At 47.9% G+C, this 119,518-nt stretch overlaps 6 protein-coding genes across 10 annotated transcripts; 2 read left to right on the plus strand and 4 right to left on the minus strand.

Moving 5' to 3' along the window:
- Positions 1 to 7,364: 7,364 nt before the first annotated feature.
- Positions 7,365 to 56,622, minus strand: LOC310646327 (hexosaminidase D-like). Of its 3 annotated transcripts, none has more exons than XM_083372697.1 (15): positions 56,422 to 56,622; positions 40,800 to 40,826; positions 38,827 to 38,922; positions 36,282 to 36,525; positions 31,697 to 31,806; positions 26,591 to 26,678; positions 18,221 to 18,385; positions 15,764 to 15,947; positions 15,240 to 15,311; positions 14,710 to 14,914; positions 14,128 to 14,210; positions 11,513 to 11,591; positions 11,136 to 11,237; positions 9,743 to 9,832; positions 7,365 to 9,318 (listed from the first exon to the last, which is right to left on the minus strand). In XM_083372697.1, exons 2-15 carry the CDS (start codon positions 40,808 to 40,810, stop codon positions 9,135 to 9,137), a joined length of 1,713 nt encoding a protein of 570 aa, XP_083228823.1. In that variant the 5' UTR covers positions 40,811 to 40,826; positions 56,422 to 56,622; the 3' UTR covers positions 7,365 to 9,134. The 3 variants fall into 3 exon arrangements, with proteins under 3 accessions (XP_083228823.1, XP_083228825.1, XP_083228824.1); XM_083372699.1 differs by lacking the exon at positions 56,422 to 56,622 and adding an exon at positions 55,606 to 55,803; XM_083372698.1 differs by lacking the exon at positions 56,422 to 56,622 and adding an exon at positions 41,372 to 41,424.
- Positions 56,623 to 60,838: 4,216 nt separating this feature from the next.
- MLST8 (MTOR associated protein, LST8 homolog) lies at positions 60,839 to 69,014 on the plus strand. 2 transcript variants are annotated; one of them, XM_083372706.1, is made up of 8 exons: positions 60,839 to 61,133; positions 61,225 to 61,273; positions 64,119 to 64,281; positions 65,481 to 65,556; positions 65,651 to 65,803; positions 65,905 to 66,029; positions 66,684 to 66,847; positions 68,134 to 69,014. In XM_083372706.1, exons 1-8 carry the CDS (start codon positions 61,005 to 61,007, stop codon positions 68,250 to 68,252), a joined length of 978 nt encoding a protein of 325 aa, XP_083228832.1. In that variant the 5' UTR covers positions 60,839 to 61,004; the 3' UTR covers positions 68,253 to 69,014. The 2 variants fall into 2 exon arrangements, with proteins under 2 accessions (XP_083228832.1, XP_083228831.1); XM_083372705.1 differs by having other exon boundaries at positions 60,840 to 61,133; positions 61,222 to 61,273.
- Positions 68,885 to 83,320, minus strand: BRICD5 (BRICHOS domain containing 5). Its single transcript, XM_083372707.1, has 6 exons — positions 83,127 to 83,320; positions 82,017 to 82,148; positions 73,445 to 73,597; positions 71,954 to 72,061; positions 70,418 to 70,571; positions 68,885 to 69,317 (listed from the first exon to the last, which is right to left on the minus strand). Exons 1-6 carry the CDS (start codon positions 83,163 to 83,165, stop codon positions 69,223 to 69,225), a joined length of 681 nt encoding a protein of 226 aa, XP_083228833.1. The 5' UTR covers positions 83,166 to 83,320; the 3' UTR covers positions 68,885 to 69,222.
- Positions 83,321 to 88,366: 5,046 nt separating this feature from the next.
- Positions 88,367 to 94,653, minus strand: PGP (phosphoglycolate phosphatase). Its single transcript, XM_083372702.1, has 2 exons — positions 93,780 to 94,653; positions 88,367 to 90,366 (listed from the first exon to the last, which is right to left on the minus strand). The coding sequence occupies exons 1-2, from the start codon at positions 94,633 to 94,635 to the stop codon at positions 90,041 to 90,043; spliced, it is 1,182 nt and encodes a 393-aa protein (XP_083228828.1). The 5' UTR covers positions 94,636 to 94,653; the 3' UTR covers positions 88,367 to 90,040.
- A 178-nt stretch (positions 94,654 to 94,831) lies between these two features.
- On the plus strand, positions 94,832 to 108,928 carry E4F1 (E4F transcription factor 1). Its single transcript, XM_083372696.1, has 14 exons — positions 94,832 to 95,003; positions 95,839 to 95,963; positions 96,237 to 96,333; positions 97,305 to 97,510; positions 97,701 to 97,821; positions 98,127 to 98,279; positions 99,390 to 99,556; positions 99,908 to 100,135; positions 100,324 to 100,429; positions 103,675 to 103,892; positions 105,193 to 105,391; positions 106,230 to 106,390; positions 106,938 to 107,000; positions 108,015 to 108,928. The coding sequence occupies exons 1-14, from the start codon at positions 94,844 to 94,846 to the stop codon at positions 108,384 to 108,386; spliced, it is 2,376 nt and encodes a 791-aa protein (XP_083228822.1). The 5' UTR covers positions 94,832 to 94,843; the 3' UTR covers positions 108,387 to 108,928.
- A 149-nt stretch (positions 108,929 to 109,077) lies between these two features.
- ZDHHC4 (zDHHC palmitoyltransferase 4) lies at positions 109,078 to 118,848 on the minus strand. Of its 2 annotated transcripts, none has more exons than XM_083372704.1 (7): positions 118,783 to 118,848; positions 117,844 to 117,969; positions 115,742 to 115,803; positions 114,783 to 114,961; positions 112,077 to 112,202; positions 110,662 to 110,906; positions 109,078 to 110,249 (listed from the first exon to the last, which is right to left on the minus strand). In XM_083372704.1, the coding sequence occupies exons 2-7, from the start codon at positions 117,961 to 117,963 to the stop codon at positions 109,977 to 109,979; spliced, it is 1,005 nt and encodes a 334-aa protein (XP_083228830.1). In that variant the 5' UTR covers positions 117,964 to 117,969; positions 118,783 to 118,848; the 3' UTR covers positions 109,078 to 109,976. The 2 variants fall into 2 exon arrangements, with proteins under 2 accessions (XP_083228830.1, XP_083228829.1); XM_083372703.1 differs by having other exon boundaries at positions 118,760 to 118,817.
- Positions 118,849 to 119,518: the final 670 nt, after the last annotated feature.

Here is a 119,518-nt window from a genome sequence, read left to right on the forward strand (position 1 = left end):
TCCCCGGTTTTCTCCGAGGAAATCGGTCCAGCTCTCCCCCCCCCACACACACACACACAGCGATGGTGGCAGCTGATCAGCTCTGGCAAATCCAAATCGCCTGGTGGAGACCTGAACCCAGAGCTTTTCCCTGCCCCTCGGCTACTCCCAAGCGCAGCAGCTGCCGAGCCGGCTCCCTGGTGGGTTTCCACGCTCTGCAAAACTCCCGAGTTGGTTGCGATCACTTGGTGCCATCGCGTTTTGTACCATGTGCGTACCTAGCCACTGATGTTTTTTGCGACAAACCTTGTTTAAAACAAGCTGTGGTTTATTGTGCTGGGTGAATCCAGCCTCTGGCTGTCTTTGAGGACCGGCGAGTCAACTTGCAGTGAGTCCAGACAGGACCTTTGGCTGTTGCTATCCCCACCTGGCCCTTCAAGAGACAAGGGGGTCTTGCGGAGCCCCCTCCCCCCAATTTCTAAGAGAGGGGCTGACAGTTCCAGAGAAACGGGCAGGATTCTCAGTTAATGGTGGGGCTGAAGTAACCAAGGCTCCATTTCTTCTCCTGGACTAGGATAAGCTTCCCTAAAACGACTGCCAGATAATCCCCAGCATCCTCCTTCCCTGCCATTTGTAAATAAAAAGGTTCTTTTTCCAAAAATCAGGGCAATGTTGCTCAGACTACTTTGGTGGCTTTGGGATGGGTGGATTTCAACTCCCAGAATTCCCAGCCAGCTGCAGAATTCTGGGAGCTGAAGTCTACCCATGGGAAAGCTGCCAAGGTTGAGAAAGGCTGCTTAAAATATCCTGCATAAGGAGAGCGATCCACAGGGGATTCATTCCCCATCTTAGAAGAGTCTCAGTTGGAGAATGAAACTTTTGTCCAATGAGCAATTCTTGGCTTGGGCAATGGCCTTCGGTGGCTGATTTGCCCTCCCCTGACCCTCTGTCCTCTTCAGGATGGCCTTGTTTCTTCTTTGGAGAAAGCAGAGGAACACCTTTGGCCAATGTATGCCAAGACCGGCATCTTAAAAGCAAAAAAAGGCACCTTTTCAAATGAGCACATTTTATTAAAAGGCAGAAACTTTGCTGAGCCGATGTCTTTGGATACCATTTGGAAAAGGGACTCTCAGGATGCTTCCAATGTTTTGCTGCCATGACTAACACGTCGCTCCTCCTACAACATCTGGAAATTGGGGCAGGAAGGCGGGTGGTGCACAGAGAATGCTTTTCTGTGATGTTGTATTCCATACAGGTAGTCCCTGACTCACAACCATTTGTAACGAAAGTTAACAACAGCACTGGGAAAAACTGACATGACCCTTTTCCTACACTTATGACTGTTGCAGCATCCCCATGGTCGTGTAATCAAAATCCAGACGCTTGGCAACGGGTTCATATTTGTGTCCCAGGGTCATGTAATCACCGTTTGCAACCTTGTGACGTGAAAAGTCAACAGGGAAGCCAGATTCAATTAATAACTGTGTTACTAACTTAAATGGTTCACTTAAGAACTGTGAAAAGAAAGGTTGCAAAATGTGGCAAAACTCACTTAACAACTGTCTCACTTAGCAAGAGAAATGTTGAGCTCAAAATTTGTGATCGTACGTCGAGAACTACTGTATATGGATGACACAATGCAGGACAGACCTTCTTTTATCTAGCCAATTATCTCCTTTGCATAAAACCAGATTCCAGAGTTTCAGGAGAGGAAGAAGAACGGTATCGTTTGAGGAATCTTAAGGAAACTGGCCCAAGATGAGGCTAGGTACCAATCAGCCATGTTGGAGATTCCACCCTCGGGGGCAAAAGGCGGGAGGGTCTGTAAGAGAAGAAGCAGATCTGGGCTAGAAAGCAGACCCATCTCACTCACCGCCAAGCAGACATTTTTCTTCTGTTTTCCCTAACAGTTCTTATTCTCTCTGAAATCGAATTTGTTTCCCAAATTCTTTCCAGAGAAGCGAAGGCTGGTAGGGGGGATGTTTTTGCACTTCTCCATGCTGAGATGGCCAAAGGCTGGGGTGAGGGTCCCATCTTCTCTCTAACCACCTGCAGCCTGGCTGGTGTCCACTTCCATCCCTCCTGGTGGGACTCTGTTCCTGTTGGGGGCAGGGGAGCGAGCCTTGCCCTGGGAAAAGGGTTGGAGAGTAGTCCTCTCCCTGACAATCTGTGAAAACCAGGCCCCCAACGTCTCTATCCGCAGATTTCCTGGAGACCTTCAGAAGACCATCTGAGTCCAGAGGCATCGCTTCTCAAAGGGAGGACATGAGAGCACTCTGGAGAGCCATTTTGGAGGAATCCTGACCCAGGACAGGCCTCAACTCCTTGGCATCGCCCAGGCCCTGAACGGCCTTCTCCAAAGATACCCCCAAGAGCAAATGGGGCTCGGAAGGAAGGGCCCAGCCTTTCCATCAGAGTCCAGGGAGGTTTTGTAAAGAGGCTGAGCATGGGATGAGGCCAGAAGAGCCTCAGCCTCAAGAAATTCACTATCGCTTGTTAAAACAAACTCATCTCTCTCCCTCTTTCCCCCTCACCCAACTATCCACTGGTACCCTCAAAAAAGTGTGTGCAACTACAGGATGAGAAACAGGCTGGGGTGGTGGTGAAACTGGGAGACCGGGAGTTCTAGTCCCACCGTGGGCACAAAGCCAGCTGGGTGACCTTGGGCCACTCACCCGCTTTCGGCGAGGAAGGCAGCAATGGCAAACCACGTCTGAAAGACCTTGCCAAGAAGACTGCACAGATCTCTCCGAGAGTGAAATCAGACTGCGTTAGGGGCTCCATTTTGGGTATTTGGACCTCTGTGGTCAGCTGGGCAGAGATTCTCTCGGCCATTCCCCAAACCCACCGATCCGCTCCGTCCTCCAGATCTCCTTTATCTTTTTATTTCTGTTTTCAAGGACGGCCTGAGAGTGCCAGGGGGATCCCAAAGGGTTCTTTGGAAGGAAAGATGAAGCTGGTGTTTTTATTTTATTTTTTCATCAAAAGTATATTTTAAAAAATATTTAAAAGCACAGATGGGGTGGGGGGAGGGGGAGGGAAGCTGGTGAACGCTATGGGGCCCGCTCTTTAATGGCACGGGCCAGGCAGCTTTTGGCTGTGAAGTGGATCCTGAAGGGAATAAGCCAAATCATAATACATAATTAAATAATAATAATAATAATAATAATAATAATAATAATAATAATAATAATAATAATAATAAAATATATAAGTAATCATAAATAAATATAAATCTGCTTACAAATCATGTGTGGCTTGGTTGAGTCTTCTAGGCCAGCGACTATACTATGCAGTTTCCAGGAAGGGAAAAGACATTTCAATTTGCCTGTTTTTTGACTAGTAAATATACACCTGAAAATAAATTATTCTAGAAATATTACTGGACATATATTATCTAGCTCAGGGGTAGGCAACTGTGGCTCTTTTATGACTCGTGGACTTCAACTCCCAGAATTCCTGAGCCAGCCATGAGCCAAGTCCACGAGTCATAAAAGAGCCACAGTTGCCTACCCCTGAGCTAGCTACTAGGAATTTTCAGAACTTGTTCCCCAGGGTCAACATCTGTGGAGATTCTCAGTCATCCAGGTCCTGGTTGTCCCAAAGATGCTTTCTTTCAAAAGATAACTGGACTTTCTTGTTTTGCTTGAAGACATTTCACTTTTCATCCAAGAAGCTTCTTCAGTTCTGATTGAATGGTGGAGAATGGAAGGATTTCCAGGAAAATTGCAGAGTACAGGCAGGGGTCTCCAACCATGGCAACTTTACCACTTGTGGACTTCAACTCCCAGAATTCCTCTGGCTGACTTGTGGACTTCAACTCCCAGAATTCCTCTGGCTGAGGATTTCTGGGAGCTGAAGTCCACAAGTCGTAAAAGTTGCCAAGGTTGGAGGCTCCTGGACGATAGGATTCAGGCGACCCTGAGGGCACAAATAAGCCTCCAAGTGGCCTCAATGACTCTCAGAAAGAGGACTAACCCCCTTCCATTTCCCTTGTGGCCCCTGCTCTTCTGAGCACAAATGGGATTTCATGTCCTCTGTCACAGGCTTTCTCCACCTCCTCAACGTTAGGAAGGGTGACTTCAACTCCCATAGCTGGCTGGGGAACTTTGGGAGTTGAAGTGCCCCCTTCTTAAAGTTGAGGAAGTGGAGAAAAACAGCTCTAGACGTTTCCCTTGAGGGATCTTTTCTCCTTGCACTAGAGCAGGGGTAGGCAACCTCCGCTCTTTTATGACTCATGGACTTCAACTCCCAGAATTCCTGAGCCAGCCATGCTGAGGGAAAAGGGAGAGGTTTCCAAGCGGAGCCATGCTGGCTCAGGAATTCTGGGAGTTGAAGTCCATGAGTCATAAAAGAGCGGAGGTTGCCTACCCCTGCACTAGAGCTTCCTAAGCATAAGGAATGGCTGCCTTTTCATCCAGGTCTTTTGCCCAGGGAAGGCTGCAGGCTGAGGGCCAGAGGACCGTTCCGGGGATTAGCATCTGCCACAGGGACTTGGCCTCATCCGGGCGGAAGGCAGCTCTTCCCTGCAGCAGACAAAGCTGGCTGCCTTTGTGCCAAAGAGGCACGTCGCCTTTCAGGAGAGCCGCTCTGCTCGTGCGAGAATGACCCAGATTCTTTACTGGGGACCGAGCGCATATTTCTTCCGCTGAAAAGAACCAGCTCAGGAGTCGGAAGACTCTTCTTGCTTGGGGACGGGGGGCACCTGTAGGGCCTCCTCCCGCCTGGGTGGACTGGAAGATGGGGAATTACCTGCTCGGCTGCTCCTCTACCTGAACAGCCAGACAGTATAGAATAACAGAATTGGAAGGGACTTTGGAGGTCTTGTAGTCCAACCCCCGCTCAAGTAGGAAACCCTGTATCGTTCCAGACAAATGACAAAAAGAGGGGGTCAAATTATTCTCCAAAGCATCAGAGGGAAGGACAAGAAACAATGGTTGGAAACTGACCAGAGAGAGAAGCAACCTGGAATTAAGGAGAAAGTTCCTGACAGTGAGGACAATTAACCAGTGGAACAGCTTTCCACCAGAAATCATTGGTGCTCCATCACTGGAGGTTTTTAAGAAGAGACTGGACAATCACCTGAGATGGTATAGGTTCTCCTGCTTGAGCAGGGGGCTGGACTAGAAGACCTCCAAAGTCCCTTCCAGCTTCTCTTCTCCTCTTCTCTTTTATTCAACGGTCCAGTTTCTTCTTAAAAACCTCCAGTGATGGAGCACCCACAACTTCTGGAGGGAAGCTGTTCCACTGTTTGATTGTTCTCACTGTCAGGAAGTTTCTCCTTAATTCCAGGTTGCTTCTCTCTTTGATAAGTTTCCATCTGTTACTTCTTGTTCTGCCTTCAGGTGCTTTGGAGAATAGGTTGACCCCTTCCTCTGTGACAGCTCCTCAAATGTGGGAAGACTGCTAACCTATCACCCCTAATCCTTTTCATTAGGCTAGACCAGGGGTAGGCAACCTCGGCTCTTTTATGAGTCATGGACTTCAACTCCCAGAATTCCTGAGTCAGCTATGCTGACTCAGGAATTCTGGGAGCTGAAGTCCATGACTCATAAAAGAGCCAAGGTTGCCTACCCCTGGGCTAGACAGACCGAATTCCTGCCAGTGTTCTTCATGTTTTAGCCTCCAGTGCCCTGCTCATCTTTCTTGCTCTTCTCTGCACCCTTTCTAAAGTCTCAACAACTTTTTTGGATCATGGTCACCTATGCAGGTCCCCTGAATTTCCCAACGCCGCCAATGACTCCCACCACCTATAAAAGAAATGCATATACTCAAAACCTTCAAGTATGTTTAAATGTTTAAGAGGTAACTTCTTGGGCAGAAGCTCACCTTTACCTGCATTTGAACACATGATTTCTTTTTATTCACATCGTTCTGTGAATACCAGCCTTGAGTATTTTTACCTGGAATGGAAAGGCAGGCTAGACTGGTTAATTAGGTGCCCTGAAGCTGGTGCTAACTCTTAGCAACCAGAGGCTGACATTCTCAGGAGCCAGCTGATCTGTCCTCCACCTGAACTTTTAGGCATCCCAGTGAATTAATTGCAGTTGTAATTCAATCTATCCAATTGAATCTATCCTGCTGGTCATCCTCTTCTTTCCTTCCACCCTTCCCAACTTTAGAGATTTCTCCAGGCTTGCACAGAATATGTTTAAACATGAGAACTTGAGACCGGTCATTTGTGCCTTGAGTGAGAATCTGGGTCGATTTGATCAATGATTCATGGGTTTGTTTCCTTGCTGTTTTCTCCAAGATCAGAGTTCAAAGGCGCTTCTGCTCTCCTGCTTCTTTCAAGGCAACCTTTGCCCCTACGGGGGGGGGGGGGGGAGAGAGAGACACCAGCACCACGGGGACCACCACATGATTCTGACTTTCGGAATCGCAGACAGGGCACTGGCCTCTGGGTCTTTTCCCAGGCTTAATCTGCAGCGTAGAGGCATTAAAATAAAAATTATGGCCACTTCGGGGAAGCTGAAAACTTAGGGAAGGACCGGCCACCTTCACGAAAGGGCTTCTGTCCTCATTTTGCTAGTGAATTATTTTTGATCCCAGGAGCTGAAAACAGCCACGGGAGCAGACACACAACTCTGTGTCAATCAGCTGCCCCCGATCAGCAAATGGCAGAGGAAGCGCAAGGCTGAAACGGATATTGTTTCTGGACCCAGATCGGGTCCTTATCAGAAAGTCAGCTGCTAAGCTAGAAGCCTCTCTGGCCCTCGGCTCTTGTGGCATTGCAGAGAAGCCACAGAAGCACCTAATTTGAACCCTCCAGGCCCTGCCAGGATGGAAACCACACCCACCCACCCACCCCACCCCGCAATATTTCTGCATTCTTGAGGTGGGGTGGATTTGGAGGAACCTGCTTATTAGCTACAGAAAAATGAACTTTCAGCACAGACGGCGAATAGCTGAGTTCTCGATAGACACCTAATTCCTTGGTTTAGGAATCTTGCTGAGCCACGTTTCATTATTAAACCACAACTGGCTGAGTTTGCATAACCACAAGAGCTGAGCTCACACAACATGGCTTTGCAAAGTCTGTGAGCTTACCTGGCTGGTTTACATATTTTGTTCCTAAATAAGTCAACGTGTGAAGCAGTGCAACTTTTTCACTATTAGTCTCTGAATAATGTTGCTCCCCCGTGATTAATCTCAATGGTTGTGTAGCTTTTTCTAAAAATCTAAAATGGCTTTAATGCCGTGTTTTGACATTAGTATAGCACAGTTTCTCGAGGCCACTGTGAAGCTCTATGCAACCCCTCCTCAAGAACCCTCCCTCATTTGAACCAGGAGCTGGGGGGTCACCACAGGTCCTGCAACTCCCCACTTAACTGGCTTTTGCCAACAGAGGAGCCCATCCTTACAAAAAATACTTTATTGTCCTTGGTACCACAGAAGCAACTCTCCTGCACAATTAACTCTTCAAGGCAGCAACTAACTCCGAGTCCGCCTTATAAAACAGATCCTTCAGCAACCCGAGCGACTCTCCTGGTGGGAAGGGAACCACAGCTGCCCTTCTGGGAAGGGGGGAATGGGCAGGCAGCTCCTCCTGCTTTCCTTGGCAGAGACCACGCAGGAACCCAGATCCCCCCCTCCTCCCTTGGGGAAAGCAGCCAGGGGGATCCATGCCTCACCTCTCTGGGTCTGCCCCACAATTGCAGGAGCCAAGGACTTATGTGCAGTGCAGGAGGCTCCGAACAGCAGCTCTGGGCCACTTGCACACAGACTCTGGCCGCCAGCCAAGACAGGATTACGAGACAAGCCACAGGCTTAGCAGAGCCCCTCCTGTATGCCATTCCCTGCCCTGGGATACGAGCAGCAAAGAGAAGCAAGGCAGGATCCGGGGACCAGCAGGGGCTCTCTGGAGGGGATTTCCCACCTGCCAGGGCTACCTGTTATCTCCACTCACCTCCGCCAGATGGCGCTTGCCTGGCTGCTCTCTCACTCGCCTCCACCTGGCACTTTGCAGGGAGCTGGGTTACACGCCTGCCAATCACTTGGGCTGCCCAGGAACCAACTCAGCTAGCAATACCCTGGGACAGGCAGCTGCAAGCAGGAGACAGAGGGCTCCCCCCACCCCGGTTCGGCAGGAAGACTGGGTGGCGGGGGGGCATTGCCTTTGCAATTCCCATTTCTCTCCAACCCCTTCCTCCCCTTCCCTAGTGATAAGGGGAGGGATCTCACCAAGACACTAGGGTGGGTGGCAAATGGGACCCCTGAGAAAGCAAATTCACAGTCCACAATGACAGGAAGATTTTAGCTTAGAGGCCTGCAAGGCAGCTTCGGGCCTTTGGCAAGCCAAATTCTGAAAGGGGCAAGAGAGCCTGGAAGCTGCCCCACAGGGTGGGGGCAGCAGCCAGACGTGGCGTGGATGTTTCGCCCCCTCCCCAGGGCTGCTTCCTTGTTCCTTCCTTCTCATGTTCTGGAGAACTTGGTTACCACCAAGGAACAAGTCTTTGGCCTGGTCTGCTGACTCTGAAGGAAGCTTCAAAGTCTCTCTGTCCCCCAGTTTGTTGCCTCCATTCCAAGATGCTACCACTGCACTACTCTGACTACAGCTGAGCAAAAACTGTCGTTTTTTTTCTCCCAGCAAAACGAAGAATCTTGTGACCGATGAAAGATGAGAATAGATTTCAAGTCTCAGTGGGGAAAAAGTTAATCTAACAATTTTCAGGCAAGAGGAGGGACTTTCAAAGGAGGGTGCTGGAAAGATGAAAACTGAACATCATTCAGCAATGCCCCCACCTCCGTCTCTGTCAGAACGTGGCAGTCGTTCCCCACATCCCTGTGGCACTTTCTCTGCCCAGGAGAGCACTGGGGTGAAGGCCAGACACCAACAGTGCCAGTTCCAAGAGCACTAAACTGCATTGAAAAGGAAGAAATAGAAAGGAATGGAAATCAGGGCCAAAACTCTTCCATCCAGAAAGCCCACCACCAGAAATTCTACTCCCCCCTCCAAATAGGTCCACAGATTCACCTTCTCCAGGGGGGAGGGGGGAGGTGCCAACCTGGGAGGAATCCATCAAGTGGTGGCCAAGCACAAGAAGAGGCACTCAACCCTGTTCTGGAAGCCCCGTGTTCTCTCAAGTTTGAAAAACCAAGTTGGACTGAACCACGAATGGGCCCCCTCTTTGTGCCTGGGAAGGGGCCCTTCCCTAGAGGGTCTTTGGCCGGGCATTCAGGCGGATGACTTCCTTGAAGTCCCGGACAAACTCGCGCAGGCGGTCCATGTGAGGGTTGACGTTCTCCTCCATCCACTCCTCCACGGCGTCAGGGAAGTAGATGCTCTCCAGGTGCGAGCGCAGAGTCTGGATGACGTTCTCCCAGTCTTCATGGACCCTGGGGGGAAGAGCGGGATACCTGTCTGAGCCTGGGAGGGAGGGGGCACCTGTGTCATTAAGGGCCCTTTGGCCTCTTAGAGCAGGGCTCTCCATCCTTGGCAGCGTTAAGACTTGTGGACTTCCAGAATTCCCCAGCCAGCCATCGCTCGGGGCATTCTGCATATCCTCATTCAGTGACAGACTGTTTTTTTTTTACCAAAAAAAAAAAAAATCTTCCAAGATATTTGCCTTCCTTCCTCTTTGCATCCATCTTCCAAGGCCAGCTCTTGGAAGATGCAATTTCTCTTGAAAACGAACTGAATTTGATAGGGAAATTCCACTAAAGGGAAAGATTTGTGCTTTTTACCCACATATGGGGAGAGAGAAGAACTGGGCTGGGATCCCACCCTCTCTGGGATCCAGCCACTCAGCTGTCCACTCACTTGAGCACTTTGCTGCCGAAGCTTTCCATGTTTCGTGGGTTGCCGAACTGATGCTTGCGGTGATACGGGCTGAACCATCCCTTGATGGAGCTGCATGATTAGAGAAATAAAAAAGATTCGGTGAAGCTTGGATGAAATCCTAGCGAGTGAGACAAGGAGAGACTTGAAAGAGGCGATGATCCTGCCTGAGTCCTTGGAACTGGACAGCAGCCATAAAGTTATAGCAATAGCACTTAGATTTATATACTGCTTCATAGTGCTTTATAGCACTCAATGGGTGGTTTTACAAAGTTAGCATCTTACCCCAACAATCTGGGTCCTCAGTTTAACAACCTCAGAAGGATGGAAGGCTCAACCTTGAGCTGGTCAGGATCGAACTCTTGGCAGTGCACAGATTTTGCCTGCAATACTGCATTCTAACCACTGCGCCACCACGGCTCTTAACCAGTGGTGGGATTCAGCCAGTTCGCACCACTTCGGCAGAACCGGTAGCTAATTTTTTGTTGCCCGGGCCCAGAGTGGACTTCTGGAAGCGGCATCCACGCAGAGAACCGGTGGTTCACATATTTGAATCCCACCGCTGCTCTTAACTCTAGCCTTAAAAGATTATGGCTCTCTGTCCCTGGCCCTGCCCTTAGCTGCTTGTATCAACACACACAAACACACACACACACACACACACACACACACACAAGTTTAAATAGACTACTCCAGTGTTTATCCACCTTGGCCACTTTAAGTTGGATGAACTTCAACTCCCAGAATTCCCCAGCCATTTCGGGAGAACTGAAGAAGCTTCTTGGAGGAGAAGCGAAAGGTTTTCAAGGAAAAAAACCAAGGAAGTCCAGTTGCCTTTTGAAAAGCATCTTTGGGATTTGTGACAATTGCCCCCTTTTGAGCCCTTCTGACAAGCAAAGTCAACGGGGAAGCCAGATTCACTTAACAATCGTGTTACCAACGTAGCAACTGCAGTGATTCACTTAACAACTTTAAGACCTTTAAGAAAGGTCTTAAAATGGGGCAGAATTCACTTAACAACTATCTTGCTTAGCCACAGAAATTTGGGGTTCAATTGTAGTCGTAAGTCGGGGACCAGCTGTGAAGAGAGCAGGAGGTACAGCCAAACAGGAGCAAGGTTCCTCCTAAGAACTTCAGATAAAAGATCTCTGCTGGGGGGGGGCAGAACCACCGACTTCTCTCTGACCTTGAGGAGCCCCAAACCAAGGCCCCCTCTGGGAAGATGCATCCCACTTCCTTGCCCTCCAGAATGAGGGGCGGTTCAGCCTTGGAACGGGGCAAGCGGGGAGGAGACAAGGGGAACCTGGGGCCCGGCCCACCTCCTGGCCAGGCCAATGTTGTGGGGCACCGGGGGCCCTCCTGCCGTGGCACCCACCTTTCCTCCTCCAAGACTTTGGTGACCGAGTCCTTCAGCTGGCCGTCCACTTGCTCCACCATGCGGTAGATATCGGAGCCCGGAAACGCCCCGGTTCCTTCGCTGGGAAGACACAAGATTTTCAGCGGCAACTCTGGGATGCGAGCGGCTGCCTTCCATTTTCTCCAGTTCGGAAAGTGGCATTTTTCACAATGGGCACTGAAGAAAGACTCCCCCACAGCTGCCCAGGCTCTTAGCCCAGCCGTTTGTAGCCCATCGTGGCCTCCCCTGGCTAGGGGTGATGAGCTTTGGAGTACCCTTGGGCTAGGAACGGCTGACTTAAAGGCAGACCCCGTAACCAGCCTCCACCCTCACCTCGACCCCTTTTGTATACGCACCAGGTGCTCTTTTCCAGGTGCAGGTTCTGGAAGCCGAGCATGGCCAGGACTTTCTTTTTGGCAGCCTCGGTGAAGCCTCCTGAGGGACAGAAGGAGCGGGGAGGGGCCAGTGAGGAAGGGGCTCTGCCCCGCTGCCTGCCTGCCTGGCCTGGGGGAGACGTGGCTGGCAGCTGTGTGGAGCCACAGCAAGGTAACCCAGAGAAAACAGCTGTGCTGCCCCTAAACACAGACTTGTCTACACACAACATGGTACAACAGTTCATTTAGCCACAATTCAAAGTTACAGCGGCACTGGAAAAAGTTCCTTGTGACTGTTTTCCACACTTATGACCTTTGCAGCATCCCCATGATCACGTGATCGAAATCCGGATGCTTGGCCATTGACTCGTATTTATGACGGACACAGCGTCCTAGGGTTATGTGACCTTTGGCAACCTTCTGACGAGCAAAGTCAATGTGGGATCCAGATTCACTTAGCGACTGCAGTGATTCGCTTAACAACCGTGGCAAGAAAGGTCGTAAAAATGGGAAAAAAGTTCACTTAACATCTGTCTCGCTTAACAACAGAAATTTTGGGCTCAGTTGTGGCCCTAAGGTGAGGACTGCCTGTAATCTGCCCTTGATCTGGCTGCCCCAAGCAGCACAGTAGCCGGGGTGGGGGGGATGCCCTGGCGTAGTGCTGGGTGGCAAGGCCGCCCCAGAGAAGACAGGACACGGAGGAGAGAGTCCGCTTTAAATGGCCTTTGCACTTTGCCAGGTGGGGGTGTCTGGAGGGAGGGGGGAGGCCCTTGTGGTGCCCTCAGGCAAGAGGGGAGAGGGCAGGACACTTTGGCCCAGGGAGGAAACGAAGTCCCCCCTCTCTTCAAAGAAGAACTGGGGCCTGGGGGTGGAGGGTCTGCCCCTTCCTTGGACTTTTGTTCAGACAACTTCCCAGATCACTTCTGGGAGGTGGGGGGAGTGCCAGGCACGTGGGCATCAGAGGGCCCTGGCAGAGTCCTGGAAAAGGGGCTTGCAACAGCAACAGGTGCCTTTCGGGTGCGCCCCCCCCAAATCAGCACGGGATTTTTTTGACTCCTGACTGGTCCCTGCCCACCACCTCATCCCTCCCTGCCCTGCTCCACAAAGGCAGCCCTCGTCCGCCAGTTGTTCTGCCAGCTCTTTAATTTATGCCTCTGTAATCCCTGACCCAGATCAGACGTTGCACAAAGCCACAACCTGCCTATGTGGAGCTAACCTTGACTGAGCTAACACCGCCGGGAGTGGCAGGAACCAGGCTGGGCAATTTTCTCTTTGAGCCTGAGAGCCATGATGGGCGTAGCTGAGGACGTGGTCGGTTTTTCTGAACATCTGGCTAAGGGACCCCCTTCACCCCTTAAGCACCCCGACACAGGAAATGTGTAGAAAACCCAGCCCTGCTCACACTCAGGAATCCCTATCTACCCATCTGCCAGAAACCAGATTTTACAAACCAGCCTGGCTGAGTTCCTTTACCAGGCTGGCCTGGCTCAAACCAGGCATTCTGGCTTCTTGGGATGAGGCAAGAGCCGGTCATTTGATCCGTTTTAATCACTTCAAGTGGCCCTGCCTAGCTGCAATGTCGCGTGGTCGCACAGAGAGACGGACACTTATTTATTTATTTTTTAAATTCCATTTATATCCTGCCCTTCTCCGAAGACTCAGGGCGGCTTACAAGCTTAGCAGTAGCCTCCATTCTATGTATATGCCTGCTTATTAGGGCTTTCACACACACACACACCCCCCAAGCGGCATTATTACAAAGTCAGCTTATTGCCCCCAACAATCTGGGTCCTGGGTAGTACTTCTTTATTGGATCAGGAATGAAGCTGGGGCGAAGGGGTTACCTGGTGTCTCTTTATACCTGCCCAGATGAATCGCGACCAATAGATTCAAACCTGGGCTTCCCGCCAGTGCAGGTGGCCAATGGATTTAAACCCTGGCTTCCCGCCAGAGCTGACCATGCCCTGGGGCTGCCAACGACTCGCCCTATTCAGGCTTTCCCGCCAAAAGCGGTTCTAGCCTGGAGCTGTCCAGCCCCCTGCTGTGCTGGCATTCCGTGTATGCTTTAAGAGCACACACTGCACCCTTCCTCACAGAAATTAATTATGTATCACAAAAAAATAGTTTTTAACTCTTCATACGCTTGTAATGAAATAATTTAAACAATCCCTCAAGTACGAGAAGGAAGATTTCTCCCAATCAAACAGAATTTAGGAAAAGCGTTTTCTGAGACGCAAGCACTGCACCTCTTTCTCCACGAGGGAGGGGGGACTCCAGCCCCCCTTCTGGCAGGGCTTTTGGAGGGCAGCTGGAGGGGGCCAGGCATGCCGGGACCACCTGAGAGAGGCGGCTCTAGCCATTTGTGGAGGAGGCAGCTGTTCTTCAATGCACCACTTGAGGGCACCAAAGTCCTGCCAATGGCAGAGTGGCTGCCCTAGGAGAGGTGAGTGGAGACACACACACACACACACACACACACACACACACACACACACAGTCCAATAGTTTGCATTGTCTCCACTGGGTGGTTCTCTGCAACTTGGAAATGTTCCTACCCACCTTCCCCCTGCCCGCAAATGCCCAGGCTCCCCCCTCACCGTTCACGAGGGTCTGCAAGCACACGGCCAGAGAGGGGATCCCGACAGGTAGCAGCTCGCACAAAGCAGAGTAGTGGTCGTACCTGCACAGAGAAACAGAAATGGATCCCCCCATTTTCGCCTATCCGGACAGTAGATCTCCTTCTCCTCGCTGGCAATGCAAAAGGCAAGAACTGGAGGGGGGGCAAGAGGAGAGACCTCAGGCTGCAGAGGGCCTCTTTCTTCTTTTGGGTGGGGTGGGAGGGGTCTCACGGGAAGAGGGGGTGCTATGCCTGGGCATTTCTTTTGGGAGGGCAATGGCACAAGCCACCCCTCAGCTCAGCCTTTGGACCCCCTGCGACTCCGGTCCCCCTGTAGAGCTAAACAAGGCTGGGAGGGGGGAGCGGTTCTGCCTCTGCCAGCCTTCCCCTGGCGAAGCCCAAAGGAAACCCCACCTGCCTGAAGCCTCGGCAGACGGCTCTGCTGCCTGTGGAGGAGCCCTGAAGCCAGGCTGGGCCCTTCTTCTCCTCCAGGGGCAGCTGACGGAGGGCTGCGGTTCCTGGGGAGGCCAAACAGACACTCCCCCCCCCCACACACACTTGCCTTTGCCAGCCGGTGAGTACGATGCCCTGGAAATGGATGGAGGGCATCTTCTCCATGACTTTCATGACTTTCAGCCATCGCAGATGGTTCTGCAGGTGGGTGTTTAAGGGGGTCCAGGCCTGGGCGGGGCCCGTGGTGCCTTTGAAGGCGCTCGCAAACCAGATGGTTGGAAAGCCGCACTCGGCGTACTTTTCAATGTACCTTCCTAGAGTAAAGAGAGAGAGAGAGGATCGCCCATGCTCAACGCCAGCCCTGGGCTGCGGGCTGCTCAGAGCTGAAGAGGTGCCCAGGAGCTCCCCCCTTTTGAGGGGCCTGTGGGGTCCCTGCGCGAAGCGACCTCCAGAGCCTTTCTCAGACACGCCAAGCGCACAGGATCGTGACTGGGAGGGATTAAAGTTAGGGGACTTTGCCAACTGGGCCTTCAAAGAAAGCCAGGGGTCCTTTCAAGAAACGAAAACATCTTTTCTTAAACTGCTTTAACCTCCCTACGTGCGCTGCAAAGAGATGGGAAGAAAAGATGGGAAGCCAACCTATTTGCTGGGGATCAAAGTCTGGAGCGTAAAACCACAGCACGGGAGACGCGTGTTTGGCAATGCCGGAATCTGAAAGACATCAGTTCTTGGGTGAGATGCACAGGCGGCTCCTGCAAGCCCATAACCCTGAATGAAGAATGAAGGCCCTGCAGCCGAGGATCGGGTGGGCGGTTTCACGTCAAGGGGTCAACTTCTCTGGGCCTTCTTTTGCAGTTTCTCTCGGCAGTGGGGGTCTCTCTTCTGCCCACCCTGTCTCCTGACCCCTCCCTGCTTCTCTTGAGCTGCTTCGTGCACATGTTGGCCTGTCTCTCCTACTCTTCTCTATGACCAGCCCCGCCCTGCCTCCCCAAATGTTTTGCTTGCCCAGCCACCCTCCGTGACGTAAGGGCAGCTCAACCAATCAGAGCCACGGACCTCACCACCCCCCAGGTGTGCAGGAACAGTTCCAAGGAAAACCACTGCAAGGTCAGGCAGGCTAACCCCAGCGACAGCCCAGGAAGGTCCCGGCGGATGGCACTGACCTTGGATGGCTGCGACGCCAACCTTCCGCAGCATGTCGTCCCAGAGCAACACCTGCAGCCCCCACGGCTGGCTGGCGATGAAGTGCACCACCTCCCGGATGTGGTTCAGGTACATCTTGCCCATATCGCCCCCGTTGTGACTCATCCAGTTCTTTGAATCTACTCCTTCGCCTAAGTGGAAGACCTGCAGGGCCAAAGAAGTGCCTGAGCAATGCGGGGAGCGGGGGTGGGGGAGCGGGGGCTCCTTCTCCCAACAGACTCTGCCCTTTCACAGTGGCTGAAGCAACGATCCTAATCCCCCATTTTGAGGCGGGTTGAAAGGCGGAGGGGTTCCGCCTGCACTTGACAAAGATGGGGCTGTTCCAGACAGAAGTTCTCAAATCTAGGAGAGAAGCAACCTAGAACTAAGGAGAAATTTCTTAACCCAGTGGAACAGCATGCCTCCAGAAGTGGTGGGTGCTCCATCACTGGAGGCTTTCAAGAAGGGATTGGACAGTCACTTGTCTGGAATGGTAGAGGGGCTCCTGCTTTTGCAGGGGGCTGGACTAGAAGACCTCCAAGGCCCCTTCTGACTCTGTTATTCTGTTAAATGCTCCCTCTGGCTTGGGCTACCAAAAGGCAGAATGACTCCACTCAGAAGTGGAAGAGTCCCTCAAAGGTCCTTCTTGCACAGGCAGGCTCTTCTGTCAGCAAAGGACACGTCTTCTCCCCACTCTTTTCTCAGCGACTGCACAGAGTGTATTCTCACTTCTTGCTATTGTCCACAAGCCTGAGATCCTCTTCCTTGAAGATCCCCCCACCCCACCCCACCCCACCCCACCCACGGCTACCCAAGCCTCATCCTGCTTCAGTTCCCTATTCAGAAACATTAAACAAGTCATTGAATAAATGCCTCTTAACGCTTGGGTGAATAACTAACTTGGGAACTCAGAAGCACAGATATACACAACTGCTGTTTTTAACACGCTGAAGAGGCTAATTTTGGTAACAGACAGGTCCACGTGTAACTTGGAAGACTTTTCTAACAGTTTTCTGTACGAAACTCAGTCAATGCTATTAATAAGCAGGCTGATAAACAAGCTTTGTTCCCAAATGTTCTTGGAATTGCTAAAGCTGCAAAAATGAAATAAATAAAATAAAGAAGGAATCAGCCTTTTAAAGGAACTTTTTTGGAAATACAGGTAGTCCTCAACTTACAACAGTTTATTTACTGACTGTTCAAAGTTACAATGGCATTGAAATAAGTGACTTATGACCGTTTTTCACATTTACGACCATTGTAGCATCCCCCACGGTCACATGATCAAAACTCAAGACGCTTGGCAACTGGCACGTTCTTATGACTGTTGCAGCACCCGGGGTCACGCGATCCCCTTTTGCGACCTTCTGACAAGCGTAATCAATGGGGAAGCCAGATTCACTTAACAACCAGGTTATTAGCTTATGAACTGCAGCGATTCACTGAACAAATGTAGCAAGAAAAATTGTTTCGCTTAACAACAGAAATTTGGGCTCCACCGTAGTCAGAGGTTGAGGACTACTTGCATGCAATTTCCTCCTTTTTATTCCCCTGTGAAATGTGAGGATAACCTCCCAGAGTCCATTTCTGAATGATCTCCTTCTGTGATGACAAAAGCAGATCTCACCTATCTGCGTGTGCGCAAAGGGAAGATCTGTCAGAATGCCAAAGAAATCCTGCCCGGGGGGGAAGACACAGAAGGGTGGAAAATGTAATGTGCTGCTTTGCTACTTGCTTAATTCCCCAAAGGAGAAAAACATCTCCAGAAAGGAAGAGGCAGAAAATCTACCATTTAGTGGGCGAGACACATAAGCGAGTTACTTCTCAGGATCCTGAACTGGGAAAACAACTGGTAATAACAGAACAGAATAAAAGAAGTGGAAGGGACCTTGGAGGTCATCTAGTCCAACCCCCTGCTTAGGCAGGAAACCCTATACCATTTCAGACAAACGGTTGTCCAATCTCCCAAAAGTTATCACAGAGAGGAGAAGGACATGTCTTGCTGCCCTTGACGTGTCCCGAAAGGTGTGGCTGCTTTCAACCCACTTGAGGACCCCACGCACAACTGTGGCCCCCAGGCAGGCTGGGATGAAGAATCCGAGGGGATGGGCGGGGGAGGGGGGCAGAATCAAACTAAAAAATAGATGCACTGTGCTCAACAGACATTTCCTGGACCTACCTTAAACCCGCCACAGAAAATGGCTCCTTTGGCCCTCAAATCTTGGCAAAGTGACCTTGAGGCATGAGGTTAACACAGAGAATAATGCTGGGCTTGGGGAATTACCTTTAAATGGGATCCAGCTTTCATGCCTGCAGGATGGTTCTTTTAGCTACTAACTCAAACAAATGGTAAACTGCTCTCTCTGCCCATTTAGACAAACACCATGTCCAGAGAGAGAGGGGGGGATTCCCACCCATGCAGCAGACCCTCTACGTACCTCATCAGCCCCGATGTGTACCCAACTGGAGTGGGGGTGCTTGCTGAGGACCTGGGTGAGCAGAGCCTTCAGGAGGGCCAGGGTCTCTGGCAGGTGGGGGTTGAAGCTGTTGGGGAAACGCTCCACCTCACGCAGATGCCGGTACTTGTCGTGCTTCAAGATGAACTGCAAGAGAGAAAGAAGGAGTTCTTGGCCGTGCTGTGCAGAAGTGGACCTGGGGCCAAGGCCAGCGTTGAGTTCACGGGAGACAAGTCTCCCATTCAAGGCTAGAAAAGATGCTAGCCCACCATAAGATTGTTACTAACTTTTGGCCTGGACAGGTCACTGCAGCGACAAAAACCTAGAAGGGAATTAAGCCAAAACTAAATTTCTTTTGTTCATTAAAAAGTGCAGGAATCATGATCAGAAGATGAGCAATATTGATACTGAACAAGAAGTTAAACACCCTAGAATGCAGACAAAAGACCTTCTCAATCTTGGCAACTTTAAAATGCATGGACTTCCAACTCCCAGAATTCCCCAGCCACATTGATCCAGAGCAGCAGTTTCCAAAGTTGGCAACTTTAAGACTTGTGGACTTCACCTCCCAGAATTCTTCAGCCAGCCAGCCAAGTTTAGAGAGCCCTGATCTACAGCATGAAAATACAAAAGATATTCCTGCTGAGCACAAAAACCTTCCAGAGGAGGCATTGCTTGCTGCAGAGGCAGTAATTCTAGCACTGCTGCAGAGCCTGTTGTGTTAGGGCGGGCAAATCAGCCTATTGAAAGAGCTCCTGGACTACCTGCTACCTGCTACTCAATAGTAGTAACTGTGAGAGGGATCTCGGAGTCCCAGGGGACAATCTCTTAAATAAGAGCCAGCCGTGTGCTGCAACAGCCAAAAAAGCTAACACAGTGCTAGGCTGCATTAACAGACGGATAGCACCAAGATCACGTGAAGTGTTAATACCACTTTACAATGCCTTGGTAAGGCCACACTTGGAATACTGCATCCAGTTTTGGTCACCACGATGTAAAAAAGATGTTTGGACTCTAGAAAGAGAGCAGAGAAGAGCAATAAAGATGATTAGGGGACTGGAGGCTAAAACATATAAGGAATGGTTTCTGGAATTGGGTATGTCTAGTCTAATGAAGAGAAGGACGAGGGGGGATATGATAGCAGTGTTCCAATATCTCAGGGGCTGCCGCAAAAAAGAGGGAGTCAAGCTATTTTCCAAAGTGCCAGAAGGCAGGGCAAGAAGCAATGGATGGAAACTAGTCAAGGAGAGAAGCAACCTAGAGCTAAGGAGAAACTTCCTGACAGAACAATTAACCAGTGGAACAACCTGCCTCCAGAAGTGGTGAATGCTCCAACACTGGCAGTTTTTAAGAAGAGACTGGACAGCCATTTGTCTGAAATGGTATAGGGTTTCCTGCCTGAGCAAGGGGTTGGACTAGATGACCTCCAAGGTCCCTTCCAACTTTATTATTATTATTAACTAAGAGCAAAGCTGGTGAAAACCTAACAGGGGCCCACAGAGGCTCCCAAGAGAACATACCAGCTAAAGTGCTGAAATGAAATTGCTCAGAGACATTCTGGGTCCCAGTAATTCCCACGGATAGTTCTGCCTCTTGGAAGTGATGCATTAAAGCAGGGGTCTTCAAACTTGGCCCTTTTATGACTTGTGGACTTCAATTCTGGGAGTTGAAGTCCACAAGTCATAAAAGGGCCAAGTTTGAAGACCCCTGGCTTAGACGTATATACTGCCCCATAATGCTTTACAGCCCTTTTTAAGTGGTTTACAGAATCAGCATTTTGCCCAACAATCTGGTTCCTCATTTTACTGACCTCAGAAGGACGGAAGGCTGAGTCAACCTTGAGCCGGTCAGGATCGAACTCCTGGCTGTGGGCTGAGTCAGCCTGCAATGCTGCATTCTAACCGCTGCGCCACCAAATCTCCTGTAGCTGGGCAGCTGGGATGACCTTCACCCCTTGGGTCTCCCTGCTGGGAATATCCACCCTTGGCCTACATTCCTGACCGTTTGCTAATCCCTTCCAGGAACAGCCCACCATCACGACCACCACCGCCACTTGGGGGAGACACAGATGGATGGATTAGCACATTTGGTCTTTACAAGGGAGTTTCAAATCAGTAGAAAGCAAGAAAACATACTTATTTTATTAAAGCCAATCTATAAAACTCCACCAAAGTAGAAACGTTAGCTCTGAGAGAATAAATGTACAACTCAAAATCTGCGCAGATTCAATGTCTGGGCTTTTAAAGCTTTTGTTTGCTACTGACAAAACATTTTTTGTTTGCTACTATTTAAGCTCAGTGGGTTAGGACACTGAGCTTGTCGATCGGAAGGTCGGCAGTTTGGCGGGTCGAATCCCAAGTGCCGCGTAACAGAGTGAGCGCCTGTTACTCGTCCCAGTTTCTGCCAACCTAGCAGTTCAAAAGCACGTAAAAATGCAAGTAGAAAAATAGGGACCACTCCGGTGGGAAGGTAACAGCGTTCCGTGCGCCTTTGGCGTCTAGTCATGCCAGCCACATGACCACGGAGACGTCCTCGGACAAGCGCTGGCTCTTCGGCTTTGAAACGGAGATGAGCACCGGCCCCTAGAGTCGGAAACGACTAGCACGCATGTGCGGGGGAACCTTTACCTTACCTAAGTCTGTTAAGGGGAACAAATGGGGGACCAAAAGAAGTGTGGCTTTTATATCAATGAAAGCTGCATATAAACTATTTCTTTTAACTATTTCTCTAGCATTAAGAGAAGTTGTAACTGTTGGCTGGACTTGCCCACTTCTAGACTGCTTTATAATGAAAATACTCTTGACATTTCACCCTTTGCTTGGTAAATGCACGAATCAAACTTTACTGGTAAACAAAGGTAACATTAACCGTGCTCTTTTTTAATATATGTTAGAACTACAATGGCTCTTTTATCACCAATTACAGATGGAAGAATGTTATGCACGACTGTTTCCTTGAGTAGCAAGTAGGCAAATAGGGTCTAGAGATCTTCATCAAATTGCTTGATTTGGATTTTCAAAAGAAAATTCAGATGGATTATGAACTTCCTGCTTTATTCCTTCTTTAAAGCAATCCTTGTTACCATTTTCTACTTAATTTCAAACTCCATTTCTATATTGCAGATTTGGATCATGTAATGTTAGGTGCAGGTCGATTGAAAACACATTTATTTTCAGCTTTTGAAGTCAGTCTGTACAGTTTTGATTAAATTTGTGAAGAGACATCTTAAGATCGTTAACTCTCCCTTGAGTGTAGTAGACAATTTGAGTGTTTAAATGGGACTACAGGAGTCCTGGACTTATGACCATCATAAAGCCCAGAATTACAGTCATAAGTCATGCCGGTCGTTAAGCAGGTCACCATGTGATTACATTCATTTTTGCAGCTGTCATTAAGTGAATACATTGTCCACAAGGGGTGTTTTTCAGCAAAAAAAAAAGTCACAGATTGCAGGACACTTTCCAAGTGTCCAAAATGCGATCACATGACTGCAGGGGGATCCGCCCATTGGAAGTTCAAATCTGGTTTGGCAGAAGGCCTGGAGAAGTCCGTCGTAACTTTGAATAATCACTAACTGCCCAGTCCTGGGTTGAGGACTATCTGTATCACTGTTTTTAACTGCGGGAAATTAGTTTGTTCCGGATTGAGACTCTATTTTATTTTCATTCTGGAAAGAAAGAGGCACAGAGGGTTTGGGAACAGGACATTGTTCCTACCGGGAGCGACTCTGAGCAGGTTCTCTCTGTGGAAAATCAAAATGTTGGCTATTGTTCTTCTATGCAAGATTTAGGCCCAGGTGAACTAAATCAGGCCTTGTGGAAAAGTATTGGACCAAGGTTTGCGCTGTGCTCAGTTTTACAATCCGAAGGAACTATTTGTAATCTAAACTGCAACTGTACTTTACTTAGTTTGATTTTGCTAAGCTTGCTTGTTTCAGATACATTTAGAACATAAGGCCTGGAACTGTGAGAAACGGGGAACTGAAAGTAGCTGATGGGTGTGAGTTCAGATGTAGATGGATATGAGGAAAGTTATGGTCAGCAGAAAGTGCAAGGTTGATGACCATCCGTCTGCAGTCTTAGGATGAGAAAGGGTACAAAAGGTTGGGACTGGACCTGATTGATTTGCCACCGGCCTATATGCTGTCCTTATTGGAACTGCTATGTCATTGGACCTCATTGCAATGGGTTTTTAACGTAAGTAATGCTTACGTTTTTATTTCGACCCCAAACCACCCCAGTGATGCCCTCGACGTGATGTCCCGCTGCCTGGAGGCGGTCCGGGTCTGGATGGGGTGGAACAGACTTCAACTCAACCCTGACAAGACTGAGTGGCTGTTCGTGCCGGCATCCCGGGAAATTCCGATTATTCCATCTCTGGCCATGTGGGGTAAGCTATTACCCCCCCCCGTAGATAGCGCGTGCAACTTGGGGGTCCTTCTAGATTCACAGCTCTCTTTAGAAGAGCATATTGGAGCTGTGACTAGGGGGGGCCTTTGCCCAGGTTCGCCTGGTGCGCCAGTTGCGACCCTATCTAGACCGGGATGCCTTGCGTACAGTCACTCATGCGCTCGTGACTTCTCGTCTAGACTACTGTAATGCTCTCAATATGGGGCTGCCCTTGAAGTCCACTCAGAGACTTCAACTGGTGCAGAATGCAGCCGCGCGAGTTGTGCTGGGGGCTTCCCGATACTCCCATGCTACACCTTTGCTCTGCGAGCTGCATTGGCTGCCGGTTGCTCTCCGGGTGAGGTTCAAGGTGTTAGTGATGACTTACAAAGCCCTTCATGGCATGGGTCCGGATTACCTACGGCAACACCTGCGGCCGGCGTCATCTTCCCTCCGTCCAGTGCGCTCCCACAGAGAGGGCCTCCTCAGGGTGCCTCCGATCAAAGAATGCCGATTGGTGGCCCCCAGGGGGAGGGCGTTCTCTGTGGGCGCGCCAGACCTTTGGAACCGCTTGCCGGTTGAGCTCTGGACGGCCCCCGACCTTTGCTCCTTCCGGCGCGATCTCAAAACCTTTCTTTTTGAACAAGCTGGCCTGGTCTGATGGGATGGGGTTGGGTTTTATAAATTGGTTTTAACTCTTAATATGTATTAATTTATTACGGGCATTGTTGTTTAATTACTTTTTAATTTTTGTATCCTGTTTTTTATTATGTATTGCCCTGTTCACCGCCCTGAGTCCTTCGGGAGAAGGGCGGTATACAAATTAAATTATTAAATTAAATTAAATTATGTGTGTTCCAAATTATTGCTGAAATAAACCTCTGAATCTTAAAGTAAGAAGTATTGCTTTGTGTTGCTGCCTCTTGTCTTTTTCATTGGGTTCTTCCACAACATCTATTTGTGCCCTCAAACAGTCCTGCAGAAATGAACTACAACAGCCCCCACCCGTCTTTTACAGGAGCTGGCTCTAAAGCAGCGAGGTCTTCGCGTCCCCTTTTAAATAATATCAATTAGTTGTTTTGATCACAAAGGATTTGGGTCACAAAACCCTGTTCTAGACAGCAAAATAGCACCACGGAAGGTCCCTCAAGCAAGGAGTTCCTACCGATAGAACCCGCACAATCTCTTTCATTTCCTATCTTCACCATGAAATCCTTGGTCTCAAAAAGATGATTGCAACAGTGGCATTTTGGGGTTTATTACCAACTTTTTTAGCTCCTTTAGCAATTTACTATCTGATTAGAGAGCAAGAACGCCATTTGCCAGTCCCTTTAGCCACAAGAGAAATCAAGTCTTACCCCCCAAAAAAGTGGCAGAGATGCAGTCACAGAACTTCCAAGTTTTGGTAAGCTATTAACTTCTCAGCGAAGTTCCTCTTCAAATTCTCAATTACTTAAAAGTCATCACTGATTTACAACAGTTCATCTAGTGACCGTTCAAAGTTACGACGGCACTGAAAAAAAGTGACAGGACTGATTTTCACACTGATGACCGCCACTGCAGCCTCCCTAGGGTCACCTGATTAAAACTCAGACACTTGGCAACTGACTCATATGCTGTGTCCCCTTGGGGTCATGTGATCCCCTTTTGCGACCTTGTGACAAGCAAAGTCAATGGGGAAGCCAGACTCACTATACAGTTGCAAGAAAAAGTATGTGAACCCTTTGGGGTTACGTGGAGTTACGTGGCGGACAGATGGTCGTACGTTTTCCTGCAAAATGTCCTGATAAACTCTGGAATTCATTTTCCCATCAATGACAACAATCCGTCCAGGCCCTGAGGCAGCAAAGCAGCCCCAAACTATGATGCTCCCTCCGCCATGTTTTACAGTGGGGATGAGGTTTTGATGTTGGTGTGCTGTGCCTTTCACATAGTGTTGTGTGTTTTTCCCAAACAACTCAATTTTGGTTTCATCTGTCCACAGTATATTTTGCCAGTAGTGTTGTGGAACATCCAGGTGCTCTTTTGCAAACTTCAAATGTGCTGCAATATATTTTTTCGGACAGCAATGGCTTCCTCTGTGGTGTTCTCCCATGTACTCCATTCTTGTTTAATGTTTTCCTTATTGTAGATGTGTCAACAAAAATGTTAGCATGTGCCAGAGATTTCTGTAGGTCTTTAGCTGACACTCTAGGATTCTTCTTTACCTCATTAAGCATTATGCACTGTGCTCTTGCAGTCATTTTTACAGGACAACCACACCTAAGGAGAGTAGCAACAGTGCTAAACTTTCTCCATTTGTAGACAGTCTGTCTTACCGTGGACACATGAACATCAAGGCTTTTGGAGATACTTTTGTAACTCTTTCCAGCTTCATGCAAGTCAACAATTCTTGATCGTAGGTCTTCTGAGAGCTCTTTTCTGCGAGGCATGGTTCACATCAGACAGTGCTTCTTGAGAACAGTAAACCCAAAACAGGTGTGTGTTTTTAAAGGGCAGGACGGCTGTCAGCAACACATCCAATATCATCACACTGGTTGGAGTCAAGGTTGGCTCACTCCTGGCTCCAATTAGCTCTTGGAGAAGTCATTAGGCTAGGGGTTCACATACTTTTTCCACCCTGCACTGTGAATGTTTCCATCTTATGTTCAATTAAAACATGACAACAGCTAATGTTTGTGTAGTATTATTTTAAGCAGACTGTGTTTTTCTATTGTTGTGACTTACATGACGTTTAGAGCGCATTTTATGGCCAATTCATGCAAAACTCCACGTAATCCCAAAGGGTTCACATACTTTTTTTCTTGCAACTGTAAAACCTGTTACTAACTTAACAACTGCAATGATTAACAATGGGAAGAAAACTCGTAAAATGGGGCGAAACTCACCTAACAAATGTCTCACTTAGCCAAAGAAATTTTGGGCTCAGTTGTGGATGTAAGTTGAGGACTAACTGTATAAAAAATAACCTTTCTCTAAACTATCATCATTAAGCTGTTCTTGTGGTTCTCCAACAGTATTAAATTGTTCATGGCAGATTCTTTTTCATCATTTTATACTGAAAATAAATGAAAGTTAAATAAAAATAAAACCCTATTCTGAGTCTAGTTCTTGGAGGTGCTGCTCTTATGTTTACCCCTTCAGACTGGGGAATCGAAGGCTGTCACTCTGCTTAGAAAGCTTGGTTTCCTCAGATGCCCAGCCCATCTCCAGCCTAACCAGGCCTGGAGCATCTGGCTGAACCCCCACCTTACTTTGTTTAGTTGGGGAACCACCAGTCTTATTCACAGGCGAGAGCAAACTGAGGTAGAAGGACCAGGCCTTCTCTTTAGTTTATGACAGAATTCAGGGGTCTTCTAGCGCCTTTTCCAACTAGCAAACTTTATGAAAAGGCACATATGCTTTTGGGTGAGCCTATTTTACTGTCCCCACAATCAGAGTATCACGTAGGTTTTGTACAGTATAATCTTCACTGTGGCCCTGAATGGCCCACAACTAATTTTAAGGAGCAGAGGTGGAAGAAAAAGACCGCCAAAGGAAAATCAGCATGTGAAATCAGAGAATGTGACCCTTAAAAATCTACTGTCCCCAAATCATCATAATTTCACAAAAGAATCAGCCAACTGAGTTCAAGTTAGGGCTGGTTTAGATTTTGCGGCTGGGCATATTAGGCAAATCCAGCCTATTCGGTTGAGTTTATGGTCAAATGGATTGCACCAAACCAGAAAGTGGGTTAATTCTGTGGGCAGCTTCAGTGTGTTGTTCAAACGCCAGAACAATTTGTTGGCCACAGCTGAGCCGCAGTTGCGCATCCTCCTGGTCTCAGCTGGAGCCCATTTAACTCAAGCCTTACGTGCAAACATCAAAGAGTGTGAACACAGTATGTGTGCAAAAACAGAGGCCAGGCCTTGCACATTCCTCAAAAGTGACAGGGGACAAATTAAGCACAGCCGGCTGCTCCTACCTCCACGTGCCCGAAGGTCTGCACTAATGGGATTATTTCCAGTTTATTGAGGCCTGCCAGCTCCTGGATCTTCGCAATGTCTTCTTCGCTGTCAAGAGAGAAAAGCAGCAGTCAGCACTCAGCCAGCCCTGCACCGGATCCCAGCGGGGGCGAGAGGGGGGCAGGGGCCCTGCTAGACCCCCCAAAGAGACTGCTTTGCCCATCTCAGTGAGAAACTCTGACCTCTGGCAGCACATACCTCCAAGCTCCTTTACAGCTCTATTCTACTCTATCCCATAATTCTATTCTGTTCTGTTCCTGTTTCTATTCATTATCTTGAGGGAGGGGGGCATGTCAGAGACCCAGTCTCCTGCTCCTGCACAAATCCATGACAGCTCAGGATAATCAAAGCTGGCCATGAAGGAAGGAAACGGGGTGAAGGGAGGACAGGAGGGGGGGTACCGCTCCCATTGACAAAAGGGATACAGGGAGAGGAGAGCCATCTGCTAGCCATGGGCAGGCCAGGTTGCAAAGGGGGACTGCAGAGGTCAGTTTTTTTAAAGAGAGCTGAGGGGAGACCTGACCCCCTGTACAGTTTCCCTCCATTCTGCTCACTAAAATTCTTCCCAAATTCACAAAGTACACTGTAAGATCGCATGGTCACACACAACAGGAACACTCAGGTGGTCGTGAAAGGCTCTTTATTGAAATCAAGACTTGCAAGCTTACAAGGGGGCGTGCTTACAAGGGGGCGTGCTTTTATACCTGCCCAGGTGAATGCCAACCAATAACTTCAAACCTGGGCTTCCCGCCAGTGCAGGTAGCCAATCGTTTTAAAACCTGCCTTCCCGCCAGGTCTGGCTATAGCCCGGGGCTGTCAAACTTGTTTAAACCAGGCTTTCCCGCCAAATGCGGTTATAGCCTGGAGCTGTCCAGCCCCGCGCCTCCTGCTGTGCTGACAGTTCGTGTATGCTGGACTGCATACACTACACCCCTTCCCCCATAGTGAGGAAGCTCATTTTCTTGACCATTTCCCTTCCCAGAACTATTTACAATATTTACATTCTTATTCTTCCCACGCCTGCCCCCCCTCAAGTCCACACGTAGTCTGAGAGGTAGGCTGGGGCCTTGTGTGTTCTGTTGGATCTTCTCAGGGTTAGCCCGCCTGTTGGTGTGTTGGGGTTTGAGTCCGTTTTATTGCTGTCTGGCCATTCCTGTTGGTGTGTTTGTGTGGGTGACACAGTTCCAGGGGGGTCTGTGGACCTGATGGCTGAAGGACTGTCATTGTAGTGTTGAGGTGTCCTTATTGTGGTTGGGTCAGCTGTTGCCCTGCTCCCATTGTCCCTTCCCTACCTGGAGCAGGTTAGACCTTGTGACCCCCTGGTGACTCTCCTGGTCTGTTGTGGTGTTGGCTCCGCTTTATCAGACCTCCCTTCCTGATTGTCCCCCAGGATCCTTTCGGGAGCCCTTGGTCTCAACTGGTCCAGGTGCCTTCTCCACTGGAGTCCCCCCTCCACCATTACATTGTAAGAAAGAGGCCCAGTTTGTTCCACTACCTCCCCGGGTACCCATGGGTGGCCTGTGCCATAGTTTCTTGCCCAAATTGGTATCTCCCTGGTTGAAAACTTTGTTTAGGTTTGGGGTTCCTGTGTCTGCAGCCACTCTATCTGGGTGTAGTCTGTCCAGCGTGGTTATCAGCCGCCTGCCCCATCGGAGTTTGGCTGGGCTTTTGCCTGTTGCAGTGCACGGTGTGCAATGTTGATGGAACAGGAAGGTGGCCAGCCGCCGTTTCCAGTCCCCCTGGATGATGCGCTTGAGGGCGTCCTTTGTGGTGCGCATGAAACGTTCTGCCAACCCATTACTGGCCGGATGAAAGGGGGCAGAGGTGACATGTCTTAATGCCCAAGGTCCTCAGGAACACCTGAAAGTCCGATGAAGTAGGCCAATTCCAGGGTGTCTGTTTGTCTAACAGCCTGTGCAGGGGTTCTGCTATTGTTGCCTTATGTGGCAGGAAGGCATGGTAAAAGTTAAGCAAGCCCTGGAAGGCCTGCAACTCTGCCTTATTTTGTGGTATTGGAGCCTCCTTGATGGCCCTTACCTTTGATGCTGCGGAGTGGATGCCTTGAGCATCAATCCTGAATCCCAGGAACTCAGTTTCTGTCACCCCAATTCTGCATTTGTCCTTCTTGAGCTTTAAACCAGCAGCCCTGAACCTGCTCAGCACAACCTGCAGCCGGTCTGCCAGAACGTCTTCAGAATTCCCTGCGATGAAGACGTCATCAAAGTATGGGCAGACCCCTGGTATTCCCTTAAGGGTTCGTTCCATGACCTCTTGGAAAATTCCCAGAGCTACACTTACGCCAAATTGCAACCAGTCTACCCGGAACGCCCCCTTGTGGGTGACTATGGTCTGTGCTTCAGCTGCCTCCTGGTCTACCGGTAGCTGTTGATAAGCTTGCACTAAATCGAGCTTTGCGAATATTGACCCGCCTTGCAGGGATGCTGCTGACCGCGGGGACAGGGTATGAGTGAGCGCTCAGTGCCCTATTAATTGTCCCCTTATACTCCGCGCAGATCCTCACCTCACCATTCGGCTTGAGGGGTGTTACGATGGGGTTTTCCCACTTAGCTCCTTCTACCGGAGTTAATACGCCCTGGTCTACCAGCTTGTCGAGCTCCCGTTCTATCTTATGCTTAAGAGCGAACGGAACTCTCCTGGCTTTAATTTGGATGGGTGGAACCTGAGGGTTTAGCTTAAAAGTGATTGGGTGACCCGTGTATTTTCCTAATTTCCCGTCAAAAACATCTGAGAACTCTTCGCAAACGGTCTCTAGCGTGCGGCAGCCTTGCGTCTGGTGAATCCCCACGATCCTGATTCCCAGTGCCTTGAACCAGCCCAGCCCCACAAGGCTGGTGCGTTGCCCTTCTACCACCAGTACATCCAACACTCACTTGAAACCCTTGTACTGCACCTCCACTGACACCTCCCCCCGGACTTTTATCGGAGTGTTCTGGAAGTCAGTGAGGGTCAGTCTGGATGACCTCAATGGAACCCGCCGGCCGCTCTGCCTGCATACTGTCTTAAAGGTTTCAACGGAGATAATGGAGATGGCCGACCCTGAATCCAGTTCCATTTTGCATGGAACTCCTTGCAGCTTTACTGCCAGCTTTATTTTCGGGTGATGGGTTTCGAACCCCCCGTTGTGCGGACGGCTGCCCTGCCCTCCGTATGGCTGACAGTCAATCGCCAATGCCGTTCCCCAGTACCTGTGGCTGTCTGGAACTCTGCTTCCACCTTGTGCAGGTTGTCTCGTAGCTTGCTTCGGCAAACAGACGCAATGTGCCCGGTCTTTCCGCATGCCCGGCACTTGGCTGACTTGAACCGGCAGGTAGACCGAGGGTGCTGTCCGCCGCAACTCGAACATCGGGTAGACTGGGGCCCGCTCACGCCGCAACCAGGGCACTGGGTAGACCGGGGTTGTCTGTGTCCACAGCCTCAGTGCTGGGTGGACCAGGGGCGGTTCGCTCCGCAGCCGGGGAACTGGGTAGACCGGGGGTTGTTCGCTTCGCACCTGCATTCCGGGCATCTCGGTTCTGTCATTGATGGCCTCGTCTCCCTCGCGTTGTCTCGTTTAGTGTTGGATGGTCGTGGGCCGCGGTGAATCGCGTTGACCTCAGTCGCTGGTCCCTCGTCTCCGCTGCAACCGCTCACCTGATGGATGGCTCCACCGGTGCTGCAACCTTGAGGTTCCTTCAGGTCCGTCCCCTCTGCAACGTCCCAGGCTAAGAACTCCTGGACTTCCCGCAGCGTTAGCTTCGGCCTGGCAAACAGCTTTTGCCGCAGTTTTTTTTTCACGCAGGCCGAAGACTATGTGGTCCCTCAGCCTTACTTCGAGGTTCTCGAAGTTGCAGAGGCGGGCTACCTGTCTGAGTGTGGCCATGTATTGCTTAGCCGACTCCCCCACCCATTGGTCCCACTTCTCGAATCGGTACCTCCAAGCGATTTTGGACATGTCGGGTCGGAAGTGTGTGGTCAACTTGTCCAGGAGATCCTTGTAGCTGACGGAGTCGATGTCCTCCGGTGAGCACAGACCGACCGCCAGTTGGTAGGTGTCCCTTCCGCAGCTACACAGCAGCACCGCCGCTTTCTGGCCGTCATCCACAACCCCGTTTGCCCGTAAGTAGCATTCTAGCCGCCCCACAAAGGATTCCCATTCTTCCAGGTGACTGCTGTTAAAAAGGGGATACTGACCAAGCTGAGCCATGCCTCGGTCGCGGGTTGTCCTGCTCCGATGCCGCTGCACTTCCTCGGTTGCTGCAGCCGATCGCGATTTCCTCCGCTGTTATTTCTTGTTGGGGCAGGATCCCACCTTTGTCGCCAGTGTAAGATCGTGTGGTCGCACACAACAGGAACACTCAGGTGGTTGTGAAAGGCTCTTTATTGAAATCAAGACTCGCAAGCTTACAAGGGGTTTACCTGGCATGCTTTTATACCTGCCCAGGTGAATGCCAACCAATAACTTCAAACCTGGGCTTCCCGCCAGTGCAGGTAGCCAATCGTTTTAAACCCTGGCTTCCTGCCAGGTCTGGCTATAGCCCGGGGCTGTCAAATTGTTTAAACCAGGCTTTCCCGCCAAATGCGGTTATAGCCTGGAGCTGTCCAGCCCTGCGCCTCCTGCTGTGCTGACAGTTCGTGTATGCTGGACTGCATACACTACATACACACATGCACATCCCGTCTTGAAATGCAGGCAGCCCTGAAAGGGTGATGGTTGGATGCATGTAGCACCTCCCCCCCGCCACCACCTTGTAGTAAAGAAACAAAATAGATTCACACATACACACACTTGACGCAACCAAAGGAATGAACATTTGGCTTTCCGGCTACTCATTAACCCAAATCGGTGGCTGCACAGCCCATTGTGAAATGTGATGCCCCCACACAGCTGAGAACATGGCAGATGAGCTGGGGGTTCCCCCCCCCCGCCGCCATTCCTGCTACTCTAGGCACACTGCACAAACCGTTTCTGAGCTTGAGCGTCTTCCCTTCCCTGGGGGCTAGATCCACACCTGGCCTAGCTCCTCCATCCCCCCCAGTCCTTGCCAAAGCCCTCCCGTCTGCTTTACCTGTAGGCATAAGGGGACCTGAGGATCTCCAGCTCTCCCTTGAAGGGAAACATGTCTTCGTACTCGATCAGGACCCCGTTGGCCCCCATCTTGGAGAAGAGCGGGAAGATCTGTGCGGAAGAAGGCACACACGGGCGGTGAGAGCAGCCCAACAGGGAGGGGAGACGGAGGGCCGGCTCCTTTCAACCCCCCCTCCCCAACCAGCAGCCCAGGGCATGCTCCACAAGGAGTCCGGGCCACTTGCAGGAGACCTTTGGCCCAACTGGCAACTTCTCAGCCTCCCCTCTTGCCCGCAAGGGACCCCAGAAGCAGTTTTCACGCCATTCAAGCGATGCAGCTTCTGTGGCTGGACACTTCCATTATTCCACACACCCAGCAGCTCCATTGCCAAAAGGGAGAATTTATTCCTGGACGCAAAACCTATTTAGATCACTAATAAATGTGTCCTGAAACTTCATATAACGATGCTTCCAGTCCTTGTGACTGCATAGAGTCCAGGGGTAGGCAACCTTGGTTCTTTTATGACTCATGGACTTCAACTCCCAGAATTCCTGAGCCAGCCATGCTGAGGGGAAAGGGAGAGGTTTCCAAGCTGAGCCATGCTGGCTCAGGAATTCTGGGAGTTGAAGTCCATGAGTCATAAAAGAGCCGAGGTTGCCTACCCCTGGCATAGACTGTCTTGAGAAGGTCTGCAACCCCAAAGGAATTTAGCCAGGGCAGAATCTGGTTGGGAGCAAGTCTCCCATAATTCATTTCAGTTCTGCAACACCTGGGTATCAGACAGTTCTCGACTTAACAACAGCTCATTTAGTGACTGTTCAAAGTTACAACGGCACTGAAAAAAGTAGGACCATTTTTTACAGTTACAATCATTGCAGCATCCCCTTATGGTCATGTGAACAAAATTCAGATGCTTGGTGACTGGTTCAAACTTATGACCGTTGCAGTGTCCCTGGGGTCATGTGATCCCCTTTTGCAACTTTCTGACAAGCAAAGTCAATGGGGAAGCCAGATTCACTTAGCAACCAGGTTACTAACTCATCAACTGCAGCAATTCACTTAACAACTGTGGCAAGAAAGGTCGTAAAATGGAGCAAAACTTGCTTAAGAAATGTTTGACTTAAACTTCCGGTGGCGACGCAACGCCGAAGACAGCCGTTTTTGGGCTGCCCGCTCCGCAGCTGTGTTTTTCCATCGTAAACAGCGCTGATCAGCTGTTTAGATGGATTTGAAGCCCCCTCCTCGGGAGAAGAGGAGGGGGTGAGGCCCCAGGTAGGGGTTGAGCTCTCCGGGGCCGCCTGAGCTGAGAGCTTGGGCAGCTGAAGGATGAGCCCCCCGAAGCCTGGGTTGCTCCAAGCTGCGCAGCGCCTCTGCTCTGGGATTATTGGAGCAGAGCCAGGCGTTAGCAACCACCCCTGCCAAAAGGAAATACTTTTGATTATCAAGATGCAGGCAGAGCGGTACAGGAGGTCAAGGTGAAGTGGACTCTTTATTTTTACTCTCTAGCTCAATGGATTTTATAGCTTCAAAGTGAAAGTGCGTAATAAGTGAAAGTGGGGGAAGATGGCGGCTAAAACTTCTAAAGCTCTCCGGAATGCGGGGTCTTCCCTGGTGCAAGAGACCTCATTGCAAGCTTTGCTTCCTCCTGCATCTCCCCCGGCATTGACGCTTAAGGATTTACAAGACGCTCTTGGAAAGCATGCACAATTGATGTCTGATATGTTGGATGAAAAGTTGAAAAAGCTGGAGGAGAAAATGGAGGAGAAAATGGAGAAATTGGAGAAGAAGATGGAAGAGAAGCTGAGAGCAATGAGGGTGGACATCTTGTCTAAGGTTGAATCCGTAGCTGAATGTGTGCTGCAGCTGGATATAAAAGTGGAGGATCTCAGTCAAAAGAACTCTATATTAGAAGCAAAGGTATTAGAAAATGAAAATATAAGGGATAAAATGGACGAAGAATTGAGCCTTGTTCAGTATAATCAGATGCAGTATGCTATTAGAATTAGGGGTTTAAAGGAGAATGGTAAAGAAGATTTAAAGCAGCTGATTTCTGAGGCTCTGGAAGGGGTACTGGGCCAGTCAGCATCTGAAATTGAGGGAAATATGGACAAAGTTTTTCGTGTAAATTCATGGATTGCAAGACAGAGGAAGTTACCCAGAGATGTGGTGGTCTATTTTACAAAGAGAGTAATGAGAGATGAAGTCATTCAAGCTGCTTATGATACTAATTTGGTAGTGGCTGAGCAAGAAGTTTTGGTTTTAAAAGAGATCCCTCCGAAGATCTTGAGAAGGAAAGATTTTGCATTTCTAGTACAGGAACTTAAGAAACGTGATATTAAGTTTAGATGGGAGATTCCAGTTGGATTGGTGGCGACGTATGAAGGTAAAAGACATCGTTTGGTTACTGTGGCTCAGGCACGTGATTTTTATAGTAATGTGTTAAAAGCAACCCCCCTATCATTTTTGGAATCTGCAAAAGGATACGGTGGGGGAAAGCTTCAAGACGTTGCAGATAGACAGACAGAGGACAATGGTGTTGGAGGGGATCAAGTCACAGTCTCATCGGTGGTTGCAGGAGGCCAGAAGATGACGCATGCCGCCTTAAGAAGAGCGAGACGAGAGCAAGAGCAAGACCAGCAGAAAGTTATGGAATCTTCAAAGTGTGCTTACAGTGAAGATGTCGGAGGGGAGCGGTCTAAAGAAGTTTTGGGGGTCATGACAGAGGTGCTCCAAAAGTTTTGGGGTGTTAAGATTGCTGATTAATTTTTAGATTAGAATGTCAATGGAGTAAAATTATTATAGAGGAGAAAAAAAAGGTTTTTTTTTCTTTTCTTTTCTTTTTGTTAATATTTTACACAATTTAAGATTGTTTGCTAGAAAAGTATATTAGGGTTATGGACTTAAAGTATGTGTTGAACTAAGAATGGGTATGTAAGCTCCTAATTAATAATAAGTTGTCTTAGAGATTGCCTAAATCTTTTTTTTATATGCTCTTTTTATTTGAACTTTTATTTGAACTTAAGGATGATTTGGAACTGCGAGACACTTGGCGTGATACATGCAAGAACTATTTTTGATCATAGTTTAGTTTGGTTGGAGATTATTAAGATTAACAGAGATAGGCGCTTTTGGCGTGTAACTGAGAATTTGTTTGGAAATTAGAGAAAGGTGGGAGAATGCAAATAGCAGGTGAAAGTTTTTTTGTTTTTTTTCTTTTCTTTTTTCTTTTTTTTGAAATTAATATGAATAAGGACTGGGATTAAGAAAATTTATTTTGAGCAAAGCTCTTTTTCTGTTTTCCTCTTTTTTTTTACTTTATTTGTAATATTAATATTGTTTATTCATTTTATATGAGCTAGAGAGAGATAGAATTTATAGTTTATTGTTGTTAACATAGGGGTGTTTATGTTTGTTTTTTGATTTTATGCCCTGTATTTAGCTCTGGGAAGTCGGGGGGGGGGGGAGTGGGGGAGAGGGATAGGGTAGGTTGGATAGGGGTGGAGGAGGGGGGGATTAAAGTTAAAATGTATTGTAAAACTTTTTAAATAAAAAAAAAGAAATGTTTGACTTAACAATAGAAATTCTGGACTCAATTGTGGCCATAAGTCAAGGACTACCTGTATATTGACATTTGGGGGAATTATGTAATGCTATTACTATTATAGATTATTGCTAAGAGGCAATAATGGGTGTAGTCAAAGGTCTGGACCCGAGTTCTAGTCCTGACTTGGGCATGAAACCGGTTGGAGGATTTGGCCCAATCCTTCTCTCTTTGCCCTACGAGGAAGGAAATGTCAAAAAGGCTGCCAAGGAAACTGTGGAGACTTATCCAGACAGTCACAAGGAATCCAGACTGACTGGGGAGGCAGTGGAGCAGTGGGTTAATGCCTCCTTAAGTAACACCAGCTGCCTGCAATTAGTGCAGGTTCGCGTCCCACCAGGCTCAAGGTTGACTCAGCCTTCCACCCTTCCGAGGTAGGTAAAATGAGGACCCAGATTGTTGGGGGCAATTAAGCTGACTTTGTAATAATGCCGCTTGGGGTGTGTGTGAAAGCCCTAATAAGCAGGCATATACATAGAATGAAGGCTACTGCTAAGCTTGTAAGCCGCTCTGAGTCTTGGAGAAGGGCGGGATATAAATGGAATTAAAATAAAAAAAAGTGCCACAAAAGAACTGTCTGTAGAACAAGCAGCTCTTAGCAAGGGCATGGCCGACCAATGACACGCGTGACAAGCCATGTTTTGGTGACACAACAGTGTTCATCAATGCCTGACAACAACTATTCTCGACAGCACAACTCCCCAAATGAGTTTACCTGTATTTCGTTTTTGTAATAATTTGAAGTTTCTTTATATAATACATAGCACCACATATGACTGAACTGTGTTTTTTTCAATAAATAAATACGGAAAGAATTGTTTATCCTTCGTTGGGGGAGGGACACGGCAGCCCAGTCAAATTAGGCGTTTTCTGAATGTGTGAGGAGGCTGAGCCCCAGAGGTTCACCATCACTGTCTTAGCTGCTTGGAAATGAGGGTTGGATACAATCCCGCCTCCTGCGGTCCCGCTCACATTGCAACTCACCTGCTCCAGGTAGGATACTTTGGGAGCTGCCCCTTTGAGGTCCAGATGGACCAGCCGCATCTGCGTGGAGCTGAAGTCCCGCTGAGGCAGTTTCTTCAGCTCCAGGCCAGGTGCTCCAGCCGCTACCTGGCGATCCGGGTGCCCCAACGATCGGGGCTGAGTGTTGGCTGGCTGTTTCGCGTCCTGAGCGCTGCCCCAGAAGTGGCTTTCCCTGCCAGCTTCCCTGTGCTGGTCCAGTGTGAAGCTGCAACGAGGAACAGAGAGGAGGCTGAGCCCCAAGAGCCTGGGCCGTTAAGAGGTGGTCAAAATGGGCACCAGGAACCTCTTGCCCGGCGCATGATGTGCAAACGGACCTGACTAAATCGGAAAGAGTGTGCATGCAGGTAGTCCTCGACTTACAACACCAACTGAGCCCAAAGGATCCATTGCTAAGCAAGTTAAGTGAGTTTTGCCCCATTTTATGACCTTTCTTGCCACAGTTGTTAAGTGAGCCACTGCAACTGTTAAGTTAGTAACATGGTTGTTAAGTGAATCTGGCTTCCCCATTGACTTTGCCTATCAGAAGGTCGCAAAAGGGGATGACGTGACCCCTGGAACACTGCAACCGTCATAAATGTGAGTCAGTTGCCAAGCATCTGGATGTAAATCACATGACCTCAGGGATGCTGCAATAAGTGTGAAAAATGGTCATACGTCACTTTTTCTAATGCCATTGTAACTTTGAATGGTCACTAAACAAGTGGCAGTAAGTCGAGGACTGTCTATGCTCCTTTGTTTCCTCGTAGCCATGCTGGACAGGTAGATGCAAGGCTGGTGTTTCTCAACCTTGGCAGCTTGAAGATGTGTGGACTTCAACTCCCAGAATTCCCCAGCTTTGCTGACTGGGGAATTCTGGGAGTTGAAGTCCACACATCTTCAGGTTGACAAGGCTGAGAAAGATTGGGCCAGAGCGATGGAATACAGGACTCCAAAATGCCTCCCACTCTCCCTGGTATGCAAGGCACCCTTCCCCATAGGGGTGGCCTCAACCTGGCACAGAACGAGACCTCCACCCTCAGGGCAGAAGTCAGGTTGGGGAAGATGATGTCCTCTTGTGACTTTATAACTTGCCTGCAACAACGCAAGTTCTCATTTCCCTACCCGCAATGCTGGAGACAGGATGGGAGATGGACAACTTAGCAATGTGAGACCCCAGCAGGAAACAAATCCTAGAAAGGAAAATGGCTCTGGAGCTGCAGGTTGAGACCAGTTTCAAAACGAAGTAGTCACCCCCTGGAGGAGGTCTCTGCCCCAGCAGACCCCACAGGCAGGGAATAACAGAATAACAGAGTGGGAAGGGACCTTGGAAGCCTTCTAGTCCAGGGCTTTTCAACCAGTGGCACAGGTACCACCTGTGGTACGTTGGCACCTGGCAGGTGGTACGCGACCATCCTAGAAGAGTGGTAGTGGGGGAGGGGAGTGAGCTGAACCAGTGGCAGTACCCCACAAGCCTGAGCGAGAGACGGCTGGAGCTGCAGGGCTGTCAGGGCTCAGCGGAAGCACCAGGATCAGCGCCAGGATCCAGCTGGAGCTCAGCACTGATCCCAGTGCATCTCCTGAGCCCTGAAGAAGCGCCGATCAGCTGGAATGTTGCAGCATCCCAGGGTCTTGTGATTTACATTCAGATGCTTGGCAACTGATTCATATTTATGATGGTCACAGTGTCCCAGGGTCATGTGAAGTGACCAAAACCTGCTGCAACCACCCAGCAGAGGGGGGGGGGAATAAAAACCAAACACTACCCCATCCCACCCCCGCTGCCAATCCTCAACAGAAATGCTCACAACAATGAAAACCTCGGACAGGAGGAAGAGCGCCGCCGGGCGGGCAGGCAGGTGTCTTGATTAGCTGTGGCTTGGGGGCACTTTTTCCAGTGCCATTGTAACTTTGAACAGTCACTAAGTGAACTGTTGTAAGTTGAGGACTACCTGTACTTCATCACTTTTTTCCTTTTTTTTGGTCATCAAGTTTTTGACACGTTGCTAGGCAACTGGTGCTACTCAGATGTTGCCATATCCTAAAAGTGGTACAATGGGTGAAAAAGTTGAAAAGCCCTGATCTAGTCCAAACCCGCTTGCTCAGGCAGGAGACCCTGTACCATTCTGGACAAATCTTTTAATCTTTTCTTAAAAGCCTCCAGTGATGGAGCACCCACAACTTCTGAAGGCATTCCACTGGCTAATTGCTCTCACTGTTAGGAGGTTTCCCCTTAGTTCTAGGTTGAAAGGATTCTCCCTTAGGACCTCCCCAACATTATGCAGACCCAGACCCAAAAGAGATTTTTTTTAATCTCTTTTTTTTTTAAGCACATTCCCATCAGGTTTTGATTAAAACAACCTCAAGAGATAAAAATGTAAATTATGAAATCTAAAATCTAAAATATTATAAACGTATGTCTAGATAACATATAAAATCTTTGCTTCATTTTTCACAACCAGGAAACCAGCAGAGTTTTCAACAGAGAGACCATCTCCGGAGAGGTCGCAGGCAGCATCTAGGCACCAACCTGTCTCGGAAGAAGAACTTGATGCCGGCCAGTGCCACCGTCAAGAGGACCGCCAGACGCAGCAGGTTAAGCTTCTGGCTGCGGTGAAGCGCCATCCTGCAAAGAGAGCAAAGGGGAGGCCCACTCAAGGTCAGCCAAGGATCCTGGCACAGAAGCCAACCTTCCCCACCAGGCACTCTTTACAGATGTCTTGAACTACAACTCCCATATGGGTGGGTGGGTCACAACCATGGGGCTGGAAGTGGATCTGGCTGGCAAAATCAAGAAAGGGCACCATCTCAAGCTTTTGACAACGTAAACTGGCGACTTGCAGAAATGGACTTTGGAAAAAACTTTATAAATGTAATCAAAACAATTTATTGTAAACAAACTGCCAAAATAATTGTAAATGGAGATCTAACAGAAAACTTCAATATTAAAAAGGGCACAAGAAAGGGATGTCCACTATCTCGATTACTATTCATATTAACATTGGAAGTACTGAATAGAAACATTAAACAAGATATAGAAATTAAAGGACTGGAGATAAAAGATGAAAAATATAAATTACAAGCATTTGCAGATGACCTAGTTTTCTATTTTCTCCAAAAGCTTAGTGCTTGTTTCCAGATCCACTGGAAACGAGCACTAGGTTTTTGGAGAAAATAGAAAAAATTGGAGAAATGGCAGGGTTGACAGTAAACAAAGAAAAGACCAAAGTGCTAACAAAGAATTTAACAGAAAAACAAAAAAAAAATCAACAAAAAAACCCAAATCTTCAAATAGTTAAAAAAAGTCAAGTACTTGGGTATTTATTTAACAGCAAGATGTGTAACAGTAAAAGAAGATAATTATGTAAGACTGCTAAAACAAATAAAATTTGATTTGGAAAAGTGGAAGAACCTCCAATTTTCAATGTTGGGGAGAATAGCAACAGTGAAAATGAATATCTTACCAAAAATACTCTTTTTATTTCAAACGATCCTTGTAAGGCTGGGAAAAGCCTTTTTTGATGAACTGAATACGGTCACTCATGCGCTCGTGACCTCTCGCCTTGACTACTGTAATGCTCTCTACATGGGGCTTCCCTTGAAGACCACTCGGAGGCTCCAACTGGTACAGAATGCGGCCGCGAGAGTTGTCTTGGGAGTTTCCCGGTACTCCCATGTTACACCTTTGCTCCGCGAGCTGCATTGGTTACCAGTTGTCTTCCGGGTGAGGTTCAAGGTCTTGGTCATGATCTTTAAGTCCTTACATGGCATGGGTCCGGGTTACCTCAGGGACCACCTGCTGACGGCGTCAACTTCCCTACTGTACCTAGAGGGGCATGAGCTGCAAACAGTTGGCATGACTTTCTCTGGTATGGAAAGAATAAAATACATAGATACGGTACCTTGAAAACCATTTTATAAGGAATGCACTTCTTTCAGAATGGGAAAGAATAAAAGAAAAAATTTAAGATACCCGAATGGCTTTCAACAATGAAAGCTTTTGCTACCCAAATTTAATTAACTACGATAAAGTTGTGACTTATAAAGATATTTTGGACAATGAAGGAAAATTGAAAGACAGACAAGAATTACAAGAACATGGTACTGATTTAGCATGGTGGCCATATCTGCAAATTCAAACGAGATATGAAAAAGATCTTAAAACAATGGGATTTTATAAAGAACAGACAGACTTTGATCAGATACTGTTAAAAACAGATAAAAAGTTGATTAAGAAACTCTACAGATTTCTGTTAAATTTAAAGATGGAGGAAGAACAAGTAAAAGAAACAATGATAAAATAGGCAAAGAATTTTGGATATAATATAGAATTAGAAGATTGGCAAAAGTTATGGGAAATAAATGTTAAATTAACTAAAGCAGTGCCGTATAAGGAACACCTATATAAAATGTTTTACAGATGGCATATGACGCCAGTGAGATTAGCAAAAATGTTTAAAAATACAGAATTTTTGGAAATGTAAACACAGACCAGCTACTTACTGTATTATCATGTCCGGTGGACATGCCCTAAAGCAGCGGTGTCAAACTCAATTTCATTGAGGGCCGCATCAGCATTGCGATTGCCCTCAGGGGGCCGGGTGGGTGTGGCCTGGGTGGGCGTGGCCTACTGGGCAGGCGTGGCTAGAGTGCGTATGGCCTACTGGGTGGTCGTGGCCAGCTCTACATCGTTGGCATCAAGGGTGCCTATGGGGGCTTGGGCAGGAGTGGGACAGATCTGAGGGTTTCTGGGCCAGGGCCAAGGCAGTGGGGGCCGTTCCCTCATTGTTTCCAGGATGGTTTCACGGGCCGCATGAAACCACTTCGCGGGCCGGATCTGGCCCCCGGGCCTTGTGTTTGACATGTCTGCCCTAAAGCAAAAAGATTTTGGGTTAAAATAGATTTATGGTTGGAGAAAATGATTAAAAAACAAATAGACTTTAAGCCAGAATTATTTTTGTTAGGAATAATAGGAGCTCATTATGAGAAAGATTCTAGATATCTAATACTACCGGTACATATATTAACGGCAGCAAAAATGGTATTTGCCCAACATTGGAAAAATGAAAACTTACCAACTGAAGAAGTACTAATTAAGAATATTCTAGAGTGTGCAGAAATGGATAGATTGACTCTAAAGATAAAGGAGAAAGAAGACTCAGTGTACTTGAGAACGTGGGGAAATTTTTATCGGCTAGAAAAACGAGTCAGACAGAAAGGAGTGTGATATGTAATTTTGAATTTATATTAGTAAGAAGGCTATTGAGTGATAAATTAACATATTGTTTATGATAATAAACTATATATATTATTGTTAGTTAAATACATGTACCCAGACAGATGGAGAAGCTCTATACAGTCAGTAAAAACAAGACCAGGAGCTGACTGTGGCTCAGAGCATGAGCTTCTCATTGCAAAGTTTAGGCTTAAACTGAAGAAAGTAGGGAAAAGCACTAGGCCACTCAGGTATGAATTAAATCATATCCCTGTTGAATATACAGTAGAGGTGACAAATAGATTTAAGGAATTAGATCTGATAGACAGAGTGCCTGAAGAACTATGGACGGAGATTCGCAACATTGTACAAGAGGTAGCAACTAAAACCATCCCAAAGAAAAAGAAATGCAAGAAAGCAAAATGGCTGTCTGAGGAAGCTTTGCAAATAGCTGAGGAAAGGAAAAAAGTGAAAGGCAAGAGAGAAAAAGAAAGATACGCCCAATTGAATGCAGAATTCCAGAGAATAGCTAGAAGAGATAAGAATGCCTTCTTAAATGAACAGTGCAAAGAAACAGAAGAAAACAATAGAATAGGGAGGACCAGAGATCTTTTCAAGAAAATTGGAGAGATGAAGGGAACGTTTCATGCAAAAATGGGCATGATAAAGAACCAAAATGGCAGGGACCTAACAGAGGCAGAAGAGATTAAGAAGAGGTGGCAAAATTACACAGAGAACTATACAAGAATGAGCTTAATGTCCCTGATAATCACAATGAGGTGGTCACTGACCTCGAGCCAGACATCCTAGAATGTGAAGTGAAGTGGGCCTTAGAAAAGCTGAGCAACAACAAAGCTAGTGGAGGTGACAGTATTCCAGCTGAGCTATTCAAAATCTTAAAAGACGATGCAGTAAAAGTGCTACACTCAATTTGCCAGCAAATTTGGAAAACTCAACAGTGGCCACAGGATTGGAAAAGATCAGTTTACATTCCAATTCCAAAGAAAGGCAGTGCCAAGGAATGTTCAAACATTGCACTCATTTCTCATGCTAGTAAAGTCATGCTTAAAATCCTACAAGCTAGACTCCAGCAGTATGTGGATCGAGAACTACCAGAAGTAGAGGCAGGATTTCGAAGAGGCAGAGGAACTAGAGATCAAATTGCCAACGTACGCTGGATCATGGAGAAAGCTAGGGAGTTCCAGAAAAACATCTACTTCTGCTTCATTGACTATGCTAAAGCCTTTGATTGTGTGGATCATAACAAACTGTGGCAAGTTCTTAAAGAGATGGGCGTACCAGACCATCTTATTTGTCTCTTGAGAAACCTATATGTGGGTCAAGAAGCAACAGTGAGAACTGGACACGGAACCACTGATTGGTTCAAAATTGGGAAAGGAGTCCGGCAAGGCTGTATACTGTTGCCCTGCCTATTTAACTTATATGCAGAGCACATCACGAGAAAGGCAGGGCTAGATGAATCAAAAGTTGGAATTAAGATTGCCGGAAGAAATATCAACAACCTAAGATATGCAGATGATACCACTCTAATGGCAGAAAGTGAAGAAGAACTAAAGAGCCTCTTGTTGCGAGTGAAGAAGGAGAGTGCAAAACTTGGGTTGAAACTAAACATTAAGAAAACTAAGATCATGGCATCCGGCCCTCTCAATTCCTGGCAAATAGATGGGGAAGAAATGGAGGTAGTGACAGATTTTATTTTCCTGAGCTCCAAGATCACTGCAGATGGAGACTGTAGCCAAGAAATTAAAAGACGCTTGCTCCTCGGGAGGAAAGCCATGACAAATCTAGACAGCACACTAAAAAGCAGAGACATCACTCTGCCAACAAAAGTGCGTATAGTCAAGGCTATGGTCTTCCCAGTGGCAATGTATGGCAGTGAAAGTTGGACCATAAGAAAGGCCGAACACCAAAGAATTGAGGCCTTTGAGCTATGGTGCTGGAGAAGACTCCTGTGAGTCCCTTGGACTGCAAGGCGATCAAACCAGTCAGTCCTAGAGGAGATCAACCCTGACTGCTCTTTAGAAGGCCAGATCCTGAAGTTGAAACTCAAATACTTTGGCCACCTAATGAGAAGGAAGGACTCACTGGAGAAGAGCGTAATGCTGGGAAAGGTTGAGGGCAAGAGAAGAAGGGGACGACAGAGAATGAGGTGGCTGGATGGAGTCACTGAAGCAGTAGGAATGAGTTTAAATGGACTCCAGAAGATGGTAGAGGACAGGAAGGCCTGGAGGAACGTTGTCCATAGGGTCGCGATGGGTCGGACATGACTTCGCAGGTAACAACAACAACAACCCAGACATTATTCTGCTTGCTAAATATTGAAAATGTTATTTGGAAAAACCCCAACCCTAATCCCAACCCTAAGCCCGACTCTACCTTACCCCAACCCCATAAAAACTAATAAAATCTATTAAAAAGAAAAGAAAAGAAAAGAAAAGAAAAGAAAAGAAAAGAAAAGAAAAGAAAAGAAAAGAAAAGAAAAGAAAAGAAAAGGCACCATCTCGAAGAGTGACCTACTGGATCTGATCCCTATTGGAGACCTGAGGATCGTGGGGGAGCTGCCCCAGCACTTCTCTCCCTCTCCCTCCCTCTCTCTCCCTCTCTCTCTTTCTCTCTCTCTCTCTCTCTCATTTTCTGTCTTCATTATTTTTACAAATAAATCAAGGCAGCAAACATATCCAATACACCTTCCTCCTTCCCCCCCCCCAACAATAATCCTGGGAGTTGGGTTGAGAGTGTGACTCACCCAAGGTCATCCAGCCAGCTTTCATAGCTTAGATGGGACTAGAACTCCCAGTCTCCCTGTTTCTAGCCTGCTGCCTTAACCGCTAAACCAAACTGGTTCTCATAACTATAGAAATGCTGCCATTCCTGGGCTCTGAAATGTGTATTCGGTTGTGATTTTTGTTGGGGGCACCTAAAAGACCAGCAGGCACCTACGTACCTGCACATGCATTTAATATCCTGCCTTTATTATTTTTATATACAACTCAAAGAGGCAAACATAACCAACACCCTTTCCTCCTGCTACTTTCCCCACCACAACAACCCTGTGAGGTAGGTTGGGCCCAAATTCACCCCGCCGGTCTTCATGCCTAAAGCAGGACTAGAACTCACAGTCTCCTGGTTTGAGACATCAAACATCTCATTTAGTATTGCATAAGCTTTGGCAGAAAAGATGCTGCAAAATATTATACGCTGCCATTTTTATGGCAATATAATTAATAAGGGCATTTCCCTGAGGTATTTAAGTCACTGCTGCTACTTTAAACAGGTAGGCAGTAATTAAACTATTTTTCATGAAGTGCTGCTTAGAATTATATCTTCTGGCCCAATCCTTGCCCCTCACAGAGGTGGCTTAAGTCTGTCATTCTGACTTCAGAGCACAAACTAACTTAATCCGCAAGAAAAGGATTCTTAAACTCAAGACACAACCTAGAGCCACACTCTACAAAACACAATTTAGATTGCTAAGAAGGAATCGGAGTTTGCTTTTTCCTGCTTTACAAGCACAGAGCAGTTTCAGCCTCCATTTTCCCCTTCTGAGTGCATTTCAACCCCATCCTAGGTCAACACAGCTTAGCAGTCAAACCACACAACAGAACATAAATCAACAAAGCAAACCCAGCCACCAAATCCATAATATCTGGAACTGCAACAAGAGCCGTGGTGGAAAATCAGAGCTCGCTGCCTCTTGAGATTCGGACTTTGGGCCTGGAGAGACCCTGAGGGGGGGTTGAAACTCCCAGATGCACCTTGCAGAGGGCAAGAGGGGCTCCGATTGATCCGTGCCCGCCATGTTCTTCCTAGCCAGTTGCACCTGAGTGACACCTGGTGTTGAAACAGCTGCCAGTTGCAGCCCGTGCCCTCCTTCTCTGATGATTTCCTGACCTGGGCAACTCTCCCTGTTTTGTCTTCTGAACATTACCAGCAGCAGAGACTTCGTTGCCTCTGAATCCAGGATGTGCCAGAAGTTTCTCTCTGTTTGCTGGATTTATGAACATATCTAGTTAAGCAAAACAGAGGTTGCCTTTATTTTTAGGATTAGTTACATTCTCTCCGTTGTTTATAGTCCACTGTCAGGCTTGGGTGACCTGCCAGTCAGTCAATTTCTATTCCAACCAGTGGATCAATACTCAGCTGATCTCCATTATCCACTACATTCTCCAAGACATTAAATTCTTTCAGATTATAAAAACTTATTTTCCCAAATGGACAAATGGAATGGGATTATATTATAGACATATGATGCTATAATGGAAAATAGCAGTAATATTTCTATAATCACATAATCCCATCGTATTTGTCCATTTGGGGGAAAAAGAATAAAGGAGGAAACTGTTAGAAAAACATGAGCTTAGCCATTCTTCTGGAGGAGAACGCAGCATAAAAATCCTTTTCCTCCAGTCCTGAAACTGAAATGACCCCATGTGAGCAAGAATCTCCTCTGTGCAAAGTGAGGCTAAATCAAATTTAAACCCAGTTAACACTCCAAACACCCAGAAGTGCCAGGTTCAGGTTGTCTCAGTGATATGGGAACAGAGCAGTACCAACCAGTCACGTGGGTGCGGTATGGGGTTAATGGGGCCCTGACTAACAGGATTCACACAAATAAAGGGATAAGGCAAGGGTGTATCCTGGCTGTTATGTACTGAGCTTGTGGTACCACACCACGTGAGCCAACGGCTCCCTTGAAACCTACACAGACCGTCTCCGGCCTTGCAATTGGTCAACCTTGGTGGGAAGCACGGGTTCCATTCTATTGGCTGCTGCTATAGGGTTTGGCTATATATATATATATAGTGGCTGGGCACGGCCCGGGTTAAGCTCTGTCATAACTAATAAAGAATGAGTTGCTCACTGAACAACCGTGTGTCTTCATTCCGGCTCACCAGAGCCCATGACATAACAGTGGTGACGAAGGTGGGATCCTGCTTCACGGTTTGAAAAGAGCTAAAGTCAGCAAGGGGTCAGCAAGACGCGCTGGTGGGAAGAGGTCAGCTAGTAACGGCTAGAAAGCATTCCTTTTTTATTGAAAAGTTTTAAGATACATTTTATCTTTAACAATCCCCCCTCCCCCTCCCCTACCTATCCCTCCCTACCCCTCCCCCCTGCCCCCCCCCGACTTCCCAGAGCTAAGTACAAGGTATAAAAACAGAAAACAATCGTAAACATCCATATGCTAACAACAATAAACTCTTAAATCTATCGCTCTCTAGCTCATATAAGATAACTACAAACAATATTAATATTACATATAAAAAGAAAAAAAAGGGAAAAAAAGAAAGGAAGATTTAGGCTAAGAAAGCATTCCTGAGCCTCTCAAAGCAGGATCCTTGAGCACCGGAATTAAGAAAGATGCCGAAGGTCGGCAAACTCAGAGAGTCCGACATTAAACATCCAGAAGACTGGCCGTCTTACCTCTCGCAGGTGGAAAACTATTTACGCGCAAACCAGATTGCAGAGGAAGGCCTCAAAGCTGCCACGTTGCTGTGCGTTTGTGGACCAGCAACTTTCTATCTAGCTAAAAATCTCTTTGTGCCAACGCCCATCGAAGCCGTATCGTTTGCAGATCTCAAAAGGAAGCTGACCGGACATTTTCAGCCGAAAATGTTGGAGATGGCGTGGCGTTTTAAGTTTGACCAGAGAGTGCGGCTACCTGGAGAGACAGCGTCAGAGTTTATTGCGGGCCTAAGGCAGGCCGCACACCTCTGCAAGTTTTCGAACTTAGAGGAACACCTGAGAGACCGGCTTGTCTGCGGCCTCAGAGATAGAACATTACAACAAAGATTGTTCTCGAGACCCAACCTCACTTTCTCAGAAGCTCAGGACGAGATCATGGCCGACGAAACCACAGGAGGAGCTGTGCAGACCATACAGCCCTCCAAAACCCCGAGGGTTGAAGATTCAGTCCATTCCGAGATCGCCAAACACGCCGGAGAATCGTCAGAAGACGAAGAACCCAAAGTCAACAAGCTCCAAAAACAACTGAGCACGCAAAACCGTAGAAGCCAGCAAAGAGAGAACGATTACAAGACAGTTCTCTTACCTAGATGTAAGGGGTGCGGAGGCAGCATCTTTGCGCCAGTTGCAGATTCCACTCGGCCACATGTAGAGCTTGCGGAAGGACCGGCCACATTGCCGTGGTCTGCAGAGCCTGCCAGAGAGACAGGCCACCCAAGCACCAGTTGGAGGAACCGGCTAGGAGAGGTACTGGGGCCCAGGGTCCACTTAGTGTGGGATTCCTCAGAATCCAGAGAAGAGTTTGCCGCACCGGGGCTCATTGCCCACTCAAGCCCAAACTCAAGCTCACAGTAGAGCTACAAGGAGTTCCTTGTAAAATGGAGTTGGACTCTGGCTCGGCTGTATCAATCATTTTGCAAGACACATTCAACTGTGTTTGCAGGCGCAGCAACAAGTGGGTTAAACTAATGCCCTCTGATATTGTTTTAACTGATTTTCAGAACACTAACGTTAAGGTTAAGGGAGAAGCCTCAGTACTGGTAAAATTTAAAGGGTTTTTGGGGCACCTGGATGTCATAGTAGTAGAGGGCCAAAGAATGAGTCTTATTGGACTTGTTTTGATGCTTTGGGCATTCAAATTACAGGCATTAACCGGACTCAAACAGCAGACCTCATGACTGTTTGCGAGGAATACGCGGATGTTTTTGAGTCAAATCTGGGGACTTATACGGGCCCGCCAATTTCTTTTAAATTAGATCCTCTCGTTGTACCTATCAGAATTAAGCCTAGGAGGGTTCCCTTTGCCCTGAAGCACAAAATTGATTCAGAAATTGATAAGCTCGTAGAACAGGGCGTTTTAGAGCCTGTTGATGGGGGAAACTCCTATCGTCACCCCAGTGAAGTCTAACGGGGAGGTTCGTATCTGCACAGATTATAAATGTACATTGAATAAGGCCCTTAGTCAACATGCTTACCCAGTTCCTGTAGTCAGCCATATTTTGGCTTCATTGCAAGGGGGATGCGGATGGCCTCAGTAGACTGCCACTGCCACTAATGGAGCCTGACCCTGCACCTGCTGCTAAAATATTGTCCATTCAGGATTTACCCGAATTTCCCCTCCACACTGGGGATATTGCTGCTGAAACTGTCACAGATAAAATTCTGAGCAGAGTTTTGTCATGGGTATACACGGGTTGGCTGGAGAAAAGTCCAGGATCAGAATTCCAAAGTTATTTTGTCAGAAGACATGAGTTGTCTGCACACAAGGGCTGCATATTATGGGGCAACAGGGTCATAATTCCCACCTCATTGAGGGATAGAGTCTTACACTCTCTGCATGAAGGCCATCCTGGCATTGTAAGGATGAATGCCTTAGCTAGAAGCTACCTTTGGTGGCCTGGCCTGGATAAGGCTGTAGAGGATCAAGTTCATGGTTGCTATACTTGTCAGCAATCTAGGCCTGAAATGCCTCAGGCCCCAGTTCACAGGTGAGAAGAAACACATACCCTCTGGTCCAGGGTTCACATTGATTATGCTGGGCCTTTTCAGGGACAACTTTTCCTGATAGTTGTAGACAGCCATTCAAAATGGCTGGAAGTCACCCCAGTTCCTAATATTTATTTATTTATTTATTATTGGGATTTATATGCCGTCCTATCTCCCGAAGGACTCAGGGCAGCTAACAACAATAACATACAATAATACAGAAGTTAAAAGAAAATTAAATTAATGGCCCCTGTAGAATAAATTAAAATTAAAATAAGTTAAAAATTAAAGTTAAAAATTAAAAACATAACTAAAATCCCTGTTAGTCCAGGTCAGCCTGGTGGAAAAGGAATGTTTTGAGGCCGCGGCGAAAGGACTGGAGATCTGGGGCCATCCGAAGCTCAGGGGGGAGCTGGTTCCATAGGGCTGGCGCTCCCACAGAGAAGGCCCTCCCCCTGGGGGTCACCAGCCGACATTGTCTAGCTGACGGTACCCTTAGAAGGCCTTCTCTGTGTGAGCGCACTGGGCGATGGGAAGTCGTTCCCAGCAGCAGATGATCCTGCAAGTATCCCGGGCCTAAGCCATGTAGGGCTTTAAAGGTAAGTACCAGCACCTTAAATCTCACCCGGAGGACAACCGGTAACCAATGCAGCTCACACAGGAGGGGTGTAATATGGGAGTATCGGGGTGCTCCCATCACTACCCACGCGGCCGCACTCTGCACCAGCTGAAGCCTCCGGGTGGTCTTTAAGGGCAGCTCCAAGTGCTGAGGAAACTCTTTGCAACACATGGGTTGCCTGACGTTCTGGTTTCTGATAATGGGGCTCAATTTACTGCTGCTGAGTTTCAAGCTTTTCTCAGGGCTAACCTCATCAGACACACTACATCTGCACCATTCCACCCTTCTTCGAACAGGCAAGCCGAACGAATGGTGAGGACTACAAAGGACACACTCAAGCGTATTATAGCAGATGACTGGCATCACAGATTGGCAGATTTTCTGCTCTGCCAGCATACCACTCCCTGCACAGCTACAGGTAAAAGTGCTTCTGAGCTTCGTTGGGGGGAGACATTTAATTACTAAACTGGACAGGTTGCATCCAGACAGAGTGGCAGCAGAAGCCTCCAGGCCAAAAGCCCTGAGGGGGTTGCAAATGGGTGATTTGGTTTGGGCCAGAAACTATGGGCCAGGGAATTTGTGGGTTCCTGGTCAAGTAACCAAGGTGTCAGGACCCCTATCTTATGTAGTGGGGTTGGAGGGGGGTCGACTGGTCAGAAGACATATTGACCAACTCAGGAAGAGGTTTCCTGAACGGTCACTAAGTAAGGACCGTGGCATAAGTCCCTCCAGAGGTTCTCACATGGGCACCCAAATCAGACCACACCAAGACCACCAGGGTTTCCCCTCTTCAGTAGAAATTGATTCCAAGGATGAACCAGGAAGCTTGGAAGTGCAACATCGAACCCCTGACCAGGCGAACCAGCCAAATCTCAGCAATCGCTGCGCCTATTCTGCAGAACAGACTGACTCTGGGGTGGGCCAACCTCGTAAAGCCAGCCAGAGCACGCCACTTCCCTTGGACAACGGAGCACAAGGGGACTTGGGTCTACCCAGCCCGCCGGGTAAGCTGGTAGATCACAAAGTGGGGGGAACCCCAAGGCATTCATCCTGGATACACAAACCTCTGGCATATCTAACTATGTTGTTAAATGAGTGTTGTAAAATGTCTGACAAGAGTACCACTACCTACAGAAATAAGGGGTGATTTGAACTGTCTGGGTACAAGCATTTTCACTGAGAGGTTCTTTAATCTTATTGTAGTCATGTCTGTAAAGTTCGTGTTATAACCACACTGAATGTAAAAGCACCATTAATTATTATTTGTATTTTGTTTTATTTTGTATGTTGGTTATTGGGAGTGATTAATAAGTCTTGACTGTTGTCAAGTTGTTTGGGGGAATTTAGTTTGGTCTTAGGGGGAAGGAGTGTTATGTACTGAGCTTGGGGTACCACACCACATGAGCCAACGGCTCCCTTGAAACCTAGACAGACCATCTCCGGCCTTGCAATTGGTCAACCTTGGCAGGAAGCACGGGTTCCATTCTATTGGCTGCTGCTATAGGGTTTGGCTATATATATATATAGTGGCTGGGCACGGCCCGGGTTAAGCTCTGTCATAAGTAATAAAGAATGAGTTGCTCTCTGAACAACTGTGTGTCTTCATTCCGGCTCACCAGAGCCCACGACATAACACTGGCCCCATTATTATTTAATTTATACATCAATGACTTGCCAGTGTTAATGAAGGATACCATGGTACACATGCCGATGATCCTAAATACTTATTGTAACAGCTTGCTTTATGCTGATGATATGATTTTATTATCATACTCACAAGTAGGATTACGTAGTAGGCTATTAAGAAGATTCAGCTCTTATTGCCAGGATAACTCCCTAATCATTAGCAAATCTAAATCAAAAATAATGGTGTTTGGAAGAAACCATCACAGACATAAGTGGCAATTAGATGGTAAACCAATTGAACAAGTAAACACCTTTGTATATTTGGGTGTAACTTTTTCCAAGACTGGATCTTGGGCCTGCCATCCTCAACGGAGTACATTTAGAGCAAAAGCCCATTTGAATTTACTGCTCAAACTAAAGAACCATAGTTACCCAGGATCCCTAGCCCCATTAATCAAGGTTTATAAGGCTAAGGTTACCACAATGTTCTTGTATGGAGCAGAAATTTGGGGTCTTTACTCAACCACAGTCCTAGAACAAACACAGTCCCAGCATTTGAGATGTATTTTGGGTGTAGATCCAAGAACATCTGCTGCAGCAGTTAGAGATGAATTGGGAATTCATACAATTCATGCATTATCTAAAATTAGAGCTTATAACTACTGGTGCAAAGTTAATGAAATGGAGACTGATAGACTCCCCAAGTTATGCCTACTAGAGCAAATAAAACTACAGTCACAAATCTCCTGGATCACCAAACTAACAAATTTTGTAAGAAGCTGTGGCTTTCCCGTCTCTTGCGTAACAGGAGAACAATCCCAAAAAAGAGTTGCCCAAAAATTAAGGATATAGAAGCACAAACTGATATAGCTATATAGCTTTTCAAGTAGACAGTTATTTAAAATCACAACTCCCAAAACATCTGAGGGAGATATTTACGTGAGCGAAATTTGAACAACTTGACACAATGGTCAGATATGGGAGATTTCATGCTATACCCGATAATGAACGTCTCTGCATTTGTGGAGCGGCAGAGGTAGAGGTCCTGGCTCACATCCTATTTGACTGTTGCCGCTTATAAAAGGGTGAGAGACAGGTATCTTGGTCTATATGCCAAACAAATGACCCATTGGGATCCCCATGTCAAAATAACTTACCTTATGTCCAGCCAGAACTTGAAAATAACATTTAACATAGCACAGTACTTAAACAAAATGATCCGGTTGAGATCTGCATATGTGGGACTGATTGGGGTAGATTGCAAGGGCGACTCCGAAATATAATATTATCATATTTTATCTATATCTTAAATTATTGTACATTATTACAATTTCATTTTAGATTGTATTTTATTACTATTTCATCTTAAATTGTATTTTATTTTAATTCCATTTTAAATTGTATTTTATCAAATTCCATTTTAAATTGTATTTTATCAAATTCCATTTTAAACTGCCTTTATCAAATTTTAGTAACAATTTGTTGCTGGAACTTTGCACTTTGATATGGCCCAAGGGCTAATCAATAAAGACTTATTATTAACCAGTCACGTGCACGAAACAAAACATAGGTTTGCTTTCAAAGTCCCAAATAAAAACCACATTCTGGAACTTCTGCCAAATAATTTCAGATGGTCTGGCAGAAAATTTTTTCAGAATATTTGGATTTGGAACAAAATCTTGGGAGGAATCTGAGAGTGATTTTATGGGGTGAGTAGGACCAGGATGAAGCACTTAAAGCCTTCTTCTTCTCTGCAGTTTTTCTTTCTAGTTTTAGATGTAGTTGTTTTGCTGTTGACTATGCAGTATAGTATTTCTCAGCCTTAGTAACTTGCAATAGCCAGATTTATCTACCACTTCACAGTGCTCTGCAGCCCTCTTTAAGCGGTTTACAGAATCAGCATTTTGCCCCCAACAATCTGGCTCCTCATTTTACTAAGCTTGGAAGGATGGAAGGTTGAGTCAACCTTGAGCCAGTCAGGATCGAACTCCTGGCTGTGGGCAGTGAGTTAGTCCACAGTACCGCATTCTGACCACTGCATCATCATGGCTCTTAACCATGCTGGCTGGGGAATTCTGGGAGTTGAGGTCCACCTGTCTTGAAATTGCCAAGGCTGAGAAACACCAGGCTAGTGTAGACATTCTTGCAGAAACAAAACCTGGCTAGCAGTTTCCATCAATTCCCAGACTCTGCAGTGCATGATTTTTTGCTTTCTTTTGTTGCCAACCAGCTGAATACAAGAAGCAGCACCCCCAGCTTGTTTTTTGAACATGTGGGTTCTCCAGTAATAATCTGAGAAGGACGGAAAAGTTCAACCAGCAGTAGAAGAGGGGGGCTGAGCTGTCAAGCTACCATAAACTTTTAGTTGGATACAGAGGGTGCCCAAGGTAAGGGCACTTTATTTCTGGGGTCAACCAAGGGTGTGTCATTTCTTTTATTAAATGTTGTGATGCTACTCTTTGGTTGTCATGAGCCTGAGAAAATGTAAACTGTATAGGTGCTTTGAGCCAAGACTATCCTTGGTAAGAGGACAATGTTTCCTCTTGTTTACCAAAGGGCTCAAGAGAGCTAGTCTTTTGCATGTATTTCACTAGCCAGGCAAGGTGATCAGGTTTTGCTAATCCTGAATTATGAAAAAAGAGGCATTTCCTGTTTTGCTACAACCTATGAGGAAATGAAAAAAATCACATTCCAAGCAAATGATGACAGCTTAAGCAAAGGGGAAACTTTTGGAACAGCACCAGGGAAACAGCTGGGAGGAATTTGCATAGAATCACAGATTTCGAAGGGACCTCAAAGGTCACGGAGCCCACCCCCTTCTTGGTGCATTTTGGACAGACAGCTATGTCTGAAGACATAGGAAGGGGACCACGGGAGGCAGCCTATCACTGCACCTGCTGAAAGCTGTCTTGTGTCAGGAAACTTTTTCCACTATTTCAACGAAATAGTCCTTTTCCCTGCAATTTCAAATCTGGGGTGGCATGCGGCCCAGCAAAGGGCTTGCTTTTTAATGGAACTGGGGTTAAACTGGTGAAGGGCATTTGCACCCTGTTGATTTAGTCATGCTCCTTCTTTATTGCTTTGGCGGAGACAGCAAAGCCTAAAGACACCCTAAGACCTTCCGCCCTGGGTCCCCTAAGTGTGGCCGAGGTCTACTAAACCGAGGACAAACAAGCTACACAATGGCTTTGCACCATGAACAGGCAGCCCTTGACTTGCAACCATTCATTTAGTGACTGTTCAAAGTTACAACAGCACTGAATAAAATGACTTATGACCGGTCCTCACAGTGATAAAAGTTACACCCTCCCCGTGGTCACATGATCGAGGCAACTGGCATATATTTTGGGTGGTTGCAGCATCCTGAGGTCACACGCCTGCCATCTGCGAGCTTCGCATCCAATTTCCAACAAGCAAAACCTAACGGGGGAAGCTGGGTTCACTCAGTGACCATGTGATTCACTTAACAACTGCAGCGGTTCAGTTAACAACTGTCAGCCACAACAGCCATGGCAAAAAGGTCCTAAAATTGGATCTGACTCACTTAACAACTTAGCAACAGAAATTCCAGTCCAGGCTGTGGTCATCAGTCAAGCACGACCTGTAAGCCAGTTGCCAGTCTGTGGAGTAGCCAGCCTGTGAAGCAGAGGCCCCGTGAAAGTTGGACTTCAACCTGCTATGGCAACCTGCGATGTGCCTCTCTTAGCCTGTTGTGTGAACCAGGCATGATGTGATTTGTTTATCTGGGTAGACGTGCTACTTAAATAGGTTTTGTAAAGCGAGTTTAGCATGTTTAATGTTGAGCCACATAGAGCATAGAATCACAGAGCTGGAAGGGACCTCAGGTCTTCTAGTCCAACCCCCTGCTCAAGGCAGGAGACCCTATACCATCCCAATAGAAAAGGATGCCCAGTCTATTTTTGAAAACCTCCAGAGATGGAGCACCTGCTATATACTCTGTACGTGAACCACCATAAAGCAAAACGTCTGTTGAATCAGCCCCAAATGCAGCAGAAATTACCCCAGTTGGCGGCAGCGTGTTCATATCTGCCCAGTGACCCTCCTCCAGGCCCAGATTTGCAGCCCCAAGAGCCAGTGGCGCCCTCTCCGTGCATCACCAACGCTGGCCAGAAGCAGCCAACGGCAGGTGCACAAATTGTGGCCCACCTTGCTGTGCAAAGCTCAGCCCTCGGCAGAGAAGAGACTTTCCCTCGGGCAGCATTTCTGCTCGGCCAAGAGGAAAAGGGGGAGAAATGGGGAAGAAAGCAGAGCCGGATCGGAGGCGGCACTCCCGGCTGGTTATACCACAAGCGTATTAACCGCGTTCCCACCACCCTACCCCAGAATGGCTAAGCCCGGCTTGGGAGCTGGTGGTTCACCTGGGTACGAGTCATCAGCTCTCGGGTTAACCGGTCCGGCAGGTGGGTGACGGGGATCCTGGGAGGGGGAAAGCCGCGGCTCCTGAGCCAAGCGCGATCGCGCCCTGGCGCATCTTCAGACGTTGGAACCGCTCAGCAAGACCAACCCCCTCCGGCCAGCGAAGGAAGCCTCGGGTGGATCCGCAGGGGCGGCCCTTTCGGCGCACGCGGCCCCAACGGCCCCACCCCAAGAAGCCGGCCCCGACCCGGCCAGGCCGGGGGGAGCAGGCTCAGACGGCCCCCGGCGCTCCCCAGGTTGCGCAGGGCGGGCGCTCCGGACGCCCAAGGGAGCCGGGAGGGGGCCGCCCCTCGGGACTCTCAAGCGACCGCGGGCACCTCCCGAAAGGATCCGCCCTTCTGGCGCCCACCTGCCCGCCTGCTCACCTGCGGCCGGCCGCGGAGCTGCAACGCCGCGCGAAGAGCAGCCCGGCCGGCCAGCGCCGGGCAGGACCGCCAGCAGGGAGCCCGGGGGCGCCTAGCGCAACGCAGAGCGGCAGGTCCAGAAAGAGGCCCCGCGGCGGCGCCGGTTCTCCTCCAGGGATTCCGACTCCGCCGCCCCCGCGCTCAGCTCAAGGCCGTTAGAAGGCTGCCACCTGCCGCCCCTCCCCGGGCGTCTCCGCGCAGCTGCTCGCCCCCGCCGCTTCTCCCCCTCCTCTCCTGCTCTGGCGGGGGGGGGGCCGGGGGCGCCACCGGTCGGCCAGCCAGCCAGCCCCCCCTCGTGAGGGCCCGCCCCGCCAACCGGCGCCCCTTGAATCCTGCGCCCTGCCGCAGCCCTACCTGAGCCGCTGCAGGTGCAGCCCGCAGATGCGGCGGAGGCGGCTCCGCTCCGGGCTCGGTGGGCGCTGCGGCGGTCGCCGGCTCGAGGGCGGAGCAGCCCGGCAGCAGCAGCCCCCGCCCCGCCCTGGAAGGCGGCAGGAGGAGCGCGAGCCCGGCGGAGTCCGCGCCTCCGGCTGGGCTAGCCCGGCGGCGGCGGCGGCGGCGGCGGGGGCGCGGACTTGTTCGGCGGAGCCTCCCCGCCCAGCGGAGAGCCTACCTGCGTGCGCAGCCCCGGAGCTCGGCCTCCTCCAAGCTGGGATCAAGCCCCGCGGCGAGGGGGGTGGGCTTCGTCCTGCCTTCCTCCAGGTTGGGCCGAAGTGCCCCGGGTGCCGGGCTCGCCCCCACCAGCTGAGCCCCATCAAGTCCGGCCGGGGGGAGCGCAGGAGGGGCGGCCGGTCCCCGAGGCTGACCCAGTCCAGGGGATCCCAGGAGGGCGGGGGGCCGGCTCCATGGCCTGTCCACCCCCGCCCGGGTTGCGAGGCTTCTGCAGGTGAAGCTCCGCCAGCCCAGCGGAATCCATGCGGGGCGCCTGCCGATGGCCTCGACTTGGTCGGTGGTGTGCGGGAGGCGGACGCGGGGCCGCGGGACCCTCTTCCGATTTGGCCGGCCTCCTCCGGCCAGTCCGGTTCCTCCGCGGGTGCGGGGATACTTTATTAGATGCATACAGTATTATAAAAATATAGATGCCTCAAAGCGCCGTAAGAAATCGAATTTAAAGGAACTGCTTTGAATAGCATTACGTATTTTTGCTGCTTTGAGTTTACTTATAAAGTAACAAAGGTGGGATAAAAATGCAGTTAATAAATAAATGATATATTTTTATTAAGGCATTTTGTGGCAATTTGGCCTCAGATCATAATTTGGAGTGAGTTTAATTGATTTTTTCCATAGCTGTTCTCATTGTTTCTTTGTAATTATTTTGTTGAAGTTTTGCATCTATTTTATCATACAATTTTTATTTACAATTTTAAATATGTTCTGTCTCGTTATATTCCAATAACTTATAAACATACCCAAATACATTTTCTTGATTCCATATAAGTGTTTTGAATTGTGTAGTTTTTTTTCATAGGATCTTTTCTTGAAGTCACTTTGATTCTTCCAGCAAGTAGATATTTTAAGCACGATTACCGTAATTCCTACTTTCACTACAACAATTCTTGCTCTATTTTTACTCTATTATAAACTTGTGATTGTTATCTTGGAATTAAAAAGGCATTTGATGATGATGCCCTTGGTAAAATCACTTGATCTACCTTCATTCTCAAGAGATTCCAAATTTTAACAAACTCTTCCTCACAGTATGTCCCTTCAAATTATTTTGTTCTTGTTTCTTTGTGCCAAAAACACCTGTGAAGTTTGGCTAAGTCAGCTCCTTCTGTACCTGATATAAGATCCAATTTGGAAATGAGGAATTCCCTGATAGTAAGAATGATTAATCAATGGAACAACTTGCCTCCCAGAGTTGTTGGTACACCGCCACTGGAGGTTTTCAATAGACTGGACAACCATTTCTCCAGGACGGAATAAGGATTCCTGCCTTAAGCAGGAACAAGACAACTTCAAAAGTCTTTCCAGTCCTATGACTCTGTGATTCAGATATTAACGCTTTCACCTTTCTGTCCCTAACTGATAAGGCTGGTAATTAAGTATGCAAACTTCCTAGCTAATTTCTCTGCAACAGCAATGTAAAGTCAGATAGCAGAAAACAACTGCTGGCCTCATGCTGAGTCCCTTGATAAGACATATCCTTTAGGGCAAAGCTATGAGGCCCAAGAATGAGACGCCCAAAGGGAAAACATTCTAAGAACACCTGAGGTTTTTCAACTACAGAGTTTCTCTGGCTAAACCTAGCTATACCAGCCCCACATGAGGGCTCTTAGGATGCATAGGCACCCGATCTGTTTCTTTGCAGCATCTTCAGGAAACAGCTGGAGATTGGCTGGATGAGGGGTAATCTAAGAAACTAAATCCAGACAAGGCAGAGATAGCCTGTGGGTGATTTGGACAGGAACTGCATTCACACAATATTTAAAAGCATATGATTTTGTTCGTTGGAGGGTACGTGACTTCACTTTCTCTGGGGCCAGAATAGAGGCTGTACATGCAAAGAGGGTCATTTTGACGCTCTCCCTCCTTGCTGTTCAGAGCTGGTTTATAGGTCCCTGGCTCTGTGTGAAGCTGGACGAAAGCACTGAGCGGCTCCAGTCTAGGAAATAGGGCGGAGGACAAACACCTTGGAGGTCTGTAACAAGATTCCAGAGAATCCAGGAAGTTGGAATAATGGACAGTAGCTGCAAAATGGAGTTTGACCAAGACAAACCTGCAGCCCTCTTCATATAGGAAAAATACTGCCCAGCATTGCACGGCAATGAGATGGGCAGGATATAAATTTAATAAATAAAAAAAAATCAAAGGCACTGGAAGGTGACTGCACTGGATAGACTGCTTATAGAATGGATCTGGATGTCGTGCTAAATCCCAGGGTGCACAGAAACCAAAAGAGTGATTCAGCTGCAAAATAAACATGTGATCCTTGAGTATAGTGTTCTTCCTTGCTATTCGGCACTAGGCAGACTTAGCAGATAAAGTAACGTCTCAGGAGGTGCTCAAACGGAGGCTGGATGGCCAATTGTGGCAGTACATTACAAGAAGGGACTGTTCTAGATGATCTCCAAGGTCTTTTTCACCCTTGTGATACCTTGAATGTTACTGACAAAATGCTGCATGAGTTGACTACAAGATGTGAACATTCTCTGATTACTTTCAGGAGACTGAGAATCTTTACTGATCAAGATGTTTCATCCCCACCAAACAAATTTAATACAAGGGTGAGTGAGTTACACTTAAGGGGATAAGAGGTCATCTTGGTGACAACATCCCAAGGATCCAGACTGTATGACTGGGACGATCAAGAGGCAAAATACACATTGAATTCAAACACAAGGCAAATGGGATAGCAGCCCTTAAACCACTACCCACCTGAGTCCTGCCATTCTGGAAGGGAAAGTGACAAACTAGAGACGTCCAGAGGAGTCCTAGGAGGGCAATGAGCTGTCTGGAAGGAAATATCCTGAGAACAATTAGAGACTTTAGATGTGTTTGGTCTGGAGGAGGAACAACTGGGGGAAGAGCTTTTTCCCAGCATCTGTGGAAGCCAGGTCAGAGCCCTTCAGAGGTTTCCCAAAGATGTGAAAGAAACTGTCAAGGTACGACAATTGTCAATGAACTTTTCTGACGAACTAAAAAAAACGTGCAGTGACAGAAACGCCCAAATGGAAAGGAAGCCAAATTGGGTTGGACATTAGGAAACGTGCCCTAGTGCAAGGCTTTTCAAACTTGGCCACTTTAAGGCTTGTGGACTGCAACTCCCAGAATTCCCCAAAGGCTGCCTGGGGAATTCCGGGAATTGAAGTCCACAAGTCTTAAAGTGGCCATGTTTGAAGATCTGGTGGTAAAAGCTGTTCATAGAAGGGACAGATTTGCCGGAGGAAGCGGTAGACCTAATTTTGCAAAAGGGACTTCAACAGAGGACGGACGGCCATTCAGAGTTAATTAGCGCACTGAGAGATGCAGCAGAGGGTTGTATGGATCAGTGTTTCTCAACTTTGCCCACGTGAAGATGCGTGGACTTCAACTCCCAGGATTCCTCACCCGGCAGGCTGGACGTTGAAGCCCGCCCGTCTCCGAGAAACCCTGGACCACCAGACCGTCTGCGAGGCCCCGCCCACTCGAGGGAGAAGGCCAATCGCGCGCGAAAGCCTCGACTCTTGTTACCTGGTGCCGCCTCGCCAGAGGGCGCTCTTCTGCGGGGAATGTAAGGCGGCAGAGCTACGAACAGTACAGAGAAGGCCGCGCGCCTCCCTCTCAGGTGCCCGAGAGCTTTCAGTGAAAACTGACGAGTTCGCGTGAAGCCGGGACGGGGCCGTCACGGAAAACTGGCTGGGTTCTCATGAGGGTGCCGAGCCGGAGTCAGAAAAGCGTCCCCTACTGTGGCTCCATCGGCGGGCTGCCTCGCGTAGCCTGCGCTGGAGAACCTAGGGATCCAAACGCGCCCTTCAGAGGGAGCTTCCAGAAGGCCGCTGGTCGAAACGGGAAACAGGCCCGCGACCCCGTCCTCCGTGGTGCCTCTCACCCCACGGCAAGCCCGGACGGAAGCCAAAAAGGAAGGAAGGAACCCGGAATTCGCCGTCTTCGGATGAGGCTAAGTCGGAGTCTATGGCTTAGAGACACGCCCGTCTCGGCTCGGCTCTGGCACGGGAAGGGGCGGTCCCCCGCGCGCGCATGCGTAGGGGCGCCGCAATCGCAGGGTTCGATGCTGGCGGCCGGGCGACCCGGGCTCGCGCACGCGCAAGATCGGTACCCAGGCGCTGTAGGGAAGCTGACCCGCGGGGGCGGGGCCGGAGGGTGGCGGGGTCCTGGCGCTGCGAGCGGCGGAGCCCCCCCCGCTGCTCTCCCGCCCACAACCTCCCTGCCAGGTGGGCCGCGCGGCGGGAGCCCGGCCGGGGCCGCCTCCTGGGGGGCTCCGCCCGCAGGCCGGCAGCATGAACCCCGCGCAGGGCACGGTGGGCAGCGACCCGGTCATCCTGGCCACGGCCGGCTACGACCACACGGTGCGCTTCTGGCAGGCGCACAGCGGCATCTGCACGCGGACGGTGCAGCACCAGGACTCGGTATCCTTTGGGCGCCGGGGGGGGCCGGGGGGGGGCTGGGCCGGGTCCCCGCAGGCTCCTTAACCGCCGCTCGCTCGCCCGCCCGCAGCAGGTCAACGCCCTGGAGATCACGCCGGACCGCACCATGGTGGCCGCGGCAGGTAGGCAAGCGGAGGGGCCGGGGGTCAGGCCGGGCTTTAGGCCGCTCTCGCGCTCCGGGCTCCCGGCCTTTCCGGCTTTGCGGGCCGGTTGGGGGCAGAATTGCTCCGTGCCGGGAACGGGCCGCGGCCCTCGGGGTGGGGGAGCCCCGCCCGGGCATGGCTGCAGAGAAAGAGGGCTCCGGGTCCTGCCCAAGGCCCTGCGGAGCGGTCGCCCTGGTGGAATTGCGGGTCAAGCCAGCTGGAGTCCTGCATCCCGGAGGAAAAGCCTTCCCGAGGTGGCATCGTCTGAACTGGGTTTCTAAAGCCTTTGGCGCGGCTTCGGCCGTCCAGGGCAGGGCGGGCTGTTGCCAGGCGCAGGGCCTTCGTCCCGTTGAAGCTCTGCCGCAGCTGCGGCCCCCAGGTGCCTTTGCAGAGGCTCTGTGAAATTAATTCTGTGCCTGGCTCCTCTTGTCTTTGCTTCAAATATTGTCATGGGTAAATGCAGAATTGTCCTTTCCCCACTCGGCTCACAGAGTATTATTGCCGGCAGTCACATTCTGAAGTTCACCATTAACCTTAAAGGCTACGTGTGCTTTCTGGAAGCCCGTCACCCAGAGAGATTGGATTCTGTCTGCAGTGGAGCAGAGGAGGCACAGAACCAGTGAAAGAAGATCTTACCGTGGGGTTCTGACCAACTTCCATAGATTTCCCCCCCCCCCAAACAAAAGCTAGATCAATTGACCAATCAGGGTTGTGGCCAATTTCACTTGGGAGAAAAATCCTTCTTAACCCAGAGGTAACAACTCTCCCTTTTTAGAAAAAGCTTTGATTTTTTTTTCTTGTCATCCTGTTAAGGATGCAGATTTGCATAATACTGAATTTGAGCTCTATTTTTAATTCAGGTGGTCCTTGAAATATGACCGGTCATTTAATGGCCATTTGAAATGAGAGAGCCCCTCCCAAGGGCTACATTCCACCCTGTTTCAAACTTATAGCAGCTACAGTGCCCGTGTAGTCATTCACCCTTACCACCACCACAGGAATACTGCAGCACCCTCCTGCCTCTTTCCTTCCCATCCCACAGGGGATCCCACAGCATTTGGGCCTGCTCCCATGCCTCCTGGAGGCAGCCACCATTTTCAACACTCCAACAATTACTTGCTGAGTTTTCTGCCCCAATCAGCTGGTGATTGAGAGACTGCAAACCTCTCCTGGTTCTTGCTAGGACAGGGGTAGGCAACCTCGGCTCTTTTATGACTCATGGACTTCAACTCCTAGAATTCCTGAGCCAGCTATGCTGGGTCAGGATTTCTGGGAATTGAAGTCCATGAGTCATAAAAGAGCTGAGGTTGCCTACCCCTGTGCTAGGAGATGAATGTGTACCAAATGGCCGCATCCGAAGCTGGGTCCTAAAGGGAGTCATACAGGCAGCAAAAAGCTTGCCAAAGTTTTCCAAGCTTTTTGGCACACATTGGTGCTCTTGCCACTTTTTTCTTTAGAGCTGAACTTTTTCTTCAGCTCCTCAAGGCAAACACAAAGGATTTTTTTGCTTCCTTTCCTCTACAGCCTGGTAGTCTATCAAGGTAAATAACCAATTTTGTCACCCTCTTTCCAGGCATGCAGTAAGCTTAGCAAATTAAGTGGTAAAAAGGGATTGAGATTGGAAGTTAGAGCCAAGGAGTTTAGCTTCAGGACAAATTTGGGGAAGGGAGGAGGGAAGATCAAGCTTTCAGTGTCTATGGAGACTCTCAGTCATCTAGGTTGTCCCAAAGGTGCTTTTTCAAGAGGCAACTGGGCTTTCTTTGTTTTTCCTTGAAGATGTTTCGCTTCTCATCCAAGAAGTTTCATGGAAGGATTTATATTCCTTGCAGATAGCTGGTCATTTGCATTCTTTTCGAGAGTCATTGAGGCCACTTGGAGGTTTATCTGTGTCCTCAAGATTTTTTGGTTTTCTTTACTGAAGTAATGTGGGTTTCTGGAGGAGGGAGGGAAAAGGGAAAGATTTTGGGAAACTTGTTTTGAAGCTGCCAGCTAAGGTGGCTATACTCCCCTAAAGCCTAGCAAGAGGCGGTCAGCCCATCAGCTCAGCTTCATTGGCCAAGCAAGGAGGCTGGCTTGGAAGTTTCTTGGAACTCAGTGTTAGGCCCTAATCTTGCTAGGTTCTCCCCCTCCCGTCCCCTCAGCTGTTTTTTTGGCTTTGCAAAGCTTTTTACTGCCTCCTTTATGGCCCCGGATTGTTGGCTGGACTTCCCAGGATCTGCCTCCATCCATGAGGCACCTAATGTTCATTTAACGAAGAATTCTTGTGGGTGCATGTTCATCAGGGAGAGCGGGAGCGGCTGGGGCTGTTAAGCAAGTCTGCCTCACTTAAAGGTTGCCACCACTTGCAACCGTGTGATGGTAGCAGGCTGAGGACTACCTGTAATGGTTTGATATTGTCATTATGATTACTCTTGTAATGTCAATCTTCTTTTTTTTAAAGAAACAAAGGTACAGCTCCCAGGCAGTTAGGTGAATGGGGGTGAAAGGTTGATTACCCAAGTTAGGATTAAGACTAGCGACAGACAAGCGACCTTCAGTCTCAGATCATGGGTCGGTGAGAGCAGCTCTTTCCATCCTTTTGAGAATTCAGAAGGAGCCTAACGCTGACCTAGTGCAGGGGTAGGCAACCTCGGCTCTTTTATGACTCATGGACTTCAACTCCCAGAATTCCTGAGACAGCTGGCTCAGGAATTCTGGGAGTTGAAGTCCATGAGTCATAAAAGAGCCGAGGTTGCCTACCCCTGACCTAGTGCTATTTTTCTCTGTGTGAAACTGTTTCGTTGCTTTGACTCCTTATGAACTAGTTGACATGTTTGTGGTCTAGGTTACCAGCACATCCGCATGTATGACTTGAACTCCAATAACCCCAACCCAGTGATCAACTACGACGGGGTGAGCAAGAACATCACCTCGGTTGGCTTCCATGAAGACGGCCGGTGGATGTACACGGGGGGCGAAGACTGCATGGCTCGCATCTGGGACCTCCGGTGGGACTTTGGTTGTTGATCTCGTACCTTTCCAAGACCGACCCTAAGCAGGCAGGCGTGGAAAGCGGGCAGCTGAGGAGGAGTCGGGTGCACGGTTTGCCCACACAGTGGGCACCTTTGCACACTCCAGACAATGGGGAAAGGAGTAAAAGTGATCAAAGGAGGATTTAGAAAAGCAAACGCCCCAAATTTCATGAGATCTTACATGGGTGCGTGGAGAGAGATCTTGTAAGATTTTGATACCTTGTTAAAGAGGGATCATTCTTACAGTTGAAACTGAGGGCAGTTGAAACCCTCCAAAAGGCACCATAAACCCCATGAGGCACTGCCAGCATAGATACAGGTTCAGCCTGAGTGGGATGCTCCCTCCAGGTGGGCCTGTACATCCCTTCGTAGGTAAGTGAGTCCAAAGGTAGGCTGGGCAGCTTTGAAACCGGTGGGGTGAGAAGCTGCTCTGAGTCAGGAGTTTCTTAGCATGATAATAAACAACACCAAAATGACCAAGATATTCCTCTGTGGGGCTGAGTTAGAGCTGTAGTTTTTTTTTTCTCGCCTGTGAGCAGAATCTGCATTGGAGGCACCTCAGTAACAGTTCTGGTGAACTTCCTTCTTTTTCCAAAAGTGCCTTCCTGAGGTTGCTGTTTTACGCTTTTGCCTTAAGTGAACAGAGGAGAAATGAAGGGGTGAAGAGAGAAGGAAGTTAGTGAGCAAACCCTGCTCGTTGTAGGACTCAAAAAATACGTCCTGGAAATTCTGAGGGCCTGAACGCTTCACGGTTTTCCCGGAGGGGACAGATATCCTACTGAAGCACAAGCGCTAAGGCAGGGGTGAATTCTGGGAGTTGAAGTCCACAAGTCATAAAATTGCCAAGGTTAGACAGGCCTCACTCTCTAGAGTCTGGTGTCCCCTTAAAGATATATATGTACTTATTCTAACAAATGCATTTGCCATCCGGCATCTGCATCTGACAAGTCCCCCTTGAGCCAACCTGCTGGGGAAGGAGAGCATAGGAGGCCCAGTAATGAATTTTTAAGAAAGGCAGCCGTTTAAAGAAGGCAAGGACGGCTATGCCAGAGTAGTCTTTGACAGCATGATGGCCGTCAGTGTTGAGCAGAGGCTCTGTGGATGCTCCCCGGAGTGCAAGCAGACTCAGCAGTCCCTTGACTCTCTCCCGTCATGTCGTTTGTGTCTTGTCTCAGGTCTCGCAATCTTCAGTGCCAGCGCATTTTCCAGGTGAACGCGCCTATCAACTGCGTTTGCTTGCATCCCAATCAGGTATCTGAGGCAGGATCCCTTGCTCTCTGCTGCATGGGGGAAGAGGCCGCAGGAGCCACAGGGCCAAAAGCTCCCTTGCTTTGTATCCTCCCAGGCTGAGCTCATTGTGGGAGATCAGAGCGGCGCTATCCACATCTGGGATCTGAAAACGGACCACAACGAGCAGCTTATCCCAGAGCCAGAGGTCTCGGTCAATGCGGTACATATAGATCCGGATGCCAGCTATATGGCTGCGGTCAACAGCTCGGTAAGGATAGCCAGTCCTGGACTCGCCGAGTTCCTCGGTTAGCCTTCCACGCGGCACAGAGCCAGCGGACCGGGTGCTTTGAGCCATCTCTCCTCTCGCAGGGCAACTGTTACGTGTGGAATCTCACGGGAGGCATCGGAGATGAGGTAACCCAGCTCATCCCCAAGACCAAGATCCCTGCACACAACCGCTATGCACTCCAGTGCAAATTCAGCCCGGATTCCACGTGAGTAATTGGTGGCATCGCCCTGTTTTCTTGGCCCTGGAAAAGGAGGGATCTTCCCTCTTGGGGACGGGGAGGAGAAACATTGGCCTGACAGACCAAGCTTGGACAAGAGGAGTCATGTTGGCATGCAACATCTGGGCTGAGCTTTGGTCGTGACTGGGTGGCATCTCCTGGCACCCTCTGTCCAGCCCCTGCTGCGCTTCAGACTTCACCTCTGTAAAAGCTGATCTGGAACCCAGGTCTAGTTGTAACTGGGTGGGGAGCAGGGGTCCCTCTTTCCTGTCCTGCCCAGCCCAGCCTCAAGCTGGCAGAGAGAGGGAGGCAGGGGCCTGGGGAGAGAGGCAGGTCCTTCCAAAGGAGATGGTTGAGGAAGACTCCCAAGACATATTAGGAGGTGCAGATCTACCCTGCATTTGGGGGCCTGATTACTCAGGCCTGATCTAGTAGCTCCTTTCATCTTCTTTGCCAATTCTTGATCTGTCCAGTTTTGAGATGCCCGGACCCACCTTGGACCAGCCTCCTTCCAAGGAGGTGGGAAGATGCTTCCCAGTTCCTCAGATAAGGCCAGAAAAGGGGCCAAACCTGCTCCGTTTTGGAGTCGTGGGCCGGGTCTGTCAGGCCTTCAGCGGTGTTTGCTTTTTCTCCCTTCTCCAGGCTTTTGGCCACTTGCTCTGCTGACCAGACGTGCAAAATATGGAGGACCTCCAACTTCTCACTGATGACGGAGCTGAGCATCAAGAGCAACAACCCCGGGGAGACCTCCCGCGGCTGGATGTGGGACTGTGCCTTTTCGGGGGATTCCCAGTATATTGTCACAGGTGAGAAGGGCGGAGCCCACAGGCCCACCTGCCATCCTGGAGCAGGGAAGAGTCCATGCGGCTCTTCCTTTTGCCAAAAATAGAGCAGCATTTTGAACACACCTGTTCTCCCTTGTGACCACAATTCAGCTCAACGTTTCTGTTGTTAAGTGATACAGTTGTTAAGGGAGCTTTGCCCCACTTTACGACCTTTCTTGCCACAGTTGTTAAATGAAGCACTGCAGTTGTCATGTTAGCAACGCAGTCGTTAAGTGAGTCTGGCTCCCCCATTGACTTTGCTTGTCAGAAGGTCGCAAAAGGGGATCACGTGACACACACACACACCCCGGGGACACGGCAACTGTCACAGTATGAGCTAGTTGCCAAGTGCCTGAGTTTCAGTCATGTGATCATGTGGATGCTGCAATGGTCATAAGTGTGAAAAATGGTCATAAGTCACCTATTTCAGGGCTGTTGTAATTTCAAATGGTCATTAAACAAATGGTTGTAAGACTACCTGTGTTATCCCATGTTTTGGAAAAGGAGAGAAGGAGCAATTCATGGGCCAGCCCCGTATTTTGCTCCTGTTGTACAGGCAAGACAGGAACTGGGCTGTGGGGCCTAAGATCCTAGAGTTGGGGAGGCCCTTGAGGCTATAAAGTCCACCCCCTGCTCTGTGCAGGAATCCGCACAAAACCAGTGCAGGCAGATTGTTCAGTCTGCTTGAACCCACTCAGTGGAGGCCCCCCAGCCTGGCTCCAGGTTTCCACCCTGTCGTACTCTTCTTCCTGTTAGGAAGTGTGTTCCGACCCTTGAAATCTGCCTTCTTAGAACCCGCATCTGTTCTTCTGCACCCAACACTCTGGGATTGTGAGAAGGATACTTTGCCTTTTGTGGGACTCCCCTTTGAGAACGGAAGGGGGGGCTGCCATCTTGCGCCCCCGATGTTCACAGAGGTCAGAAGGCTGGACAAACTGAGTTCCCTCAAGCTCTTAAAAACACGACCTAGCCGTTTTCTGTGCGGGTCTTGCAGCGTGCCGCAGGAGTACTCGGCAAGGGTTGGAGCCTTCTAGAGCAGAGGTCTCCAAACTTCGGGCCCCCTAGAATTCTCCAGCCAGCAAAGCTTTTAAGAGTTGTGTACTTCAACTCCCAGAATTGCCCAACCAGATTTGCTGGCTGGGGAATTCTGGGAGTTGACGTCCACAAAACTTAACCCCCTGTTCTAGAGAAACGGCCAGCCTTTGGCTGTCTGTCCCTCTCTTCCCAGAATTGGTGCTGCTCCCCTGAACTCTCTCTTCCCCCTGCAGCCTCGTCAGACAACTTGGCCCGGCTCTGGTGTGTGGAGACGGGGGAGATCAAGAGAGAATACAGCGGGCACCAGAAGGCGGTCGTCTGTCTGGCTTTCAACGACAGCGTGTTGGGCTGAGGAGCAAGCCGGGACGGCACCTCTTCGCCAGCCGGTCTGCCTTCTGGGCGGAGGAGAGGATTCCTCTTTGGCCCCGTCGGCCACTGCTTGTTTCTGCAAACGGAGCGGAGTCCAGTCTAACTCGGCCGAGGCTGCACGAAGAGTCTCTGCCCTTTGGCTTAACTGGCAGGTGCTGTGAGGCTGCGGCTGGCCTCTCTCGGGCTCCCCTTTTGAAGTGCCGCCTTAAAACCAGCCCGGTTTTGGACTAAAGCAGGGAAGCCGCCCTGTCCCTGGGCAGTGGTGGGTATCTTTGTCTTGGCTGCCTCTAGGAAGGGCCTTCTGGGTCTGGCGTGAGCTGAGTCTCCTCTCCGAGGCCGCCTTTTTTGCCCCTCTCCTCTCACCCCAGGCTAGAGGAGGCTCCATTTGGGAGCTGGCACTGACTCCAGAGTAATTGTGGGCAGTGCCTGCAGAAGAGGCAGGCTCCACTCTGCCCCCCCCCTTCCCCAGGCAGCCCGGCTGGGTCATCTGGCTTAAAAGAAGAGGTTGGCCCAAACCTTCAGGGAAGCCTCATCATCCGAGGGCAGACTTTTCTCTCTGACCCGGCATGCTCACATCCCAAATCAGAGCATCCCATGCGTGTTTTTTTTAAAAAAAAGTGTTGTTTTTCACATAATGCTTGTACGGATCTTACCTTCACCATAAAGCTACTTCTACCAGAAGTAATTATTTACATGTTACAGTTGAAAGCGACAAACTTCGTAAATGTATGTATAAATGTATATAGTGGTGAGCACAAGATGACCATGTAAGTGGAGTTCTTTTTCTTCTGCCTGGTCCGGAGTTCTGACTTTGAAGGTGGGCTCTTTCTGGAGGCTGGAGGGTTTGGGTTGAGCACAGGGATGCAGAGGTTCTGATTCGGTTCAGATGCGGAGGTTCTGATTCGGTTCAAATACAGCCGAGCTGAACCATGGGAGTCGGTCTCTTTGGACCTTCACTCGGGAAGATAGTAGAAACAGATGGAGACACAGATGTTGTTTGGGAAGCAGATGTCAATGCACAGGTAGATGAGCCGCTGCTTTGGAGGATCTGTGAGGAACACAAAGAGTGTGTGGAGAGGTGGGGGTCTCTTTTGGGGGGGTGTAACAGAGTCCTTTGGATGAGCTAGAAATGTTAGAAAGTTGGCAGGGACAGGCTGCATTGGTGGTTGCTCATCTGGAGGAAACCCCCCCAAACTTTGTTTTAATTTTAAGACCCTTTAGATCGGTGGTTCCCCAACCTTTCCAGCTTTGTGGACCGGTGGGTGGGGGATGAAAATGGCTTTGCGCTAGCGGTAGGCAAATTCCCGCTGGTCACGCAAATGGAGCTGCATGCACGTGCTTGCCTGCCACTTGCGTGGCCCGGTTTCAAATGGGCCGCGGCCCAGTACCAGGATGTGGCCCGGGACTGGGGACTTGGCTCTAGATAGCAGGTTTTACTGGCTTAGACTTCTAATGCTCCCACACGTGAAGCCACCGTGGCAAACCTTCAGTCAAGCAATGTTAACAGACTCCTGGGAGTTTCAGGAGGATTCAAAGCGCAGAGAGGTTCTGGATTAGATTCATCCCATTTCTTCCGCTCACTGACATCTACAACGTCCTCGAAGTATAAGGTGGTTTGTGCCTTGGGTTGTGTGCATGCGTATGTGTGTGTGTCCTTTTGAGTCATTGTTGGCTCCTGGCAACTTCCTGATCAAGTCCCTGCAGTATTCTTGGCAAGATTTTTCAGAGGTAGCTTGCCATTTCCTCCTTCCCAGGGCTGAGAGTGAGGGACTGGCCCAAGATTACCCAGCTGGCTTTGTGCCTTAGGCAGGACTTGAACTCCAGTTTCTAGCCTAGTGCCACTAGGCCAGATGTACTCTCTTCTGCCTGCTTTGCCTCAGATGAATTAAATAAACTTGGCTGTGTTCCAACTTGTGTGTCCTTGCCCCAACCGCATTGCCTGTGCCAGTGACGGGGCCCACCCGCCTTGCTCTTTCCAAGGTGCCTTCAGTCAGGAGGGCAGCCTCTGGACACCCAGATGTCGCTGCCAGCAGCTCCTAACAAATGCCAGCATTGGCACAACTGATTGGCACCATTCAGCTTCACTTGCAGCTCCAAGGGAGCAGAGATTCCCTGGGGGCTTTGGCCTGGCTGCGCCCATCAACTTACCATCTTTCTTCTTAACCCAGCGGATGGGCACCTGCTCGCACAGAGCCCGGGCAGCCTCTCCAGCCTCCGCTGGCTCGACCAGGCTCCCTGGCACAACCCCCAGGAATTCACGGTAGTATTGGGAACCGTGGCTGGGAAGCAGTGGTGGATCCTCCTGGCAGCGAAAGGAAGGACAGTGAGGGTACCTCAGCGTGGCTCCAGGCCCAGACTGCCCGCTCAACCTCTGCGTCCCTCGGGATCCGCACTCCAGGCCACTGCTCTGTGGGAAGCGCTTCCCAGAAGAGGCCCTGGGGAACTGAGCCCTCTTTGCCTGCCCGCCTCATTTCCATGCTGCTCCCCCCAAAAAAGAAGCGCTTAAAGGCCAGAGCAGTCCTGGGAGTTCTGTCTAGGCCGCAGCTCTGAGGGACAGAGAGGTTGGAGGTTTCCAAACTTGGTGACTTTAAGACTCTCAGAATTCTCCAGCCAGCCGGGAGTTGAAGTCGAGAAGTCTTAAAAGTTGCCAAGTTTGGAAATTCCTTGGCTGGGGTTGCCACTTTGGGAGAGGCCCTGAGGCTGCCCAGAGCTGGAAATCCAGGGGGTGGGATATGCCAGCGGGTGCACTGCATTCCCCCCCCCCCGTCGCTGCCTTGGTGAGGAACGCCAGCTCCTGAACGGGCAGAGCAGAAACCTGAGCCCAGCAGGCTTCCTTCTGACATTTGCAGCAAAGAGGGCCCTCTGTCTTCCAAAATCAGACCTCTGCCCTCCACGCCTTAGGTGCCCTCGCTCTGACTTCTGCAGCAGCAGCACTTCGGACAATGCAGCTTTGTTTGCTCACCTTACAGGAATTGCCCAAAGCCAGCAATAAGTTGCAAGCCCCCCAGAATGTTACCTATTCCTTTTCTATTAGGGGATAACTGATGGTCATAGCTCAGCTCAGGAACGAGGAACGGGTGGGGGGCCGAGTTGGAGCCATCCTACAATATTAAAGGGGTTTCACATGACACCATGATGGGGTTAGAAAGAAGCTTTTAAAAGTGGGTTAAGCCCATTGGCAGGCCATGACCCCCTCCCCCTTTTCCCTCAATTTTGAAAGGGGCAAGAAACTGCACTTCCAATATTTGGATATTTGGAGGCCTTGCACAAAATGGTGTCTCCCCTCCCCACCGCAAATGGCCATTAAAATTGCAAATGGGGGTTGCATGCAGAAGTGCACAATTTCACAATGAGGGATAAGTGGTGTAAGCCTTGGGCTTTTTCTCTGGGTCCTTCAGCCAAGGCGGCTTGAGGCTTGGGGCTCAGGGTTGGCCTGAGATGCCGGTGAAATAGTGCCAGCCCAATTCAGGAGGCAGCTGATTCAATGATTTCAAGCGCTTCTTGAAAAATTTCCTTTAGACCAGGGGTGTCCAGCCTTAGGAACTTTAAGACTGGAGGACTTCAACTCCTAAAATTCTCCAGCCACCATGGCTGGAGAGGATGGATGGGGTGGATGGACGGACGGACGGACGGACGAATGAATTGGCTGGATTCTTTTTCCCGGGCTAGGCTGTTGGCACTCACCTTGTGCTTTGATAGGTTGAAGGAGGCCTGGGCAGCATCCTGATCCCGGGCATTCATCCTCTTCAGGTAACAATTGCTGTGCCCCGACAGCTTATAGCAGACGTAGCCCTGCAGAGAGAAGCAGGCAAAGCATGAGGTCCATTAAAGCCCCCCCCCCCCCCATTGGGTTACACCAGACCAGCTTGGGAGCTCCCTTTGCCACGTGCCCAAGACCCAGCCTGGCCTGGTGAGGTTCACTTGCCTCAGCAAAGAAAGAGATCAATAAGAACAGCTTATTTCTGTGTAAGCCATCTGGAGTCACCGAGACTGAGTTGGGGGGCCTTATAAATGTTCTATATCAATAAATAAATGACCTTCCAGGCAGCCTGACTGTAAACTGAGCTCTGCATCTCTGCCCTTCAAATATGCTGCCGATGTGGGGAACAGGAAAAGGCTTTTGGGACTCTCACAGGTTCTGGGGTGTGGGGGGGTCAGAGTGGTCCTGTCAGACAAGAGTCTTAACTCTAGAACACCTAACGCCCGCTCCTGTCCCGGGGGTGGGTCCAATGAGCAGTAAGCCTTGTTTTCCTTCTGAGGAGGGGGCTAGCAGCAGCAGGCCAGAGCCATTGAGGGGCAATTGACTGACCCCTGCTGACCCCCTGCCTGCAATGCTGCACTTCAACCACTGTGCCACCGTGACTGTTACAAGTCAGTTCCCCATTGTCACCTGACTGCATTTTGGGTGCTCAGGAACCTGCAATCATGTTCTGCTAGTGAGACATTCCCCGAGGATGGGCTCCCACATGACTCTGAAAGCTCCGAAGAGTAAACCTCTGGTCCCAGAGACCGATCCAGATTGGATCCTACAACATTATCCTGGGACATGTAGATTTGCCTTCATTGGTGACATTTTACAATGTTTTTGCCTCAAATTAGCATTTATTTCCAGGCCCTTAGCAAAAACTTATCAGTTTGCTTAATAAATTGGCATTTGCTTAACAACTGCCACAAAAAGGTAGTAAGACTGGATCAGTCACGTGGGTGACATGTTTTACAATTGTCATAACTTAGGATCTCAATGGGTAGGCTCCATTGAGGACCGTCAGCGTTTTCTGAAATTGGAGAGTTACAGTCCCTGTTGGGAAGAGGAGTCAAGCAGGAAATCAGCTTGGACATAACTATGTAAATACAAAATGCTCTGTTCCCCCTGCCCTCCCCAAAGCCTTTGAGATTCATCTGGTCTTTCCCAGGCGAAAGCCGCCATTCCTGGATTATAGGCAGAAACCAATAAAGTAGCAATTTGAGGTTTATCCTTGTGGGTCTGGCTGTTCATGCTTGACACCCTTTCATGCCAGTTGCACAAACATGTTCTGGCCAGAGCAGCCCAACGTTGCATGACATGAAAGTCTTTTTGAGTAAATCATTGTCCTTGCACTCTTCCCACCCATCCCATCCACGTGTGCCTTACACACTTTCTTCCCTTCAACTGGGAAAGGCAGCCCACTTGCTCACATTCTTGCAGTCGAACAAGATGGCGGTGGTTTGGTTACTAGAAGACGTGATGTAGTAGGTGATGGTGTTCTTGGCCTTGCTGACCACCACTGACTGGTTCATTGAGGATCCTGGGCGATTCTGGAAGTTTAATCGCATTACCTGCAAAAGGGGCTACAAAAACACAACACTCAGCAAGTTGCATCAGACCCTCCAGCACCCACTTCTTGTAGGTCTCCCATCCCTGCCCCTTCCCAGCAACTTTTATGGCAGCGGTGGGCAACTATGGCCCTTTACAACCTCCATGCTGCCTCAGGAATTCTGGGAATTGAAGTCCACAGGTCATAAAGGGGCCATAGTTACCCACCCCTGTTTTACATCAAAGGGGCAAATGTGCCTCGGGACTGGCTTGCTGTTTCTTTTTCCCAAAGTACCTGAACTTGGCCCAAGGTGACCACTGAGTCTTGGAGACAGAAGCCAGCTTGGTCAGTTGGGTGTGCTTGACTCTTGGTCAACATTAATGTAATTTTTTTGGGGGGGTACCTTTGAGTGAGTGCTGCCTCCATTCTAAGGCCCAAGGTCACCCAGCTGGCTTCATCTCTATGGGAGATGTATCTATGGGAGTGAGTTTGGATATGTTTTCCTATAAGGAATTACTTAGATTGGAAGGGAATGATTGGCAACTTAAATCATTAGATGAGTTAAGACAAGAAAACATAAGTTACTCTTGGTTTCAATATACCCAATTGAAAGCTAGGTGGAAGTTGGATCAGAAGGTTGGCATCACAATTACAGATGAAAATTTAGTAAAACAAATTAGAGATTTAAATTGTGCAAATATAAAGAGGATATATAATGTTTTAATTGAATTGGATTCGGAAACGGAATTAGTTAAAGATTGTATGATAAAGTGGGCACAAAATATCCAGGAACCAGTTCCGTTGGATACTTGGGAGGTAATTTGGGTTAGAAATGTTAAATTTACTCAGGCTCAAAATTTAAGAGAAAATTTTTATAAAATGTTTTATAGATGGCATCTGGATCCCAAAAAGTTGTCTAACATGTATCCTAACTTACAGTCTAAATGCTGGAGATGTGGTAGTTTAGAAGCCACCTATTTTCATATGTGGTGGACTTGCAGAAATATAAAAGCTTTTTGGGTTAAAATTTGGTGGAACATTCAAAAGATTTTTAAGAGAAAGATAAAGTTCTCTCTGCAATTGTTTTTATTGGGCATTGTTGTCGATTGTGATGTTAAAGAAACCAATTTGATGTTGAATTTGATAACAGCAGCACGGTTACTGGTGGGACAATATTGGAAGAAGGATAGTTTGCCTACTATAGAAGAATGGGTGTTTAAAGTATCGAATCTTGCAGAAATGTCTAAGATTTCTGCTTATTTGAAGGATCATTCACAAGAAAGATATATTTCAGTTTGGAGGAGATGGATAGATTATATTCAGAACAAATATGGGACTAAAAAGTTCCATTTAGCTTATGAGTAGATTTTAGAGGGATATTGTTATTGGTACTTTGTACGTAGTTATGTTAAAGGGGAGTTAAAGCACGTTATGAATTTGGTTAATTGTATATTATGCATAATTTTTATTTAGAATATGATTATTATAACTATAATCCTGTATTTAGCTCTGGGAAGTGGGGGGGAAGGGGGGTGGTTTGGGGTGGGTGGGCTTTGGGGATATGTATTGTAAAATCTTTTTTTGTAAAACTCTTTAATAAAAAAAAAGAGAAATTCTGTCCAATACTTCCAAGAGCCACCAGCGTCTTCTAAAATTATTCTGTCTACACAATAATGGATTTTTGTTGCTCGTTTCATTTTTGTAAAGATGACGGAGTTGCTTGATCCATAGTTTTTTTTTCTTGGAGCCAGGACTGAAGACACTGATTCTGGAAATTCTTCAAATACAGGCTGCCCATGTTCCTCCCTCTGCCATTTGTCTTTGATGTCAGTTACACTTAATTAATATGGCCATATAACCCTCTGTAGTGAACTCTGGGTAGTAAATAAAACAAAAATTACAATAGTCCAAAGGAACTAAAACAATTGCAACTGCCAAGATACAATGAGCCAAATAAACCTCTTCCATTTTACTGATGAGTAACAAACAGACAACAGACAGATAGCCACATAATAGTCAGGGCCAAACACTTAAGGAAATCACCAGGTTGTGTGGCTTTAAGACAGGCCAAAAGGCTTGGTGCCCTCCACATCTCTGGGCCGAGAAGGCATGTCTCCTGGGTGCCACCAGAAGTCACTCCTTAATGGAAGCAACCTGGAAATGTCCACCATGTTGGATCTAGGGGGACAGATGGGATGGTCAGAGACAACCAGAGGCAGGCAGGCAAATAACCACATAGGGCTCTATAAATGATAACTAGCACCTTGAATTGCATCCAGGGATACACGGAGCCAGGACAGTGTTATGTATTTATAGCATGACCATCTCAAGCTGTCAGCTCTGCTCCATTCTCGACCAGTTGAGGTGTAGGAGATGACCAGGCAGAGCCTTAGGGAGAGGTCAAATACGTCATCAGACTCAAGTCCCTTCACGCCCAGAAAAGATCCAGACGACCTTGAATTCTGTTGACTCTGATCTACCACCAATTTGCTTTGACTGTTAGTATTTCATATTCTTGAAAAGACCTTAAGTTCGCAATTTTGTTTCTTTTAACAACCCTGTAATCCCTTGCAACAGGGTGGAGTCGGGATGACTGAATGGACCTGAGTGCATATCAGCCGGATGCTCTTCCTGACGCCTATGGGGAGTTTGCATTAACCGCTGCTTAGGATTGAACTCATAGCCTCTTGATTGCAAGGCAAAAGCTCCACCTCTAGGCCACCATGTCACTCATAGAGGTTAGGTTCGCAATAAGTCTATATATGCTTTGAACTGCTGGACTCCTGATTTCCCGTGCTTGACATTAAGCTTCTAAGCGTTCTTCAAAAGCAATCTTGAAATGTGGGTTGACTAAGCTGAATTACCATGAGGAGAGCTTCTCAATCCAGAAAAGGCAGCAACTGATACACAAGATGAATGTGTGCAACAACCCCCTCGTCAGAGCTGCCATCCACTCCTGAGGCAAGAGCAGTGAGCCCAAGAAGGCTCCCAGATTGTATTTTTGGGAAATAGTGCGCCTTTCAGAGTTAAAGATGGAGATCTGGCAGATCTAAAAACTCACAGCCGCTCAAATCTTGTTGGAAGTATCAGAAGGAATGTGGTAGCCCCTTTTCCCATTAAACACAATTTATTAAAGGGCAGAAGCCTGGTGAGAGGCAGATCACCCCAATTCAAATCAGTCAAGCCACTCCGTGTGCCTGATGAAGTTTCTGAGAGTATATTTAACCCTTATTTTATACCTGTAAAAGGTGCTTCCAGACTTTTTACCACCATAGACCAAGACAGCTGTCCTCCTCTCAGACTTTTAAAGGATGAGTCAAAGCCTGCTCTTCCCCATTCAGGCCCCCACAATCATGGATGGAAACTAATCAAGGAGGGAAGCGACCTAGGAGAAATTTCCTAATGGTGGGAACAGTTAACCAGTGGAATAGCTTGCCTTCAGAAGTTGTGGGTGCTCCATCTCTGGAGGCTTTTAAGGAAGGGACAGCCCCCCCCCCATCTGAAATGATATAGGGATCTCCAAGGTCCCTTCCAATTCTAATCTTCTATGAAAAAACCTGGTAGCGTCAGTTGGTTAACCCTTAGCAAAGAGGTAGAATTGGTATAATCAACATTATTGATCACACCTTACTCTGTATTAGCAGATGGCCTTACCCAGTAGCTTCATGTATGTTAAATAGAAGCAGGGAGAGGAGAACCTCAAAGCAGCCTGAAGGGCTTGGTGGCACAGTGGTTAGAACACAGTACTGCAGGCTACGTCTGCTGACTGCCAGCTGTCAGCAGTTTGGCAGTTCAGTTCTCACCAGCTCAAGGTTGACAGCCTTCCACCCTTCCGAGGTTGGTAAAATGAGGACCCAGATTGTTGGGGGCAATAGGCTGTAAAAGCACTATGAAGCAGTATATAAACCTAAGTGTTATTGTTATTGCTATTGCTAAGAGCAGGGGGCTAGGGCTAGATCTACTACCAGACCATCCCACTGGCTGGAATTGGCCTTGGAGAAAGGAGAACACCAGAACATTGTCAAATCAGATCTTCATTATTATAGACCAGCATAAGGCGGGTGGTGAACAGTCAATTAAAGAGCATCAGAGTTTTTTTTAAAAAAGAATTCTAGGAGAAGCTAGAAAAATATTAAAACAGAAACTGTATATTAAAAAATGAGTCTAAAGGAGTAGGACCATTAGACGGGTGAGGGGAGCATAAAGGTTAATATGTGGAAGATTATATCAAATTACAGAGCAGTCCAGTGTGGCAAACTAGATGCTCATTAAGTCTAATTTATGGCACGGATCATCCAACAAATTTTAAGCACTGCTGCACACAAGCTGGCAACATTATATGCCATGGCAGGATTGCTATGTGAAAGCTGGGGGTGTAGAATTGTCCTTTGTGCAGTGATGAGACTAGTGTAAAGGCACATCCTCAGTTGTTTGCGTGTCCAGAGTCACAGGGCCTTGACTCTCTGGGTCAGGAATCTTCCTGTATCGGCTTTCAAGGACAGTGGAGGGAGGGAAGAGCACTTTAAATGCCAGAATGCTGCAAAGGGTTCACTGGTAAAACCATAACGCATGCTTCCAACTCCTGGTCCCAATCCTCTAAGCCAGAGGTCCCCAACCTGGCTCAGTTGGCAGACCAGAGGGAAAGGGAAGGGGAAGTATTTTATGTGCACACGTGCGACACAAACGGGGCGGCGCTAGCGCCCACATGACACTCGCTAGCCCTGCCCCGTTTTCACCACGTGGGCACTAGCACTGCCCTGTTATTGCTGCGCATAGCCCCGTTTAGGCCACGCAGAACCCTGTTTAGGCCATGCAGAGCCCCGTTTAGGCCACATGGAGTCTCATTTAGGTCGCACAGAGCCCCGTTTAGGCCATGCGGCCGTGGCACTATCATGTGGGGTTGAGTGTGCGCACTGGCCAACCTGTCCTGCGGCCCAGTGGCCACAGACCGGTAGTGGGTCGTGGCCCACAGGTTGGGGACCCCTGTCCTAAGCCAGTGTTTTCCAACCTTGGTCACTTGAAGACATATGAAGTCCACACATGTTCAAGTGGCCAAGGTTGGGAAACACTGTCCTAAGCTGATCCAGAAGGATCCCATAATCAGTTCCATCAAATCCCTTTCTTAAATCCAGGGCGGGGCAATGTAGAGGCACCACCTCTATCCATGTCCCATTAAATCTCACTGAGTGCAATCAAGGCCACTGCAGTGCTGTGAACTCTTGTGAGCTTGACTGGAAAGGATGCAGTTAATCGGTTCCTTCCAGGGTCGCCCAGAGCTAAAGCCAATCACTCTTCTTAACAAGGAGGAAGGAACCTGGAGACCACCTGAAAATTGTCCGGTTCTGGGCTATCCAGCAATGATTCTTTGAGTCACCTTTTTCAGAGCAGGTGGAACCCTCCCCTCTGTGAAGGAAGCATTAAGCACCACGGGGCCAACCTCATGGCACAACCAAGAAGCCCTGGCCAACCAGGACAGTCAAAGGTTTTAAAACACAGAATTTGCAGCTCCACCAGGACCAGCAGGCTCAAAATCCTCCCAGATAATCATGCTAGATCACGCCTCGTGTATCTCCATAGGATCTGCACAGTTAAAATCCAACTTCGAATGAATCTGAGTAACTCAGTCCAGATGCCAGGAACAGTCCTTACTTATAGAGGCTCTGTGTCAGGGCTGCCATCCTGCTACGTCATGCTTCGCTTGCTGCCACCTTGCCATACTCTGTGGGGGAGGAGGGGGGTTACTGAAGTGGGGAATAACGGGGGGGGGGGGACTAGCATGAGAGGAATCAAAACTACACATTGTGTTGTCCCACAAGAGACACCAGCCGTTCCAAGGTCGCACTCTGTATGGAATGCAGAATGATCCCGTGAAGCCAGGGGCTGTCACCCAAACAATTTGTTAGAATTTAATTGGACGCTTAAAGGTAACCAGGGGAGAAGATGGAAACATGGGAAAATAACTAACTTTGATGATGTTACCTAGTTTGGGTAATGAGACATCTCAAAAAAAATAAAAACAAGCAAGCTCAGAGAGAGCACTCAGGAGTCCTCGACAAGGGAAACGTTAACCCTATACTTTCGGCGCAAAAAGCCCAGAACTGGCTTGGCTTCTTCTGTGATAGAAATAAGTAAATGGTCTTCAAAATTTAATATTGAAAGAGAAATTTAAAATTGAACTTGTCGCAGTGGAAACTTACTGAGTGGAGAAACAAGCTTATAATAGATGGGAACCAGGAAAAGATAACATAAAGGAAGGATGTCAGAGAAACACGTAGGGAAAATTGTTATCTGGGTCTTCAGAATGGGAAAAGGAGCTGTAAGACAAGATAAGTAGCAAAACAGGAAAGAACCCATTTTTCTAAGAAGTCATAAAAAAGGGGGCCAGAACTCAGTCAACTGAGCATGTGCAATTAGTCGATTAATATTAACTGACACACCTTGCATAAATTATCTCCTAATTTTAATGTACATGTGTGGTATGATTTAGCATGTAGCAGGAAACATGTAGGAGGCAGTTGGAAAGAGTGTAACCTCATAGTTCCTCAGCCAATGGGGAAATTTAATTTAATTTTATTTTATTAGATTTATATACCGCCCTTTCCCGAAGGACTCGGGGCGGTTTAAAGGGCCTTCACTGGGTCTTGGCTGGTTATTAGTCAGGCGAGTTTGCCTCTGTTCACGAAGGAAAGTAGCCAGGAACACATAACATTCTGTAACCACTTGGCTTTACTTTTGTTACTTTCATTAATAACGGATTCAAGAGTCTTTTCTAACTGACTGAGTTGGTGTTAGGCGTATGGTAATAGCCTACATAGTTGGGTTGAAAATATGTAAACCATGATGTTGTGACTTTAAGATGTTAATTGGCCAATGGGTGTGTAAGTGTTCTCATGGCCATAAGTGGGAGCTAGGAACGTAGCTTCTCTCTCTCTGAATTCACTGCTCTCTCTAGTATTGCTGTTTTGCTGTACTGTTGGTTTACTACTGTGATAAACCTGAACAACTGTGTATTGACTCTGGACCGGTAAGAAGACTTTGTATTTGGAATACTCCTTGGACTGTTGCTATTGTGTATGACCTGGACTGTTTATTTTTGACCGTGCATTTTTGTTTTTACACCACCACAAAAGTAAAATACTTTTTGTTTTCACAACTCAGTGTACTCTTGTGGTTATTGTGTGACTCTTACTGCTCTCAGTACCTTTCCTTGTCTATGCAACTCCTTGGTAGCACAAGGAGACCTCTGCACAGCAAATTCCTAACAGTTGGGATGGCTGACACTCTGCAAATGTTGCTCCTTCCTTATCCAGAAGGAACCAAGTCATATTAAGCAGACTATTGACCAGTTTTCAGATGTGATATGGGCACAAAAATAGCTAATTTTTTCCATCCTGATTACCACAAGATAATCTTTGAGAAAGGCTCTTGCCAGGCTCAAATGGGGTCAGAATTTGCTTTACTGCAGGAGTCCTCTAGGCATCTCTTCTGCTGACTCAATCGGTTCTTCTGGACGGTGCAATTTGGTCAAGAACGGTTCTCATTCCAAGCGGTGATCAAGACCTTGCATCAACCGTACCAGGAACAACCCATGTTCCTTTCAAAACCCAGTAGGGTCCATCTTGTGCCGGGGGTGGGGGGCGGGGAGGAAGGACTCTACAGATGGGCCCCAGCTTCCTGCAGAAGGATGCAGCCAAGGGAACTCCAAGGCCAGCAAAAGTGCTCTGCCTGTGGTTGGGGACCGATGGCAGCATCGCCCAGTTGCAAACCACGTCGCTGCCTGAGATAAGGGCCCAATCTGAAAGGTGATCATCCCCCCGCCTTGCCTCCCGGGAGTTGGGCAGAGGGTTGGACTTGACAGCCTCAAAGGCCCCTTCAGTTCTAGGATTCTGTCGTCTTCTATATTCTATATTCTTCTATGGATGTAGATATACCCCTAGTACCATCAATACAAATTGGTAGAAAATAATAGTTTTATATGCAAATGTGGCAATCTGTGGAAGAGCCAGTTTGGTGTAGTAGTGAAGGTGCTGGCCTAGAAGCCAGGAGGTGGTGAGTTCTAATCCAGCCTTAGTTATGAAGGCCAGCTGGATGCGGCTTTGGGCCAATCCCCAAACTCTCAGCCCATCTCAGAGGGTTGTTATGGGAAAAACAGGAAAACATACTAAGTATTTTCACGGCCTTGAGTTATTTATAAAAAATATAAAGACAAAAAAGACAAAAGAAATCTTTTTTAAAAAAGGGTTTTCTTCTTCTTCTTCTTCTTCCAGCTAGGTTTGTAAACAACAGAAACAATTCTATCCATTTTACCATTATTCAAACTGAATACGGTGGGAGTGACTTCAGTGCAGGGCTGAAGCCTCGTCTTATTCAGAAGGAGAGGAGGTTTTTAGTTACCCCTACAAAAAAATTGAGAATGGTGACTAACAGCACTCCGGCCTAGAGCCACGTCTTACCTTGGGCGAAGCCTGGGTGAAGCTGACAGTCGCGGCCACCGTGATGCAGATAATTCCACAGGTCAACGTAATGGAGAGGATGGCCCCAAATACCCTGGTGGGGCTGGGGGATTCTGCTGGAGGGGGCCTTTCCTAAATGGACAAAAGGGAAACTGGTTCTCAGGAGTGCCTGGATTCCATTGTTGCTTTCATTGATCACCATCAGGTGTAGCAGCATTCTTTTGGGACTGGGGGCAAAGGGATTAAGCACTAAAGATATCGCAGGCTTGCTTTTGAGCTATGTGAAAAGCACAGCAATGGAAGAGTTTAACTCCTCCATTCATGTTGTCAGAATTATGCAAGACAATTTAGACTAATCTTTAGCTCCATTGCTTGATGAGTAAGTTTCCAAAAGCTATAGATATTTCCAAAAGATAAAGAAATTTGTCCCAACTGTTTTGGCTACAGCATGTAAGTAATCTATAAATTGTACGGTCTTCCTGTATCCCTAGAAAGTGAAGCATCCGATTGACTTATTTTGGTTATCAAATTGTTTTGCCCATATCTCTATCTCCAGATATACATATATATACATGTATACACACATACACAAAGAATGTATAATACTTACAGCAAAGAAGAAACTTAATTACCGGAGTGATCTTTTCCAATAATGGATAAATGTGGGATTTGCTCTCAGAATAGAGCCCTCATCTTATGGCACCTACAACACAAAGCCCTTCCTTCAGTCTCTCCAAATGGGTCCCTTCCAGATGTGAAGGATCAGCCAGATCAAGTCATCTGGTGGTGGATGACCTGAGTGGATTAATTGCTGATGGGACATTGTGGCAGGTGCCTCCAAGATGGTTCTCTGTCTTGGGAAAGGAGACTCGAGCAGCTGCTGAGTTTTCAGCCTGTGTAATGGTGCTAGACCTAGGAGTTATGGAGGGGCTTCACTTAAGCAGCATCCTTTCCCTCCCCCAGAGCAACAGAGAGCCAGTCCCTGGGGATCCAGTAGCTCTAAACCATTTTGGTGCACGAAAGCACCCACTACCGTTAAGATGGGACCCTCATTTGCCAGCGGGGAATCAGGCCTGTGGGCAAACCTAGCGGGGAGGGAAGGATACTTACCGGAGAGGGGGCGGTATGAGCCACGGCCTGCTCCTCCATCCCGGATCTCCCTTTCCTTGGACAGAGTAGAAGGCTTTGCAATTCCAGAGCTCCCAGCTGGAAACTCAAGAATGTGCTCAGGAGAGCCAGGCGAGCAGTGCCCCTGGATTCCCAGCCCGGGCAGAGGCATGTGGAGGTGAAACTAGACTACCTGGTGGGTGGAGGGAAGGGGAGCTGCATAGAGAGGCTTGCCCTGCCCTGCCCGGAGAGACAGCCAAGGCATTCACGGGAGCACAATCGAGGGCTTTGTGTCAGGGACCTTGCACGCTGGCAGATGTTCCAGGGCTTTCTTGTAGGAAGGAACCTGGCTGGGGGAGAGCAGCTGCCTGCCCCCCAGGCCCAGAGAGCAAAGGTTGGGGGGATGAATGCCCTGCTTGCCCACCAGCTCCACCGCCTCCTCTGATCTTCCTCTTCCACTGGAGATGCTCTTTGCTCCCATCACTTTCGCTTGCTTGCTTGTTTCCATGCACCAGGAAAGGAGGTGTCTGTTTCGGTAGAGCCCATTTGCACGGGGCGCTTGATGATTGTGTGCACGATGAACCTGCCCTGTTTTGCTTAGCTTATGCTTTAGTTTTTCTGAAAACCCAGAAACTGGGTGAATTCATTGAACAAATTGAGAAAGCTGTGTGGATGCAATCAATACGTCATAAAAACACGTTTGTTGTGAAACAGTTGCCTCCTTCAGTTTACCCTGTCTTTCCGCTTCCTCTACCTCCCCACTCCTTCTAACTCTTTCGAGATTGCGAGACCCTTGAGGAGGAACCTTCTACATTTCCTGATTTGAGAAACAGAGAACAGCTGCATCTCTGAGTGTGCAAATTTCCTTCGCAAATGCGAAGAGGCTCCTTGATTCCTGGTTCGTCGATGGCACAAAATGTAACTGCAATGTGGAAGGGGCTTGCCTTGTTCAGAGATTATTTTCATTTTCCAATCTAGTTTACAACTTTTCCGTTTGATCTGAGCCTACTGCAGCTTTTCAAAACTGGCCCCAGGTCAGCTCCAGGTGCCCAAACTCTTCTTGGCTAGAGTTGAAAAAGGAGGGATGCAAACTCAAAACTCACCGTATCCCCACTGCGCAGAAAGCCCTTTATTCGCACTCTGTACGCACACTAAGTAAACCCTCAGCAGGACCTGCTCAGCTCTCCACTAGAGGATTCAGGGGCTTCCAGGGCAGGCTGCTCTGAGATCTGGGCCACGCGGGCCTGTCATCGTTTGTCAACCTTCTGTGGCACACCTGCCCTCTTCTCTTGCCAAGCAATCATACCTGGCAAGAGATCACACCAGCCTTCCTCCTTCTTCTGTGACCCACTGATAGCAAGAGGTGGGGCGGAGGAGAGGAATGCTTTTATACCAAGCCTGCTCATTCTCCACCTTCAGACAAGAGTATTTTTGCACATCGCAGCTCAAGGTTAAAACTGGGCACAATTCCCTCAGTCTATAGCCCTCCCGTCCTCACTCTGTTGTGCCTGAAGAGCTGAGCTCTGCTAGTGAACTGGGTATGTCTAGTCTAACGAAGAGAAGAACTAGGGGTGGCATGGTGAGCTTTGGGTTTGTATCACTCTGTTTTCAACTCCAGCCATGAAGAGTTTGGGCACCTGGAGTTGACCTGTGGCTGATTTTGAAAACCTTTAGTAGGCTCAGATCAAAGGGAAAAGTAGTGAGCTAGATTGGAAAATCAAAATAATCTCAGAACAAGGCAAGCCCCTTCCACATTGCTGTCTTCCAATATTTAAGAGATTGACCCTCTCATCTCTGTGACAATTTCTTAAGTATTGGACAATTATTATCCAAAGCACCTGAAGGCAGGACAAGAAGCAGCGGGTGGAAACTAATGAAGGAGAGAAGCAACCTAGTAATAAGGAGAAATGTCCTGAACAGTGAGAACAATCAACCAGTGGAACGGCTTGCCTCCAGAAGTTGTAGATGCTCCATCACTGGAGGCTTTTAAGAAGAGATTAGACAGCCAATTGCCTGGAATAGAGTGTCCTGCTCAAGCAGAGAGTACAACTAGAAGACCTCCAAGGTCCCTTCCAGTTCTATTCTATTCTATCTCCAAAGTCCCTTCATTCTGTATCCCGTAAAAGCAAATCGGGACATCAGCCTGACGATACCCAATAAAGCAGTACAGAATGAGTCCCTTTAAAAAACAGCCCTGCATCTAAGTACTATAATAGAATCATTCTTTCATAATTTATTACTCTGTTTTATTTATTAAATATATATGCTGCCCATCTCACCACACTTCAGGCAAATGCCTCCTTAAGTAACACCAGCTGCCTGCCATTAGTGCAGGTTCGAGTCCCACCAGGCTCAAGGTTGACTCAGCCTTCCATCCTTCCCAGGTAGGTAAAATGAGGACCCAGATTGTTGGGGGCAATAAGCTGACTTTGTAATAATGCCGCTGGGGGGGGGGGGCGGGCGAAAGCCCTAATAAGCAGGCATATACATAGAATGAAGGCTACTGCTAAGCTTGTAAGCCGCCCTGAGTCTTCGGAGAAGGGCGGGATATAAATGGGATTTTAAAAAAATCTATTTGGCCTATGGAACTGGAGGACCAACAATTGCTTCTTAGTTTCTTTTGGAACCTGGTGGAGTACAACTAGGATCCATGATTACTGATCAGCCTTTTTACTCAGTGACCATATGCCAGTGGATTTTTTTGCAGGGGACCTAGGATATAATAAATTGGATGCTAACGGGTATTGAGTTTCAGATGGAATTCATTTGGAATTGGCTGAACTTTGATCTAGATTTCTCACTGTGGGTTTGGGTCTCTTGCAAGGAGTGCTCCAAGTCCAGTAAAATAAGGTCTCCTCCAGATCCAGAGTCATTTGAGTCCCCTTTGGATAATCTGGACTTGATTCTTTTTCTTTGAAGGCCCTTGTGTCCAAGGCAGAATTGGAGAAAGATGTGCCAGATATTCTGTTTGTTCTTTTCATGCGGTTTTGGAATCTTTCTTCCTGCCAGAGGTATGTCCCGCTGCAGCAGCTGAACCTGGACTCATCAGAGCTTGTGATGAGCTATTTCTAGTGTATGGACTCAGAAATACCCTCATGGAGTTTGTAATTCATTGACATGCTGCCCATATCGAGGAGCTCCATAGTTTCGGCTACAATTCCACAAACTATGGACTTGACTCAAACCTTGCCTCCTTTGGGGGATGGATTATGTTAAAAACTACTACAAGAGATGGATTGGCCGAGATAATTTAAAACAAGCCAAGTTGAGGCTTTGACAATTCTCACTGTTCTGGATCGAAGCTGTTGTACTTTAATTAATCTCTTGATAAGACCTCTATAGTCTATATAAACAGATATCATTAACATTAACAGATCTCTCCAGATAGCTTTGAACTCGTAGAGACACCTTTTATCATATAGAAATACCTTTATTGCAGGTAAAGTTGAATACAGTAGGTGGATGCATTCAGATGACCTTTGTATAGCATTTCCAAGATATTTCCAAGGTACCTCTAAGGTTAGAAAATGGTAATGCTACCAGGGTCTGCATACTGGGACTGCAAGTTACCCCATGTCTTCTCTAACGGAGAATGGACTCTCTAGGGACAAAGGAGGAGGAAGTCCATCCCAGAAAGGGGAGGGGAAAGGAAATAGGTCATAGGATAGGAGGGTCTGACTGCCCACATTGAGATTTCTCCACACAGCCACGTAGTGGCAGCACACTCACCATCCTGCATTGACCATTCTACGCCTTCACCATCAACATTCTCGCCCCATTGCCTGGGGGAAAAACCAGGTCATTACCATTTTTCTGAAGGCCAATGGGGAGAGGAGCCTATATCTGGGGGTGGGGGTGGGGGAGCCATTGTGTAAGATAGGCACCATAAGAGAGAAGAGACACTTCCTAGCCCCTACCAGTTGACCATTAATTTTTAATTTAATTAGATTTATATACTTTCCCGAAGGACTCAGGGCGGTTTACAGGGAATTTAAAATCAACAATACAAAATACAAAAGTTAAAAAACAATTTAAAAAGATTAAATTATCCCTTAAAATAAAAACCCCAGTTAAAAATTCTCAGCCTGGGCCAGAGAGCTCGAAGAGCCAGGTCTTCAGGTCCCGGCGGAATGAACAAAGGTCAGGGGCAGTGCTAAGCTCCATGGGCAGCTGGTTCCAGAGGGCAGGTGCACCCACTGAGAAGGCCCTCCCCCTGGGTGTTATCCGCCGGCAGTCTTTTACCGGTGGCACCCTGAGAAGACCCTCCCTGTGTGAGCGCACTGGACGAAGGGAGCTTGATGCTGGCAGAAGGTGTTCCCTCAAATATCCCGGACCCAAGCCATTTAGGGCTTTATAGGTCATCACCAGCACCTTGAATCTCACCCGGAGGGCAACCGGAAGCCAATGCAGCTCGTGGAGTAGAGGTGTTACATGGGAGTATCGGGAAGCCCCCATCACAACTCGTGCGGCCGCATTCTGCACCAGCTGAAGCCTCCGAGTGGTCCTCAAGGGCAGCCCCATGTAGAGAGCGTTGCAGTAGACTAAACAGGAGGTCACGAGCGCATGAGTGACTGTGCGTAGGGCATCTCGGTCCAGGTAGGGTCACAAAGGGGAACTGAAACTAGCCGATCCTGGCCAGATCTGGCAGGATGGGCAGAAACCATGAGGAAAAGTGACCTAGCAATTCACCTGGACCCATGCCCTTTCAAACAGGGGTCCCCAACTCCTGGGCTACAACCAAGCCATGGCCTATTTGAAACTGGGGCCTGCAAACGCCGGCCCACCACTCACGCAGCCTGGTTCCCCTTCCCTCCCACCAGGCTGCCAAGCCGCCAAGGTTGGGGACTGTTGCTGTAGAGGTTTAAAGATGACCACTTGCACTTTGAATTGCCCAGGGAGCACACGCGGGGGGGCTTAGAACCAGGTCTTAAGAGCCTTACAAAACGCCAGCAGTGCCAGGGCCATGTGAACCTCTGGAAGGAGAATGTTCCATAGGGTTCACATTGAGTGCATTACGATTAATTAACTATAACTGTGATGTAACTAATTCAACCGAAGTGATAATATGCATGTCTTTGTAACCCCAGCCCTGTTCCAGGTTTTGCCTCATGATCTCTCCTTACCCAACCTATCAATAAATCAATTTATACATCAATGTAGGTATGCCTTGGTGTCTCGTTTAAAATACTCTTAAGGGGAAAAAATTCCTTTAGTGTAAAATTAAAAGATCAGACACATAAAAGGAAGCAAGAGTTATTTTTAATTATGACTCAAGATCTGGATTGAACTTAGGAACAGTTTTACAACTTCTGCTTGGGAATTTTACAATAAAAGCTTTGTTAAGAAAAGATATAATGAAAGCGGGTGGCCAGTTCCACTTTGTGGCCAGCATGTCTGAGCATCTAAGCATTTAATGTAGATTTGACACGATCCTGAATCTCTCTGGAACTGCCCAAGCACAAATCCTCCCAAGAGAGCCACTCTTTTTAGATTGGTTCACACATAGTTTACATAATCAAAAGTGAAGAACAATCTTTAGACTTACAAATGATAAATTTAAAAGAAAAAAAAGAGAAAAATTATTTTTAGCACTTCAAAAGAGGTGGAGAGATTAACATAATTTATCATCACAGAATGTCTTCCACTATAGACAATGCAATTATTGCTGTATGAAAAAGTGATAAATTTCAAGCACCTTCAATATTGAAAATGCTGCCCAGGCAAGGTAACTGTTCGAAATACATCTGAAGCAAAAAAGAAGTATCTTTCCTTGATCTCCAATTTCTTAAAAAATGTCTGTCTACATACATTTTAAAGATGACAATCTGGCAACTGATTCTGCAAGAAGAAGACTACCTGAGCACTTGAAAAGTGCAATCACGTTTACTGCAAACCGCCAAGGCAAAATGGTTTATACACCTGTTTTCAGCAAGTGCCAAGGTAGATCTGCAAGGTTTTTTTGTGTGTCCCAGCATCAAACCAGAAGATTTCAACAGGAAGCACTAAATATGTTAATATAGTTGCTTCAGGAACACTGACTTCAAAATGGCTTCAGGAAAAAAAAAACCCTTTATGACACTGAAGAACAAAATGCTAGTAAACTCAATGTTGCCATGAAGAATTCCCACTATTGCTGACTGACAAATGAACGCAGCAGTCTATCCTGACACTAATCATGTAATTCAAATATGACTCAATCTGATGATCCGATTTCTGAATGGACTTTTGTTACATGCTTCTTGACCAATAAAACCAATTGTGTGTGTGTGTAATGTATATATATTTATATATATTTTAAAATAGAATATATATATATTTTAAAATAGAATCAGAAATTCTAGAGAATTTCTAGAGAAATATATGAAGCATGATGGTGTAACTCGTTTTGCATATAAAGCAGTGCAAATGCCACCGGGTAGGAGCAAAAACATTATCAATGGATACACAATGATTTCCATTCCCCTGAAATATTTGAACCAGAACCTAAGTAATCATAAAAACCAATCTTAAAATCAAGTCTCACATACCAGAGCAGCTGCCCTTAAACTGCTCAATTCCCTGAATTTCCAAAGATTGCATTACAAAACACCATAGTGCAACGTTTGAACAGAAGCCTGCTCAGTCCCTTCAGCTCAGCTGAGCAGGCCTCTACCCTGATACCTGAACACCAGCCAGACACAGATGATGGGTCTGAAAGCTGATAGACACACACACTTCCCTCTTTCTCTCAAAGTGCATTTTTAAGAGGAACTTGTAAACAGAGAACTCAATTTAAATGTTGCCCACCAAAATCATCTTACTTTTGCAAGCAGCAATTGTGTGCACCGTAGTAACTGAGAAAATACTACCAGCCTGAAGAGAATGTGGGTGGCTTAGGGTGAAGAAAGATCTCTGTAGAGCTGAGACATCTGCCTTTCTTAATCGGTGAGAGCAGGGAGGAGATCTGCTATGCTATCTACGTAGTAATCAGGGACCAGGCTTTTGCGCTCAGGACAGTCACTGCTGAGATGGCCTTTGACCTCATCCAGTGTCGTGACCCCAGTGAGAGTGAGCAGGGTTGTCAGCCCGCAGGTGTTGCCCATGAGGATGTCTGTGTCCAGGCGGTCACCAACCATGATGGTGCGCGCAGGGTTAATCTTAAACTCGCTGGCCACACACTCAAACATGAAGCGGCTGGGCTTGCCCACAATGAATGCTTCCCGCTCTGCAGCTGTCTCCACTGCCTTGACGAGGCAGCCTGTCCCTAAAGAAAGAAAGAAAAAAAATGAAGAAACCAGCAGGCAAAGTAGGGGGCCAGATGCAACAGCAAGTAACTGGTGCAATCCTGAGCAAGCCATACAACTTGGTATTTAGTATGATAATGGAAAAAAAACCCTGTATAGTTGCAATTGGGGATTTCCTGCCCCTTTGGTCTGAAGCTGAAACAACTTGTTTGCATCGCCTTCGCTCAAGCTTTTGTTTTGCCAGATTGCATGGCCACTATCCAATCCTAGAAAATACAGTTGCAAGAAAAAGTATGTGAACCCTTTGGGATTACGTGGAGTTTTGCATGAATTGGCCATAAAATGCGCTCTAAACGTCATGTAAGTCACAACAATAGAAAAACACAGTCTGCTTAAAATAATACTACACAAACATTAGCTGTTGTCACGTTTTAATTGAACATAAGATGGAAACATTCACAGTGCAGGGTGGAAAAAGTATGTGAACCTTTCGACTTAATAACTGGTTGACCCTCCTTTGGCAGCAATAACCTCAACCAAACGTTTCCTGTAGTTGCAGATCAGACCTGCACAACAATCTGAAGTAATTTTGGACCACTCCTCTTCACAAAACTGTTTCAGTGTAGCAATATTCTTGGGATGTCTGGTGTGAATCGCTCTCTTAAAGGTCATGCCACAGCATTTCAATCGGGTTGAGGTCAGGACTCTGACTGGGCCACTCCAGAAGGCGTATTCTGTTCTGTTGAAGCCATTGTTTTGTTGAATTACTTGTATGCTTTGGGTCATTGTCCTGTTGCATCACCCATCCTCTGCGGAGCTTCAGTTGGCGGACAGATGGTCGTACGTTTTCCTGCAAAATGTCCTGATAAACTCTGGAATTCATTTTCCCATCAATGACAACAATCCGTCCAGGCCCTGTGGCAGCAAAGCAGCCCCAAACCATGATGCTCCCTCCGCCGTGTTTTACAGTGGGGATGAGGTTTTGATGTTGGTGTGCTGTGCCTTTTTTTCTCCACACATAGTGTTGTGTGTTTTTCCCAAACAACTCAATTTTGGTTTCATCTGTCCACAGTATATTTTGCCAGTAGTGCTGTGGAACATCCAGGTGCTCTTTTGCAAACTTCAAACGTGCTGCAATATTTTTTTTGGACAGCAATGGCTTCCTCTGTGGTGTCCTCCCATGTACTCCATTCTTGTTTAATGTTTTCCTTATTGTAGATGTGTCAACAAAAATGTTAGCATGTGCCAGAGATTTCTGTAGGTCTTTAGCTGACACTCTAGTATTCTTCTTTACCTCATTAAGCATTATGCGCTGTGCTCTTGCAGTCATTTTTACAGGACGACCACGCCTAAGGAGTGTAGTAACAGTGCTAAACTTTCTTCATTTGTAGACAGTCTGTCTTACCGTGGACACATGAACATCAAGGCTTTTGGAGATTCTTTTGTAACCCTTTCCAGCTTCATGCAAGTCAACAATTCTTGATCGTAGGTCTTCTGAGAGCTCTTTTCTGCGAGGCATGGTTCACATCAGACAGTGCTTCTTGAGACCAGTAAACCCAAAACAGGTGTGTGTTTTTAAAGGGCAGGACGGCTGTCAGCAACACATCCAATATCATCACACTGGTTGGAGTCAAGGTTGGCTCACTCCTGGCTCCAATTAGCTCTTGGAGAAGTCATTAGGCTAGGGGTTCACATACTTTTTCCAGCCTGCACTGTGAATGTTTCCATCTTATGTTCAATTAAAACATGACAACAGCTAATGTTTGTGTAGTATTATTTTAAGCAGACTGTTTTTCTATTGTTGTGACTTACATGACGTTTAGAGCGCATTTTATGGCCAATTTATGCAAAACTCCACGTATTCCCAAAGGGTTCACATACTTTTTCTTGCAACTGTATGCCACTTTTTAATGGAGGCACCACAGCAGTGGTGTGCTTGCACTTATGCTTGCTCTGAAGGACCTTTTTGGCTTCAGATCCAAAGTCAGCACATCCCCAGTTCCAGGGAGTGATGGCAACACCAGAAGGAAATGCATATATAAAACGTGGCAATTATCATTCCAAACATCAACTGAACAATGAAAAAGCCATGATGCAACAAACAGGCTTCAGGACCACAGAATTTAACGGAACCCTACTTATTATCCCAGGAAAAGAACGTGGATACTCAAAATGGGAAGTTTTGTTTTTGAACTTGAAATAAATACATTGCATTTGGTAGGTCCTGGATGGACCACTATCTAGTTGAACCATGTTCACTTTATTTATTCTTGGTCTCTGCTAAAACAATAAGTGGTCTTAGGAGGCAAGTAGGTGAAGGCCTATTTCTCCTCTCCTGTTCTGAAAGCCCCATGTGCCACCCATTAACTGATCTTCCCAGCACTTTTCATTCCCTACTTCTCCTTAGTTATTGCCCATGTTTCAAGCACAGAATACTTAATATTCTTAGGTACACACCACTCACTCAATCTTCCTAGCCATGCACGGAATGTTTTATGCCAACACAAATGGTGGAACTGGGACAGGATAACTTGTTAAATGTCCCATCTATTAGAACAAAAATATGTTCGAATATGTTTGAACTTCATGGACATTGGATGGAAAAGTAGGATAGAAACCAATTAAGTAGAAATAATAAGTGACTATATTACTCTACATGTGGCCATAATCCAGGGCGAGAATGGGGCTTTACTGCTGGGGGGGGAGGGGAGAGCTATGTGCTGCTTCCACCAGCACAATTCTGAGAAACTCTCCAGTATAATTTAATACAAGGTTTAGGGATCGTTATGCCTTTCCTCATCAGGATTAAAATGAAAGAGGTTTAGAGTGCAAATCATGGGCTCAACCTTTTATGGGAGGAAGGCAAGAGCTGTGACTTTGCAGAGCCTTGGAGTGCTAGCCAAGCCAAAGAGGCTTCTGCCCCACCCCCCAAAGTACACGTAATCCTTGACTCACAACCGTTCATTTAGTGACTGTTCAAAGTTACAACGGCACTGAAAAAAAGGGACTTACAACCGTCACAGCATCCCCATGGTCACCTGATTGAATTTTGGATGCTCGGCAACTGACGCACATTTATGACGGCTGCAGTGCCCCAGGGTCACACGATGGCCCTTTGCGACCTTCTGACAAGCAAAGCCGGATTCACTTAACAAGCTTGTCACTAACTGAACTGCAGTGACTCACTTAACAGATGTGGCAGAAAAGGTGGGGAAATGGGGCAAAATTCACTTAAGCAATGTCCCGCTTAGCGACATAAATTTTGGGCTCTACTGTGGTCGTAAGCGGAGGACCACGTCTACAAGTTGCCCAGAGCGGCCCCTCCCCGACCACCTTCCGGGCTACCGGCGAGCCGCAAGGCGGGTGGGCCGCCTGCTGCAGCCAGAGGCGGGGCGGGCCAGCCCGACAGGCCACCGCCCGCGGCCGCACGTACCGGGCACGGCGCTGCCGCCCTCGAGCGGGAGGCGGTTGTCGCGGTTGGTGGCCACCAGCAGGCAGCCGCGCCCGTCGCCGTCCCCGCGCAGCAGGTAGCGCAGCGCCAGGCAGAGCTTGCCGTAGCCGAAGTGCTCGTCGTAGCCCACCAGCACGGCGCGCACGGCGGGGTCCAGCGGGGCGCGCGCGCCGAAGTGGGCGGAGCCGGGCTCGGGGGCGGGGCCGACGCCCAGGTGCGCCACGCCCAGCGCCTCCAGCTCCGCGCTCAGCGCCGGCCCGCCCAGCACGTAGGCGGCGGCGCCCGGCGGGAGCGCGCGGCTCAGGTGGCGCGCGGCGCAGTAGGCGGAGCCGAAGACCTGGCCGGGCTCCGCGGGCGGGAAGCCCAGGCGCCGCAGCTTCTCGGTGTAGGCCTGGCGCGTCCGCGAGGAGTTGTTGGTCACGTAGCAGAGCCGCTTCGCGCCGCGCGCCTCCAGCCGGTGCAGCGTCTCGGCCGCGCCGGGCAGCGCCGCCTCGCCCCGCCACAGCACGCCGTCGCAGTCGAAGAGGAGCGCCTCCGCCTCGGACAGCACCTGCCGCGCCAGCGCCGCGTCCAGCCGCCGACACTCCTTCGCCGCCATCGCGGGAGGGCGGATGAGGGGACGGGCGCCGCGCCTCAGCGCCTCACGAATGCCGGCCGCGCTGATTGGCTGAGGGGCGGGGCGTCCCGCCCCCGTGCGGCCCCGTCTCCCGCTCGTCCGCGCACGAGGGCTTCGGAGAAGCCTCCGGAAACCGGATCCGGCGCCGCTGATTGGCTGCCAGGGGCGAGGCGCGCGTCGGTTGGCCGAACGAAGAGGAACCGTCCGGCTCTCGCCAGCCATTGGCTGTAGCGTCGCGCAGGCCCCGCCCCTGCAGGTGAGCCGCCCGCAGCCACCCTCGTCTTCCCGTTGGCTGAGCGCCTGCCCGGCCGCGCCTGCCCGCCGAGGCTGCGACGAGGCTCGAGCGATCCCGCCTCCCCGCGGCGCGGGCCCGTTGTTATGACGACACGGCCGTAAAGCCGCCATCTTGGTGGTTGCGGCGCCTTGCGACATGGAAGCCGCGATGGCAACGGGCGCTGGGCCGGCGGGGCTTACGGCAGCTGGGCCACGGGGACGCGAGGGCGCTGCTGAGGCGGCGGCGGCGGGCGGCCTCCCTCCGTCTCCCGCCGCCGCCGCCTTCCTCAGCCTCCCGACGCCTTTCGAGGACGAAGGTACTTCCGCCCGGGGGAAGGCGGGGGAGGGGGCGCCTCGGGGCCCTCCGGGGAAGCAGCGGCTGTTCTTGCCGCGGGGGCGGACCTGCCCTCGGAGCGGCGAAAGGCGCCGCGCAGGCGGACCGTCGCTGGGCCCGTCGCGACCCAACTCCCTCCGCCGAACCTTCCGGGCGGGGGTGGGTGGGGGACGTCCTCGGTCTGGCGGCGCGGCGCAGCCCCGCTCGGCGTGTTGTGAGCTGGGACAGTTGCTGAGCGCTCTCTGCGGCAGCCTACCTCGCAGGGGTGTTGTGGGCAGGCAAGCGGGGGGCCCTTCTCTGGGCTTCCGGGGTAAGGGGTGCCTCCCTCTCTGCCAGGTGGGCTCTTCTGCTGAGGGCCTTTGAGAGCCCTCCGGGCTGGTGCAGGTGGCAAAAAAGGTACCGGTAACCTTGGAGGTCATCTAGTCCAACCCCCTGGCGGGAGACCTATACTGTTTCTGATAAATGGCTGTCCAGTCGAGGAGGGGCAGGATGCTCTTCCGACAGTTTCTGGTCCTGTGTTGGGGTTTGATCTTTGTGAAGATTGAATCCCAGCTTGGCCATGACCAGCTTTATGATTATTTAGGCTCCATCTTGATCGCTGTTTTTGCCCCGGTCGTAAAAAAAATGCTCGATTAGAGGCATCAACTCCATGTTTTGCTTTGGAATTATTGGCAATGTTTAAACTGCTACTGTTTATTATCCCAAGCCTGTAAGTGCTAATATTGGAATGAATACAGCCGTTGAGGTTGGTTATTTGCAAATCTCCTTTTCATGCTGCCTAAAGTGTGACAGGGTCCTTGTTTTTTTTTGCATTCTAGATGAAGATGATAGGCACAAATGTGGTCGCTGCCAATCCGAGTTCACTTCTTTGGAAGAATTCGTGCAACACAAGTTGCAGAAACTTTGCCAGCGGACTCAGGATGCAACTACAGCAGCAACCTCGGCAAGTTTCTCAAGGCAGCATCTTAGCTCTGCTTACCAGACGTGATCTCACTGGGCAACAGGGTGGGAGTGCAAGCTGGATAAATAAGGAGCTTTGTAGGCTCAAATGACTGCAAAATGCGTCACCTCTTCCTTACAATGAATATTAGCAGAAGATCTTATGGCAAATGCTGTTTTTATCATTTCCAACAGTGTAAATTTTATAAAAAGATCGTTTTGGAACATCCTTATCACAATAGGCATATTCATATTAAAGCTTCATTTGTTCCATCAGGTGATTTCATCAGTTGAAGCGCCTATAACTGTAGCTCATATAGTTGTTGAAGCAGCTCCAATAACAGAAGAAATCAGCAATGTACCTGAAATTGTAGGTAAGTCCACCAGCCGCTTAAATAACTTTATTTTAGGCAGTCAGTAGGCCTGTTGTGGGTATTTAAAGGAGAGGAATGTAACAGAGGAAGAATAAACGCTTTTCATGCAGAAGATCCCTTATTCAGTTCCTGGCATCTCCAGGTATTAGGAAGGAATCCTCTTGAAATGATGCTGCCGTTAATCATTGCTGGCAGTAGTGGATTAAAGGATAAATGGTATGGTGCCATGTGCAGCCATTTGTCTGTCTCAGTACTTTTCCATGATTTTGAATAAATGTAATCATCGAACGTTAGGTCCTCTAAGATTAAATAAAAACATTCTTCTCAAAAAGTGCAGTGAAAATGAAAATGTCATGCCATGAATTATCAAGTTAATATCTTGAAGTTGTCATATAAATTTATGTTGATCTAAGGTTATCGGGAGCTCAGGAAAACCCAGGAGAGAGAAACCAAAATGATTGTTTTTCGCTGCAGAAAAATAAAGATTTAAAAGTTTTTTATTTTAGAAAAGGTGTGAGAGCATTATTACGTTAGTTTATTGTTAAAGTGGAATGAATGGTTAGAAGTCATGCAGATCCTTTCGTTCTACTAAAATTTGAGCATCAAAGTGCAAGTGGTTGCTGTAATAGAATAGACAAAATGCTTTTGAGAATACAGAATAATGGTGTGATTGCTAGCTGAGATGAAATGTATTGATTGATTCACATAAGGTTATTTGTCCACTAAATAATATGTCTTGATGTGATCCAGAATAAATTCATATGAACATTGCATGGAAGTGCTTTCTCTGCTCACAGAACCCTTCCAGTTCCGCCAAGGCCTGCAGAGGGATTTGCTTCAGCCTGAATTTAATGGCAGAAACCACTCCATCATGGGAGCGTATCCAGTGTGGCCACCCAAAAAGTGCCACTAGCTGGTTATGGAATGTGGTCTTCTGTAAAGAATCTAACTGGCTTTGGGCCTCTTTGCAGGTAGTGGGCAAATCAAGGAGGTTGTTGTAGGTGCAGATCATGTCTTTGAAAGCCCCAACGGCCCCAGTGATGAAGATGGTGGAATTAATCAGAGTAATCCAGGAGGCCCAGGGGAAGGTGCTTCTCTGGAACTTATCAAAGTTAAACTGCTGGTTAATAAGGAAGGTCGTTACGTCTGTGAACTGTGCCACAAGACATTTAAGACGGTATGTTAAGGATTTTAGCAATGTTCATGGTACCGTTAGATAAATGATTAATAAGATGAATCTAGTGAGACACAATCATTCTTGCCTCGGGTGAGAAAAGGCAGCAGCGTTATAGTTTGAAGTGTCATGTTCTTAAAACGAAAACCCCATGTCCGGCAGCACCACAAACATTTGTATCCTTTGATTTCAGGCCAGCATTCTCAAGGCTCACATGATCACTCACAGCAGCAGGAAGGACTACGAGTGTAAGTTATGCGGAACATCTTTCAGGACCAAGGGTTCGCTGATCCGACACCATCGCCGCCACACAGGTGAAGAGAGGACTTGGTTGGCTGTATGTAGTGACTCGGTTATTAAGCAACTTTCAAAACTAAGACTAAAAAGAGCACAGGGGAAGGCTTTGGGAGTTAAAGGGTATTTGAACAGCTAGGAGGAGGGATTTGCATAAAAGGATTCCAGGATTAATTCCTGATGCTGAAGCATTTACCTTGCCCTCGCCCCTCCTACTGTTGGAAAGCTGTATATAGGCCTCACAGCAGGGTTGGCAGCAGAAACTTCACCCAGAGATGGTGGAGCCAAGTTCTTCTCTAAAGTAACTTTCCTTTGGTTTCTCTAGATGAGCGTCCTTACAAGTGCAAGAAATGTGGGAAAAGCTTCCGGGAATCAGGAGCTTTGACTCGACATTTGAAATCCTTGACGCCCTGCACTGAGAAAATCCGCTTCAATATGAATAAAGAAATAGTTGTTAGTAAAGAGGATGTAGGCTCAGGTCAGTGAAAAAGCTCATAGGTTGTCTTGCCTTTGGGGGAATGAAATAGAACTGATGCGGTTTGCATGAAGTGAGGACGGGCACAGAAGATCTATGCAATAGATTCAGTGGAATATCACTAAGCGAGGAAACGTTAATTCACAAAAGAAAGGAAGGAAAAAACTGCCTGAGAGAAAAGGCATGTTGCAGTGTTCAGAATGAAAGGAGGTGCTAGGGGGTGACGACTTAGACATCTACACAGTGGCGTCAACCCCGGCTGTTGGCGGGAAGAGGCAACGTGGTGGTAGGTCACAGATGAAATAGATCCGTTTGGACTGAGCATATGTTCAGAAAAGCCAATAATTCTTCCGGATCTACCGAGAGCCATTGTTCTCTACATCAGAAATGGACTTTGAGGGTCTGTTTTCTGCCAGTTTCCATAATGGGATGCTGAAAGAACTGGGAGTCCTAATCATGCCATTTATGGAAGCTGGCTTTAGGTTCGGGAAGCACGTCAGTGGATAATATCCTTCAGGTGAACAGATTCTTCTGGATTAGCGAGGCAATAAATAGCACAAAAAGAAAATAGCGAAGGATTTTGATTAGTGCTGATGATCAGCCTTGGATCATCCTGAACAGTCCGGAGGACACCACACATTTAGTAGGGACAGGATACATCTAGCCACTGTGGTGACCAGTGCACTGAGCTGTTTTTGTTAATGTGAACCCAGGTAATTAGATTTAGCATGTTCCAAGTCTAGAACCAACTAATTCAGTGTCTGGTTTTTCAAATCGACGCACAGGCAGGTCAAGCAAAGCAAGAAGAAATCATGAAGAGACACAGCCCCAAATTAACCCCAGTCAGTCCAATATGCCATACCAAAAATTAGTCTTCCCTGGTCAGGATTCTGCCTTGTGACGAGGCCTTAGGCAAGCATTGGTCCATCAGAGAACAGCACTGGTGTCCCATAGTTGTGTGAAAGCTTTCTCTGAAGGCTCAGGGGTTGCCTTGTGCGCTTCTGGCAGGCAGTAACCCAAGTGAGCCAGAGGGAGCTGCTGAAGTGCTTCGCTTGGCTTCCCTTGAACCCAGCCGCTGGTGACACTCTTAGCTGTGTGCTGCTTTTCTTGAAGGGGCCAGCAGCTCCAGCAGCGAAGCCATTCCCACGCTGGCAGCTCCATCTTTGGAGGCCTCCCCTGTAATCCATCTGGTGACGGATGCGAAAGGGAATGTCCTCCATGAAGTCCATGTCCAGATGCAGGAGCTCCCCGTCTCGGAAACCAAGGCGATGGGACAAGAGGTTAGTGCAACCTGTGTTTGGGGGAAACGTCATCTTGTAACACCAGGAGAAGTGGTGGCTCCGGCCCTGGTCATCCTGAACCAGCCACCCAGAGAGCCCATAATAACGACTCACTGCTTGAGGTTTGTCTTGAGAAGGAGCTGCAATGCATTTCAATCATAATCCAGCCAAACAAAACTGTCAGAGCTCCAGACCTCGGTTAGGATGGAGGATGACACTTTGAAGGGTTCCCAAAATCAAAACTATGAGAAATGTTGATCAGAAGCAATAGAATTTGGGGTTCTAGGTTAAAGGTAGATGTTTTTTCTTCCTGCTTAGCAGTCATTGTTGCTGCACCCTTATTTTGTTTAGTCCAATCTTGAGCTGTGCCCTGACCAGGAGGACAATGAGAACTTGCTGAGAGAAGCCATGAGGAATTCTGGAATCGTGATTGAGCGAGTATCCATAGAGGAGAGTACCAAATCCAATGAAAATGGTATTGGTGCTGCTGCTGCTGCTGCGGATTTAACGAACAAAGAGGAGGAGACATCTGAGAAATTGTGTGAAGAGCAGTATGTGGAAATTGAGCACATAGAAGCTGTAAGTTCATCTTTCAGCCCTGGTAATTTAAATGCAGCCTGCTTGGCTAGTCTGTGCTGTGTTGTGGTACCACTGAATATAAGAACATGGGGACTCTTGAATTTGCTTGAACTTTTATCTTGTAATCTTCAAGGTTTCTCTCAGTCAAATGCGCAAGTAATTTATGCTGGGCTCCCTCTGTTTCATAGCCAGATCCTGAAGCAACCAACGAATGTAAGCGACACGTGTGCCCTTATTGCAGCGAAATCTTCAGGGAGCAGAGTAGTCTCGACCTCCATATCAGCGGACATCTAGGTGAGAGGGCATCCTGCAGGCAAAGCCCTTCCTTGGATTCCCTAAAGACGTCACCTTTTTTTTGTAAAAACTCAAGTTGATCTTAAGACATGCCAGGCCAGGAGCCTTCAAACCTGGCTCTTTTATGACTTGTGGACTTCAACTCCCAGAATTCCTCAGCCAGAAACGCTGGCTGCTGAGGAATTCTGGCAGTTGAAGTCCACAAGTCATAAAAGGGCCAGGTTTGAAGACCCCTGTGCTAGGCAGTAGAGGCAATCCTCAACTTACAATAGTTTGTTTAGTGACTGTTCACAGTTACAACGGCACTGGAAAAAGTGATTTAAGACCATTATTCACACGGCCGTTGCAGAATCCCCACGTTCACCTGATCTACATTGGGATGTTTGACAGCTGACTCATATTTATGACGGTCGCAGTGTCCCAGGGTCACGTGATCCCCTTTTGCCACCTTCTGACAAGCAAAGTCAGTGGGGAAGCCAGATTCGCTTAACAACCGTGTTATTAAGTTAACAACTGCAGCAATTCCCTTAACAACTGAATCAAGGGGCAAAAGTGGTAAAATGGGGCAAAACTCACTGAACAGATGTCTTGCTTAGCCACAGAAATTTTGGCTCATTCATCATAAGTCAAGGACTACCTGCGTTACAGTTTCAGTAGCAATGTTTCTGAGGTGCTCTTTACGTCATCTCACATTTTTCATAACTTACTGAGCCTTGGTGGAGCAGTGGGCTAATGCCTCCTTAAGTAACACCAGCTGCCTGCAATTAGTGCAGGTTCGCATCCCACCAGGCTCAAGGTTGACTCAGCCTTCCATCCTTCCCAGGTAGGTAAAATGAGGACCCAGATTGTTGGGGGCAATAAGCTGACTTTGTAATAATGCCGTTTCGGGGGCCCCAAAAGCCCTAATAAGCAGGCATATACATAGAATGAAGGCTATTGCTAAGCACATTGGTTTGTGCTTAAATTGTAAGCTGCCCTGAGTCTTCGGAGAAGGGCGGGATATAAATGGGATTAAAATAAAATAAAATAAAATAAAAAATAGTACAGGGGTGGGGAACCTTGGCTCTTCTATGACTCATGGACTTCAACTCCCAGAATTCCTGAGCCAGCCATGCTGAGGGCAAAGGGAGAGGTTTCCAAGCTGAGCCATGCCGGCTCAGGAATTCTGGGAGTTGAAGTCCACAAGTCATAAAAGAGCCAAGGTTCCCCACTCCTGGTCTAGTATAAGTAACTGTCCAGTGCAGCATTCCTGATGGCTGCTTTTCAGATTCTCTCCAAATGCCTCTAGGGAAGGGAATCTGCAGACTGGCTCATCGCGGTAAACTTTCCTGGTGTCCAACTGAGATCTCCTTTCTTATAATTTAAACAGATTCTTTCTTATCCTGTCTTCTGAAACAACTGAACAATTCAGCTCTGTTTCTACATATCAGCTCTTCAGATATTAGGACTCCCTGCTGTTTGTTTGCTCCAGGGTAACTATATGCAGTGCTTCCGGTCATTTTTTCCCCCCCAGAAATTTTATTCTTTACCATCTTGCTTGCTGCCTTCTAGATGTGCCCCAGTTTGTTAATGTCCTTTCTAAAATGTGGAGCTCAAAACTGGATGTACAGGTAGTCCTTGATTTACAAACAGTTGCTCATAACCAAAGTTATTCCCCAGGATTACTTATAACCCAGATTCGAAGTTCCAACAGCTGGAGGGGGTGGGGAGCTCAGAAGTCATGTGATCACATTTTGGGTGGTTAGCAACCCACCTGCATTTACAGCCACTTGTGGCGTCCCACAGTTATGTGACCACAATTTATGATAATTTTTGCTGCAATCTGACATTAACTTCCTGCAAATAGATTTGCTTAACAAACTGCAAAAGTCATAAAATTGGATGCCGTCACATGGAGACTTGCTTAATGACTGGCATGACTTATGACTGTTAATTACAGACTCAATGATGGTTGTAAGTCAGGGACTTCCTGTACTTCATTCTAAAAGGGGTCTAATCAATATAGAATAAAGAGGAATAATGATCCTGACACTGTCTTTCTGTTGATTCAGCCAATCACATTTGTGGTTATATCACTTCGTTGGTTCGGCTTATGATTTACCAAGATCCCAGACTTTTCTCCTTTTTGTTGTCCTTGAAGCTTCCTAGCCAGATTTGGGACTTTGCATTTGTTCCTCTTGAAATTCCTATGTCTGGCTTTTGCCCTTTGTGTGCTAACTTGTCTAGATGAGTTTTACTATCCCTGCTTTGATATCCAGATACGTAGATGAACAGGCTGAGTATTTGATGCTCCAGATGGCCATCCAGATGCAGTTTTGCTAGCTTCTATTGGTGCAGAAAACCTTACTTCTGGGAGCAGTTTTTAAATCTAGTTGCCACACACCTAGGTACCCTATTTAGGTTTAAACTAAATATGTAGTAGTCAGCTTGGGCTAAGGAGTTTTCTTCACATCTGAAGCCAATTTTACATTTTGGTTCCAGTGATTGGGCAGCAATATTTATGTAGTGACCTCTCAAGATTAATCCAGAGCTATAAATTGGGTGTGGAGGAGCTCCCTCTTGCCCTGCATCCTTCCGTGGGGCTACTGCTGTCACTTGCCACATCAGAGCCCTTAGAAGACCAGAGTGTTTCTTCCTTCGCTTTAGCATTTAGCCTACGTGGTCCTTGGTCTGCTGTTCCACATATTTAGAGCAATCAGCCACCATCAGATAAATGTTCCTTTGTCTTGTCCCAAAGGTATCTGGACTTACTTTGTTTTTACTTGAAGACATTTTGCTTCTCATTGAAGAAGCTTCTTCAGTTCAGACTGAATGGTGGAGAATGGAAAGATTTATATTCCTTGCCGTCCTGTGGTCGTTAGCACTCTTTCTGATGGCCTTGATGAGTCTCAAAAAGCACTAATGACCAGATGACTGCAAGGAATATAAATCCTTCCATTCTCCACCATTCAGTCAGAAGTGAAGAAGGTTCTTCAATGAGAAGCGAAATGTCTTCAAGGAAAAACCAAGGAAGTTCAGTTGCCTTTTGAAAAAGCAGCTTTGGGACAGCCGTGACCTGGACGACTGAGAATCTCCACAGACATTCCTTTGTCTTGATTTGTGAGAAATGCAGGAAGTGCCGTCACGCTTCCTTGGCCAAGCCTTTGTGAGCAGACCCATAGAAACTCATCCAGTTGATAAAAGTCCTGGAATTTCCATTTGTAACCATTTTATTTGTGTACCATCTCCTTTCATTTCTCCCCCAGACTACAAATCTTTTACCTGTGAGGAGTGTGGCAAAGAATTCACCAAAGGATACTTGCTGAAAAAGCATCAGGAAGTGCATGTGAACGAGCGGCGGTTCCGTTGTGGGGAGTGTGGCAAGCTGTACAAGACAATTGCACACGTGAAGGGGCACAGGCGAGTGCATTCTGACGAGCGGCCCTATCCTTGCCCCAAGTGTGGGAAGAGATACAAGACCAAGGTAAGGAACTTCGTACCTTTGGGGCTTCCCGTCTTCTGAGATTCTTGGTGTGTTTGGCCCTTAACAGTTGCTGAACATGTTGAAACCACCTGCATAACTGCAGAGGAGGGAGGAGTAACGTAGAGTGGGGAAAGACTAGGGATTTTACTTCTGGAAGGACTTCAGGAAATGAAATAGATAAGGAAAGGAATAGGGCAAGCATTGAGAACATGCTCTGCTGCTCTGGAAGAGAAGGTGGCAAGTCCATTCCTGACCTCTGCAGAAATTCCTGACTGAACAGTTGCAGCCTGCTCTATCCGGGGCTGTCCTTGGAGCACCTGGAGCCTGCAGCATTATGGGCAGTAGCTATGAAACACCAGTGTGGCCTCCGCTGGCTCCCAGTAGGCTTCTAGGAGCAATCAGGGTGCTGGGTATCACCTTTAAAGTCCTACCTGGCATGAGGCTGGGTTACTTGCAGGACCACCTATCACACCCCAGCGGTTTCTGCCCATCTTGATGGATTTGGCAGAACAGGCGCACTGTTGCCTGGTGGGCCCTGGGAAGCCTGCCTTCTCTGTCCCCAGATGGACCTGACCCTGTTGGCTTTAGCAATGTGGTAAAGACCTGGGTTTTCCGCCGGGCACTGGGGCGAGGATGTTAAAGAAGCTGGCATGGGGTGGTTGATTGGATTCAGATTTGATCAGGGTTTTAAATGTTTTTTTTTAATTATATGGTGGTTTTTGATTCTTGTTCGCTGCTCAGTGTTTCTTCTGGTAGTTGGATGTCTGTATAGGTTTGGTAAAATGAGTATTTGGAAAAAAATCTGTTACTTAGCCTAGGATATTGTTGAATGATTTTCAACTGATCCCACATTTCTGGATAATGTTGATTTATCGGGATCGATTTTAGACTATCTTGATATTGATATGATAGCCCTGATCGATTGATTTCTATCAGAAAGCAGAGGTGGGGATCTCATTTAAATCTCATTAAAGCAGCGACTCTTTTTGACTGTACTCCTGCAGTCTGACCAACCTCCCACCCCACCCCAATTAGTAAGAAAATTACGGCTATTTCATGGTGCTGTGGATTTTTTAGACATACCTATCTGTCTGTCTGCATCCGTCCATCCTTCTGTCCATCAAAACCAAAATCGTGCTGTTCCAGCAAGATTATTTGCATTTGCTCCTGAAAGATAGGAGGTTTCTGACCTTAAACTGAATTGCATTTATATTGTGAGGAGGTTTGGAAGGGAGTATATCAGTTTTGGAAAACCAGCAGTTCTGGAATCCAAGCTGACTCCCCTGTCCTCTTTCCACAGAATGCACAGCAGGTTCACTTCCGAACGCACCTGGATGAAAAGCCGTACGTCTGCCAGTTCTGCAGTCAAGGCTTTCGGGAAAAGGGTTCTTTGGTGCGCCACATCCGTCACCACACGGGCGAGAAGCCATTCAAATGTTACAAATGTGGCCGTGGGTTCGCGGAGCACGGCACCCTCAATCGGCACCTGAGGACCAAAGGTGAGAGGATGGTTTGTCTCAAGGGCAGGTGTGTGCGCCTCCCTCTGCCTTGGCTTCCAGTACAGAAGCCGTGTTCGTTGCACCTCCGTCTGTCTCAGCTCCCTCCCCTCCCGGATCTTTTTCAAGTGCTAACAGAGCTCCTGTTATAAAGCATTTGAAGCTTCGTTAGTCCCAGTGGGAGGTAAGTAAAGAAGCTTTTTAAGATGTTGAAAAATTTAGGGCCTTACGCTACGTTAATGTGCAACAATAAAACATTTAGAATAAGAAAAAAGTTAATTTGCATCATAGCAGTGCCATACATGTGTGCCTTGGGTACAGATAGTCCTCGACTTGTAACCATTCGTTTAGTGGCCGTTCAAAGTTGCAACAGCACTAAAAAAAAGTGGCTTATCACTGTTGCAGCATCCCCATGGTCATGTGATCAAAATTTGGGTGCGTGGCAATTGGCATGTATTTATGGCAGCTGCTCGCTCCCAGAGACGTGTGAACTCTGTTTCTAACCTTCCCAGCTGGCTTCCAACAAGCAAAGTCAATGTGGGAAGCCAGTCTCACTTAACAACCGCATGATTCACTTAAGCTGCAGTGATTGCTTAACAACTCTTGGCAAAAAAGGCCGTAAAATGGGGCACAACTCTCTTTAACTGTCTTGCTTATTTTTGGAAACTTTGGACTCTGTTCTGATCATAATTTGAAGACTACCCACACTGAATTACGTAAAGCTCCAGTTATTTAGGGTAAGCAGCTCTTCTGCATATTGATGTTGAACTTTTAATTAGGGAAATTCTTCCTGCTGTTCTTCTAATTGATGCTGAGCTGCCTTTTCCTCCACCTTCCCCAGGCGGCTGCCTGCTTGCCTTGAAAGAAGCTGAAGAAGCAGTGGTATCAGAGGAGGGCCAATCTGCTGACCGTTTGGCTGCTGCTGTAATTTCAGAAGACCCCCCTACAGTCCTGGTGGAGTTTTCCTCCGTGGTGGCAGATACGCAGGAATACATAATTGAGGTAAACTCGTCTCACCGGGGAAAGCAGAGCCTTTGGTAAGCGATTAATATCGCAGCCCTGGAGACTAATGTGGGCCAAGAACTATGGAGACTAGGAAGTGTCTAAGGCAGTGATGGCGAACCTTTTAGAGACCGGGTGCCCTAACTGCAACCCCAAACCCACTTATGTATCGTCGGGTGCCGGGTGGGCGTGGCCAATTGGGTGGGCATGGCTGCGGTGGTAACGGCAGACTGGGTGGGACTAAAAAGTTCAATCAGTCAATTCCAACTTTGGGAGAACATTTTTTTTCCCTGCAAGAAGTTGAAATTGATTGATTGAACTTTTTTTTTTTTGCACACGGTGGTGAAAAGTGAAAAGGTTTTATAAAACCCAGCTGAAGGCTAAGGACTGGGACGACGGCGCACATGCCCACAGAGAGGGCTCTGCGTGCCACCTGTGGCACCTGTGCCATAGGTTCGCCACCACAGGTCTAAGGTATGTGGACTGTGGTCCCAAAGTGTCTTTGAATGGTTGAGGCTAAATTGCTGCTGTGCATTCTTTCTTAAAGACAGCTTCTGAAGACATGGAAACCAGCGAAGCTGCTGAGATCATCGAAGGAAGCAGGCACGAGGTGGGTGGCTCTAAGGATGCTTGTAATGGTCACAGCAACAACTATTTTCAGCACTGTGAGGAGCGAGTCCTTCCCCCAAGTGCTAAATCCTCAAGTAACAGAACCTGTGTAGCAAGCAGAGCATGTGATGGATTTGGCCCTGGTAACTCCAGCAAGGAGCATCTCCAGCATGTCTCCGTCAACCAGCCACTTTTCTTCAGAGAAATCCCTTTCTGGTTTATTTCAGTAGCCAGTGAAGCTGGATGGTCAATAAATTTAAATTTTAATAATGATAACTGGACAGAAAGAGACCCACTAAAGTCTGTTCCCAGGATGAGTTTGCTTCTTCATTAAGAATTCAAGTCTTAATAAATGTAATAATCTGGGTTGAAGGATTAGAAGGGAATCGAGAGGAGAGAGGAAAAAATGGTTCTTCCTGAAGAGCCTAATCTCATCACTTGCCTCCCCCCCACCTCCCCACCTGGATCTCACACAATGCAGATACAGAACAAAATTTCAAGATTGAAATTTCTGATCCCCAAATTGGATAATCCTTTCTAATTTGCCTGGTTCTCAGAAATGGAATTTCATCTCATTCAGATTTTCCTTAGGGAATAGGAAATTATTTTTGGCCAGAAAGTTCTTGCTTAGAGTGAGGCAAACCTAATAAACCAGATTGTGAGTGTTCTCTAGTTCAGAATTGCCTGTTTGGGTGGCGACTCTTTAGGAACCCTGACAGAAATAGCCAATCCTTTGTTGATTAGCTACATTCCTGTTGAATGTGGTGCTGGGACTGAGGTGGGGCTGCTTCCCTATTTTTGGGTTGAACAAACGGGGCTTTTGATTGATTGGTGTCCTGGGAGCCAGACATGCACTGCAAGAAGTTCAGCTGTCCACAGCTTGTGTTTGGACCAGTTTTCCTCCACATTAAGGAGGTTAAACTGCACTAAGTAGCAAGATGCAACCCTGTCTGAAGGGTTGAGTCCTGATGCATGGGATAAATGAAGACAGACGAACCTTTTTTCCCCTGTGCAGGTGGACAGTCACATAATGAAGGTGGTTCAGCAGATAGTAAACCAAGCCAATTCTGGCCATCAGATAATTGTCCAGAATGTCACGGTGGCAGATGATTCAACCATGACAGTCGACGGCGTGGACCCTGACACGATTGCCATAGCAACTCCAGAGAGCCTCACGGAGCAGGTTGCCATGACCTTGGCGTCAGCAATTGGGGAAGGGGCTGTGCTGGCCACAGAGGGCAGCGGGGAAGTGGAGGAAGCCACCGTGACCATGGTGGCATCCGAAGACATTGAAATCATGGAGCACACGGGAGAGTTTGTGATTGCAGCCCATGAGGCGGCGGAGGAGGAGGAGGATGACCTGGAAGTTCAGACTGTGATTGTCTGAGGCACCAGGCGGCTTCAAGCGGGGACCTTTGCAGAGCAGCAGCCTGGCCGCACCCCCAGGTCCCAGATAATGTGAGGCTGTCCTAAGAGCCGGTTCGCATGCTGCTTCTCATGAACGTGTTACGTGACATGGGAACTGAGCCCTTGGCCACCTGTTCTGGTCAGGGAGCATAGCTAACCCTTCTGGACGTGGCAGCCTGTTGAAACCAGGCAGTTGTCAAGTAAAGCACTTTAGAGGAAAAAATATTGTGTGCAGGGATACTTAATTATGTGGCAGTGAGGGATTCCAGGCACGGGAGGAAACTCGGCGGCTTTTCATAGGAGTGTGGATTTTAAGCAGCTCGGGAGGAATATCAGCTTAGAAAACCAGGGGCTTTATTTGCATCGCCAGAATACTCAGAAAGGCCACATTGTACATTTTTGCAACCATGTAGCTTTTAATTATCTATTGTCTGATTTAACTTGTAAATATTTTTTTTAAAAAAATAATTTTTACATTACTGTATTCTGATGTAATTAAAAGAGAGTGCTGATGGCTTCAAATGTATACGTGGTTATTTCTCTCCCAGGAATGTTGGTATAATCTAGCAGGAGAAGGAATTGTGCAAGAGGGCAGCTTACAGGCCTCCTCATAATTTAAGGATTGGAGGAATGCAACCATAGAATTGACCTCTTAGAACAGGGGTAGGCAACCTCGGCTCTTTCCTGAGCCAGCCATGCTAGCTCAGGAATTCTGGGAATTGAAGTCCATGAGTCATAAAAGAGCTAAGGTTGCCTACCCCTGTCTTAGAGGTTTCAAATACCGACATAATGCAATTCAGGACTTTATATAGTTCTAGCTACCTGCAAAAGTGACTCTGGACTGGGACTTCCTGGTAATTTACTGCAGGAAATGAAACAGATGTAGGTCTCCAGCCATCTTACCTCACCAAGTATATATAATATAATAGTACAGACAAGTACCTGCCAACACTCCCAAGACCTAACAGTTGTTGACAAAAACAAGAAGTCTGGATAGTGGGCGTGGCATGTCGAGACAGGAGAGAGAGAACTGGAAAAAAACATAAAATACTAAGACCTGTAAATAGAAAATAGAACAGCTGTGGCAAAGGAGAACAAAGATAGTCCCAGTAGTAATTAGCACCTTGGGTGCAATCCCAAAACATCTGGAGCAACATTTGGAACACGTCTGACAAAAGTCCCTTCAGTCAACTGTAAAAGGCAGCCTGACTGCAAAACAGCTTAAATCCTGCAATGATGTTTTTTACACCAAACATCTGCTTTCCCCAGGTCCTTGGGAGGGACTCAATAGGCGGATAAAAATGCCAAATCATGTCTAAACAGCTGCCTAACTGCTTTCACCACCACAATATCAATGTATCACCTCATCCCAGGGGCTTTTTAGCAGGCAAACTTTTAAAAGTGCAAAGAATAGCACTCGGCGTGGCGCTCACATTAATCTAATAGGTTAACTCATTTTCCACTTCTAGTAGACAGAATAAAAATTCATTCTACAGAAGGTAAGTTTGTAAGGTGCAAATTTTTGCTGGGTCCACTGTGTGTGTGTGTGTGTGTGTGTGTGTGCAGGGATTCACTTCCTTTTCTTTGCAGGACTTGTCAGAGGCATCACAATTTCTGCCAGATTGGCCCAGACTCCTTTGGAGTAAATATTTTTGTAGCCTTCCTGTCTGCTGTTTTGCTCCAAGTATGAGTGTGTATATCTTGCTGCTTTAAGCCATTCGTTGCTCGTCTGGTTGGTCAGTACAAGATACAGGATGAAGCAGAAATAGGAGCCCAGTATAACCAGGAGAAGGATGACAAAGCCCAGCACGAACACAATTCTAGGAAAGGTCAAGAAAAGATGCTGTGAAGAGAGGGGGAAACGAGTTAAAATCCAGGATCTCCATCTCCCCTCCTAGCCTAGTCTAGCAAATCATCCATTCTGGCAACATCACTTGCTAAAGTGAGTTGGAAGAGACCCCCAGAAGTCATGTAGCCTAGCCTTCTGCCGAAGCAGTTTGGTCATATGGCTATCTCCTGTGAAGAATCGCAGAATGGGCGGCTCCACTAGTTGAGAGCTCTTAGGATGAAACTACCCTGAAGATTGTATGGACTGATTAGGAAGCAAGCAAAATCATTTAATGCCCTATCAAATGTTTTCAAGTACTGTCTTAAGGCAAAGACATGATTTCAATCTGTTCTACCCTCTCAGGCTTTTGAAATTAAGTCTTTGTACCCTCCCCTCATGAAAAATGCACAAATTAGTCAATATTTACCTGAATAAGAAAGAAGGTATCAACTGAATGTTCTTGACCTTGGTCATCAGTATAATATCCCAATGTAAGATTTGACAAAAGGACCACCTGGATGAGGAAGCCGGCTGTTAGAGCCGCAATGGAAGCTGCCATGGAGATCAAAGTGAGCAGGTAGCAAAGGAAGAACCGGATGTTCAAGGCTCCAATGCAGTTGTTGACCCAAACGCAGTGGTGATCAAAACGATGTACGCAGCCGCGGCACACGCCTGAGTGGAAAATGGTGGACGAGGGTCAAGATTTTAAGAAATTATAATGAAAGCCAAGTCAGGCAGCATTTTCATCTATGAGCAATAGCAAAGAAGGTTTGCTTTAGTGAAGGAGGAAAAACTTGGTATATCAACCTGCACTGATTTTTGATACTGCAAAGATTTAATTGGCTCTCCTCTAATAGTTTTCTGAATGTGATTTCCCAGTTTCATAAGAAAAGACATTTAACAGCAAGTTAAAGAATACTTTGCAATAGGAATGAATTAATTACTGTAAATACTACAGGTAGTCCTTAACACCTATTCATTTAGTGACTGTTTGAAGTTATCACAGCACTGGAAAAAAGTGACATGACCATTTTTCACATGACAGTTGCAGCATCCTTATGCTCGCATAATCAAAATTCAGAGGCTTAGCAACTGGCTCATATTTATCACGACTGCTGTGTCCTGAGATCACGTGATCCCCGTTTGCGACCTTCTGACAAGCAAAATCTATGGGGAAGCCAGATTCACTTAACAACCAGGTCCCTAACTTAATGACGGCAGTGATTCACTTAGCTATGGCAAGAAAGGTCATAAAATGGGGCCAAACTCACAACTGTCTTGCTTAACAACAGAAATTTGGGGCTCAGTTGTGTTTGTAAGTTGAGGACTATCCGTACTACACTCCTTTATTCTACAGAGTTTCATTCTACATTAAAGACAGTAATACATTAATTTGGCAGCACTGATTTAAAACCTGATTTAGAGGATCAGTACAGAGGGATAGCAAAGGGATAACAAGTGAGAATTTATGTCTTGGGGTGGGGAGAGGCTTTCTCAGTGACTCCTGGAGTGGACTTTGGGCAGGGCCCATTGCAACTGGTCCTTTCTGGGGAAGATTCCTGATGTCCATCAAGCTGTCATTGAAATAAAAAAACTGAAAAATGTTGACCAGGCCTCCCCGGCAGCAGAGGAAGCCAGAGCTGTAGGGCACGTTTTCGTTTTCTGTGGGAAAGGAGGCACTCGTGGGGCAGAGTTCCTTTGCTCTGGAGAGCTGGGTGGAGAACAAGGCAGGTTCCCCACTGACCTCACTCTAAATGATGGCAGGGTTTGCATAAGAAGCTCTGAAGCGGATCACAATGCATAAACAGGCTTTCCAGGGACAGGCTAAATCGAGACTCTTACCGCAATGCCTGGATCTGGCTGGTTTTCTCACTGCACAGGTAGGGCATTCAGCATCTTGTTGAAACATCAGACCATCGTACGCATATGCATGAAGAAAGAGAAGCTGGTTGGATTTGGTGATGATACCTTGTGGGAAAAAGCAAAGGTTCTTACTAGCAGAACAATGCAGACTGCAATGTCTCGCCTGTTGTGAGATTTCCTTCCTGTCATCTGCTGCACGGGTCCCCAACCTCGGCAACTTTAAGACCTGTGGACTTCAACTCCCAGAATTCCCCAGCCAGCATGTCCACAGGTCTTAAAGTTGCCGAGGTTGGGGACCCCTGATGTACTGTACCTGAAGTACCATAGAGTTAACCTTGAGGGTCCAGGTCAGAGACACCCTTGAGATAAAGTCCACTGTTTTCCTCTGAAGCCAATCTCTCCTGCTCTGTACCAGAGAAGCGTCTCTGGGCTGGTCCTCACACCCCTTAACCACACCAGAGAGATGCCCAGCTAATTGCACTTATGCCGCACTCCTCCATCGGATTCCCAGCCAGCAGCTGAAGCAATTTAAGTTGTTTACATGAGTGCCAGTTTTAAAGCACCACTTCTTCTGTTTAGTCGTTAAAAATGACTGGATCCATTTGGACACACTTCAGTGATATGGCTTCCGACCAGAGGAATGGGATCCACTCAGCTCCTTTGGTCAAGTTAGGCTCTGGCTCACATCCCTTCTGGAGCCGGCATTATTCAACACATATTAATAATCTGGATGATGGGACTCATAGGTTGATGATCAAATCTGGCCCATGTTCAGAAATTGCCCAGATGACTTCTAATTTGTACCCTCCTCTGAATCTGCAGCTCAGTTCAAATTCAGCTCACTTGACTGATAATTAAACCCACCATTCTAAACCCTAGCCACCCTCACCCCCCCCCCCATTAAGGAATGAGGGGCTGCTTGTGCAGCAGCCAGCAGAAGAGGAAGCAACGGTAAATGTTTGCTTTTGCAAGTCATTAGCAGACTGTGATAGCAGACTCTTTACAATTTAATTCTCTTTCTCTCAAAGTACAAGTAGTCCTCAACCACAACGGAGCCCAAAATTCTGTTGCTAAATGAGACATTTAAGTAAATTTTGCCCCATTTTACGACCTTTCTTGTCACGGTTGTTAAGTGAACCACTGCAGTTGTTAAGTTAGTGACGTGGTTTTTAAGTGAACCTTGCTTCCCCATTGACTTTGCCTGTCAGAAGGTCGCAAAATTTGACCACGTGACCCTGGGACACTATGCAACCGTCATAAATATGAGCCAGTTGCCAAGCATCCGAATTTTAATTACACGGTGGGGATGCTGTTATGGTTGTTAAGTACGAAAAATAGTCTTAACTCACTTTTTTCAGTGCTCTTGTAACTTTGAACAGTCCCTAAATGAACTGTTGTAAGTCGAGGACTACCTGTATTGAATTTTAAGATGTCTGCAGAAATCAAACATTCTCGGAGAGTTACAACTACCCTACTCAATACTGACTCAAGTAGAGTGAAAACCTCTGGTGCTTTCAGCTGGCCAAGCAGCAGAATCCTATTGTCAAGGGATTTGTTTTAACGAAACCCATCTAGAAGTCAAAAACGTTTCTTGTAGATTCCAGATCTTGAAATTAAGAGTTAGAACTGATCAGGACTATAACAACAGACATGCAGTATTAATTTCCAACAGCAGTTTCAGACACTAAATAGGCAGATGTCCCCAATTCACAGGAGGATGTAAAGGAATCGTTCATTCTGAAAGCTCATATCTAAAGCCAACTTGATGTCTGAACTTTTATGTATCCTAAACAGTGTGCCACTATAGCTGGAGTAAGTCAAGAACTGCCTTTGGAGTCAAATATGTGACATTTTAATCCCGTATTTATTAAACTGTAAGAGAGCAAGCTAAATTGTTGTTTGTGAATATACAAAACCCATGTAAGTTCACGAGAACTGTCTCATAGAATTGCAGAATCTTTGAATTACAGACCAAGTAGTTTTGCTCTTTGTATAAGCCATTATTGCAACATTTCCTAACACTGGATTATTTTATTGAACTCATGTTAACTTATATTGAACAAAGTTAACTTGTTAACTTTGCATAGGAATGCAGGTAGTCCTCGACTTACAAGAGTTTATTTAGTGACCATTCAAAGTTACAACAGCACTGGAAAAAGTGACTTATAACCATTTTTGATACTTACAACAGTTGCGGCATGGTCATGTGATCAGAATACAGACCCTTGGCAACTGACTCTTATTTATGACTGTTGCTGTGTCCCAAGGTCACGTTTTGTGACCTTCTTACAAGCAAAGTCAATGGGGAAACCAGATGTACTTAATAACCGTATCTTCACAACTGCAGTGATTCACTTCACAACTGTGGCAAGAAAGGTCGTAAAATGGGGCAAAACTCACTTAACAAATGTCTCACTTAGCAACAGAAAGTTTGGGCTGAACTGTGGTCATACGTCAAGGACTACCTGTATGCCAGCAATCAGGCTGAGTACGTACATCAGCTAAGACTCCGAGCAGTATTCAAGCCTTAAGGTAGAACTACCGGTGTGGAAAGAGAACAAGCTTTGCCCCAAAGCATCGCTTGCTCAGTCCACAGCCAGACAGCCGCCATTGGGGCCCCGTCAGCCGCCCACCCAGGACAGTGCAGGTGTGCAAGAGCTAAGCTTGTAAGGAAAAGGGCCTCACCTGGATTACTTTTGGAGCAGAGGATGAAGAAAGCTGCGTTCACAGCCAACAGGAGGTAAGGAAGAAGGAGGACAAGCCTGCTGAACTGCAGCTCTTGGCAGTAGCCAAACACTTCCCAGGTATACTCGCCATAAACCAGCCCTTCCAAGATCAAGTGCAAGACCACAAAGAAAGAATTTCTGCAGCAAGGAGAGAATGAGATGTATTCCTTCTGCCCGCTTTTAAAGGAAAGGGAACTGCCTCTGAGCTGAGTTTGCCTATCGGGCCTCAAAACTTGTTCTGTGGTTTACAATCCTAACTCAGAACTCAATACGGACGCCTTAGGTGAATTCACTTCACCTACCTGGCAGCTGCATGTGCACAGCAGCCCAAGGCTGGTTCTGCTTTTTGCAGTTTTAGGATGACGTGTTTATTAATTTCTTTGGCTTGTATCATACCATCCCTTCAGAAGCATCCAAATGGAGGAACTTCTGCTGTTGCACTGGGTGGCCCAAGGAATCAGACGGGGAGCTAGGACCACAGAATGACCGCCATTTTGCTCTAAGCGAAGAAGCTTGGTGAAGAAAGGCCTCCTTTGTTCCGTAGCTGCTCTGGAGCTACAAACAGAAGACTGGGAGGGTCTCGTTCCTGAGAGGATCTTGTGGGAATGCTGAATGTATTACAACTGTTCTCCAGGCTTCTTGCCATTGCAGGAGCAGTTTCTTTCCAGCAAGTCAAAGATACTGAAGAAAGAGGACAGTAGGCCAGCAGACCTCGTCCCAAACAAAATTTAAAGATCAATGTCATACTACAAAATTGTATGCCATATAAAACTAGGAGCTGAGTATGTAGAAGGGACATTGCAAGTCTGAACGACACTTGAAACTATTTTACCAAGCTAGGATGTTCCAACGGCCCATTAATGCCAATATTCACAAATGCCAGAGAATGGAGCCAATAAAAAAGCAGACGGGCAGTACCGTGTATGGAAGAGTCTATGAGCTGCTCTGTGAACTGGAGCTGGAATCACATAGGAGAACACCTGCATCAAAGGAGATAAAGCAACAAAATTATTTTAAAAAAGAAAAGGTGGGGAGCACAGACAAACTCACTCACTCACAAAACCTACAAGGTCACTGCTCCAGAACCCCCAGGAACCGCACGTCAGCCTTGATGCTAACCTTCAGGTTGTTAGTTGTCAAACGGCAACTTAAAGAGCCCCTGGGATGGAAACGGTCATTGCTGAACCAATCCTCCGCATCTTTAGAAAAGGAAGGAGGAGAGGGAAGCATGAACCCATCATCAAGGACAGACTGCCACTACCCCACAATTCTTTCAGGATATTTTGTTTATATTAGGAGCCTACACCAAATAATGTCATCTAGAGTGAACTCTCAAGATTCCTCTTTCCGCTAGGTATTCAAGATGGACAGCAATTAATATTTATATGTATTTATATGTAAGGGTGTAGGTATACACATATGTTGTACATAGCATGTTTATATGTGTTATGTATGTGTACACTTTAGAGAGCAGGCAACAAAAAATTCATTTTTAACGTGTGCCAATGTGCCCACAGTAAAAAATGACAATAAAGTTGTATCTATCTATCTACTGAAACAGCATCTCCCCAGAAAGCCAAACAGCTCCCATCTTAACAATAATCTTGATATTAAGACAACATTGCTCATTCTGGTTGCTGGCATCGGGCAGCGCTTGGATAGGGAAAGCGTAGCCATCATGATACAACTTGCTCTCTCAGTAATTTTCAGCATCATCAGTTCGGGTTTGCTTCTGGACTGCATGCCAGGGCTGAGAGTGGGATTCATGGCGTTCTCCTTCGTCTGTGGATAGGTCTAGTTGGAGATTGGGGGGGGGGGAGAAGTAACCAGAGACCCCTGTTATGTTGGGTACATGAGGGCTCAATGCTCTCATCCCTCCTGTTTAACATCCACATGAGGTGAGGCCATTGGTCTGTGGGACACATACGCATCTTAGCCACAGCCAGGCGTTGCTATCAAGATACTGTCCCAGGGTTTGGAGAGGAACAGCCTTGGAAAGCCAGTCCTCCCTCTCTCGCGGATCCTAGTCTTTAAAGCACTCTCCTTCCTGAGGTTTGCAGGGAGAACCTCCCTGCCTCTCTTCAAAGAACCCTTTTGAGATTTGGCTGTATCTCCAGGTCTTGGTCAGAGCAGGGGACGGATCCATTCTATGGCATTCCTGTTTTAAAATTGTTTTGCCCCTGGCTTTCTGATAATGTTTTGGGTTTTATTTTCGTACTTTGTAAGCTGCCCAAAGTTGAAACAGATTGGGGCAGCCCATAAATTTCATAAATCAATAAGTTCATTTCAGGAAATAACGTACAAGAAGCATTTCCATCTTCTTCCCTGAAAGAGGCTGATGTCCATGCTAAAGCAAAAGATTCTGGGAATTTTGCTTCTACAGGTAGTCATCGACTTACAGCTGCAACTGGGCCCAGAATTTTTGTTGCTAAGTAAGAAATTTGTTGAGTTTTGCCCCATTTTACAACTTTTCTTGCTACATTTGTTAAGTGAATCACTGTAGTTGTTAAATTAGTAACATGGCCGTTAAGTGAATCTGATTTCCCCATTGACTTTGCTTGTCAGGTTGCAAAAAGGGGATCACCTGACCCTGGGACATTGCAACCGTCTTATACACAAGTTGTCAAGTGCTGGAATTTTGACCATGTGACCGTGGGGATGCTACAGTCAAAAGTGTGAAAAATGGCCATAAGTCACTTTTTTCAGTGCTGTTGCAACTTTGAAGGTCACTAAACAAACGGTTGTAAGTCGAGGACTACCTGTACTTCATACTAGAGCAGAGACTGCAAATGATGGAGGTTGACCTACAAAATACTGGAAGGAGGAACAGCTATAATGCTGGGCTTTCCTTTCTTTCTCCCCAAGCAAAAGTTATCTGTCTAGAGGCTTGCAAGTGTGAAGGGTGGTATAGAAATTTGATAAATAAAAATAAGATAAGTGACTGGACTGGGGTCCAAGCCAGAGGTGTAAAGCCTTGTGTTGGAAGGGCAGAAAGCGGCACACAGCTGGATGACCCTTACTTGTGTTGCGCCCCTGATGAGCCTCCAAGAGAAGCTTTGCTCCCGTCGGGAGGAGATGCAGACCGCCACACTGAGCAGCACCAGGCCGAGATACAGGCCGAAGAGGATCACAAAGTCCATCTTGTCCTGCAAAACCCACACATGCCTTAGCAGGTTGCAGCTCGGTGCCTAATTTCCCCTTTGGGCCCAAGGAGACCTGCCGAGCGTGGCTTCCACGTTCAGCAGGGCGAAGCAGGAATGGGCTGCAGGGCAGGCAGGGGTACAGGTAGTCCTCAACATACGACCACAATTGAGCCCAAAATTTCAGTTGCTAAACAAGACAGTTAAGTGAATTTTGTCCCATTTTACGACCTTTCTTCCCACAGTTGTTAAGTGAATCATTGCAGTTGTTTAGTTAGTTAACACGGTTGTAAAGTGAATCCAGCTTCCCCACTGACTTTGGTCGCAAAAGATCACGTGACTCCAGAACCTGGCAACTGTCAAAAATATGAGTCAGTAGCTAATTGGCTGAATTTTGATCATGTGACCAAGGGGAGGCTGCCACAGTTGTGTGAAAAATGTATTTTGTGTATGCCACTGTAACTTCAAACGGTCACTAAACGAATCATTGTAAGTTGAGGACCATCTGTATCTAGACACACACCCCCCCGCCGTTCCTGCCAGCCGCACCTAAGGGAACCAGAGCGGCGAGTCAGGAGGCTTCCTCTCCGGAGCCCCCAGAAGGGCCGCGCAGACTCTCCGCGGCTGCTCGCCGGGATCGGGGGAGGCTCCCCCGCCGCCCGGTCTTATGGCAGCCGCGTCGTCGAGGCGAGGCCCCTCGAGAGCCATTTCGAGGCCCCCTTCTTGCAACCCCGCGAGAAGCAGAGGAGCCCCCCCCCAGGGGAACGAGGCGCCCCCGCGTCGCTTAGCAACGGACCCGCGACCGGCTCTTTCGCTCACGTGATCCCCGGAACGGGCGCCGCCATGACGGGCGGGGGGCGGGGGCGGGGCAAGCGATTATCCAATCCTGGAGCTCGCGCGCGCTCGAGAAGGCAGGATGGGAATTGTAGGAGCGCCGCCCGGTCGCTGCGCTGAGGCGCCTGGGAAGCGCCGCTGGAGTAACAGCGGTCGGCAAGGATCGGTTGGCTTTGGTCTCGGTCTGCGCGGAGCTTCCACGGCCGCAGCGCCACAGGCAGCGGAGTCTCTGGGGGAAGATCGCACAGTGTTTAAATAAAGAAGGAAAAAAGATGCAACAACCAGCCAAATATAAGTGCTAACGACCAGGTGACTGCGAAGAAACCTCGTCCTTCCAACCCCCTTCAATTCAGTCAGGAGTAATCCGGCCAGAACCGATGAAGCTTCTTGGATGAGAAGCGAAATGTCTTCTTTTTCCTCAAAGGAAAAAAAAACAAAGAACAGTCCAGTTGCTGTTTGAAAAAGCACCTTTGAGACGAGCAAAAGATAAATACAAAATGTAAAATGTGCCACCTGGCAGGCACCGGGGCAGAAAGGCACTCCTGGCCCCCACCAGGTGACCCACGGCCCCCAGACCAGGCTCCTCTGGCCGAACCCACAGAAAGACGTTACCTGCAAGCAGCCTGGATGGACATCAGAATCAGAGCTGGAAGGGATCTTGGAGGTCTTCTAGTCCAGCCCCTGCTCAGGCAGGAGACCCTACCATCTCCGGCAAGTGGCT

Source organism: Vipera ursinii (genome assembly GCF_947247035.1).
Source record: "Vipera ursinii genome assembly, chromosome: 13".
Lineage (NCBI taxonomy): Eukaryota > Metazoa > Chordata > Lepidosauria > Squamata > Viperidae > Vipera > Vipera ursinii.

Coding starts and splice junctions, on each gene's coding strand:
- E4F1 (XM_083372696.1), top strand. CDS start 94,844: ATGGAAGCCGCGATGGCAACGGGCGCTGGGCCGGCGGGGCTTACGGCA. Junction 95,964..96,236: donor CAACTACAGCAGCAACCTCG/GCAAGTTTCTCA, acceptor TTGTTCCATCAG/GTGATTTCATCAGTTGAAGC. Junction 100,430..103,674: donor CCATATCAGCGGACATCTAG/GTGAGAGGGCAT, acceptor TTTCTCCCCCAG/ACTACAAATCTTTTACCTGT.
- MLST8 (XM_083372705.1), top strand. CDS start 61,005: ATGAACCCCGCGCAGGGCACGGTGGGCAGCGACCCGGTCATCCTGGCC. Junction 61,134..61,221: donor CGGTGCAGCACCAGGACTCG/GTATCCTTTGGG, acceptor GCCCGCCCGCAG/CAGGTCAACGCCCTGGAGAT. Junction 66,030..66,683: donor AAATTCAGCCCGGATTCCAC/GTGAGTAATTGG, acceptor TCCCTTCTCCAG/GCTTTTGGCCACTTGCTCTG.
- PGP (XM_083372702.1), bottom strand. CDS start 94,635: ATGGCTGGCGAGAGCCGGACGGTTCCTCTTCGTTCGGCCAACCGACGC. Junction 90,367..93,779: donor GGGCGGCAGCGCCGTGCCCG/GTACGTGCGGCC, acceptor TTCTTTCTTTAG/GGACAGGCTGCCTCGTCAAG.
- BRICD5 (XM_083372707.1), bottom strand. CDS start 83,165: ATGGAGGAGCAGGCCGTGGCTCATACCGCCCCCTCTCCG. Junction 73,598..82,016: donor TCACCCAGGCTTCGCCCAAG/GTAAGACGTGGC, acceptor GTGTTTTTGTAG/CCCCTTTTGCAGGTAATGCG. Junction 70,572..71,953: donor TCAACCTATCAAAGCACAAG/GTGAGTGCCAAC, acceptor TTTCGCTGCCAG/GAGGATCCACCACTGCTTCC.
- ZDHHC4 (XM_083372704.1), bottom strand. CDS start 117,963: ATGGACTTTGTGATCCTCTTCGGCCTGTATCTCGGCCTGGTGCTGCTC. Junction 114,962..115,741: donor CATAGACTCTTCCATACACG/GTACTGCCCGTC, acceptor TCCTTGCTGCAG/AAATTCTTTCTTTGTGGTCT. Junction 112,203..114,782: donor CTGCTCCAAAAGTAATCCAG/GTGAGGCCCTTT, acceptor TTTTCCCACAAG/GTATCATCACCAAATCCAAC.
- LOC310646327 (XM_083372697.1), bottom strand. Junction 14,211..14,709: donor GTACTCACCGGCTGGCAAAG/GCAAGTGTGTGT, acceptor TTCTCTGTGCAG/GTACGACCACTACTCTGCTT. Junction 9,319..9,742: donor TTCGGCAGCAAAGTGCTCAA/GTGAGTGGACAG, acceptor TCTTCCCCCCAG/GGTCCATGAAGACTGGGAGA.